General features: G+C 29.9%; 2 protein-coding genes across 8 annotated transcripts; one reads left to right on the top strand and one right to left on the bottom strand.

Moving 5' to 3' along the window:
* Positions 1-8770: 8770 nt before the first annotated feature.
* Positions 8771-14351, top strand: LOC129989199 (uncharacterized). The gene is made up of 2 exons (XM_056097579.1): positions 8771-8805; positions 13670-14351. Exons 1-2 carry the CDS (start codon positions 8771-8773, stop codon positions 14349-14351), a joined length of 717 nt encoding a protein of 238 aa, XP_055953554.1.
* A 30376-nt stretch (positions 14352-44727) lies between these two features.
* On the bottom strand, positions 44728-138422 carry LOC129987428 (protein FAM13B-like). 7 transcript variants are annotated; one of them, XM_056095408.1, is made up of 25 exons: positions 138404-138422; positions 69081-69420; positions 67530-67621; positions 67253-67442; positions 65536-65745; positions 64460-64643; positions 64233-64380; positions 63635-63759; positions 62618-62679; positions 62045-62250; positions 61239-61373; positions 60072-60378; positions 59580-59667; positions 59439-59495; positions 58152-58214; positions 55650-55708; positions 55491-55549; positions 55294-55375; positions 54132-54305; positions 52840-53054; positions 51225-51494; positions 48712-48869; positions 48468-48569; positions 48281-48335; positions 44728-46387 (listed from the first exon to the last, which is right to left on the bottom strand). In XM_056095408.1, exons 3-25 carry the CDS (start codon positions 67578-67580, stop codon positions 46319-46321), a joined length of 3069 nt encoding a protein of 1022 aa, XP_055951383.1. In that variant the 5' UTR covers positions 67581-67621; positions 69081-69420; positions 138404-138422; the 3' UTR covers positions 44728-46318. The 7 variants fall into 7 exon arrangements, with proteins under 7 accessions (XP_055951383.1, XP_055951384.1, XP_055951382.1 ...); XM_056095409.1 differs by lacking the exon at positions 138404-138422 and adding an exon at positions 105601-105617; XM_056095407.1 differs by lacking the exon at positions 138404-138422 and adding an exon at positions 74205-74419.
* Positions 138423-144179: the final 5757 nt, after the last annotated feature.

The following is a 144179-nucleotide window of genomic DNA, read 5'->3' as shown; positions in this document are numbered from 1 at the left end:
AAGAAAGGAAATTTCGCTGATGCATAAGACATTTTAACGCCTCTTTGCCATCAAAAAGTTAATTAGATGTCTATAATGCTTTGCTGTTTCCTTTCCTATTAAATTTAATTAATTTTAATTAATTTTATTCCGAAACAATTACATTATTTTAATGAGCAACTATAATTAATAGTTGCGATTTTAGTAAAAGTCTGTTTATATTGTTTGAAAAAAAATGAAATATATATGTTTTAAATCTAATGTGCGTATGCATACAATCTAATATCCCGATAATGGCTCTTAGTTAATGTTAAGGTGAAAGTATTCATCGTCCGATTTTAATGATGAGTATCTTTTTAAAATCCTTCCAGTTCCAAAATCATTTGGAATGAAAAGCATAAATTCAAGGTCTTCCTTCATTGCCCCAAATCTTGCGGGCAGCAATTGTCATTCTGGATAAAGAAATTGTCAGTAAGCTGTTTTCTCTATTTGCACTTGAATTCGAACGAACATGGGTTGATCGAGAACCCAATGTCACGATCTTTATTGGAGCTTCTTTTGAGGAGTTTATCTTATTATGGATGGTATTGCACTTTTTCCCACCTGCAAATATACAACGATGGTTAGATTTCAATCGGGATTCTTGCGAATTTGGGGATTTATGATAATGTATGTGTTTTTTGGGGGGGTTTTCCACTTAAGAAAATTTTTAAACTTTTTATCTTTATTTTTGATATTTGAAGTCATTTTTTAGGTGCTATTTATATGTTGTAAAATTTAAAGACGTACAGGATTCTGTATTTATTATACTTAAAATTAGTTTATTTTTAAAATATTGAACCTAAAATGAAATTTCTAATTTCTTCATTAAATGCTAGGCGAGGAATGATGATTTTTTCCCACCCTCTTAAAGGACGAAATGAAAGACGTGGAAATGTATCGCAAACCAAATAGTGCTGAAATTCTTGGACAGGCTGTTCAAATGCAAATCGTTATTAGTTTGACTTCTTTTATGTGTTTGATTACTCAACAAAGAGACAAAATATAAGGTAGGAATTTAAAGTTATGAATCTGAAAAATCCTTCTTTTAAATGATACTGTTGTAATGTTTGGTTTAAAGAGAATAAATATGGAATATAAAAGCGATTATTTAGAAGACAAGTAAGCCAAAGAAGAAAATTAATGAAATTGCATCAAATTTCAATACACAAATAACGTAATGACACTCTCGTAAATTCGGGGGCTGAAATTTTATTACTATTACGCCCCGTTTTCAAACAATTCGAGGTTTAATTTGAGAGGATTTCGTAATTTACAAAGAAAAAGTATCTTGTAAGTTTACTATGTATAACTCTTATAATTTAAACTAAATTTAACTCTCCTAGCGTCTAATTATTCTGAATATGGCTTCTCAAAAATTTATCTCTATTCTTCAAATTACTTTAAAAAATATCAGCTTCACACGAGAGAGTGTTCGAAAAAGAAACGAGCATTTTTCACTCACTTTGTTGAAACTTTATTTACACTTCTAGAGGCTCAAGGTTTTCAGCCCGAAGACGCTGTGTACCCCTCTGTGTTTTGTTTGTATTAAGCTGTGGTCCCAAGACCAGAGAAATCTTCAGACCTACCACGCTTTCCCCTTTCGACCCCTCTTGCGGTTTTCTGGGGTGCTTTGATGCCTGTCTAGTTTACCGACAAATTTGAAATTTAACCATATTTTGGGAAACCCAGGAACGAACCATGGACCTTTAGATGCGAAACTAAAACTAGATGCGAATTGGCTAAAATGGATCTGGAATGTTTAAAAAAAGTTAGAACCTTGTCAGAAAAGCGGCAAAAGAATATTTTTAAAAACTAGAGCAGGAAATAAACAAAACGGATGAAAGATCTTTAGATATAATCGAAGAACTGCTAGCGAAATTATTAGACTAAGATGATCAACTAAAGAAACTGGACTCAGAGATTTTAAATCTGTGCAAAGCGCAAGATCTGATTAACGAAGTGGAACGGTAACAAGAATACAGGGATCAAATAATAACTTGGAAAATGCGAGCTGAGAAACTTTTGCGAAAAAATGAAAGCGAAACTATTAATGATAGAAATATTAACAGAAACCCTCAACTATGTTCAGTCAAACTTCCGAGATTACAAATACCTCCATTTGATGGAGACATTCTGAAATTGAATGACTTTTATTCTCAATTTGATATAGCCATACATAAAAATTCAAGTCTTAGCCATGTGGAAAAATTTGATTATTTGAAATCTTATTTAGTGAACGATGCTGAAATGGCTGTTCGTAGTTTAGCTTTAAAAGCAGAAAATTATGATGTTGCGATAAATATTCTAAAAGAAAGATTCGGTAGAACCGAGATGATTATTGATGCTCATATGTTCCAACTACTAAATTTAAATCCTGTACAAAAAGCAAACGATGTTAAATCGTTACGCAGATTATATTCTATATGTGAAACGCACATACGAGGTTTAGAAAATAATGGTGTTAGTCCAAACAGTTATAGTTCTTTACTACACCCCATATTGTTAAAATCTATCCCATGGAATTTTCACGCAAAATCTACTCGAAAAGAAAAAAATACTATTTCGGATTTATTAGAATTCTTAAAAATCGAAATTCAATGTCGCGAGCGAAATGAGCATTTAATCAAAGAATTTGGCACAGATGCACTCCCAGAATCTAGAGTTAGCACTTATGAAAAACCTAGGCATAAATACGGAAAATTCAATAAGAATAAATTTGAGTTGTATAACCGAAATAATCAAACAAGCGCGAATACTCCGCATGCATCTGCCTATGTAATAGATGTGAAAAAATGTTTGTTTTGTGTAAAGCCTAAATCCGGCCACGATTCTACAACTTGCCCTTTGCCGGTTCAGGAAAGAAAGGCACATTTAAGAAACCGGATATGTTTCTTTTGCCTCACGAAAGCCGGACATGTTTACAAAAACTGCACCTGACAACGGACATGTGGTAAATGTCGCCATAGGCATTCTGAGCTAATTTGCGACGCGTCAAACCCCTCTGAACCCGCAGGGGGTGAAAGGTCACAAGTAGAGAGGAAGTCGTAACTAATGTAGCATAAATGTCAATGAGGGGGAGGTTCTTTTAGAGACTTGATGGCTTTATTGAAGATGAGAGAAAAAGGGAAAATGACAAATATTCTGCTAGACAACGCTTTTCAGCGATGCTTTTTGAAAAAGGAAATAGCTGACGCGGTAAAATTGCCTATAATGAGAACAGAAAAACTGTTAGTTTATACATTTGGTTCGAGGGACGCGATAGAAAAAACATATGAAGTTGTAAAGTTCACTGTTTGCACTTCTCGTGACCCTGAAAAAAGTATTGAAATGGAAGCCTTACTTTGCGATGTTATTTCTAGTTCTCCTTTTAAAGTATCGTCACAAAAATTAGAAAAGATGCTTAGAAAGAAAAATGTACAGCTTTCAAATGCTTGCGAGTCTTTCGGAAAAGAATTTTCTCTCTTAATTGGAGCGCAATTTTTTGGGGGAAATTCATACAAGCAAAAGGGAAAATTTAACTAAAACATTATTTGTAATTGATACAATTTTCGGTAAAGTTGTGGAAGGTCGAATCTCACCAATAGATTTAAATTGCGACAAGAATGTTTCTGTTTTAAAAATAGAATGCTGTCTCATTTTTTAATAATTTTTAAATTACGTACCCAGTTTTATAATTATACTAACCGCCTTTGGTGACCAGCCAGTTCGCCAATAATAATAATGCTGGCAAAAATGTTCAATTAATACTTTATGTTATTTGGTCTCATAATAGGTGTTTCAACAAAATATTTTTAAGCTTCAAATTTAATCAGTATTAATTTTTTTATTATTTTATAAGATTAACAATAAAAATCTGACTACTTTTTAGACATTTTTTTTAAATTAACAAATTACCAGTTAATTTGGATGGATGCATCCTTTCTGAATTCACATTGACATTGATAAAAATGAATAGCATGACCAAACATTTAGTTTTTGATTTTTATATATGCTGCAACAAATGAAACTCGGATGTAAATTAAAATTTGCTCCTGCTCTAACTCACCCTATTTAGCAGTTTAGAATATTTTATTTGCTGCTTTTTAAAGCTCAGAACTGAAGTATACCAGGACGGCTATCATCATAAAATGGGCAAAATTGACGATAGAGCAATGCGATGTTCTGAATGAATTTTTCAGATCAAATTTTTTGAATCATTTCTTATTTCTAATCCTTAGTAAAGTTTTTTTTAAATGTTTCTCATTTCGCAAACTTAAGAAAAACCTGCTTTTTAAACTCTATGCAAAAATACTTAAAATTTTATTACTTTAGCTTTAAAAAAGTCAGAAAAATATGATTATATATTTTAGCAAGAAATAAAAATGATTTCACAATTCCTATTTTTCATAAATAATGGAAACAAATTCATGGAGATAAAAAACAGCTCTGCAGTTACAAGTAAAATGACAGTTAATGCATTTTTTTTAAAATAATAATTTTTGAAGTTAGTGTAAGATTAAATGCTGTACTGCCTTAAAATTTCACAACACTTATCAAGTGAAGAACCTTATTCAATGAATTGCTTTAAAGTTATGAATTTTATTTGAAAACTTTGAATTGAATTTAAAAAGCAAAAAAAAAAGAAAGCTTTTTTTAAAAAAATCATAACATTAACACGTTTAACGTGACTCAACAATTCAATGAAGAAATGACATTATTTTGAATTTTATTTAAAAAAATCCTTGTTACAAATAATTGAGTTTAAGATTAATTTTCCAAAAATTATTAAAACTAAAAAAGAAAGAAAGAATGAAGAGTATTCACTCAAACGAAATTAGAATCTAAACAATCTTTTTAAACCTTTAAAACGGTATAAAAATATTTTTTTATTCAATAATATGTTTTGATGATAAGGCGGAAATAAATTCTGTTAAATTTCAAAAAATCTGTTTATTGTGCGTTTTTAATATCCCAGAAGGAACTTCCTACCACATTTCACTTTCCTCACTTCAGTGATTTGTCCATCAGGGCGAACCTCTCATAGGAGAGAGATTTCAGTGGGAAACAATATATATATATATATATATATATATATATATATATATATATATGAGTTGCAAAAAGAGGAAAAGTAAAAATCGTCAAACCGTAAAGAATAAAAGTTTTGAAAATCTTCATTTTTGAAATTTTAAGTACCAGATGTAGTAGATTTCTTTAAACATACAGAAACTAAACTTTGTCGAGATGGGTCCAACAAACAACAATTTTCAAATGGACGAGGACATTTAAAAAAATCATTATGAAAGAAATCATGATCATTGGAAATCTGTGGCTTCAAGTTAAAATCTCATCATATTCGGATTTTACGCAACGACTAACGCAATGAGTAAGAATTCAATATACATTCCTTTAACAAGTAAATCCTTTTAAAAAGTTGTACAAGACATTGCTCCATCATGCTGGACTCATTTCAAAATCGGATATTCATCTAATTAAATGAACTCGGTAAATGGAAATATCTCGGGAACAGGATTTTACGTTTTCTTCATAATCTAACTGCTTTATAATAGCTGCTACTTGTCGCGTTGCTGCCGCAGAAGAAATAATTTGGGAAATATCGTTTGATATAATTTTGTTTAATTAGAAATGATAGAAAGAATGTTATTTATTTTTTCACGATGAATACATTCATGAAATGGAATGATATATAAAACATAAGTATATATATTTATATAACTTTATTAGTCAAGTATACTTTAGGATAGACAGTACCTTTTGTTTTTCCGTCTTCAGCAAAAATGAATAAATTTCGTGGCTGTCCGACTCGTGAACATCTAACGTGCAACCGGCCATACGCAAAACACGGCTTTTCTGGGTTCAAGGCAATAAGTTGGCAGAGTTTTATCGTCATCGAATGAACAGTATGGCAGAGCATAAAATACGGACAAACAAAAATTTATTTTTATATATTAGATTAAAGGAATCCAATGTACTGTTGTGAAACTAAGACTACTTTCTTAAATAAAGCAATATATTTTGGGGGAAAATTGATACATATGAATAGTTTCTATAAGAGAAGTAAAATGTTAAGAAACAAAACCCAATTAAATATACATTTATATTTCAAAGACAAAGAAAAATATAGTTGCGACTAAATTCATATTTATACAAAATTAGTAAGAAAAAAAAAAGAAGGAATGTAGGGGGGGAGGAAAAATGTTGGCGTAAAATTCAGTGTTCTTTTGCTGATTTGTTCATAAGAAGCTGGTTTTCTATTATTTTCCCACCAAATAATGAATATAATTGATTGATTACACCCTTAGAGTATCCTTCGGGAAGGAGAGGCTGAGGAAAATCAAAGCAATTTCTGAGAGCGAGAAAGAAACTATGTGTTTGCAGGGTTAAAATTTAAAGCAAAATTTTTTCTACAGATAAACACTGCTCTTTTCAAAGTAAATTGAAGTTTTTTTGAAACCAAAATAAATTAAAGCTTAAAAGCTTTTTTTCAGAGCCTCAAAATAAAGCAATGGCTCATTTTACTGTCATTTCTTTGATAGTAAAATGGCCCATTGGTTTTCTTCAAAATAAAAAAGAAATGAAGGAAACGAAGACTCTTCTTAGAGAAAAATATTAAAAATAAAATATATTTTGATAGAAAAATAAATTTAGAAAATTAACAAAACTTCTTTTCAGCCCTAAAAATTAAACAAATGATTAACTACAATTATAGCAAAAATTCTTTTTTGGGAAATAAAATAATTCAGTCTTTTAACTGTTAAAATTAAATAAAATATTTGTTTTCAAAACAAGAATTAGTTAGAAAGGCTTCCTTGGTCACTAAACAAACAAACAAAAAAAAAAAAAAAATGCTTACCAACTAAAAAAAATCTTGCAAAAATTATTACAATTTTATATTAATATATGTTTATAGTTGAGCCCATCTAATCGAATGATAAATATTTGAACCAAGAATTACTTGATGTTTTGTATCACGCAGTGGTGTAATGAAGGTAATTGGTGCCCAAGACGAAACGTTACTTCCTACATTTTTTTTTTTTTTTTTTTTTTCAGTTTTAAATTTTTATACTTGAACTCGATGTATTCCTGCTAAAAATACATTTCGGTTTTGATGTTTAAGTAAACTCTCCGTTTCAAATATATTTGTAATTATTTATGAAGACGATTGATTTAATACTTTATAATTAATCATTCAGTAAAAGTTCGAAATGTAATTTTAAAATATTGAAGGAGATTCGTAAAATTTATCAGAATAATAATTAGTTTTTCTGTGCGTTCAAATATCAGAAGAGAAATATTAAAATGCTTATACCTTTACTTCACTCAAATTATTCCGGAAATATTTGTATTGAAATAAAACAAAGCTGCATAAAAAAGTCAGGAATTCTAGATTTACATTTAAGCATTTCTCAAAGATAATCTAAATCATTTTCTAATAAACATACTAGTATTTAATAACGAGTGCTGATAATCGAGAATGTCATACAAAAATAAAGACCTTCAAAAATAAAGTTAACAACTTTTTAGCGTAATATTTTCGGAATCAAATGTTATATATCGAATTCTCAGTAAACCATATCTAGTCTTACTTTGGTTGGTATTTGTCTTAAATCTGCTGATTACTTACTTATCAGTCAATTTTTGTGCAGAAAAAAAAAAAAAATGTTTTATAATTCAGCTATTGAAAGTCTACAAAACTGAGCATATTTTTCAAAAATAATACTCTGCAATGAGAAATTGAAATTCTCAGCAAAAAATAAGTTTTCAATTTAAATGTTAAGCCTCAACAATATAAAAGAAAAAAACGCTGCTAGTAATTTATATTATAAACGGTTCGAACTATGTTAGGAATAAAAATTATTTTCGATTTCTATGGGAGCAATATAACATTTATAGATGTTTTTAATTTACAAAACAGTTGAGAATTGTTATCTGTGTGATGCACGAAGAGATGTGAATACTTTTAAAAAGAAAATATAAACAATTAGGATCTGTAATACATTATATGTAAATCGTTACATTTTATTAAAATTGATGAGCTAAAATTATAAAACTAAAATAAAATTCACAATGCTGTGTTCAAGCGTTGTCAGCCAAATTCGCAGCTTCAGTAATGCTTGAGAAATTGATTTAATTTTAAATATAATTGAAAAATTGTAAAATTTTTGTTTAATGTACTAAACTATTCAGCAGATATCGTATTTGCAATTTATTTAATATCATAATATTTAATGCAATATTTTCTCCTACAGAATTGATAAAATAATTTTCAGGGGAAAAAAAATAAAATTGAGATTAAAAGCCTCCTCTAGTGTTCGGACGAGGCGAAACCGCAAAAAAAAAAAAAAAAAAAAAAAAAGCAACCCGCATACTACGGAGGGGATAGTGGTTGAAATCGAAGAGGTTATTTTCAATTAACGTCTTTAAAAGAAGGGGAAAGCATCTTCTAATTTCTCTCACTGAATGCCCGCATTCAAAGTAGATTTTTTGAGGTCACCACCTTATTTTCTCCCCCCCCCCGCCCCATCGATAGGAGGCGCTTTCATTTCCCCTTTTTTGCTGCTCCGGGCAAATAGAAGGGTGGGCCTGCCCCAGTCCTCCCCTTGTCAGATTGTAAAACATTTCACATCAGCAAGGAAATGGACAGGAATTCAAGTATTCTATTTCTGATTTCTCAATAGATCACGAACCAATCATCAACGAGCAAACGAATTTATGCTAGCGTCTGAATCGCAACGTCTATCCCTATGGGATGGGCGAATCCATCCCAAACCATACTTTCGACAGGTAGGGACGTTTAACCGAGAGGGGCAGCAGGGATAAACGTTGTCTTTTAAATGTTGAGTTGTAGCTCAACGCTTATCACGGTTCAGCTGGCGGCGTTTCCAAGCAAGGTGTCGACATATTAGCTTAAAACATATTTTTCAGTGACCTTTCATCTTATTTAATGGATATTTAATACAAATACCATTTAATCAAATTTATAGCAAAAAAACAAGAAACGTACCAAAACAATATTTCAGACAATTCATTTTCAGGTGGCTTTTACTTGTTTTAATTATTATTATTACTAATTCTGTTTTTATAGGGTTCTGAATTTTCTGATATTAATGAATCTTGAAATCATTTAAAAGTACTTTTGACCCGACGAATGTTTCCATTAATACATCCTCTTCAAAACTGGTAATTTACTATTTTTGAAAAAAAAAAAAATTAATTGCAATATGATAACATTTCTTTACAGAAAAATTTCTGAATAATATGGAAACATATTTTTTATTTACATCTAACATGCACTATTTCTGTAATAAATAAAAAAGATGTGCCTATTAGAACTTTATATGATTGTATGGATATAATATCTTTATAGTCTGAGAAACAAATATTCTGCCAATGGTTATATTTGCCTTTACATTCCCAGAACAGTGTATGTTTATTTTTTTATAATTCCTAAACTTCACATTTCTATTTGTCTTAACATGTTACCATAAACTGAAAAAAAAAAATGTATTCTGCTATTTTTAAATTTAAAATATGACATGAAAACATTTCAATTTTGTAATATAAACTAAAAGTTGGATTTTTAAACCATAGATAGTCACAAAAGGCATTGACAAATTGAAGTACCTGAAATATATATACTTTAAATAGAATAAGCTTCCTGATATAATCTTTCTGTAGAAGTATTTTCTATAATATGATTAGAATGTTGTTAATTCAGAATATAAACTCAAACAGAATAAATTTGGAATGGATTTAGAATGTTTTCTGATATTTTGCATTTTCTGCAGTCCCAATTTAAAGAGATAGCTGGCCAATTTTTTTCTGAAATAAAAATCTCATTCCCAAAACTGTATCATGTTCTCATATCATAAAAACACAATTTAAGACATTATTTGGGAACTTCATGTTTTACATTTATTTTCCATTAGCCAGTTGCAGTTATATAGTTTCTAAAAATAATTATGCTATGATAAATTCTTTAAAAAAAAAAAAATCCAAGTAAAATATTGCACACATAAATTCATAGTGTCTCTTTTAGAATGTACTAAGTATTCAAAAATTGATTATTCAAAATCAATTGCAGTATTGGCAGTTTGAATCTTGGAACATTTTTTAACGATAAAATGTGACACATCACATGATTTGTGAGAAGATATACTAGCGTTTAAAATACTTAGGTAAATTTTTCCTTCTTGTCACTTTCTTTACTTTATTGATCCTGAAATTGTAATTATGGTAGCTATGTTTTTGAGTTGTAATATTTTTTTTTTATATTATGTGTTGTTCTCATTCTTAATAAAGTTTACACATTTTGCTTAGCATTTTATATGTAGTTTGTGTCTATTCATTGCAAAACCCTCTTGATAATGTTAATTCCTTTCATTAAAATTTTACACTGTAAATTAGAGGCAAATATATCAATTCAATAGACAAAAAAAAAAATTTCATATTAGTATTTCAATTTAGTTACATGCTAAATAATTTGCTATTTTTATTATTTGATTTTTGAAAGTTATATTGTAAAATATTCTACATCCAAAGCATCTCCTATTATGCAATATCAATGTTTGTTGGACTCAGTCAAATATTCATGTATAAATGTTTTTCATTGTTAGTCTTATAAATTATGAGAATTACCTATATAATTCAGTAAATAAATAGCAGATTGTAGTTATTTTTTTTATTCACTAACCACTTACCAAAGAAAATTTTAGCAGTCATTCAGCTAAGTGTAGCCTTATGGGTACCAATCTGTAAATATTCTTACTATATTCTTTAACACTGTAACATTTCTATATTTTATGTGAATAAATATTTTTCCTATACCTATAGCACAATTATGAGAATTACATATATAATGCACAATATGCATGCACAATGGTTCCTATGCTAATTGAGAGTATATTATCTATGCTTCTCAGCCATTCATATTTTGGTTTCCTTAATGATTTCGAAGCAAACCTAATGAAAGCAAATATATCATTTTCTTAACCTCATTGTCATTATATCATTATCATTGCTTCACAAAAATGAGTTGTTATGTAAATATTTAAATAAGTTTTAATGAAATTACTTTCATTCTGTTTACTTTGTTTCCTTGACTTTTCAGACTTGTAATAACTTTGTTTCTAGAGTGACCATCCAACTTTATTTTGTGTTTATTATTTTTTTATTGTAAAACAATAAAATAAATAATATAAAATTATAAAAATATAATATTTCTTCTCATAGAAAAGAACATATTTTTATATAAATACTAATAAAAAAAATGGAAATAACTATTTTCATTATATTCTTTTAATTTAATTTAAGTTTTTTTTTTCTGCCTCTTAAAGTCAAATAGCATAATAAGTTTTTCAAATGATGAAATATATTGTATGCTTTTGAAAAATTCTTTATTTCTAATAAAAACTTCAATGCTATATTTTTTAATAATTAGATAGAATATACCAATGGAAAAACTAAATTGCATTTGAAATTTTAAAAAAATCTGCCTTGAAAAATTTAGATTCATTTGTATATTAAGTAAAAAAAAGTATTCCATTTCTTATTCTATATTCAATAAAGATAATTTTAAAAAAAGTTGTTTGCAATAGAAATTTTATAAAATATTATTATTTAGATTTATAAAATTAAAAATTTCTATAAAATATCTATTAACTATCATTGAGCTATCATCAAATTTATTCAATTCTTGAGAGCTGAAGTTCTACAGATTCACTAGTTTATTTAGCATAATTATAATGTATAAACCAAAATACAGTTTGTAACATTTAACCAAATAACAGATAAGTCATCATGCACAGAGTTATTGTCTGTAGTATTTATGTAAATATCTTTGTCTGCATTATCTAATCCATAAAAAAAAAAAAAACCCATCATTTATTGTATTATTTGCATTTTTTTTTTTTTTTTTTTTAAGTATTACTATAAGTTACAATACCTCAAATTTAGAAGATAGATTAAAGGGTTATTTACATTTTCAACAGCGCCATGATGTCAAGTAACGGTCTCCATCAGAAAAGTTTATGATCACAATACACAGAGTAAATAAGAATATTTAAGTAAGTCAGTTAAAATCACAATTTTAATGCTAAACTATTTGATAGACTCATTGATATGAAGTTATATCTAAACAATTTATCTAAAAACAAATACAACCAATATTCCTGGTGAACAAACTGGTCATTTAATGTGACAAATATGTATATTAATACTATGAAATGCATAACAGAATGATGGAACAGACAATAACAAATATGAAAACAATATCATGTTTTAATATTGCATAGTATTCCCTTGTCCTTTATTAATCCATTTTCTGTTTGTTTCATTACATAATGTTTTCGTAATAAATATCTATTGCTTTTTTATTATATTTAATTTTATTACATATTAAATATTTTACCATTTGTGAGCAATGTCAGTTAAATAGACTACATCTCAAAAAGCAGTTTGCTTCTGTAGGCTCTTCTACATTTAGCTTTTAGTTTTCCTTGTTGTGATTCAAGTGAACTTGCTAATCATTATTTAATTCTTTTTATCATGATTTCATATTTGGTAAGGATATCTTTGTATTTTGTTGTTAAAATAGTAGAAACTTTAGTAATGTGTAAACTTGCACTATCATTTTAATAGGATAAGCATTAAGATTTAGATGAGAAAAAATTTGACAAATCAAATAGAACCTTTCTCATGATAAGGATTATATATAACTATTTCTTTTTATGACTCTTATAATGAAACCAACCAAGATTTTTCAAATAAATTAATAAGTATTGCAATTATTCACAAAAGGAAGATAACACGATTACTTCATTCCCAAACACTGTAAATATGATTTTATATCCCCCTCAGGGGCTCACCTTCTTTAGGTGAGTACGGGTGTCCCAATCCCGAGGTACCCAGGGATCTTTACTCCCTTTATGTTTCCACTCCCCTACGCCTTCTGCTTTCTGCTGTGTTTTTCCCTCCCTCGACGGCAAGCGAGGGGGCTCGCCATGAGAAGCTGTCGCCGCTCTGTTTGCTTCTTGCTTCTCATGGACAGCCAAAGTCCCACGTGTTGGCCGTGCGTGGCAACCCATTTGAAAGACGGGTGGTGTACTGTGGTCCCCTGTGCATCAATCGGCTGGTAGCTAGTCACCTGAGTGGCTAGTCTGCTAGGGATCAAGCGAAGGGGTTACTCCTTGGGCTTGGCGTTAAGGGTGGTCACTGTCCCCGGGGGTAACTCCCAGCGTATAGGTTCCGGCTAGCACCAAGGTAAGTGCCGAGGCTGGAAATGGCCAGAGCCGGTGGCTGCCTTCCCTTGTTGGGCTCCGTGGTGGGAGGTGCCGTCGGGCCTGAATTTCTCTAAATATTGCATGGCTCTTCCCAAAAAGGGTCCCTTTAGTGGGCGTCGCATTGTTCCAAATACTTCTAATTTTGAGTACCATTTCGATAGTTTTTTCATAGTCAAACGTTTGTCCGATAAAAACGAAACTTTTGAAACAGTATCGCCATTCTTGGTGCAGAAGGCCATCACTGCAACTGTCGGTGAAGTAACATCAATTAAAAAGATGCGATCTGGTGACTTGTTAGTAGAGGTCAATTCTCGAAAGCAAGCCCAGATCATACAAAAATTGAAAGCTCTTGCAACTATCCCAATCAGTGTCAGCCCCCATGCTTCATTAAATACCTCTAAAGGTGTTATCACTTGTGGAGAAATTCTGAATCTCTCTGTTGACTACATAACAGATGAGTTAAAATCCCAAGGAGTTGTTCATGTCCACCGAATTACCATCAGGCGTGATGGAGAAATCATAGAAACTAAACACCACATCCTAACATTTAAATCTCCAAAACTACCAGAACATATCTATGCAGGCTACATCAAATTACCAGTAAGACCATACATCCCGAACCCTCTTAGATGCTTTAACTGCCAGCGCTTTGGTCATTCAAAGGCAAACTGCCGCGGGACACTCACTTGTGCCCGATGCGCAGAAAAAGGTCACGACAGCCAGCAGTGTGCCGCAACAGAAAAGTGCGTGAACTGCGGTGGCGATCACACGTCCTACTCTCGATCTTGCTCGCGATGGCAGCTTGAAAAACAGATTATAACTCTAAAAATCAAAGAAAATCTATCTTATCCTGAAGCTAGGCGTAGGATTGTAGCTCAAACTCCTACTCCTGGCATAACATATGCTTCTGTTATAAAAAGGTCATTTTGTGCAAACTGCTCTTGCACAAACTGTATTAAAAACGTTACCACATCCAAACAACTGAGAAATGTTTCTTCTTCAGATACAGAAAACTCCGTCAGTGTTACCCCTGAAACTCCTACAGTTTAAAAAAAAAACTCAAAAATCGCTGACATTGAAGCTTGCAAAACGTGGCCTCTCATTACAAGATGTTCCTCAAAAACTGAAAAAATCGACATTAAAAAATTCCGTCGCTTTTGGGCTTGCGACGCAAGGTATTGTCCATAAAGACTTAACGTCTGTATTCGGCATGCCAAATAGCCCTGATATTAAACTACACCCTTCTGATGATGAGGATGACTTACAGATGAGTTGCGAATATGAGACAACTCAATCAAATAATTCTAAAACTTCCTCTTCAAAACCTCTTTCTTAATGGGTACCTTCCTTTCATGGAATTGTCGCGGCATAAGATCCAAACTGTGTGAGATCAAGTCGATTATTAGCAAATTTCATCCAGTCTGTTTCGGTGTTCAAGAAACGTTCTTGACACCCAGCATTCACATAAAATTGCGTGGCTTTAACTGTGTTAGAAAAGATGCAGACACTGGACATCACAGTTCTGGAGGCGTCTGTATCTTTACTTCGAATTTATATCCAAGCACACCACTAACTTTACACACTTCACTACAGGCTGTGGCTGTGCAAGTTCACACTAGAAAATTGGTCACATTCTGCAGTATTTATTTGCCACCTCATGATATCATACGTCAACAAGATCTTGACAGCCTAGTGTTCCAGCTTCCTAAACCATTTATCATAATTGGCGACTTCAATGGACATAGTACTTTGTGGGGTTCGGATAATACAAACTCCCGTGGGAGACAGATCGAGCAATTTATTGCCAATAACTGTCTCTGTTTACTGAACAACGATGAGAAAACCTACTTCCACGAACCCACGCGTAATTTCCATACTCTTGATCTGGCCATATGCTCACCTGAAATCTTGCCATTACTGACATTTGCAGTTAGCAAAGATTTGTATAACAGCGATCACTTTCCTGTTATTGTCTCCCATGCTGATAGCGGCGGTGCGACTAATTGTCCTCCGCTTTTCCTATTCCAGCGGGCAGACTGGAAAGGTTTTTCACAGTTAGCAGATATCACTCGGGATATGGTCAATACATCAAACATCACGGATGCAGTACAAAATATTGTTGATACCATGATGAATGCCGCTAACAACACTATTCCAAAATCATCCCCACGCCTACGAAAATTTCGAAGACCGTGGTGGAACGGAGCCTGTTGTGACAGTTATAAGCTACAGAAAAAACTGTGGAATAAATTTAGAAGGTACCCAACAACAGAAAATCTTGTTGCTTTCAAAAGAGCCAAAGCACTAGCTCGTCGCATTCGGCGTCAAAGTCAGAGGAATTCCTGGATATCATTTGTTTCATCTATAACATCACACATTTCCAGTCGAACCCTATGGAGAAAGGTAAAGGCTGCTAATGGGATCTATAATGAGTCTTCCCTCCCTGTTTTAAAAACGGGAACTGTGATGCATTCCGACCCATTAGACGTAGCCAATACTCTAGGCCAAGCATTTGCACAAGTCTCCGCAATTGATTCCTATAATCCTGATTTCCTGGCAATTAGGAATCGCGCGGAGAGGTTGTATTTGCATTTCAATACTAGAAGAAACTTTACATACAATTGTGAATTCAAGATGTCGGAACTGGAAATGGCTTTGTGTCAAGCCCATGATACCAGCCCAGGGCCAGATGGAATCACCTATAATATGCTTCGCCATTTGAACACCACTTCTCTTTCCAATCTGTTACTTTTATTTAACAGAATTTGGAATGAGCAAAAATATCCTTCACAATGGCAGGAAGCAATTGTGATTCCAATCTTAAAACCCGACAAAGATCCATCGAACCATCTGAGCTATCGACCAATCGCTCTTACGAGCTGCCTGTGCAAAACATTAGAACGTATGGTGAATGCTCATTTAATTTATGAACTGGAGAAACAGGGTTGCATCTCCCCTATGCAAAGCGGTTTCCGCAGAGGCAGATCGACCTTTGATAACCTCATTTTACTTGAAACAGAAATACGCAATGCCTTTGTTAGGAGGAATCACCTGGTCTCCATATTCTTTGACATTGAGAAAGCCTACGACCGTGCTTGGCGCTATAGTATATTATCCACACTTTTTGAATTTGGTTTTAGAGGAAACATGCCCGTATTTATACAAAACTTTTTATCACTTCGTACGTTTCGTGTTCGATTCGGTAATTTTTATTCAAATCATTTTATACAAACTGAGGGTGTCCCTCAGGGTAGTGTCCTTAGTGTAACACTTTTTATAGTTCATCTCAGTAAAGTTTTATCTGTTTTACCGTCATCTGTTCATGGAACACTTTATGTTGATGATTTGCAGATCTCGTGCCAAGGTAGCAACATGAATTTAATTGAGAGACAATTGCAAATTGCAGTTGATAGAGTGGTAAATCGGTGTAATAGCAATGGCTACACTATCTCTCCCGAGAAGAGTCGATGTATTCATTTCTGTAGGAAGAGAAATATCCATTCAGATCCTGTTATCTTAATAAGAAATACGGCACTTCCAGTTGCGGCTGAAATACGCTTTTTGGGTGTAGTTTTCGATCGTAAACTCACTTTCCTTCCTCATATCTTACAACTGAGGAAGAGGTGTGAGAAAAACTTGAATATCTTGAAGGTACTTTCTAAAACATCTTGGGGTGCCGATCGAACCTCCCTTCTCCGTGTCTATCAAGCCATCATTCTTTCGGTTAAAACTTCCCTGAATGACTCGAATTTTTATAATGTTACCGTTAAATCTCTTGATTTGCATTCCTTTCCCCCTTGGGATATTCCCTCTTTTTCTTTCTGAACCCATTCTTGGGATTTGATAAATTTTCGACTAGTCCTGTTATTTTCCAACAGATTTTTCATCAGCACCGCTGTCAGTTTTCTACTTTTATCCCAGTATATACAGATGGCTCAAAATCAAATGAACATGTTGGTTGCGCCATAGTGACTCCATCAGATACACTCAGCTATCGTCTAAACAACTGTTGTTCTGTTTTTACTGCTGAGTTGGTGGCAATTTTTTGCGCTCTACAGGAAATTCCGCCTTCTTCTCAGCGTAATTTTATCATATACACCGACAGTATGAGTGCTTTGGAGGCACTTGCTCATTTTCACAACCAGATGCATCCAGTGGCTATCCAAATTTTATCTAACTGGCAGCTATTAAAAAAAAGGGGCTTTAATATTCTTTTCTGCTGGGTTCCGGGTCATGCGGGTATTTCGGGAAATGAAAGGGCTGATTTTGCATCTAAATCTGCATCAACATTTCTGTCGCAGTCTCTTCCCTATTGTGATGCTAAAAGATCATTTGTATGCCGACTTTTTGCTACTTGGCAAGAATTATGGGATCTGCAGATCCACAACAAATTGCATTCAGTAAAACCCAGGACTGATTTGTGGCCTGTTCACCCTATACGATAGGTGGATGTCAAATTGACACGCCTCCGTATAGGACATACTCGCTATACACACAAACATCTCATTTTTGGCGAGGCGGCACCCAAGTGTCCCACATGTCGTGTGGATTTTACCATCAATCATATTTTAATAGAATGCCCATCCTTTAATTCTTCTCGTTTATACTTTTTTAAGTCATCGTCATTAACTTTACAAGACCTGGTGGGTGAAAAATTCCACCCAAACATCTTTAAATTTTTAAAATACATTGACTTTTACACCTGTATTTAATACTTTTAACTTTTGTTCACGCTTGATTTTACATTGCTTCACTGTAATGCGTTTTCCGCACCGCTGTTTCATTTAAATTTATTAACCTTGTACTTTAATTTTTGGAATTTGTATGTTGATAACCTTCGCTTTTATATTTTATCATGTGTTGTTTTATAGTTTGGTCTATAATTTTTTACCACTTGCATGGCGCAGCATAACCAAGTATGGTTCTTGCGCCAGAAAACCCAAACAAACCAAACCAAACCATGATTTTATGTCACGGAACAACAATCTGAAAGAAATTGCCATGAACACATTTATTTACATTTTATAGCTGTATAAAGCTAACAATCAATATGGTTTATTTTTCATCACTAAAAACTGCCTAGTTATGACATTAACTTATTAAAGTTTAGTCAAAAAATTATGTAATACAGTGCTATATATTATTTGTTTTCTTTAGTTTTTATTTCATATGTTGATTCATTTGTTTATATTATACTGTTAAACCAATAAGAATTTGATATTTAACTATATTTCTATTTTGCCAAGACAACGTTTATCCCTGCTGCCCCTCTCAGTCAAACGTTCCTACCTGTCGAAAGTATAGTTTGGGATGGATTCGCCCATCCCATAGGGATAGACGTTGCGATTGAGACGCTAGTATTCAACTAAATCTGCGGGGTCGTTAAAGCCGTTATTTTATTCTGAACTTTTCATTGTTGTGGACAAGCTGTTTATCGTGAGCGATTTTTTTCCGATTCAACGAGCAAACGAATGTTTATATTCATCTGCGGGTTCGTTGTAGACGTTATTCTATTCTGAACTTTTCACTGTTGTGGACAAGATGTTTAGCGTGAGCGATTTTTTCCGATTTAGAAAGGCGTCTGTCTCTGTGCTAATACTTTTATTAAAGTTGTTAAATTATTTGTGGCTGATAGTAGTGATTTTTTGCGATTTAGAAAAGCGTCTCTGTGCTAATACTTTTATTAAAGTTGTTAAATTATTTGTGGCTGATAGTAGTGATTTTTTGCGATTTAGAAAAGCGTCTCTGTGCTAACACTTTTATTACGGATATTTGTATTATTTGTAGATTCTTTATCCATCCAAGAATTTGAAAGTAAGTAACTTTTAAACGTTGACTATTAACTTTTATTTTAAGTTTTCAGAATCGTTGATTATAATCGCATTTTAAATATTTTATTTTTGGATCAAATTGATAATTTTTTTGTCATGTTTATTACATTAGTTTTCTATATTTATATATAACGTGAGTATATATTTTATACTATTCTATTGACTTGATTAGATAAGTGGATTAAGATTGAATTTGTCGAATTTGGGAGCCTCTAAAAGTACCCCACATATGATTGAATGCATTTTTATGTCAGTTATAATGTCTTAAAAGTATTTAAATTTGCATTTTATTTCACTATTTTTTGCTAAATATAGCTGTATTTCCATTCCCAAATTAATGAATATGCTTTGAAATCAGTTAATGAATATCTGTAATTTAGGTTTGTAATTTAAAAATATATGTATTAACGTTAAATAAATGATCGAAATAATTTAAGATCTATAGTATATGAAAAGGTAATGTGATCAGTTACTGTAAATGGAAGAGTAGATATTACATTTAACGGTTTATGAAGTAAAAACTGAAGGTTAATTAAAATATAACTAAGCAAGAATAATAAAAACAATAAACGTGATATTTAAATATTAATATAATAATGCATCTTTTTTGCGGCTTTTATTTTTCTTGAAGGATCACGGTCTCGCTGTTATAAATTATATCCTGCCCCTCCCCCCCCCCTTTTTTTAAAGCATTTAGAAGTTTGAGGAGTGAAATTATGTACAAACGATTGATGATTTAGAAAAGTATTCTATAAAATGCTTAAAAATAAACAGATCAGCCCAAATTGTTGTTGTTCAGATTACTTCATAATTCAAAATCAAGTGAATTTAATTTACTTCCATCGCAATCATCCCGTCTGATACCTAATATATTGCTTTTTAAAGTCGCTTTCCTAAAACTTTTTTAAAAGAAAAGTTCAGAAAAGAATATTAAAATAATGAATTAAAAAATTTGAAGGAAAAGCAAGAACTTGGAAATTCATTTGTATAAATTTAATACCTATGGTTATTTTCATTTAAATTATAAGTAACATGATACATTAAAATATTTGGCAAAAAGAAATATATAAAAGGAAATGACTTATAAATTGTAATTGATTAATTTGTTCCTTTCAGAAATGGTAATTTTTTAAGTATCTCTTATTTTGATTAAATATCTTGGAAATGATATGTATTTGTAGGGATCTTTTATTGTCGCAGGCAGAGTTCGCTTAACAACGCAAACCTATCTAAGCTATTGTAGATTCTTTGAAATCAATTTGAATTGATTGGGTTCAGCAAAATTTAATTATCGCATTAATTTTCAAATACCCATAAAATATCTCCGTTTACTTTCAATCGTGTTAAGCGAGACCTTGTTCATGTACAAATAAGAAAATGATTTTCTTCAGAAATGATTTTCCAACCAATTATAGAAATTTTTCCCTCGTAAAGTGCATTCAGGAATTCGAGGGGAAAAAAAAAATCTCCCTACTTCTCTAATTTTTCGGCGTTTTTGCAAAACAACTTCAACTGCTGCTTTTACTTGAACCTGACTCCAAGATCCCTTACTAGTACTTACTAAGACTCCTTACTAGGAAAATTTTTCGAAGTATCTGACGAACGACGAACATACAAAAGTGCTAATTTCATAAAGGATTTTTTCTTACGGAATAATACCTTGCATCCGTTGCCATATTGCGCGGAACCCCTCTAAGTATTTATTCATTCTAATGGTATTGTTTCAATTAAAAATTATTAAATTGTCTAAAAAAATGGTTTATTGAAAAACGCTGGGTCTTGGCAGTATTTTTTGATTTCATTCAAAAAGTTCTATCTTAAACTGGCTGGAAATTACAATGGAAATGTTGGTTCTTTTTAATAACTGCAGATGTTTCAATAAAAATTAAAATGCCATGAAGCTTATTTTAACGTCTTTTGTATCATGTAGGTAGGTGGTTCGAAACAACACCCCGCCCTTTTTACTACCGAAAACATCTGTATGCGAAATTGTCGTCTGCCCGGTATTATGTCCTTCGCTATGAGCTAAATTATAAATGAAACGAAGGTCTAAGCAGGTGTTTGCTAAATTCGTTCTTATCAATTCTTCAATTGCTTTCGATGCATAAATGCTAGTATCGAACTTTTACAATAATTTTGACGAATTTTGAAAAAGGGTAATAATCTGTTATTTAATCCATTATGGGCGAATTATAAAAAAATCTCATTCTGATAGCATTGCAGAATTTTTCTTTGGCTTTTCTTTTAAGTACTATCTGCTCTGTCATGATATATAATATCTACATCGCCTTGATATACAGATTATAATTTTTAAGTCTTTTTTTTTTCAATAAATGCATTAAAATAAATAGTTAAATTTCCTAGTTATATTTATTTTGTTTCTCTTTCAGAAAGTTTATAATAATTTAGTTTATGTATATAAAAACTTTATAATAATTTAGAATTCACAGCATTTTCAGAAATATATTTATCAACTCAAATAAAACATAACTACCACCAGTCATATAAAGCATTTTTCAAATTAGAATAATATCTCTAATGTTTAGAAATTAATCTTCGATAACAGCAAACTTAGAAATGTTTAACAGCAGTCACAAAATATATTGAATTAAGGATGATGCATGGCCCTAGTTAAATTAGTTGCTGTTGAACAACTGCTTGAACTGTTTAACAGTTCCAACATGAATTCGAGGACAAATGGATGTTTCCAACGCGAAAGAATTATATTAAGGCTTGCGCAAAGTCAGAATATTCGTAAATGATATTTTAGCTTGAGTTTTAACATTTAGAACAGCAACTTAAATAACTGAATTTTCATTCTTCCTTTTCCTTTCAGATGCCTAAAGCAAAGTCCTCCAAAACCGGACGAAGGACAAAGCCCTCCGTAACCAAACGAACAAGTAAGAATAATTTATATTATTGAATTCATTTGATGTTGCAATCACATTTTAATACTTTGCTTAGTCCTAGACATATAATTGTTGACATGTGAACCCTGTCAGGTTTGAAAGTTTTTAGTTCAATTGGTATTTAAGCTTTATTCAAATGTTTAAATATATTTTTTAATACATTTGAAATAATGAATTTATAACGTTTAAATGAGAAAGGTTTCCATCTCAAATGAATAGATAGATCAATATACCACTTGACATTTTACTGTGCTTGCAATATTTTCCAAAATTTGAAATATATCATTTAATATAGGAATAACTTCATAGTTTTTGGTTAAATTCATAAAATTACGACTGCATTTTTAAAAAAATTCCTTTTTCTCTATAAAATTATTTTAGTTGTATAAATAATGCACACATAAAAATGTTTTAATATATCAAAGCATTTCGGAATTTTGCAGTAATTTTTATCCTTAATTTAAATAATTCCCTTCCTCTATTATAATAAATGAATAAATTCAGTTTTTTATTATTCTAGAAATCTAATTTTTAAATAAACAGTTTTAAAGACATGGGTGAGGCATACTGTGTATATTATTTTAACACCTTTGTGAAGATTGTGACATTTGCACTTTTTGTTATAGTTACTCCAAAAAAATTCTGTGCCAGTTTCAAATTAGGTAATGATCATATTAGTATCCAGATGTATAAGAGACACAGGAGTAACTTGATGTCGAGAAGCAATATTCATTGGAATTAATCAGTGTTAATACTGTTATGTGGATTTGCAAAATCGTGAAATTCTTAATATTTTTGATCTACCATTTTGAAAACATGCAATTCATCATTATCTCCAAAATGCACTCCATTATTTATCTGTATCTTTAACTGCATATTTACGTATGTTGGAAAGGAACTAATTAGCTTCTTGACATCTTCATGTATGAACACAAAGTGAATAACTTGAAAGAATCTGTACTCATATGCTATGAGTGGAAATTGTCAAATTTATAAAGACAACAATGTTAAGTTGCAATTTCAAAGTATATTTAGAGGATTCAAATGGAATATAAAGACAGTAAATTTTGTCTAGGAGAGATTCTCATGATTTTAGGCTATTTAGATTCATTAAAAATCTGAATGCGCTTGAAATCATTGCATTTCTGACCACTCGATAAAACCTCTGTGCTAAAGATTCGGATATTTTTTCTGTCACCTTCAGTCTATTCAGTTGAATTTATCATAAAAGGAATTCAAATTCAAAACTTATTTATTGATATTTTAGTTTCTGCAAAACTGTCTGCTTTAAAGATGCTTGTTAAGGTACTAGTTTCAAAAAAAGCACTTACAATTTTGTTCGCGGCTAAAATTTTGTTAGAGCAAATTAAAAAATAGTTTAAAATACCTATATGAAATGTTCCATTTAATTTTAATTAAAATTAAATAATTATTCATTTGTATTCACATCATGGTTCATGTAAGACGCATCGAATGTTTTGCAACCCAAGTAAAAAGCAGAAATGCTCAAAAATACAAATTAATCTGTTGGAAGTGAAAATGGCATTTACATTCCTTAAGAGTTAAGGCGAAACTTTTAAAATACACTCTATTTTGCATTCCTGAAATTGTTCTAGAATCAAATGTCTAGTCTATTTTGAGTTTATTTTGCTATTACAAGTAAAGTCTATTTTACTATTACAAGCCTAGAAACCAAGTCTTACGAGATCAAATCTAGAGAATGACAATTTATTATAAACAGTTTTGGTCAACGAATGCTTCAGCAACTCATAATTAGCTGCGTCACACATCTGATTGTAGCAGAATTAATCACTAGGTACAAATTTTGCTACATTCAGATGCACTGGCTTTTCGGATCATCTTTGAAGATTTGAAACGTGCGAGTCATTTACAGCAATGACACTATTAATGTTTTCTTTTAAATTTATTGCAATATTCTAAAATATTTTAATCATACATTTTTCCTTTAGATGAAATTTAATAGAAATGCGCTACTTTTATTTTTGAAGTAATCAAATAAACAAAATATAAATACATTTTGCCATTTACAGAAAAAAAAAAAGAATAAAAATGAAATGAAGATTCAAAATTACAGCAAAATTTATTAAACAGGTTGGTAGACGAGTGCATTAACACTGAATGTTAACAGAATTCAAAATTTCAGTTCCATTTTGGACTGACTTCTTTTTAATTATTGAATATTTTTTAAAACAGATGATAATTTCTCTCTCTTTTTTTTTTTTTTTTTTTCCTTTTTGAGACTCTTCTCAACAAAATTCGGAAGAGATACCGGAGTTCACCGAAACACCTCTGTCCAGATGGAGTACAGAAGGGAGGAGGATACGAGTAAGTTTGCTTCGTATGCTCTTCGTTGCCTCACTTTAAAAATGCTTGAATGCAAAAAAAAAAAAAAAAATCTGTTTTTTAAATATATGTCATGTATCCATTTTTAAATCCTATTACTCCTTAATGTAATAAATAGGGATTGCAATATCGGACCAAAAGTTCCATACAGATATTCGGTATTTTTTAGATAATACCGGTAGTAGAAATTTTAGAAAAAGTAAGAAAACAAAGGTGTTTCTTTGTTTTATTTGCTAGTTTTATTAGAGAGTGTAAATATGACAAAAATAATTTGTAACATAAATTATAATAGTATATAAAGAATCATAAAAAAGTAAAGGAACATCTTATTTATTTAAATCACAAAAGGTGTAAATATAACTATGCAGTTTGAGATACTAATACAAATTTTTGAAATGTAATCTTAAAAAAACATAATTCATTAATTGTACTGGTGTTAAACCTGGAACGTAACTTTGTGCACAAATTAAGAGCTGTCGTAAACGCTCTTTCAGTATCTACGCTAGTTGGTGGTACTGTTAGTGATGCGCGATATACCTTTTCCAAGTATTTACCTCTAAATCTCTTCATCTTCAAATAAATCGATTTCTTGCCGGATGGTTTTGGATATAGTGGATTTCTGTTCTGTATTTTGGTTTGTTGAATTTTTTATTTATTTATCGCTAATTCTAATTTTTGTTCAAGAGACAATTCCTTTTCACAATCGACATGAAATTTATTGTTGCATTACCTGTTAATAAACATAATGCCTCAACAGCTAGTTTTATTGGAAGTGGAGCTGATACAGTTCGAAGTTCAGTTGATATTAAGTCAAATAATAAGTCGGAACTGTCAAACAGTATTTATCACTTCTCTTAATTGTACGATGCAGCTTTGTATTCACAATCTAATTTATTTTGCCCGTTAGGGAGACTTAAAAACAAAAACGTATATTATTTTGCTGTGTTAGCGATCCCAGAACATAAAGTGGAGACAATTTAAAAAATTTCTAATACCGGTATTACAAAATTGTACAAATTGCTCAAAATACCGGTGTTCGGTATCCCGGTATTGCAATCCCTAGTAATAAATTATTGAATGTATAAGGATCAATGTTGGTGAAATTAATTAATATTAGATAAGAATGATATCTGTAATGCGCATAAAAAATGATGAATGAGAAAATATTTGTATTAGTAGAAGATTAAATACTTTCGTTTTTCAAGTTCGCATTTTAGTTGAGATTACTGAAAATTAAGAGAGATGCATTGCATAAAACGCAGAATATTGTAAGGTTTTTAGGACAATAGTAAATGTTACATGTCTAATATAATTTGAATATACTCTAGTGAATAAGCGATCAAGAACGAGTCAAGTAAATTTAGCAACCATAAATCTGAATTATAAAAATTAACTAACACTAAGTTGGTAACTCTCATGGCCGGCCATCTGGGATGTGTGGTGGGTGCTATGCACCCGGACCCCGCGACTGAGGGGGACCCCACCGTGATTAAGAATTAAAATAATGTTCTGAACAATAATAACGTTTACATGTATTGAAGGTATATAAGTTGGACTTTATTAGGTAATGGTTGCAGTGATACCTATAAAAGGTGGTGGGGATAGGGAGAAAGTGGATTTATGAATAAAGAAATCGCCTTTAGGCATGTTAAGGCAGGGGCGTGCCTTCTGGGGGCTAGCGGCGGCCAGAAGTTGAGGCTAGGTTCAAATGGACTTGTAAATCCTTGGCTATGCACTTATTTCTGCATCTAATGTGATATTTTTTATGCGTGCATCCATTATGTTTTGAAGGTGAAGTGTTTATAAAATGAAAATGAATGAAAAACAAGTTAAGAGAGAAATTTAGAAGTGTAAAAAAAAAAAAAATTAAAGAAAAAAAAACCATTCCTCAGGAACTTTAAGTGTTTCAATTTTAAAATGGCCATGGGAAAACATGCAAATAAAATTTAATGACTTGAGCAGTTCAATGAATTTAAAAAGGCAAGTCCCATTTAGACAACTTTCCTAAAAATTTTGATGTTATTGCTTAGTGCAGTAAAGAATAGGGAGAAAATATTTCATCAAGATATCTGGGAAATGGAACATAGATACCAAGGTTTGTGTAGTGTCAGTGGTTGCTCATGAATGTCGTACAGAAGTGTACTTGTTGCCCACAAGAAAAGTGCTAAAAGGAGCTCTCGAAGGGGAAGGAAAAGACAGGATATATATCTATAAATATAAAAACAGGATTTATGCCCAGGAATGTATTTACAGTCACTGCTTTTGCTATAATAGTTTAGTAAATTATTTTCAATAATTTGATGAATAATAAGTTTGTAAATAAAACATTGTAAACATGTAAATAAAATATATAAAAATATTTTGCAAAGAACTAGTTATTGTCAGAATATGTGAAATAGATTTTTTTCATCCCTGTAATTAAGCCCATTTTGGGAAAATCCCTTATGTGACTGATAAAAAAAAGTTTTCCATATTTCATATATAAGTCCATAATTCATATCACCGCCTCAATCAGTCATCACATTGCTAACACTTTTGTTACTCAAGTGCTATGATCCCTGTATAAGCCTTGTTTATAACAGCAAAGGCGATGCAGAGCAAAGAACCATTTGCATCCCTAATTTCATAAAAGTAGGAATTAGGCTGAAGGTAAAAATAAATGTAATTATTGAATTTTTCCCAATGATGTTTCACAAGTTTGTTCTTAATTGAGTCAGTAAACAAGACCTTTAACTCCTACGAGATGCCACATTAAAAACATTTTTAGGGAAAAAAAAGTTTTTAGGCTTGATAATATTATAGAGATTATATATATTATAGAGATGTGATTTTGGTAATATTAATAATAATCTTCTGAATTCTTATCTTCAATGAGATCTCACAAGGGAATAAAATTTCCCTCTGCACTATTTCCATTTTTTGTTGGGTAATCCATTTATGAACATGATCGAGATTTTCCTTCTCATCGTAATGTCCTTGATCATTGACTTGAATCTAATGTCTAATGTATAATTATGTATATAAATATATAATATAAAATGTATACTTTTGACTGAAGGATATTTTTGTGCTATAGAAAAATTAACCAAAGAAACTATTGAGAAATCTTTTTCAAGTTTATTTTTGAAAATCAACGTAATGGGTATTCTCATTTCGTTTTACTATTGGTTTCTTCAGTAATCATGCACCAGAAGTAAAATTGAATATTTATGCATTTTTATTTTTCTTGTTGAATTTTAAAATTTACTCATTTTTTTCTTCTTTTTTCTCCTAGGCACCAGGCATCTTGCGTCCATCCACACCGCCTTCAGCAGATAGTGAGTAATCCTTCTATCTTTCTTCCATTTGTAATCAGTTCTTTTCTTCATTAAACAGGCGCTGAATTTTTTTTTTATTTTTTGTGAAAGTTTAGATTTGTTTAGAAATCATAAATTAAAAGGCATTTAGATTCATCTGCTGATTGATTTCTTCCTACAACGGAGTTTCCAGATTTGTGTAATTGAAATGCTACTTATTAGCTACTGCAAGAATAAAATATCCACATCATAAAAATTCAAAAATATGAAAATAAATATGATTGCAATTATTTAAATCTCTGAATACTTAGCTGATCAAGTATTTAAATGCATACTCCCTGAATTTCCGCCATGCTTTTAATTCATCTATACAACCTAAAACACCAGGTTAAATGACTTTAGTCAGTTAAAGATTCACAAGGTATTAAAATCACAGCGATTAGTTTCAAGGATCAGTTGGAACATGTTTATCACATTGAATAGAATATCTTTTAAAAAGTCTTAAGTTTGACAAATTCTTAAATGTAAAAATGTCTTACAAAGCATTTTAATTCAAAATTAATTTAGATATTAATCTTTTTCACCCTTCTCTCCTGTTGCATCCCAGGGCTGAGAAGTGAAGAGGAGCAACAGCACCTCAGGCCTATGCAGGGTCCATTACCTCTCAAGGCTCGCTCCTGCATTACCTCTCAAGCCTTGCGATGAAACATCACAAAGGGAGACGTCTAATCCAGAGCGACTTCAAGACGGGCTTGAGAATGAATTCTGGGAATGACCCATTTTTCTGTAAGTAATAGTTTAAAACGTTCGTTTGTTGATTTCTATGTATATCAATGGCGTTCTTCCAGAAATTTGACTAAACTCTTAAAAAAAAAAACAGCAGAAGGGCTCTCCTTGAGGCTTTCTCACATACTCTCTTATAAAAGTATTATCCCAAAAGACGCTTTGCATAGTATTGCATTCAGTAGTTATAAGATATCAACTTTTGGCATGAATAGCATTTTTATTTAATGCTACTCACTCCAAAGGTTGATCCTTGGTTGACTTCAAGGTTGATCCGTCTCTTCCTTGAGCAATCGGCAGATTCATCCCTGTTATGTGGTTAATAGTATCCGAAAAACGAATTGAAACAATTGAAACAAAAATTTGGCACTAAACTACATTTTTAGTCGAAAATTGATGTACCAAATTTCATATATTTAAGTCAGTGTCTTTGAGATTGCATTTACATGTTTCTGATGGTACAGACTGACAGACAATCAATCCCTTCTTAGGTTTGGTTCGAAATTTGATCGGCATCTTCATTAGAGATATGTACCGAATTTTATTTATCTAACTTCCTTCGTTTTGTAGCTATCGTGTTAACTTATAATCCATTCAGACTTCCTCTGAATGGATTTTGCTCAAAATAGATAGAAATCTACAAATTTAATGCAAAGACCATGCACCAAATTTCATCTATTTAGTAGAAAGCTTTTTTGCGTTATTTTGTCACGGACAGACGAACATATTCTAAAAATGTGCTGGCAAAGTCGGGAAGATCTAAAACATCGAGTTCGAATTTTTTGACATTGCTTCACTTTATCTGCACTCTGAATGTGAGAAAATAAGTTACTTTATACTGAAAATATTGATCAATAAAGGAGTTTTCTCTACACTTTGTTAGGAATGATGTTAATGAGGACGCATAAAAAAAATATGAATTTGTATTTTAAGCATACATTTGCAATTTATATTTCGATAATTTTTTATTCACTATATAAAGTTTAAAAAAATTGTCAACAGATATTCATCTGTGGTAGTGAATTTAAAATAACTTCATTTCAGTCATTAAAAAGTTTCATAGATGATTAATAATCAATACAGCTTTTAAGAAATTTTTTTAAGGAGTATGTTCGATTCTTCTATCCTGATATATATAATGTATGCGTGTGCGTGCTTTTAATTATATAGCAGCGATAAGGTGCACAAGTACAAAAGAAAAGTGTTTTGGAAAAATCTTCGAAATACAAATTATTGTAAATTAAGCAAGTAATAACAAATTAATCAAACTCTTCCTTAAAATCACAAATGACAACCACATGATGCTCTATTAGGATAGAAAACTGAACAGATATTTCAATCAAAGTGCAATTGGTGTCCCCTTTCTGTTATCACTCTGAAGGAAGAGAAGATTCCATTCTGTTTTCGCAGACGAAGAACTCCTCCGAGACTAGAATTAGAATAACTGGAATTTTCACATTAATAGATTAAAAGGTACGAAGAATTCACAAGCAAGTGCAGAATTTTAATGCAAATGTCTGTTTTTTTTTTTTTTTATTTAATACTTCTATGCCTATTTTTAAAAAATTTACACCGTAAAAATATTTCTTGAAAAATTTTGTTAAATTTATTTACATTTTCAAATGAACTTTTAACGTAATTTATCTGATCCGATATTAATTATTAAAAACAACTTATCACTATTAACTGTATTTTTTAAGATTAAACAAGAAATTAAATCATTTACAAAAGTGAACATTTAAATTAAATACCCTAGCTACATAAATTGTAACTTAAACTAGCAATACCTGCACGGCGTTGCCCGTGGCTTAGCATCCAAGAAGAAAACTTAGCTTTAAATTTAAGACTAGCCTCCACCCGATATGACATGGGCATGTTACACAACATCAAACATGAAAATATGTTTAGAAATTATCAAAAATAGCTACAAAACAATTTTTTATGGCACACATTCAGAAATAATTAAACTGTTAAAAAGGTAAAAATATGATATGACTGTAGACAAGACAATCCACTAAAAATATACAATAGAAAAGCTGTTTTAAATGTTGTTTTTTTTTTCACTTCTTCTCATCTGTCTCAAATTTAAATGTCTTTCTCTGTCAAGAGACAGGCGATCATTTCGCTCCTCAGGAGATTCATTCTATCTCCGCAATTCAGTTGCAGTCTGATTTAAAGAAAGCGATTATTTCGCTCATCAAAAGACTCTTCTTCCCTATGGGTGGACATTCTTTCTCTTATATTTGCTAACCGAACGTTTCTTTCCTCTTTATTTTCCTTATCGTGCGACAAACGAAGCTTTGGAATTTAATGTGTTCCGGCCAATGTTAGATTTCCTTTCTTTGGGCATAATGAGATTTGAATAGCTTTTTGAAGTCAGACGTAAACAAAGAAATGTATTGCATATGCATACCACAGCTCTTTCTATTTGCACATGCGCAGTTTGAGGTTTGAATCCAAATATCTCTAATATCCGTTAACTATTTCTCGAGTTTTTGTGGTTCCAACATACACACAATTTCAGGAGACTTCATTTTATACAATGTATAGATATTACTAAATGTCATTACATTCTCGAGAAAGAAACTGGATTCCAATATTATATGAAATCAAATTATATTGCAAATTACAACATTCACTTATTATTAAACATTATTAGTAATAATAATGTATCAAAGTAATTTGTTGAGAGAAGAGACTATTAAAAAAACACGTACCTGTGAGAGAGACAAAACTTGCTGTTGTTTTTAGAAAATTCTAAGTTCTGAGCTTCAGTAATTAAACAATTAAATTCTTCTTGCTCTAGAGCTAATTTAATGTGTTTTGAAGCTCAACGTTCGAAAGTTTCGTAAGAATTTCTCTGACCTGACATTCATGGATGAAAAAATATCAAGAAAATCAATGGGAAAACTGTCGGCAACGAAGCCGCTACGCTGAAATGAATTGTGAAGTAAAATTGTCAGTTTCCCACTCAATGAGAAGTCTTAACGCATGTGCAGAGCTAAAATGACGAGTAGAAATACAGAAAATGACTGAATGATGAATATATGAGATAGAGGGTCTGGCCGGTTTCCCCACATTGAAAATACATCCTACAAAACGATTTAATTGCTTTCTCGGAGTCTGCGGTCTAGTTCCACAATAGAAAGACTTTAATACTTTTTACCTTGGGTTGTATTCGATTTTAAAGATAAAGAAATGATACTCGTGCAAATGTGCCCCTCCCTCCATTCCATCTTCATTATATATGCCAATTCGCAATAAGGCAAATATTGCCACAAAATATTCATGAAAATATTTTCTAGATATAGATTTATTCATAACTCTTTCAACTCTTGATTATCAGATGTAATCATAAGCCCAACTGTATTGGGGATTTGTATGCAATATTAAAACAATCATTTGTTGATTGAAATTATTTTATAAGCTTCTCTCATAAAATTTAATTCAATTACAAATCGAGCAAATTTAAAAGAATAAATAAATGCAAATTATCCACAATTTTGATGCAATTCTTGAAAGTCATAAAATTTTATAATATTATTAAGTAATTTTATTAATTAGATATAATTACAATGAGAACAAATTTAAAAATAAAATTATAATAAAAATATCTGCAAGAAATAAATTCTTTTATCTGTTTTCCCCAAAATAATTGTGTTAGGACGCTGCCTTATCGATAAGTATTTTGACATGAGTATTGCATTAATCTAGACGACACTAGAATTCCGCAATTAGGCAATTCTTTTGTCGTTTCTCCCCGTCTCATTCAATTCTAGAATTGAATGAGTAATTGTCGAATTAATTCTTTATTTTTCTAAGCCATAAATACTGTTCTAAAGTGATATAACAGAAAATTTTGTCGGTCTTAATGTAGGATATTTTTAAAAGGTGTTTCGTTATAGTGTATAAAAGAGCATTAAAAAAAATCATTTCCTGTTTTGCAAAAGAGTATAAAGTTTTCTTCAATGTTCACAAAGCAATGATATAAATATCCTTCTGCCTCAGATATCCTTTTTTTTAATTATAAGTTTCATAATAAACAATTTGCAACTCATAATGAATTTAAAAAAAAATCATTTGGAAAAAGTTTTTATATGTTAATATTTCCTGACAACTTTTGGATAAAAATTTCAATATTCAGAATTAATAAGAAATAATTTAATCAAGAACATAAGACAATGTAAAAAGAATTTTTATCCTATATTACAATGGAGTATTTGCAAAGGAAATAATTATTTCGATTGGCTTTCTTTTCGACCGATTGCGACGCGTCATATATTAGCCATTGTGTTTTTGAGTTATCACACTTCAATGCTCTTGAAAATGCAGACTGACATATGGTCAATTTCTTAATAAATTTGGTTTCAAATTCAATACATATCTACATTTCAGATGTTAATCTGTGCACCACATTTCATCCATCTAGCTCTCTTTGTTTTGTAGTTATCGTGTTAACTTATGTTCAAACAGCAGGACAGACATATTTCCTCTGAATGAATTTTGCGCAACATTTGACCGAAATCTAAAAATTTGGTGTAAAAAATTTCATGCGTCTAGCTCAAAACGTTTTTGAATTGTGAGTTTCACAGGCAGACAGACAAGCATAAAACTACACCTGTTTTTCGGGAAATCTGGGATTTTAAATTCAACAAAATATCTAATTCTAATTTTTTGATTATGGTTATAATTTTTCTTTGCATAGGCGGAAGTAAAAACGAATGAATTTTCACAAAATTCATTTTATTACTATATCTAAATTCGAAAAAGATAGCATCTTTTATACGACATGAAATAAGGAATGCATGACATGCCCTTCATTCATAACTTGTCAAAATAGTTTGGGCAAGTGGTGGAGGCTATAGTTTAAATGTAATTTAAATTTTAACTGAATCATTTTTGTTTTCAAACAAATCAGGTTTTGATGTTACTTTTTAATACTCGTCAACTTTATAGAAAAATCTTTTAAAACAATTAGTAAGTGAATGTGACTTGCATGAATTTTGTAGCATATCCATGGTTCTTCATGTTGCTTCTGTTTTAAAATAATTTACTGTTTCTTTTAGTTTGAGGAATTAAAAAAAATTAGAAATTAATCAGAAAATATTTTTCTAAAATGCTTTTTAATTAAAACAAATTCATTATTAATATTTGAACTTTTACAAAGAAGATGTAACTTTATTTTGAATAAGAATTTATTTACTTTATTAAAATTACTTGCGACACAAGAAATTATTTACTTTATTAATTGTGTTGTTATCCTTTAGTGAATAATCTAAATATGATTTCGAAAATTTTTTAGCAACTGTTTCATTTATAGATGCTTAACACATCTTAAAATATCGTTCAAAAGTCAAACTTGATTATTATAAGTTCATAATTATTTTTACTTATTTTAGCTATTATTTTATTTTATAATATGATTTAAATAATATTGTGAAAATTTGTTTTCAGTATCAATGGGGCACATTTACGAGTGATTTATCAATGAATTGTTCATTTTCTGTCTTTATCTGTCGTTGATCATGCAATACTTATTTCATCGGGATCGTATAATATCATTGCTTGGGATAATTAATTATCCGAAATAATTATTTTTTAATTGAATTAGCTATAAAATACTTAATTTATCTTAATTTAACCCTCTGAGTGCCTAATTTTTCTGAGTATGGCTTCTGTAAAATTTTTCTCTAGCCAACAAAAGATTATTGCAAAAAATATCAGCTTCACGGGAGAGAGTTCGAAAAAGAAACCAGCATTTTTCAATTCCCTTCCTTCCTACCAGGGGGTCCAGTTATCACAGTGGGGAGAATGGATTCTTATCAATCTGGTTATTTTAACTTCAACAATTTTACATTTTGTGTGTGTTTGTGTTGAAAGGCAGAAATTTAACATCTTAGTGATGAAACTTCACAATTTTTGTCTTGACCCTTTTATAGAGAAGAATATACCTCAACCATTCTTTGACGAATTATGAAAATACGCAATTTTAAATTTCTTCTAAAGCAACAAAATTGCTTTTGTGCATTTGTCCAGGTCAAAACAGAATTCGATTAGACTTGTATATTATAACAAGTATTAGCCAGATGAGACAAAAATTTGGCATGTTCAAAATTGAAATACACAATTTTTCAATATTATATAATAAAGTTAGTTCCTTTAAAATTAACATTAATTCATTTTACTTTCAGTATACAAAGGCAATATAAATCCTTACACTAATAAAAAAGGATAATTTTTTAAACCAAATGGTCTGGTCATTTGAAAACATTAAAATAAAAGTAATAAGTTGTATCATAACATTAAATACAAAGTTATAACATACTGTCATCACAACTTTGATCAATGTTGTTTTACGTAGAATTCACAATATGGTTTTCGCATTATTCTTTAACATTACTAAATATTGTGTTTATACAATATTGTGTAAACTATATTATAATCTTATACAATATTCGGTTTCTTAATGAAAAATTGCCCCTGTGAATTTCTTGAAATAAATTTCAAATAAACTCAAACTATAAAGTTTTCATTAAGCAAATACTAATATATTAGGGCTGAAATCTTTAATATTTTTAAAAAATTTGTACCATCCATAATATTATTTGGTATTGTATAATATTGTTGATACGGTATTCGGTATTCCCAATATTGTTTAATAATTCCGAAATATTATACAAAATTGATTTAAAGAATATATTTTCTAATGTGTGGAGAATCATGAGTATTTAGAAGCATTCATTTAACAAATCTTATGCTTTACATCCAACAAATGTGATCTGTTTGGTGAGTTTAGTTTCGATAACTCGGCATCTTAAACACGCATGAAAAGTTATTGTTGTTTTTACTATTACTATTTTTACAAAATTTCCCAATGATTCACTTTGAATCTGCTTCTTCTTGAAATATTTGTTTTCTTTTACAGACTTGCTCCCCCAGTTCGAGAGGTGTTTAACAGCTGAAAGCGAGCCACAGCAAGACTCCTCGGTCCTTACGGCGTTCATCACATCCTGCACAAAATTGTGTTGAAAAGTGTAAAAATTTTTAAGTGAGATTAAAAATATGTGTAAATGAATCTGCAGCTCGAAATTCTGTGGTGTCTTGAGTGACGAATTTGTCTGCTAACTGGATTCTCCTCCACAAAACTGTACAAACAAATGGTAAAAAAGGACATATTGCTGATAAAGAGTTATTAAATACTTTAAATGCAATCGGAAAATTCAACGAGTGGAGTTTATTCCTTAGGTGAGAGGCAAGCTAGAACAATTATTAAAGCTAAAAAACATTTGGAATGGGGGAATCGAAATGTATAGTTTAAAATGTAAATCTCCTACAGAAACAAAAACATTTGAAAGAAACCGTTTCTAAAAATAATAGAATAATGTTGAAAGGAATTTGCCAAAAAGAATACTTTTTTAGGAATAATTTCAAAAGAGAAAAAGACCCAGGTCCTAGAAAAAAAGTATAATAATCCAAAAACTGGTTATTGTGAAATATAGATTTTTTTAAAAATCTAATTTTGTTTTTTTCATGAATTAAGAATTTTTACATTCTCAAGATGTTTATACTAGATATAAACTTATTCGTAAATTTAAGAGAAATATATATGCATCTCGCAAAGATGACCAATGGTAATCTCATTTATTATTTATCAAACCATTTAGTAAATATAACATGGTGTTAATTATTTATTAAGTTATTGATATATTTAGTAAATATACTTGGACTGTACTGATTAAAAGAAACACTGAGGCATTTAAAAAGATTTTTAAAGAATGACTTCCTGAGAAACTTCAAGCAAATAAAGAAACAGAATTTATTAATAAACATTCAAAAAATATTTAAAGAAAATAATATACATTGTTTTACAACTGAAATTGTTGAAATGAACCCTTTGCGGTCGTATGTCTATTCTCAACCACCAAAAACATTTTAACCGCACCGGTCATACATCTGCTCTCAGCCACCACAGCAAAGAAGCATACTTTTTTTTTTAGTACTAGTATCATATTCGCCTCATCTTAATCTCCATTTAGCATATATCAGTTTATACACTTTCTATGAAAGAACAGAAAGGGCTTAAAGAAACTTATTCACGAACCAATACGGTGCTTCGTGATAATGAAACCTAAATTTAATAGAGCCTCCTCCGACTCGCCATGAAAAATCAAAGGTGCAATTATTGACGCCAAACGAATTATTTTTGCGATTCTTGCCATCGAAAATCGGGACTTCATGATTGAGACTGTTTTGAAAGATACACGATGGCGAATTATAAACTATAAATTTTATAATAAAACATTGCATTAAAACGTTATTGTGTTTACAATATCGAAGTTTACAAAAGAACGATAATGAATAAATTGTCTTCACATTCTTGTATACTATGTATTACTGCTCGTTCAATGGAAATTAATTCCGACAAGCACGGCACCCATGTCCAAAATTAATACGACCGCAAAGGGATAAATGTTCTGTAGTTGAGCGATTCTATCGAAGTAATAATACTAAAATTGGAAAATACTTGCCATCTAATAATGCAAAGAGATATCTAGATGTATTAGATAAAGTAATAAAAAAATATAATAATTTATATCATAGATCTGTAAAAATGGCTTCTAAATAAGCAAGTAAATAAGAAATAGAATCTGAAGTTCATAAAAATTTATTCAAAGACAAAATGACAAGAAAACCAAAGTATAAAATAGGTGACAAAAATATTTGAGAAGATATTTAAAATATCTGAAGTACTTAAAACATATCACATTAAAGGTACTTTTTATGAAAAAAAAAAGTTGGTTAGATATAATAAAAAAAGACGATAATTTTATGGTTCAAAAATTGTTAAAAAGAAAGGAACTGAATATTTCGTTAAATGGTTAGGATACCCTGAGGAATTTAACAGTTGGATTCATGAATAAGATATTCAAATAGTATGATTCTCAAAATTTCGATTTAACTATTTCTCTAATATCATTTATAAATTGTCCTGTATAATCATTTAATAATTTTTTAGCTTCATTAAAGTACGCATGCATCCATTATTAAAATTTTCTTTTATTCTATTGAATAAATTTATAGAATTTGGATCATATGTTAATTCTAATAAAATTTCTAGATTTGTCCATTTTCGAAATTTTTCATTTGCCTTTTCTACTTTTTATTTGGGTTCTCATAACATAGAGATGCTGTTTACTTTCTAATTTAATTTTTTAATAATTACAGAAGTATGATGTTTATTTATTTTTTGTACTTTTGGAGATATATCTTCTTTTATTTCATTGTATTTAACATTTTATGCAGCTAATTGATTCATATTTAATTCTAATGATTGAATTAGATTTTTCAAATTTTTAGTATTATTTTTATACTTTTCATCAGATTCTTTGGTATAAGAATCTTTGATAATTCTCTTCACTTTCAAACTAAATTCATAAGATATCGAACAAGCTGTTCTTAAATGATATCTTAATTCACATACACCCCACTAAAATTGTATTTGATTGATTCATTAATATTAAACATTATTTTGTACGTATTCTTAGACCCCGAATCCCTGGGTAGCTTAGACCCAGGCTCTGAGAATTTTTCTCTGAAAAGTTACTATATCCTTTTGATTCCTTATTTTCAAGCCGTTTTTTAAATCTTTTCCCTCCATCTTGAATTATTACCAAACAGTGGATCTGAAGGAAATGGTGAAATGCCTCTTCAGTATTTAAAGGTTCTTAAACAAATGAATAATGAAAAAAAATATGACATGGGTGAGATCGATAAATATATAAAAAAATAGATACATTGCCAGGATTCGCTATTTCAATAAGTTCAAAATAGAACATAACTTGAACTTTTACTAAGACTGCTAAAGAAATATTTATGGATTTTCTAGATTTTGTGTATTTCGAAAAATATTTAAATGACAAGTATTTCGTTAAGAAAATGTGCGATTTACATAATATTCCACACAATTTGTTGAAAGAAAAAGATGAAAATATTTAAAATGCGTTCTTAAAATATTATTCAAATAAATGGAGTTAACAAAGATTTACATTTTGTTTTGTTTCTAAACCTATAAACCCTTTCTATATTTTTCGAGGAAAGAAAGTTGATTACTCTCTCATTTATAATCAAGCGCAGTGTAAAGAGTGTGATTCTAAAAACCAAATATGTAGAACGATTTAAACTTATCCCCATAAGAAGAGACAATTGCTAAAGCAGGTGAATATCAGGTAAGAAAAACAGGTGAATATAAATGTTTTTGAAGATTTATTAAACTTAGATGTAATTGATATTCTGAATAAATTTAAGAACATAATTATTAAGAAACCTGGAAAACGAAATAAAATTAAAAAGATATTTCGTTTTTCGGATTAAGATTTCATAAAAATAGTATCGATTTTAAACCAAAAGAAGGAAAATATATATATATATATATATATATATATATATATATATATATATATATATATATGATTAAAACAGAAGTAAAGTTTAGAGTTATTTAAACCAAATTAAAAAAAAAAACTATTAAGGGTTAAGGAAAGTAAAAACCATCAAAATATAAAATATGTTCTTGAAAAGTTCAAACGAAAGTCAAAACTTAATTTCACAGAGAAACCATCTCTGGGTAAAAATCCGAAGCATGGTAAATTCAAAATAATTCGGTAAAAAAGTAATGTCGCAGCTTTCGAAAAAAAGTCCATCATCTGCACTGCGAATAAAAAGTTTTTCAGAAACGGATTCGTTTAGTTCGCATTAAAAAAAAAGTTGTTAAGCTACGTATTTCACCGATCTCCCACGACTCTACGTTGACACTTTTCCTTTCCACCGGTCATAAAAACTTCCACGAACATCATACAATAACAATTTTCGGAACTGACACATTCTTCTCGTTTCGAAGTCGAGACCAAATGAAAAACAACACGAGAGCGCAGGAGAAAGTACGCGAGCATGCATGATGACGAAATTCTGATTAACATATATCAACAAATGATCAACATTTTTTTTAATCAAATGAATGTTTATCCCTCATTTAAATATGAAACAGATTACAGAGTAAAAAAAACTCGTCAGTTCGAAAAATCTTGGTTTTGAAAGTATTTGCTTTCCTTCTGAATTTCTGCCAGACTGAGTAGATCATATTTTAACAAAATGTCCTGATTTCATCTCCTTGTGTTTATACTTTTTTGGCACTACTGATATGGATTTGAAAGATTTGTTGGGGAAAAGGTCCCATCCACGGTTGTTTGCTCTCCTTAGACATATCGGCTTTTTTTTTTTAAATCAAAATTCTAAAATTTTTCTTCCTATTATAGATGTTAAATGAATTTTAGATGGGGGTCTGAAATTTTAATACCGTGTTATTTTGATACTTTACACTTCGCTGTTAAACATATGCTTCATGTTCTTTTTTTTTTTTTTTTTTTTTTTACCTCATTGTGTGTATATTTAAGAATTTTACATACATGGTTTTACGTTTTTAATCAAATGCGTGGCACAGCTTAGTCAGATATGACTCTTGTGCCAGTAAAATTCAAATTCTGAATTTCTGATCAGAACGTTTTTGCAGTTAAATTGTAACTTATTTTTTAGGCTCATGATGTTTACACTTTCATTATCAAAATCCTCATCAAGACTTAATTCTCGTCAAATTTATATACTAGAAAAAGACAAAACAATTATAATATGAAATTTTTGTATTAATAGATGATTAATGGAATTTGTACAGTACGAAGGTTAAGTTTTCATGTTTTTCATTAAATTTCGACAGCGAAGCATTTCATTTCCTAGATAATTATTTAATGTTACTCATTGGCACAATTTATTAGAATTTTACGTGTGAATAAAATACACCAAAAAGAGTTGACAATTATATAAGAAAACAATGGGAGTAGTTTCCCCGAAACTTTCTCGCGTAACCTCTAATAAAGGTGTTATACCAGAGAAGCTAGATGTGCAACAGTTATGAAATATTAATTTTTCGCATGAATTTAGCATTTTTACTTAATATACATAGCGTGATCCTAGACGAGTGTTTCGGCGATTCATTTCTGGCATGCGGTTATAATGGATCCGAAAATCGAATTTGTGTTTTAAAACGCGTTTTTTCTAACCAATTGAAATAAAAGATCAATTCAACAAATAAAAATCTAATTTCATCTGTCTAGTTCGAAGAGTTTTTGAGTTATTTTTCTCACAGCCAGACAGAGATTTTATTATAAAAATATGTTTTTTAACTCGTGGAAATCTGTCAAATTCGAATTTTTTGACGATTATAATATACGATTATATATATATATAAGTTTCTTCGATTTCAAAAGCAGTTGAGGAAGGCACTCAACTTATTTCATTAGAATAGCAGATAAATCATGCCTCGGATAAACCAAATTTATTATAATCGTCATTACTCGTCGTAGTCGGGGACTGCATGAAAATATGATATAAATTGAGAGATTGACATCTCGTTTTTAAACATACCGAGATATACAAGAGAAGATCATTTTGAGCGGAACTTAATTATCATGGATGATTCGGGGTCAGAATTCTACTCTTCGAAATCATACAAATATTAAAACTCGAGGCAGTAACCTTGTCTCCATTGTCGGAAAAACGTGGGTTCAAGCCTAGATTCTACAACGGATCCGCTTCTATCAATTCATGGGCAGTGGCGTAGCAATCTGCAGATAAGAGGAGATGCAGATGGCTCTGGTTCTAGTCTTACAAAATACCATGGCAATAAAACATTGGCATGTTTACGTCTGTAAAAGTTAATTATTCTAAAAGGGGGGTATGACATTTCCCGAGCATTTTTTACAATTGCTAAGCCAATGAAGATGATGTGTGCGAAGAGATCATATTGTACACCAGGCGTCAGTTACTTTCACTATACCATTAGGTATGGACCGTTTTATATTTCCTATTAGGAGTAAGATGTCCCCAAGTTGAAAAGTTTAAGTACAATACTCACTCACACCTAAATTTGACTTTCTGTTGCGCAGTTAGATTTTTTTTTTTCTTTCTGTACTTAAATTCATCTCTATGCCATAATCTTGATAAAATATTTGTTCTATTTGAATTACTTTGAGATATTTTTCACTTTCACAATTTTCTGTATTTTTAAGACATATGTTCGTTAACACTTTCCTGTGTTCTTCAGTTTGCTTTGTCTGAAATATTTTCAGCAATGGCGATCTGGTGGTAAGACTCGGTGTCAGGGCCGGAGGAGCGAAGGTTCGAGACCTGAATCCACCAAAGAGCTACTATACCAATTATTAATCCCTTACAATACAGCGCGGAAAACTTGTACAGAGGGCTTCAACTCAAATGTCATCAAGGCTAAAAATTACGAAATCTATTTTAAAATAAACCTTCAGTTGCTTTAAAAAGGAACCTAAAAATAACTGGACCAAAGTGAACTTGCATTTATCGTAAAGTGGGGATTTTGGTTTTAAACTAATATAGATTTAGTTTGTAAAGGATATATAACTTTTTTAATTGATTACCTAATCTGTAATACATTGGCAAAAATAAGCATACTCCATCTATTTTCATATTTACTGATCTATCTAGACTTCTCTCCTTATTAGGAGCAACGAAATTGCCAATGTAGTATATATATATTTTTCATCTTGATGTTGAATTCAAAAGAAGTAAATGACGGAGAGTGGGGTTCTTTTGACCATTTACGTCATGTGTTAGTGCCACGAAAATCCTGCACTATTTGTAACATCGGTTGCATACCATCTTTGGAATTGCTGTTTTGGTTACAAAATCTTTCTCTTACCATGAATAATAAGGAAAAAGAGATAATGTTGCATCTTACTAAACTATTTATACAATTATTAAAAGCGACTCAATGAGGACTTATCGAACCTGGATATTCGTGTTCTATCAAATCTTCTACATCATCAGTCTTTGAACATGGATGGCATGGTTATTTGGGGCAGTGGCGACCTAGTGATGATGTTTTAACCTCGAAGCCTAATTCCACTAAAGATTTATCATGCATGTGGGCCTGGTGCACGTTATGTTTGATGCCGTGAACCAAACGTCAACCCGTTAGTGTGATGCAGAACTGTGAAGAGGGTAAACCCGATGAATAGTCGTCCCCATCATCTGAGCGGGGTTCAAGATTGCAGGTTTGTCCAAAAATAACCTTACCGCTGCTTTCAAATGAAACGTTAATGTAATTAAACTCGAGGTTATTTGTGCTCTTTAGTGATTGTTTAACTCTCTAATATCAAATAATTTTAAATCATTATTAAGATACGACGATTGTAAACAAGTCCAAATATTTTTAAAGCGAAAAGAACTTATTATTCTGATACTCTAATAATACTATTTGATGACTGTGTTGAATTGTATAATTCAACGCAATAATAGCAAAAGACACTAGACTGTGAAAATCGCGGTACAGAGAAGAAAATATATTCCTTTCAATCTCACTAAAATCAGGTTTGATCATTCAAACCCACTTTTTAAGATTATTTGTGTCAAAGAATATAGCACGTTTTTTTGTTTTTTTTTCGCTTATATTTTATTTTATTGTTTAAAATGAGTGAAGTAAAAATGAAAATTAGGGATCTTTTCACGAAATGTGAGAAGTTCGACGATAATTACTTTCGTGTTATAAGAGAAAAAATTAAAGAGTTAGATAAATATTTTAAGCAAAATAGGAATAAATAAACCTGGAGCTGACACGTCGTCTGATTTTGAATAATATTTAGAGTAAATTATTTATTTTAAGATGCATAAAAAAATTGATTGTAGGATTTAGGACCTAAAATGATTAATTTTGAAAACAGGATTGTAGCTAAGTATATTATTTCAATAAAAATAAAAATCTTTTTAGAAGGTAATTTAAGGAAATGAAAAAAGTTAGTGGTATAATAGTTGATATTGCTAAAAAAAAAGGTTTGATTGTTTCATGATATTGAAGAAATTTTGGAAGGATATGCTTCTTCTTTTGTTCAAAGAAAGCATGGAACAAGCCGTGCTCGTATCGTTAAACCCAAGAAATCTAACCTGTTAAACAGGTAATTAACTTATATTCAACTCATTTCGCATTGAAATATTTCGTCATACCTAATTAATAGGTTAATCATATAGCCAATATCTGGGAATAGTTAGGAAAATGTGAAAAGAAAATTAGTTGATGAAGTTATTCTTAGTGATTAAAATTTGTAAAAATGGCGCTCAATAGTTACAAAATATTACCTTTGGCGTGAATATTTAACATTTTTACTGAATTTATCGTGTTATCCTTGGCGAGCGTTTTCGCGATTAATTCTTATCATACAGTTGAAGGCATCAGAAAATCTAATTATATTTTAAACACGTTTTCCCCAACCGATTGAAATAAAATTTTGACACAAAACTATACTTATATACACTTCACAAAATGATATATTTTAATTGATATCACAAATTTGATATATTTTAAATTTCTGCATTTGCTATCACGTGGAAGCTTCTTAAAGTACAGATGGTCAAGCCCTTTTGGATTTGGCTTAACATTTGGTAAGCGTTTACAATATAAATGTTATATCTATATACCAAAATTATCCCTCTACCTCTCTCCGTTTTGAAGGTATCGTGTAAACTTGTACTCGAATATCCAAGCAGACTTCCTCAGAACAGATTTTGCTCAAAACAATAGATATCTACAGATTTGGTCTGAAGATCATACACTAAATTTCATCTCTCTAGTTCAAACCATTTTTGAATTACATTATAGATTTCCCTAAAATGTATTTTTCGAACTCGGGGAGGCCATTAAAATCTTTTGATCAAAAAACATATATTTTATACAGGTGAAGGTAAAAATGCAGTAGCTACTCCATTCGTTAAATGAGTTCTTATTGAATTTTATAATAAACTATATTGGCCTGACATTTTTTTATAACTAAAAACACTTGCAAAGCAAGTCTTTACCTTAGAGATTCTAAACTGGATGATACAGTGGGAAGACATAATATGCTGTTTTATAATTAAAGGACTATTATCAGTCTTTCAACAAATAGAATATACATAAGTATATACATTGTAGCATAAATCTTCATTCTAGTTTTGCAAAATAATTCACGTTTCTGAAACTCTTCATATAACATAAGTAAATAAGTCATTTCCATATAAAGTAATTATCCCAAGATGACATTCTAACTTGTGTTGGTAAAAAGCTGTAGAAATAACATCTACTTGCATGTTGTTTGAAAGTATGTAGAAATCAATTAAATCATTCCAGACATTTAGAGGAAAAGATATTTATTACATAGAAACGCTAGATGATTACTACATTATTCATGGCTAAAAATATTACGAAAAAGAAATATAAATGCCACAATATTTATCAAACAATGTAATCTCATCATTTGTAAATATCATTACATATAGAATTCTTTTAAAGCACAAAAATTGCAACACGGTTAAAAAAAATAAAAATAAAGACAAGCTGATGGCTTTAAGAAATAACCTTGGCAGTTCTATTAACAATGTGATGAAAGATGAAATGACTTATAGTCACAGATTTCAAAATTTTAAAGAAGCGCTAAGTAGTTACTATAAAAAAAAACTTTTTTAAAAAAATGTTGCCACACATTAGAAACTAATCACCATATACATAATTGACTTTAATTCTAACATCAAAAATGTAAAAGAAATTCCTAAGAGCCATAAAAAATATAGCAAATATCAAATGAACAAATCTTTGTAATACACATCATTGGTCATACATACACACACACAAATCTTAAGTGTTCTAAATGTGAGTATATTACAAATATGTAATGATGTGAAAGATGGTAACTGGTAATTTGAGAACACAAGCCATCAACTTCTTCTGTAGAAAGGTTCTCAAACACTGATAAAATACAAATGAACCATAATATCAGCTTATGAAAAAATAATCTATACAAAATATACTGGCTATAATAAGAATTACAAAAGAAAGGAATTTCAGATTGTTAGTTGATGTATTTATTATCTTCACTCTAACTTCTATAACGGCATACATTTGGATGCCAAATTTCATCAAACATGAAAGTAGAAAAACATATAACCAAGAAAAAACAAATTCAAAGATTAACCTAAAATTATATTAAGTGTGCTTATTAGTTTCAAATCCTTCAATTAATAAATTTAAATTCAAAATATTAATTAGAAAACACATTATATGAATGATTAAAAAATGAATTTAAAAATTACATGCACTTTCAAATGGTTGTGAAATGTTGGATGCTAACTTTGTTTTTTTCAGATTGTAATACTGTGACTTACATGACTTGTCATTAACAACATTAATCTACTAATATTTGTGGAATAATTAGTTCAGTATGAACCCAACAAGAAACAGTTATGGGCAAATAGCTTTTAATTCTTTTGAAACAAAACTAATTCAACACAGATATTAACAAGGATTTCAGCATGCCCTTATAGAAGGTTATTAAACATCATAACTGGTCCGATACAGTCAGATGATGTTTGTAATATTTTCAGCATGTCCTCAAAGAGCGTGTAATTTAACAAATGATCGAATAGTGGGAGATATTAGCAATATATTCAGCACGTCCCCAAAAACGTGTTGAAATTAGTCAACTTCAACATTAGTAGAGTTGTTTACAGTACTTTCAGTATGTCCTCAGAATGCAAAATTTCCTTAGAGAGAACTTGATCTATCTTAAGAGAAGAATATTTATAGTGTTCTCCATGATGCAATAAACCAAATTTAATTTCTGGAAATTATTGCAATGAAAGGAAATGTCTCTCGGAGATTCATTTCATCGATGCCTTTCAATAACAAAGTAGCAGACTTGATTAGAGACATAGCTGCTTCGATTTCTTCACATGAGTTGATGTTGATCATGTTTTGAGATGAGGGCTTCGAGAAGTTTTAATCTTGCTTTCACATGCTGGAAAAAAGGAAATTTTTTTCATTATTAGAAAATACTAATTCTAAATAAGTTAAAAACAGAAAATAATTATGGCGAAATGCCACAAGCACATTTTTTGTTAAAAAATCGAGAAATGAAGTATGTAATGTATTAACTTTAATCTAAGTATAATCATTATTCTAAGATAGAAAAAATTTATTGAAAGTTTTCAAATTAAAATTGAAAGTGATTTGATCGAAATTTCTATTTATTCTGAAGAGAAAATACTTCTCTAATACAGATGAAGCAGGAATGAAAAGGAAATATGAGAAATCTGAAAAAATGAGGGAAACTCCTCTTTTGCAAAGCGAAAATAAGGAAATTACTAGTGTAGCAATTTTATCGAGGATTGTGACAATTAGAAGTTTACTAGTCTTTTATTTAGTTTTGATATTTTTTTAAAAAAAGAATTGTTATAAACACACATACATACATACACCTGCTAAGGATCATAATATCAAAAATCTGAAATTCATGAACAGAGGAAATAGTGTTTGAATCTAATCATTTTTCCCCATTCAGTATTTGTCACCATTCTAAGTACCAATGTTTTTTGCCCCCTTCGCACAACAAAACGGAAGTAATTTTAAAAAAATTTGGCATTCTTATACAAAAAAAAAAAAAAATGAATCACATTTTTGGAATTTAGATATACTTTTACTAATAATAAACCTTTTTTCATATCTTATAATAATTAAATATAATAACTAAAACTTTCACAACTTTTGTTTGATCTATTGTCTCCATAAAGATTTGCAAGCCTTTTCAAAAAGCTGAATTAATAATTTTTTACCCATTGCATTACAGCATATGTTAGGAAGTTTTTTTAAAAAATTTCATTGCTATTTTGATGCTTTTTAATAATTTGGATTCCTGGGAAATGGTCAATCTCACGTTGAATATTCTAAAATGGTTATTACCCATATCTCTTTTTGTTTCATCCATATCCATTTCATTTTTAAACATAATGCCAAGAGTTAAAAAATATATATAGTAATTTTAGAATAATTGCTTCTTGCTACTCCAGTTACTTTACATATAAATGAAATACAGAAGACAGTCTTTAACCCAACATTTGTTCTAGAACATATTACTGACTGATGAGCCATTTTCTTTTTCTGGTTAAAACTTCAAATGTGCTCCTTTTCTATATACAATTTGTCTGTTAACGTGTTTATACTCAACACTTTAACATATTTCTCACATATTCATCCTTAGCATATTGATAACCCCTTCTCCACAAGTAGATTAATGTATCATTTTATAATTTTACGATATCTATACAATTCTTTATAGTTCAGACTCTCCCATAATCCAACAATTGTCTGATCCCATATGCAACAAATTAGACAGTCTGCTGTATTCCACACATTTTGATTCATTAGGCACTGAATGACAGAAAAAATAGGAATGATTGAATGATGTCATCAGTTTTAAAAATATTCCTTTTATTATTAGAACATATTTTGCATTAATTATATTAATTACTTCCATAACTATAATTCTGAAAAAAAAAACAATTTTGCATATTTTTAAATTTCTATAGCATGCACTGATTACAGGTGAAATAAAAATTATTCCAAGACACAACTAAAGTTCTTAGATACAATTAAAAGAAGAAAAAAAAAGAATTACAAATTTCTAAAACATTTTTTTTTTTAAATCCTGAAAAAGTCATTACCTTAAAATGAACTAAATTTTAAAAATAGTTAAGAAATTAAGGTAGCTATAATTTTTACTTATCAAAAAATTTTTTAAATGCAAATAAGGTTAGAAAAGTATAAAGTAAAAGTATAAATAAATCTATTCATATGAATACAACTTAATGTAATCATTGATAATTAATAACTCTTCAAAAAATTGAATCATCACCTTATATTCATTATAGATGGCATCTACAGGAGCTTTATCTTCTTTTTGAACTTTTCTGAAAAGATATATAAAATGTTTAGATAAAAATTAAACACCATTGCACAACAGATATAATATCAGTAATAGTAATAATTATTGCATAATAGTAATAATAAGATCTAAACAGATAAAATAAAATCTATATTACCTTCCATTTAGCCTCAGAAATTCTGTTTCGAATTCTTTTAATATTTTGCGCAGATGACGCTTTTCCGATTTTACTTTCTGTAGTTGAAAAATCAATTCAGACCTGAAAAAATAATAAATAATGAGGATTTCAGATTTTTTTTAATATTAATCTTTTCAAATAAATACAAATACCATTTTTATTTTTAAAAATATAAAAATAATAACAATGTGAAATTAAGATTTTTTGTAAAGGAAATACTTACAAAGGCAATTCATGAAAGTTAGAATTGTCATATTTCATGGTTAAAATGCCAGAAGTTTGAGCAGATTTTTTCTCATCTGCTTTCATAGGTTCCTCTGTCAATTTTCCCTCTGCAATAATTTCTGCTTTCTCAGGTTCAGCTTCTTCGTCGAGAATATCCTGATAAGAGGAAAAATCCCATTAAATTCTATAAACATCATACTTAAAGTAATTAGTAATTCTAATTAGGATGTTACATATGTACTATGAAAATATCTATTAAACACATTAAAATTTTCTTTACACACTATCAGGTTTCAAAGAATCATAATTATTCATTCAATAAAAAATACTTTTTAAACATTGCTCAGTTTTGATAATAAATTGTTTTTATAATATTTTCAGTTGCGATTCCAAAATTATTATGTCATTTTTTGTGTAAAGAAAAAATGGTTGAAATTAAAATATTTTGATATTTTTATTGTTTTAAATTTACAAAATCAAAAATATGTGCCTTGCATTTATATCCTAGCTCCATGATTTAAATGAAAGCAGATTTGAGAAAATGGTTACAAATCCTTATAAGAGTAACAACAAGTTTTCTTTTTGCGAATTTGACGACAGAAATTTCTAGTCAACACGCACCAGGCTATCAAGCTTTTACTACACTTTTTTAGATATTCATTAACTTAATAGTTTAACGAGATCTTTCACCCTGTTCTTTATCAATTACAAGTAATTTTAAGAGGTATAGTAGAGATGCAAATAGAGATGAAACTTTAACATCTTATTATACCTAAATATCTCAACATTTGCTAATATTGCTTCTACGAAAATTTTGCATTTTAGATTTCTTTGATTTTCAGAATAGTTAATTACTACTAATTTGTAAAATTTCCAGATTTTTCTCTTATTTGCTTCCATTTTCAATTGAAATTTTCATTCAGTTCCCAAATGTCAGATACTACTAATTTGTCCCCTTCAACTTTGCTTCAGATAAACCCAAAAACAATTCTCTAACATATTAAAAATATCCCCCTATTTGGAAATGCAATAAATTGTTTCCAATAACTGTATAAGTATAATCTTATAAGAAGCTGTGAATGCAATACTTTTTTTGCTATTGTTTTTGTTGGGAGGAGGGATTTATCAAATCTTCTTGAATAATTTTTATTTCAAATTTCAATGTCTTCTTACACTGTCATTCTTACTTTAAATAATGTTATTTTCTAACATGGGTCTACCATTCAAAAAGAAAGTATGTAAGCTTCATGTAACAATTTAATGGATACAAAAGATATAACCACCATAGCACAGCGAACTACCTATTTGCATTCTGACAACAAAATTTAATAAAGCATCGATTTAATTCTTTATTAATAATGGAAAAGGGAGGAGAAAACAGACATGTTGCAGCAAGTTCCAATCCAGGTTTGACCTTTTTTTTTTTCCCTGCCTCTGCTTTTCAATTTAGAAGAAAATTCTAAATAATTCATTCTCATTTAGTCAGAATTTATTACGAGCAAATTTTCATTTAAAATTTACAAACATCAGTATGAAATGTATAAATTCCACCATATGTCATTTTAATACACAATTCACTTTGCAAAAAATTCAAAATCTGTAATATTAGACATGTGATTTATAATAAAATTATATACTGTGGCATTTTTAAAGAATATTTTTCTATTAGAATAAAAAAAGTTAAGGCAATTTTTCCATTATGGACTTGTATAATTAATGATATATGTATTACTATCAATGTATCCATTTTTGTTTCTTGCAATAAAATTGCTTTTGGTTCTAACAAGACAATCGTTTTTTTTCAGTTCATAATACACCCATTTTTGCTTAGTTCATATGAAACATTTTCCCCTTAAGTAAAATTTGTTTTGATAAGTAACCTCTATAATTAATGACTATCCACAAAATTAACAAATGTTAAATTTTTAATTTTTTTCCCCCCATACACTCAACAAATTCAATTGCTTAACACTTATTTGCAAGGAGAAATGTGCTGAAAGCTAATAATATCTGTGTCATAAAATTTGTTGTAAAAGAAATGATTATTTTCATCTAATTAATATTTGTTAAATGATATTAGCATTTACTTCAAACGGTTTAAGAAACGCACTGAGCATATTCATAAATTTCTCAAAACTGGCAAATAATTCTCAAAGATGTTTACCATCATTTAACCCTTTTCAATATTCACAATGATTTTGACTCATTTACTTTGTAAAGTAAATATGTATTTTAATGCATGTTCTTTGCATCATTGCATTCCACTAAGAAAAAAGCTTCACATAAGTTTTTGATTATTTAAAATTAAAGTGGAAAAAAAAGTGAGATTTCATAAAATTTAGCAAGAAACAATAACACTTTAAGGTCTAAAATAAACAGCAAAGAAGTATTAAGAGATACTAATAAAATACATAGTGTTTAGAAAAACAAACTTATAATTCATACATATGGGGATGAGGTGGAAGATACTTTAATAACAATCACGATTTTTACTTTCAAAAATGAATTTACCTTTTCAATTCGAACTTCCCGAGAAGGAAATTCCATTGTTTCATGTTCCAAAATGGGCTGCAATTCACCACAGAGATCTTTCTTTTTCAAAATTGATCCTGGAAATGAAGTCGATCGAACCAATTTCTTGACATTACGATAACGATCATACAAAGGCCTCATGCTGTTTCTCTCATCTTTAGTGTAAGGTTTGCCATGAATGCTCTCTAAATGCAACAAAGCTTTCTGAATTGCAACTTTTTCTTCTTTGACTTGCTCATTTGTCATGTCCTGAAAGCACATGAAAAGCATACACATTTCAGTTAATCTTTCAAACAAACAAAACCAAATTTAAAGAACTATTTTTAGTAATTCTTGAATACCATAGTTCTCAATTAATTAAAATGTATTATTTAATCATGATAGAAAACAAGAGCAAAGGAAAGTTGTATTTATGATGTAAAAGGAGAAAAAACTAAGCAAAATATCCAAAAAAATTTGAATTTTTTCTTTCGATATGCGATACATTGATAATTACAATCAATGCTGAATGTTTAATCCAATACTATCAGTATTTTATATCTCCAAATTTAATCAAATTAGTTGAGTGGCTCGGAGGAGTCCAAAGAGATAGGGATCTTACCAGCTAAAAGATATCTATAAATTATAAATAAACATATACAAAGAGATAAGAATAAAGTTACTGATTTAATTTTGCTTTTAAAGAACATGCATTTTTGGTAATTTGGTCACCAGATATATGAATGAATATTTTCGACAAATAAATTTTTATCTGAAATCTTGGACTGCTTTTCCATGTTGCAGCTGAGCAAACTTTTTGTGAATAAAGTGCCCTCCTGTGCAATACAATATTAGGATGCTCGAAGTATAAAAACTTATGCTATAAAAAATATTCTTCTTAAATCTCAAGAACAGGAAATAGATATGGGAAGATACATTTCCATTACATTTAAAAGCGATACAAGAAAAATCATAAAATATGAGTACTATCCAATATAAAAAAAACAGAGTTTCATGTCTGAATGATGCAATATTCAGAATGAATAATATTAATTTTAAGTGCATTACATCCAGATAAATTCAACTAATTACATAGAAAAACAAATCCTGAGAAATTATAAATTCTATAAATATTTTATTGATCAGTATGTTTATAACTCAATCATTCCTCAGCCCACAGAAGAATATACAAAACGAGAAGTCTGGTAATACCAGGCATAAAAGAAAGAAGTTCTTATTTAATTGAATACAAATTGATTTATTTACTAATGCAAAATTTCCCAGGGAAGTTCTTCTGGCATAGACAATCTTTTAAATAAAATAATTCTAAAAAAATCAAAGCTAAATACAATTCAATTTAAAACAGATATTTGATTATTATATCTTTGTACATATTTAATAGCAAATTCTTTTTTAAAAATTTAGTATTTAAATGACTTTAAAACAAACATCTAATTATGTTACAATGCCATTTTTGGTAGTTTTATTACAATTATTCATTTTATAAACAGGAATTATAATTCTGAATTCATTAAAAAACACTAAACAATATACAATAATTTACATATGTTACTTCAAATAAATGAAATATATATAAGTTGTATGAAAAACTCACATCAATCAATTCTGGTCTGTTTAAATTTTTTCTTTCTTCAGCTAAAGTCTTTAAGGTAATTTCAAGAGAAACTTCAATGGAAGGTTTTGTTTTATCTCTACTATCTTCTCTTAAGAAATGATTTGTTGAGTCACCTAACACATGGCTGCGCTGAGATGCATGCCAATCAACAGAGGCAGGGCTAACTTGTTCCAGATGCGCTTCCTCCTTCAATGCTGTCATAGGAGAAATATATATATAAATAAATGAAAAATAATACATAGATTGTATGTTAAAAAACAAAATTACTGAATAGATAATTCATACTTTTCTTCAAGCACTACAAAATGTGAGGAAAAGTTTAATGAAGATAACATAAGTAGATAATTATTTATCAAAAATTGATTTTCCACTCTGTGTTCTCCATACAAGCCATGCATATCAATTCACATGGATTTAAAATAAAATATACTGCTCAGTTAGAGTGCATTTGTAGACGAGTCAATATAGATTCCAATTTGAATCTCCAACTGATTTTTTTTTCCCTGCCTTTTCAAAAACGAGTACTTAAGCAATTCCCACAGTTGGTAAAAGGATTTTGGTACATTACTGTATTTTATAAATATTTATAGGTGTGCACTTTGTGCAAATGTATCACACATACCATACATATTTGCACTTTGAAATTCAACTGAATATTCATACTGAATATATATAATTTCTTATATTTTTTATTCTTATGCTGTAACTGATAAGAGATAATTTAAAATACAAGCTATAGCTTTTGTTGTGCTATAAATATTAGTTGCATTATAATTCAAATTTTGCCCACAAATACTGAAGTAGAAGAAAAGTTTTAAAATCCCCTAATAATTAAATAATTGTTTTTTTTATTAATAAATTAAATGAAAATATTTTAATCTCAAGCAATGGTGAGTATATCAATTATAACAAAAATGAATCTCAAGCAATTAGTTCATTTTTATGTTACAGTGCTTTGATTTTATGTAGGCATGCAACAGCTAGATTTGATTAAACTATATCAATTATATGAAAAAAAAATACATGAACAAGAATAAATCTAAGAGTTACTAATTTAAAAAAATTATTACTAATAAATCATGGTTAAAAATGAAGTTAGAAATATTATTTGAAATACAAGACATTGTTTTGAGTTAACAACTGGCATGTTAAAAAAAAGCACACATCCAACACGACCGTTAATTATTATTGGTGACTAATACGAGAATCGTAGAAGTGCTAATATATCTGTACTTTATTGGGATGATGACATGCCAATAAAGAACTCGTACCAAATGGTATTTTTTCTTGTTTTTGTGCTTTAGAACTGGCAGTAGCTGAAGAACGAACAACTTTACAAAACTCCTCTAATTCTGCATGCATTTCAAGAATGTCATCGTCAGATGATGCACTCGATTCAGTAGCACTTGTTTCAGATTCTGAAGACTGCAAATCAGTGGTGTAGTCTAATGAGAGAACATCTATTGATTTATGAATAGTGCCAAAAGGAAAAGTGCAATAACATCGGTAGTTGCAGTGTTATTTTTCAATTCAGCACAGAAGAAAAAAACTGGAAACCAGAATTGTTGATCCATTCTCATCTTATTTATAAGGCAGTTACATTTCATTCTTATGACTAAATCAAAGGCTTTCTATTGTTTTCTCATATCCTTAAGCAGAAACACATGGAATTGCTTTGAATTGGTAACTTCTTCATCTTGGATATCCTTAACCAGACCAACTAGCAATCCATTAACGAGATTTTGAGATATGCCAGTGAATGATATGATTTCCACCAAAGATTGCAAGCTAATAGGCTCTCTTGTATCTAATGTACATTAATGGCAAGTGATCAATATTGAAAGTAGTGATTTTGAAATTTATAATACTTTCATATCCAATATTTAATTAATAATTTAAAGAATTTTCCAGTTTAAGAATCCAAGTTTATTTACAACCCTGCAAAACTATATGCAAGCCCTAAATATTATTTCACCCTAAACAGCGCCAGTGGAATATTATAACTAAAGAGATTACTTATTTATCCAATTAATTATTATTAATTGAATATATTATAACTTAACTATATTATTAAGTTATTAGATATTTATCCAATATTTAATTTCATATACAGCTTTTATGATCACATTCTCGGTCTATTTGAAATAACATACTTTTCATGAATTGTGTGAAATTTTAACAGCTTTATTTTTTTAAATACATTTATAACTTGAATATAACAGTAACAGAAATATGCAAATTCAAAGCATTTTTTATAGATTTACAATGCAGTGAATGCATACATTGAATGCATTTTAAATGCATGCAATAAACTTAATTAATTTTAAGAAATTCTTATTAGTAGATAATACTTCATAAATTATGGGTGTCAGGCAAGCATTATTTTAAATCGCATTAAAATAACAGACTATATATACATATAAAAATAATTACTTTTCAGTTCTTTCCTTGCTTTGTATAAATCATTCAACAATTTTTTTGCCTCAGCATTGTTAGACTTTTCTGCATGAGAAGGCTAAAAAAAAAAAAAAAAAAAAAAAGATAAATAACTACAAAATTAGATTATTTTTACAATTTTACTGAAAAAAAAACCCAATAAAAAGTATATATTTAAATATATAAAATTATACCTTGTACCCAAATTCTGCTTCAAATTTTTCATCAAATTTTCTTATTCTCTTTTTAATACCTAAATAAATACATATTACAATTAATTATACAATTCTTAATTACTACAATATTTATCAAATGCAATGGTTATAGCATATTGTGTGTGGGAGGGGACTTACTATGAATTTTCTTCGTAAATTGCTTAATAGAATCAGATATGCCACTACTTTCCACTAACCTGAAACAAAGAAAATTTTTAGAAAAGGACAATAAACAGTAAATGTTTCAAACAACATTATTTAGAATTTTCTTTAATTTAGAATCAATAAATAAAATTTATTTTGGATAACATGAAATATCTATTCAATTAAATATGAAATGTGGCTTATTTATTGAATTTAAGGGGAAATTTCAATCCATTAATTTAATTTACATCCAGATACTATATTCCACACATCAAACTGTACAAATTTTAGGTTTTAGAGAAGATAATTGCCAGAAACTCCACTATGGTTAAAGTCTTTACTTACTAAGAGGAAATTGAAAATAATCTGGCAATAATCATAGCCATGCATACATAGTCAAACCTCCCTTAGCAAACATCTCTCATAATATGCAATGTGCATAACAAGAAAAACAAAGTATTAAAAAATGTCCCTTTTAATGAGTTTTGAAAAATAAGTGACTGGAAGAACATCTGAATATCATACACAGAATCCTACTTGTACCCCAATTATCAGTCTGTGTTTAATACTTATTTGTCCGACTTTGTTTTTACAAATTAAAGCAAAACTATAAAATGTATAGTTAATTGAAATATTAAAAAAAAAGGAGATACTTTGATAAATACTTTATTTCACATTATAATACGAGGAAGAAAAGCAATAGCATGCAAGCACAAATACAAGCATTTAATTCTCTGGAACAATGTGTGCGTGTGTGCATTTAGAAGACATGCCCCTATTCCAATGCTTTCATTGTTATGGACTTAAATTTTAAACTGCTGACAACTTATTTGTGATATCAAAAATATTTTTTATGATTTGGAATCAGATATAAACAAAATTTTTAATTGTATAAAATTTGAAATCTGAATTTTTTAATCATAAAGTTGAAATGATTCCATAAAACAAATGTCAACCCATTTTGGTTTCTAAACAAATGTCAACCCATTTTGGTTTCTACCTCCAGGATACACAATTTTATTACATCAAACTGTCTCATTTCTGGCTTAAACAATTTCAAATAGTTCTTTACTTCTTAAAGTAATAAGCTGTTATCTGAGCTAAACATATTTCAATAATGGTTAAATAATTCATTTAAGTTATTTAAATCCATAGCGAAAGCAAATGATCTGATATATAAATGAAATTTCAGAGTACATATATAACGAAATGTTTAAAAAAAACAGGAAATAAGAGAGAAAAGGTTAAAATAAAATTTACAATAAATTTTAAAAATATATGGGATAAAGATTCCCTTTAGAGCTCTATATTTATAAAAAAAAAATACTTTTTAACTATAAAATTTCAATAATTTATTCCATATATCTTTTGTGGCACTTCAAGTGCTGTTCTAATACAGAGAGCAAAACTTGCAGTAAAATATTTAATTTCAGGTGGCTATGCATTAATCTTACTAATAAAATATTTATGGAAATTAAGATATGATCATGGAAGATTCCTGCAATGGAGCATCTATAATTTTAGATAAAGTCTTAAAAAATACCATCACTGACAGTTTTAAAAAACATTATAATTACTCAATTTAACTAAATTATTTTAGCTATATTAATATCCAATTCTGAAACTCGAATAATACATGCTTCAGTTTAGTTATAGGTCTTATTTGAAACATGGTAAAATGATAATAAAAGTAACCGAGCTGGCATTTCTTCCTCTAGAATCTCACTCCATAACAGCAAAAGGATATTTGACCAATGGCAGATTTAATATATAAGCACAGCAGCTCTTCTGAAGAAGAAGTCTTATACATGTTTCTCTATCACTAAACAAACTCTGCCAAATGCCCCATCAACTTTACTAAATAACTAAACATCTATTGGTATCATTACTAATAATTTACCAATGAATTATGGATAAATAATTATTAAACTTTTACATAACAATTATAATATTCTTACAGTAGGTAATTTATTGCTCTAGTTAGTTATATATAGGTACTAAGTAGGTAGATAGATATATATAGGTATAATAGATGCTACCACTCAACAACATGAATACAATTTAGAATATCATGAAAATTTCTTACAATCAATTTGAAAGTAAAGCTACTACAATCTCATTGTCATGGCTAATGAAACTAAATGATGCTTTTTAAGAAACAAAACTTCTGTCCTGTGCCTACTTGAGAAGTAGAAGGTATTTCGAAACCAATTACTTCAACTCAGCAATGTGGAATTTGTAATGAAAAAAATGTAATAAAGGCATCTCCAGTAGGCACCTGAAAGGATTTTTAACTCAACAGAATATGAATAGTAGTTCAAGAAGTTGCAAATTATTTTAACACATAGATTAAACATTCATTTCTATTCACTCTGACTTCTGGAAATGAAGACAAGTAAAGCTAACAAGAGGTAGAAGCTATGTAATAAGTTTAAAGAGAACTAAAACGTCATAGTATCTAATAAAGAGCAAATATCAAGTATATCATTAACATACTTCTTAGCAAAATCCTCTTGCTCAACAGGTGGAGATGGTGGAACACTAGGATCCAAGTGAGGACTGAAATATTACATTACATTAAAATAGTGAAAGAGTAGTCCACAATGGTAATTTTAATAATACAGAGAAAGCTTTAAAAAGCACATGAATATAAAAAGCATGTATAATAATTTGCAATAAAAAACGTAAAAGAATGACATTTATATGCTGGGCAATGTTTATGTAAAAAACTTCAAATATGACCCTATTGAGTAAGATTTGAAAAATTTAGAAAAAAAAAATTGTGTAAAATTGCCACATTTAGGATGAATTAAATGTATGCTCAAAATATATTTTTGTACAGTAAAATGTCAAATGAAGATATACTTTTACCTAATAACAGCTTAATAATGTAATAATTATAAATCAAATTTTACCTGGAAACTGACTTCCCAGTCTCAGAAGGACCTATTTAGAAGACTTTTAAACCCGCTATGTTGAGGAAACAAGAGAGGAGAGAAATTAAGGAACTAGTTAATTATTTCTTTCTTAGAATTTCATGTGGATGACGCTCTCAACAAAAGGCCAATGCATCATTCAATAACTTTGCTTTTTATTCATATTTTCTGGTGAAGATTTACTTGCATAAACTTTGCATATTGAAAAATTACATCTTATCTAGCAAAGTATGAAAATTAATTACTCAACTTCAGAAAATCTAAAATATGTAAATTTTCTTCCTTAAAATATGTTTAACAAATCATTTAGAATATTAATTTTCCCCTCATAAGTTCTGAAATCTTCGAATATACAAAGTTTTAACAGAGCAAATTTCCACAAGAAAATATAAATAGATAACAAAGATGTTGAGAAATGCTTAAGACCTCTTATGAGAAAATCACCCCATATATATTTTTGATTTAAATTCCATATATAGATTTTTTATTTTAGGTTCCATATATAGATTTTTGATTTTAAGTTCCAAAAGATATGACTTAATAGATGACTTCTTTCAAATTTATTAGTTTTCCTTGAGAAATATTTTGAATATAATTAAGTTATTTGGCACGATTTTAAGTTGAATAATAACTTAGCTTAACTAACAGTCTGTAAAAAAAGGAAGACAAAAGAAACCTTTCTTTTAAAAAATATGGAACACTGCCCATTTTTTACATTTCCAAAGAATCCAGTTTAATTAAAAGATAAATTAAGCATAAAAGATACATTCACAACTATTAAAATGTTGATAAAAAAATCGTATCATTTGAAACATAGTTTTATTTAATAAAAAATAAATAAGCTTACCCTCGATGTGACAAGTAGCTTCTGTAAGCACTGGGTGAAAGAGGCGCTTCATAATAACTGAAAATATATATGAATTAAATACAATCCTTAGAAACAAAGATTAGAATTTTAATACTTATCAATGCATTTAAAAGAACCTACTTTGTACTTCGAAGTTCATGGACAGAAGGTGAAAGCAATGCTTCATCTTGATTATTATTAGACCAGAGTAATGAAGACCGAATTGGTTCTATAAAATAATCATACATTATGAATTATATTATAGCCATATTAGGAAAAAAAAATATTGCATTGTTGCAAATACATGGATTAAAACTACAAAATGAATTAAAATTTCCAGATATTCTAAATTAACTATTAAGGAAGTAATCGTCCCATATTTTTAACAGGTAACCGCTTACTATAACATGAAAAGAAATGAATGAATGATCACAAAGCCTGGAATGTACTATTATAAAGAGTTTATGCTATGTTACATGCATTTTGCAGAAAATTATGCAAATTACTTTAATTGTATATTAAATCTTATGTAAATACTCTGCATTTTTAAAAATGCATAATTTTTAAATTCCAGATCAATTACTCTACAAATATAATCCACTAAAATTAATTCAATATATTCCTGATAATTACCAGAATCTTCAAATAGCATACTCCAACTGAGAGACAAAGAGCTGGACTCAGACTCAGAATTTTCTCTATCATTTTCAGTTTTGGGCACAGGACAACTAGCAGGTCTAGTAATTCCAGATTTACTTTCCATAAATTCTTCTTCAGCATTCATGGTTCCGTGGTCTTCTGAAGCATCACATTCCATAGTGTTTTTATCCAAGAATTCAGCAGTGGGATGTTGCTGTGAATCTCGACAGAGAGGCATATCAGAGCTAGCTAATTTTTCAGAACATTTGGAAGGCTGGTACTTCCAATTATCAACAGATTCCTGCAAACGAAAGCAAGTCTATTTAAAATACAAATATTTGTGACATTTAAGGAATCACAAACTTGGTATTATTCTGTTCGTTGGACCCCCAGACAAAAATCGTGGTGATTAATGTCAAAACAAAGTGACATTAACACTCAAGCTTAATAACGACTGGGGCTCCACTAACGATTAAGTTTCTCACAGTACAGTAGAACTTTATTATAACAAACACAAAAATAAGGAAAGTTCAGAAATTTATTTTACTCAAATGTCATTAAAAATCAAATATTAATTTTTAAAAAATCAATTGAATAATTGTCAGTTTAATCTTTTATTTCCAAAATGATTAAATATTAGCTAATTTTTAAAACATTTTTTTAAGAAAGTTCCTTATGTCTATAGAATTATCAATTTTAAAAGAAATTTTTGAATATTCTATTTTGAAACTATTTACACTTAGTATGGGTACAGTATTTTATTACAAGACCTTATAATTTGTTTAGATAAAGATTTTTAAAAAACATTACTTCAGGATTCATCATAATAAAGTCCTCCGTATTTTCTTATGTTCATTTTTTCATTATACAAACAATATTGTAGTACTTAATGATAGTAATAATTTGTAGTAAATTACATATTTCACATTAAAACATGCAAGCATACAAGTATTCTCCCACAAGAATTCACCACGAATGCAATAAATTCCCCATAAAAAGACAAAGATGCTCAGTAATTCAAATGCATAAATCTTTTTCATCAGTCACACAAATGTTAGTGAAGCAAGAATGCATGAAGATTAATTCCTACCTAGAATTAAGAATCTTGCTTCAGCATTCAGAAGCTTGTATTAGTATGTCTTCCTACATGTTGAAACTTACCCTAATAGAATCTGATGTCTCAACTTCACGCCGTTTAGCATTTGGGGGATGTGGGCTATGATTCTTTTCATTTACAACAAGCTCCATAGTATCAGATAAATATGAATCTACTTGATGTGAAGCATCCCCTTTATCCTAAAGTACAATTAGAAAGATGCTTAATACAATCTTTTCACATTGCAAGTGTAGTTCTGTCTATGTATATATAATAAAAAGTTTTCAAGAGTACAGAAGAAAACTCTCAGTATTCCTGTTAAGGAATTGATATGCAATTATACAGAAGAACAACAAAATAAGTAAATCAATTTCAAGATACAACTGCAAAAATATATCTTCTGTATAATTGCTGAAGAATTTCACACTTCAAGTAAAATTTCCTGCCCATCTGAATGTGCATATAAACTTGGGTACAATGCAAAGAGTATACATAAAAGAAAACAATTCCTTTATGCAACATTTGTAAACCAATTCAGTGATTTGAAGAAACAAAAACCAATAACAAAAGCTTTTATTTCAATTAGACCGAATATTAAATACAGGATAATATAAATACAGTCATTAAAAATAAATCAGCCATGTATCACATACAAACACTATACACTAACACACCATAAAATGAGTTTCATACTCGCTAGAAAAATGATATTATAATCATGAAATAACTTCATTGTTTGATGTCATAAGCAAACTAAATCAATTACTGGAATAACTTAAGTTAGTATTTTATGGTCAGAGAGGAAAGAGAATGCCATATAGTAAAGCATTTGTTAAAGCAAACATACACAGAAAGGGAAGTTAGAACTCACCCTAATATGTTTAGATGAAGTACTCATTTTTCCATTAATTTTAATGTCTTCCATGACTTCTTCATGGCTATTACAACGCCGCATTAGCTCTATATTCTCTAAAGACAGTAAGCCATTAGTATTTGGCCTTTCTTCAGAACTAGAACGTGGCTGAGAATCTTCACCAGAAAAGCGCCTTTCTTTTCTCTTCCTTGTTATAGTAACACCTAATTAAAATAGTTAAATTAAAATCAGATCACACTAAGACAATGCTGAGATAAAAAAATTAATAAAAGCCCTATACATAATTTTTATATTAAATTTTATGAGAAACTACTATATCAAAATTGTTGAATTTCCAGACCTCACAGATTAAGAAAAAACAACCCAATACTCTGAAGAATAAAACTTTGAAATAAAAATGTTAAATATATAGTTTATCAATTTAAAAATTAAAATTTTAGATTACTACACATATCATTCACAATGAGGGATTAAAAAAAAATGCTTTATTTCATCTTAATGCAAATAACTGATAATGAAAAACAATTTTCTTTTAATAATTAGTAAGTTATTAAATATCCAAAAGCACACCTTTATTTTCTGTATTAGGAAGATTTACATCCATTTTATTCCCTTCTGTTGGTTCAATTGGCCTGAAAGAGTAAAGAAAATCTAGCACATATTTCATATATAATTTTGCTAAATAAAAGCTTGTTAAAAATTGAAAGAATTAAAACTATATTTTACAAATAAAATCAATAGTAGCAAAATTTTAATTTCCTTATTATTCCATGCAACTTCCTATTCTACACAAGCAATTAAAACTAAACATTTGTATTAGTAATTTGATGCCATATATTATTCAGATTTTTATTAATACTTGTAAAAATGCACCCAATCACAGTAACAACACTTTTGAAGTTATAATTTAAATCTGAAATGTAAGCTTGAGCTATGTTTTTTTATAGCATTACAATAGGTTAGTGAAGAGGAGGTACAGGTATAAGTGAATGCAAATAATTTTCTTCTTCTCAAATACTTCTAATGGCAAAAAATAATTAAAAAAAAAACCAGCATATATTAAGGAAAGAAAAAAGATCAAAAAGATTAAGACACATAAATGAAGAATATCATATCAAAGAAAGTATATTAAAAAATGTGATTACTCATAAAATTTACCAAGCAATGTGCATATGATAGCACAAAACTTCACAACAGGGAGTTTTGAAAAATTTAAAGAAAATTTCATAAGTAAGCAGACATTCAAAGCCAAGTATCACCATACTAACAATTGTGAAATTTTCATGTGATAACATGCATGGTAATTTTAAAATAATGTTTAATTTTGTTTTTCTGAAATACAGAATTGCATGTATATGTTTTAAATAACCTATATTTGATTTTTGAGGAAGAACAGAGAGAAAAATACAACTTTCCGAGTAGCAATTTCTACAGTTGGCATTAGTAAACATTAAAAAATAAATTCTAGATAATATACTTAATTATTAATAAAAATCACTTCACAAGATCCTGTGATAGTCAGTAATAGCAAATATCTAAACATTCATTTAAAGACAAATCTAAAAGTGATGCAAATGTTCAACAAACCCTTCAATCAAAAGAGCAGGTACACTTTCCATAACATTTCTGTCAGTACTTGTGTCCATTGATGGTATTACAACACTTAAAGGAGATAATGGCACAACAGGCATGACAGCAGATGGGCATGGGAGCTATTAAAAAAGTATTTCAAACATTAATTTATCTATTATAGAGTAATATGATAAACTACAAAAAAAAAAAAAAAAATTACAAATATTTTTTTAATGCATAATTGAAAAAAAAATCATTCCTCAAAATTATTTAAATCAAATGACTTGCTATGATTTCACTTTTTTCAAAGTATTTTATTAAAATGTATTACTATAAGAATTACTAAATACATTTGTACTCATTAAAAGATTTTTAAAAAATTCTGTTCAAAACTAGAACAAAATATGTATCGTTTCATATATAGTTTTGTTTTTAATTTTATTGTTTGCATAAATTTAAAAAAACTTTCAACAATGTGAAAAAAAATGTCCCAGCAAATTAGATGGTGAATACTAATAATCTGACATACTGATATTCTAATTTATTACACACACACACACACACACAAAAAACTATTGAAAAAAATAGCACTCAGCAAATTAAGCATTATTACCTGTCTACAAACTTTAGTTGAATATTTTGATAAATCTTCATAAATTGAGGATTTTGCATCATCTTCGAAGATGTCATGATAATCCTGCACAAATCGTTTAACAATATTCTTCAATTGAGTAAGAAGGGATGGATCTTTTGAAGAAGGTCTGAAATAATTTCAATTTTTTTAGAAAAGGTTCAAAAAACAACACAAATTTATAATTTGCAAAAAATGCTTTAACTTACCTGAATAGTATTGGGCCAAATATAATAGCTAAGCTTTCACAATTCATTCCATTGTATTCTTCATGGCAAGCAACTCGCAGTAAAAATCGTGATAAATATTTCAGCACTTGATAAGCTGAGTCTGGAAGTTTTTCAACAATATGTTTCAAGTGCGAGATGCAGTTATTAGAATTCAATGACAATTCTAGGAAAGAAAAACATCTCAAATGAATTAAATGTGAAAATTTCATTCTAAACAGATTTTAAAATTATGATAATTCTTAAAAATATGTCGAAATTCACTTTTCACTACTGTAATTCATTTTAAAAAGCAAGCATAGGCATTCAGAAAATTAATTTTTTAAAATAATTATAATAATTTTTTTGATAAGAAATTTAATATTTAATCTCTATTTCTTAGTTGAAATTAATGTAAACTGTTACTTTTAGGGAAAAAAATTTCAAACAAAAAAGAAATTGTAATCATTTAATTTTCATAAAAAAATACAGATAATGTATCCAAATTGATTCTATCACTCATTAAATGATCATTAAAATTTCCAATAAAAGGCAAAATTGACAAATATCAATAACCAATCAGAGAAGTTGAAGTTTTATTACACAAAAGGTCTATTAAAACTTGTAGTAAAATATTTTAATATTTAAAAGGAGGAGAAAAAATTAAAAAGAACTCATGGATTTTTTTAATGCTTTTTTCTGGCAATACCAATTTTGATACAAATCCTGACAGGCTTTTTGTTAAGATAATTAATTTCATCCTCATATGATTTGAGAGTATCGAGTTTAAAAATCAAACATTTTATTTTCCTTCTGTCATTCAATCAAGTTTCTAAGCCATTGCATTAAACATACTTCACATTCTGGAAGTAACTTTTTATATACCAACAGACAAAACATGTTTTTCATAAATATATGATTCATTAAGAAAAAGTCTTTAGCTTCTTACCTATGATACTCAACGTTAATTTATTTTAAATGAGCTTTTAAAAAATTAAAATTCCAATCAGAAACAAAACTTAAACATATAAAATAACTAGAAGGTTCTAAATTGATATGAAACTATTACTGATACTTACTTTCCATATCTGTTATAAAGTCTGACTGGGCAGATCTTGGAATTAAAGGTTCAGGCAATTCCTCAAAAAACATCAATAACAATCTGGCAACTGAAGCAATGTCATGAACAGCTTCTAGGGAAGCATCACCACATTCAGAAAATTCACCTTTTAAATTCTCAACAACACTTTTCACATCACCTTCCAAAAACAAATTCTTGTAGCACAACCCTGAAAAGCAGACAACCTATGTAATGCACTCATCTAACAAAAATTACAATTACTATCAAAAAAGAGAAAGATTAAATTCTAAAAGATCTTTTAAATCAATTTATTAATCAATCAATTAAAATAGTTTATATATATATATATATATATATATATATATATATATATATATATATATATATATATATATAATGATCAAGCATAAGAAAAGCCTTTAAAGTTTAAAGCTGTTATTTATTTATTTTTAATTTTGTATCATAAATAAGAATCATAATTATAAATGTCTTTTATAATAGCGTAATGTGATTAAAATAGGCAAAAATAAATAGATCCAATTTTAAAGTATAATCAGAGAATAAAATAATTTAAATTTATGAATAATATAAAAGAATATACTATATATTGTAGTAAATAGCAACTAATAATTTCATAAAAGCAAAATCGAGATTTATTCCAGAATGCTATATTTGTTGTTGCTCAGCATAAAAATATTAGACATGGAAGTATTTTAAATATAAAAATCACTTGCTAAAAATGCTATAATTCATAAAATCCTTTTATTGTTTAAATAATTTTTTTTTAATTAAAAAGAGTATCTAGCTTTAAAAAGAGTTATGATCTTGCTCTTGATGGTAAAATTCTACAACTAATTTCAGCAATACTTGTCCCCAAAACAATTTAAGCCCTTTTATCAGTGCACAAAAAAGTATATTTTTTTATACCATTTTCTACTTACCAGTTCTTAATTTCTAATTTATTAATTTATCATTTATTTATAATCCAAGTATTGTAAAACCTGGTTATAATTTTTTTTTTCCGAATTCATTACTTGATGGCACCACATATAAGAAACAAGCAGTCAATTAAAATTATATAACTAATAATTAAGCTCTACAAATATTAAAATAGCATATAATCATTTGGAATCCAAAACTGCAAAAAATGTGAAAACTTTTATTTTCGATGCAAGTGAAAAATAATACTAATTCTATCTTTATCAATATGAAATTATTCTAGGGAACTAAAAATCTAAAAAATAATTGGATGGAAATACTATTAATGAAATAGAAATTTAATAACATACAAAATATCTGAGTAGTACATATGAAACTTTAGTACATTACTTTCCTAACTTCTCCACTTAATAAACAAAATTAAGTATACCATTTTTTCAATTTCCAATATAAATATTGGATTTCCCTATTAGTAAACTAAAATTAGTGAAAAATTGTTAGAATAATATGGATAAAGATAATTTTAATTAAGTCAAGATGGCATAATATTCAGTCAAGTTTCATACACAATCAATAACTAGAACATGTCCACATCCCTTTTAACATTAAAATGATTAAAAACTCAAAAATGCCATTTTGAAAATAATATATTAGTTTGTATATTATACTTTTAATATTGAGTTAGTTCAGAGGAATTATATATATTTATATGCATGATTAATTTATAAAATATAACCAATCAGTATATTCAAAGATGTAAATGGATAATTCCTTACCATGTGTTTCAATATATCGGCACAAGCGAGATAGTATAAATGGTATCTGTGGTGTCACTTGGGCTGTGGTTCCCATTAGATCATCAAGACAAATTCCAAAAACAGCTGTTTTATTTGTGTGACTTCGAGCTAATGACCTCTCAATTGAATGTATCTCTCTCTCATCTTCATTTTCATGACAAATTATGCCCTTTTAAAAATACATACAAGTTAAGCATTACTGTAAAATATTTCAAAGTAAATAATAGCAGAATTTATTACATCAATTAGCAAATACCTTTTCTTCTGGGCTTAGATCTGGAGAGTCATTACAAAATGGTGCTCTCATGCTACCAATTTGTTCTGTTAAAGCAATTCAAAAAAGACAACCTGAAACAAATTTCAAATTATGCATATTCACTATAAACAAACTTAAAACATTTTTAAAAAATAAATAGATTTAATCCTTTGTACTTTGATAACTCTTCTCATAAAGCATTCTAGCTATTTCTTCAATTTTATTCATTTTGATTTTGACAGTTAAAAATAAAAATGAATTAAGTGAATATTCCTACAGCTCTGTGGAATAAAAATGAGTAATTCCAAAGACCTGTAGGAAATCAGATTAATTTTTCAGAGAAAAAGAATCAACCTATAAAATTACATCTTCTGAACTTTAAAACAATAAATTAATCTTTTAAATCCAGTGAATAATTATACATATAATTACTTTAATGAAAGAAACAGAATATCAAAATTATTTTTTAATAACTAACTCGGAATAATATCAAACATATGCCAAACTAAAAGACCTTAAAATTTAATTTAAACTAATATAAAATTTGATATAGACTTTTTCAATATATAAACTGGGGGGACAAAAATATCTTTTATTCCCTTGATTAAACTGTTCTTAGAGAGATTTTATAATAGTAAATCATATGATTTATATCTAAATACTAAACTCTATAGAATTATAAGTTTAATAGGAGAAATGATTTTTAAGCCGATATTCATTATAAAATAAGAATATATGACAGCTGTGAAAACAAAATTGATAAACTTCCTTTTAAAAAAAATGTAGTCATAAACTGAAAATTACTCTGAAGTAACCACGCTCTCTAATAAAAATTCAGTTCATCATATTTTTAAAAATACTACGTTTGCTAATTTTTTTTACATAATTTTAATATATGAAAAATTTTACAAATGAAATATTTTTAAATGCTTTTGATAAATTCATATTTTTGTTTATGTCCTAGTTTGAAAATATTAAATTAATATTTTACAAGGTAAAAAGCAACCTTAATTCTTAGTGATGTTAATCTTTAATTATATACAACTTTTATCAATAGATGGCACTACATGCAATTTATAAATACTATTAAAAAATTTCAACTCTCTACATAATACAATTTTATATAATTAACTTCTAAAAGGTTAACTATTTAATATTCATATTGAAATAATCATCATTATGCATTTAAGAAGGAAAAAAAAAAAACTATTTGTTATATTTTCTCTAATAAAAAAGCATTTTCATAAAATGTTTTTTTAAAAATTTTTTTGATATTTTCTAAAATTTAACTTTCATTATAAAGTAACATATCCAATTCACATTATAAAGCAATTTCAAATAACTGATTTTTAATTTTCTCTAATTGCATGTACACATTATATAATATTATGTTTCTTAATACATATCCATTTTCGAAGTGTCTCTGTTATATGATTTAATCAGAATCTCAGTTGTAAAGTGCAAGATGTCAATAAAAAAGATATCAAGACTGAAAAATAATAATGAACTATAAAATCTAATACACATTTAAATTTATGAAATATCACATACCCTAGGTAGAAAGCTACTAAAGCAATGAGCACAATAAAGATACTACTATAAACTCAGTAACAAATAAATGTTGAGGATTGCTTTTCTTGGCACTATTCAAACCTATGACAAAAATAGATCTGTGACCAAAAGTCGGATCTTAGTCTGAAGATATGATGGAGTGATCATGATCAACAAACATGATTAGACAGTTCTATGGCTGCTTCAAGAATCTGCAAGACACCAACCGCATGGATAGCATTAAATACTGTAGAACAATCCTCACTCTCACAACTCGAAAGGCAACTTTATGTAAAGCTGCCTTCTACACCTCCCCCTGCCACTTATAATACAAATGCACCTGAAAAGAAAGAAAAAAAATCACATGTAGAAATTAAAATTCTATATTTATTTTTACACATCAAACTGTCTCTAGAAATAAGATAGGAATTTTTAAGTGCAATAAATAAACATTTAAACAGTTTTTAAATCTGGTTTATCTTTTCAAAATTAATTTTTTTGTTCAAAATTTAATTTTTTTGACAATTGAATGTAGTTTTTTAATAGCTTTTGAAAATTGAAAATAACCATTATTGACCAATATTTATTTTATATCTATTCAATAATCATTTAGTGCAATTGTTACAAAGAATTTTCTGTTACTACTGATGATAATCAATCAAGTAATAAAATTATAAAAATAATGAAAATTTTTTAATCAATTGCAATGATTGCAATTACTCTTACTCTACAGATGTATTGAGTAAGAGTTGTTAAATATTGGAAATGAATCTAAATTAAATATTGGTAAAAATCTAAAGAACTGTTCTGTGAATACCAAACTATTTAAAATATTTACAAGATTCACAATGTAAACTATAAAAATATTATATTCAACATATTTCAAAGATGCAGAAATAAAATTCAGAAAATTCATATTACACAAACTATAAAATCCTGATCAAAATGTAACTATGGAAAAGAATATCAAGAACTAACTAAATTTATTTATTGCAATTAAAAACACTTATTTGTTAATTTCTTTCTTCATCAAAATAAATAGCAATAATTTCATTCTGTAGTAACTACAAATTAAAATTTAAAAATACCATCTGTTCTCAGCATAGAAGCTTTGGAAAACCCATGTAATAATTTTCTTACAGCTTGTAATAGTTTAGAAGATAGCCAAGTTGAATATTAAAATATTTTTAAATAAAAGAAACTAATAATGTATCAAATTTGCAATTTAGGTAATATTATCTAAGAGAAACCATAATTAATTCTAATAAAACAAATCTTATCTAACATATTAGGAATTAGTATTAACTAACAAGATTTCTTAACTATCTAATAAATGTCGACATGAATGTTTAAAATATGTACAATTTCAAATATTACTTTTATGAAAAAAATAAAAATAAATAAAAATTATTCATTTTTGTCCCATTTAAAAAAAATCAATAAATGAAAAATAAATCGGGAAAAAATGTGACATTTAAATGCGCAGTTTAAAAGTAACATGAAACGAAACAAAATATTAATGAAGATTGATTATAGTATCAAGCTTATAAATAAAATGATTACGTTTAATACAATTCTATTGCGACTTAATTAGAAATGCAGATTGAGGCCCCCTGGTTCTGGAATGTTCCGAATACCGAGAATTATTTCAATGGAAAGGGGGGGGGGATAAAATCTTGAAAGCAATTCAGTAATTAATGTTGATCCAGCGATTACAAATGTAAATACAAGGGAATACAAAAAGCTCTGATGGATCGAAACGTCCAATATTTACAAATAAGGAAAAACAACACAACTCCGCAGAGCAGCCGATAATGTAGCAGACCTACCCGTAAACCGAAACAATTTGATAGGGGAAAAAATCAACCGATCATCGCACTATTGACTTACTCCCAAAATATTATAAATGAACAGATATATCAGTATGTATACGATAATATCAACTTACAGTATGCTTGCGGTCAACTCGTTTGGTATATCAATCACAGTTCAAGAATAGCGCAATGTTAATCAGTACAAACCGTCCTTGCTCAGCAGGAAAAATGGCCGAACGAACAGAGCAGAGAGCCTAAACATTCGCCGACTATCGGAAGATACCAGAATTAGGGGTTGCCAGAAGAAAACAAGTAGACGAAATGATGGCGGTGTTTCGCCAAAGAGGATTAGTTTTAACATTGAAACAAGATTGCAAAATTATACTCTGCTGCTTACATAAATGTAAAAACATAACATAAAATGAATTAAGTTATGTATGAGTCATTCGTACGGAAGTAAAAAAAATGCATAATTACGGGTTTTCACCATATGTTCCTGAAGGAAAGCGAACTTTTAAAGTCAGATTGTTAATTTGGCTGATATTTCCCTAGTATCTTTTAAAACATAAGTAGTAATTGTTTTCTTTAACAGAAATTTAGTATACTTAAATTTTGGGAAAATTTAATTTAAAAAATTGCTTAATATGTCAATAAAAAATAGTAAATGCGAACTGAATACAGCATTTATGATTCTTTTTAGATAATCATTAGTACATTAAAAAAAAACTTTCAACTTCTATGAGAAATTGTTTATTTTCTAAATTTAATATAAAATGTACAGCTAATTCTTTCTATTAAAAATTAAACTACAACACAGGGAGCATATATTATAAAAATTAGCAAAGAAAAGCAGTTATTCTTTTTCTACAGCATGTTTTTATGATCTTGCAAGTATCATGAATTAAGTTTAAACATATTGGTGCAATCAGTTTGCAACGAGTTTTATAATATTGTTAATTCTACCTCTAGGTCAATATCAATTATATTTACATAATATTTTTGATACCGCATCAAGAAAATTTTGTTCATTGTAGAAATAACATTTGATCTATTTCAATTTCTGAATTAAAATCTGTTGAAATGTTTTTATTTAATAGTACAATAAAAAAAACTACACTTTTTCATATTCTATTACCATCATGCATCAACCAGTTATCTGTTCATTTGATAGATATCTTTTTCAACTTATTTTTACATGAAAATTATAATAGATTAAAATTATAATTATTTTTACATGAATATTTCATAAATTAGATTATATCATTTCATGAATGACTTAAAATAAATATCGCACGCTTGTTAGATTTTATAACGAAAAATAATTCCTTTCCTTCCAACCTCCATTTAGTAACAAATAAATTTCAAAAAAATCAAAGTTTATCTTTTATGCTTACATGAGTAATGCAAACCTGTGAACAAAATAAATTGAAGAAAATTGAAGTTTTGACGGAACTTCAAAAACTGAATAAACCTGCAGTTAAAATTGAATATGGGGGAAAAAAGCAATAAAGAAGTACAAAACAAAATTAATCGATTCACGGCAAGCTGAATATCCAAGTCAAGGTTTCACTTTAACTGCTGCAAGGAAAAAAAAGGAGAAAAAAAATATTTCTGAAGCCGGTTTCTTCGGCCATGACTGATAGGGATCAAAGAGAAACCGTTTCAGATCATTATTTAGTTTCTAAATAATGCTCACGATTATTTATTGGATTTCGAAATAACTAAATAATTCGCGAATCTTCCAGATCATCACAGGAAATTAATAAAGCTCTCTCATTTTTCGACCATCCATCATACTTAGTTAGTAATTTAATTCTTAGATCATTATTTTAAGAATTAAACGTATTTTGCATGTCCCTGCCTTAATAAAAAAATCATCAACAAATGTTAATTATCATTATATTTTCCTTGTCTCACAATTTTAACTTTAGGTACCAAAAATTCTAATTAAAAATAATCAAATGCAAGAAACGTGAGATAGATAACGAGTTGCTCTCCTACCATTTATCAGTACCTTTAAATATTCCTCAATTCAAAGACAGAGTGATTAATGATAAAATGCTTACTATTCTTCGCTTTTTGTCGCCAAATAGCTGACATCTAAATCAAAATATGGAATCCTCCCTGCAAAATTGTAGACGGAGTAACACGGGAGATTTAAAATAAAAGAAAATTATCCCCAACCCAAGGATAAACTAAGTAGTGAATTACAATCTCATAATCGACATGGAAAATAGTGTTGATATTTAAATAATATATTGTTAATTTATAATATTTTATATAATGCATATAAGAATAAAAACGATTCGAGAATATTAATTTATAATCTTTATACAATAGTTTACATTGAAAATTATTTTACACAAAAAAAATCCTATTGAGTTTATTAATTCAATAATCCAATTTGTTATTCATATTCGTAAAATCTTCCGAATCTATTAAAATTAAATAGGCTTTCAATTATACTGCTTGGTTAAAAACTAATTCTACGAAATAAATTGAAGAATGTTTGACATTATTAATTCATAATGTTCAGTTTTTTCAGTAATTCAAGTTTTATAAAATATCTTTAAGTGGGTAAACATATATTTACTCCTAGAGTGTTTTCTGCTAGAAATTTTGAAACTTATACAACATTATGAATTCAATTTAAAGCACAATCTAAAATTAATAAAACGAAAATATTGAAAAATTACGAATTTTGAAGAACACTGATTTATGTGCATAAAATATTTCGAATTTTTTTAATATATATTTTGATAAAATTAGTATGAAAGGGATTAATAGGAATAATGAATAGGATTTGTTAAGTCAAATTTCTTTGAATGAATGAATTCGCTAGTTTAGGTTTAAATACTTGAAAACTAATAATTTTATTTTTTTAGTTTCAACTTAAAAAATAAAATTGTATTTCATAACAGCAAACATTTATGAAGTAATGACCCGTATTAAGAAGTTAGAAAAGAATATGTTGGCATTAAGAAAATGGCATTTTTAATGGTATAGGTGGAACTGAAAGCGTGCGTTTAAATAACGGAATATCCGCCTTTTCTACTGTCCGTTAATCCGTATTAGATCAGAGATTTGGCTTATCTATATAGTAAAATTATGCTAATATGCTTAATAATATGTTATCGAAGGAAAACAAGAATTTTATAACATGTTCGAACATAGAAGCCCTCGGAATTTCAGCCATCTTGAAAAACGGACGATCTATAATGTCCGGTGAGGTAACCAAATGTATCTTATACCGGACGCATATTTTAACTAAACTAAAAAACATATTTGAAACTTAGTAACGACCCCTTACCTCTGAACAACAAACAGCGTCTTCAATTTTAATGGCAACCCCCCGTCCTCCCCACACCTTGCGCTCAGAGATTCAGAAGAGTTGAGAAGGCACGCCAGACAGAGAAACGTGTCCAAGTTTTCGAACCCGATCGATCCGGAGGAGAGGAAAAAGGGTTCTGCGAGGAATTTCGAGCGGTATCTCTGTAGGTCATTGTACAGGAATAAAGCATCCACGTGTCTGACCTAGAAACTGCCAAGCAGACGGTTCCCGATCACTCAACCGCGTTTGCGATCCCGCCTTTTCGGAGCGCAATTAAAGCACCTTCCCCTTTTGGGAAGTGTGCATACCCAAATTTAAACACGCTCAGGTATGACGTAGAGGAGAAATAAAAGGAATTCGGGAATGGTGCCACCGTGAAAAGCAGGTAACAAAGGATGACGTAATGAAGTGGCGGGAAAAGTACTTGTTCTATCGATGGAATGACATGCAAAAGCTACAATAAAAAGAGATTTGATTTCTTAATGGTAATTGAAAAGCGATTTTATTTAATGTTTATATACCGTTTAATTCAAGCCTTTGTTTAAGTGCTAACGATCATTCAAGAGTTGCACTTTATTTATTTTTTCACGGCATCGAATCATGTTCCTCAGTGGTATTGATACAATATTAATTATCTAATATTTTTCATTTGATATTTTAGTCTTTAAAATAGAACTCATCTGCATTTTATTGGTCATTCTTTAAATTTATTTTAAAAGAAAAGCATAAAATGAACCAATTATGTTCATTAATTACCAAAAAAATTAAAATGTATATTCTATTAAGTCTTAAAAGGCATTTCATATTATTTATATTGATTTTATTGTATATACATAATTTATATTCATTTAATATTATATGACATTAATATTGCACAAAATGTTCATACAATAACCAATGCAATTCAATAGCATAAAAACAATTTAAATAACTATTTTTAAGAAATTTCAATTCAAGTTCAGTGGAGGAAAGCTGGGAAATTCTACGCATAGCTGTTTTAAAGAGTGCGGGAGACGGTTTTGGTTAACCTTCCCAGTATCTCGTCATTCTTGCATCATTCTTGAACAAAGATAGTTCCTTTGCATTTAGGGCTGCCGGTTTTTAAGACAAGGCCACTGTTTGAAAGCAAAGATAAAATTTCCTATCAGCAAACTATTGTCAGATTCAGTGTTTTATCATTAGAATAAATCATTTTGAGACTATTTATTTTCAAACGAAACCAGACCTTTTGAATGAATAAATTTAGTGTGAAGTAATTCCGTGTAATGCAATAACTATAGTATACACTGAAAGGAAATATTTTACCTAAAGCATACATTATTCATTTTTTTACATTTTATAAATTCCTTTAAATACTCGCGACGTACAAATAAGGAATTCTGGAACAAGGTGCATAAATTGGTTTCACATGAGGCCGAAAACTCAGAAAAATAAGTAGATCTTTTGGAATACCTGAATCCACCTGACGAAACAAAATTGCACAATCTTATCTTTTGGAAAATCGCTAAGGACAGAAGACGGTTTTCTCAGTTTCTCCGAAAAACATTTCGATGAATGCACTCTGAAGCTAGTTAGGCTATTTTATGAATTGAGCCAATTTGATTTTGTTGAAACCAATGAAATGGAAATTAATTTGCATAAATCTACAAAAATCGTTGATTTAGTTAAGTTATATTAACGTCACGTTTTAAAGTAACACTAGGGCTATTTTAAGATAAACCTCGTATTTTGAACCGCGGTCAAATGACGAGGACGACACCCCAGCTGGCATCAGTTTTCCAAATTTCCCCATCCGTTTGACCCCAACGGATTTAATGTGCACCATACCCGTTTACACGACGGTTCTTTGGTGGAATCGGGTCTCCAGTCTGAACCCCTCCGGTTCCGAAGTCGAGACCTTACCACTAGATCACCGCGTCCTGCAAAAATTGTTGGAAAGCAGTGGTTAGCGTTATTTTCCAATGCAATCAATAAATCATTAAAAAAATCCAAACCGTCATGCAGAAATCATGTGCCTTCATCATGTGTTAAATCACTTTTAACAAGGAAGTTGAAAATTATTTTAAAAATTTACAAGTGGTTTTTGAAAATAAAAAATTCAACGAAACCCGAATCTTTAATGCAGAGGAAATCGACATAATTACTGTGCAAAGAACTTCCAAAGTACTGGAATAAAGAAACGATTCCTTTTTGTGTTAGAATTATAGAAAAAAAAATGAAAAAATAATATTAACTTTTTTTAAGTCATAATGTTTTTGAAACTTATTTTCAACAGTAGTTTCAATATAATAGGGATCTAAGCTTTGAGGATTACAAAATTGATAATGAGCCTAGGTCTCAATGTATTCTAATAAGACTGGAAGCCTTTTGCGGGTGTGAGAGCTATAGGAATTTCGAATTGCTTATCCTGAATTTATTTAATAATGTTCATTGGCTTAATAAAATATGCAAATTTAACATCAAAGTATCAATATTTACGTGTTTTTTCTTCTTTTTTTGAGATTTTAAGCAATAAAGAGTATTTTCACCTGATTTATAAAATTTCAACCGAAATTACTCGTCATAAAGCGGCAATATCGCACAAATGAACTTTTTAAAAATTTAATTATTTTTAAAAAAGAGTAAGTTAGTTAAACAAAACAAAACAAAAAAAAAAACTACTCATCTCACATTTAATGGTTGCAATAAACGAATATTGGAAGTTTACCAGAGTAAAATTATTATTTCTACAATTCCAACTCTGCCAAAATTATTGTCACGACTTTTTACAAACCAGTTTCACCCTTTCATAGCCATGAATTCCGGAAATTATTTGAAACAGCCATGTATTAAAAAAATTAAAATTTATGAAAACACGTACTATTCAATATAATTACAATTTAATTTTACGATTAAAAATAAATGTAAAGATTATACTTTAAGTTACAGTTATTTAAAATCTGCATATTTAATAATAAAAATTCATAACAATTACAGCATTTTGAAAAATCTCAAATGCATGTTTTTGATATTTCCAAAATTTTTGAATTTTTTTAAATGAGAATCTAATGCATAATATTTCATATAAATATTGTTAATAGCTGTAAGTATTAAATGAAAACTGAATAAAAATTAAATCATTTCATAAAAAATATATCTATCCAAATTATTTAATATGCATTTCTGTTCATTTTATTTCAATTTCGAAATCGAAAATACGAAAGAAATTAATCCATTTAAACAAAAAGAAAAAAAAACAGCCCACGTAAATGTTTTTCCCTGTACCCAATATGTTACTGCTATGTAAACACCTTTACAGAGATATTTAAAAGAGTCTCTACTTGAATTCTAAATGAAATGAAAATAATGCCATTGATAAGAATAGTAACTGTTAAATTACATTTAAATAGCATTCTACACATTACATTACATTTTCCAAACTAAAAAGGAATTAAAATCCGAATATCAGAAAAGTAACATTATCAACAATGACAGCAACTGCAATGTTGAACGAGATTTTCTATACAGCAATAAAAATTTGTTAGAATGTTCGATAACATTATCCGAAAACGGAAAAAAAAAAAAAAAAAAAAAAAAAAAATGTTTAGAAATCTGCTGTTAATATTATTGGTGTAATTCAATTTAAAGTTCAGATCATTTTACCACTAAATGTTTTACACTTCTTAATATCGTTAAGACCGAGTAACTGATTCTGCGGTTCATCGTTTATATATACAGTGGCTCAAAAAATTGAGAGTACACCTTACGTTTACTTGATAAATGCGACTTTCAATATAAATAACACATTAACGGGAAGTGCAAACTTGTTTTTATTTTTACACATAACAAATGGTTTCATTAAGAGTAAAAATAAAGAAAAACCAACGAAAAATTTCTAAATTGAAAAGTTTCAGAAGCATTTTAAATAAGCATACGCAGATTTTTGCCTCAAAAAATTGAGAATACACCAATGAAATTTTTGCAATATCACGCATAGAAGCAAAGTGTCACTATTAAATTGCATGTCTTTTGGCTCTTATAATGGTCTCTAAACGTCATGGTACCGATTCGACCCACTTTTGGTGGTATCTGAAGATATTTTACCCTATTCTTCTTGCACCATTTGTTTTAAATGGGTTTTGTTTCTAATTTTGTATTTTTGAACCCCTTTTTCGAGTATCCTCCACGAATATTCAATGGAATTGATGGCAGGGTGCTGTGGTGGTGTGTGTAACTATTATTTACAATGAAAAGGGCATATTTTGACGTTACATGCATTCTGTTTGGGGTCGTTGTCCTGCTGGAAAATGGAATTTCCATCTAAACCCAAATTTTTAACACTTTCCTTTAGATTGCTGCTACCATATGGTTCATCCAACTTATTGCAGAAACTTTTCAAATCATAGGCAGAAGTGTAAGTGCTGAAACTGTGCTAAATGCCATTAAACAAGCTGGATATAAAAGTAGCATTGTTAGAGAGAAACCGTTCACCAGCTTGCAAATTCAGAAAAAGCATTTGAAGTTAGCAAAAACTCATCAATTGAAGACCAATTACCTTTGGAAGAAATCTATATTTAGTAATGAAAGGGACCTCAACATTTTTGGCAGTGACAACCATCTTACTGTATGGAGAAAGCCTAATACTGCTTTGTATCCAAAAAATTTACGTCCTACAGTTAAACATGATGGTGACTTCGTGATGATTTGAGGTTACATGGCTTCATCCGGGGTCGGAAATTTAATTTTTATAGATGGCATTATAAATGATACGGTTTACTTGGATATACTTCGCAGCAATCTAAAGGAAAGTGCTAAAAATTTGGGTTTAGATGGAAATCTCAATTTCCAGTAAGACAACGACCCCAAACAGAATACACGTAACTTCAAAATATGTGTCTTTTTCATTGTAAATAGCAGTTACACATACCACCACAGTACCCGACATCAATGCCATTGAATATTCGAGGGCCATACCCGAAAAAGGGGTTCAAAAACACAAAAAGAAACAAAACCCATTTAAAACAAGTGGTGCAAGAAGAATGGGGTAAAATATCTTCAAATACCACCAAAAATGGGTCAAATCGGGTACCATGACGTTTATAGGCCATTATAAGAGCCAAAAGACATGCAATTTAATAGTGACACTTTGCTTCTATGCGTGATATTGCAAAAATTTCATTGGTGTATTCTCAATTTTTTGAGGCAAAATTCTGCGTATGTTTATTTAAAATGCTTCTGAAGCTTTTCAATTTAGAAATTTTTCGTTGATTTCTCTTTATTTTTACTCTTAATGAAACCATTTGTTATGTCTAAAAATAAAATCATGTTTGCACTTCCCGGTAATGTGTTATTTATATTGAAAGTCGGATTTATGAAGTAAAAGTAAGGTGTACTCTCAATTTTTTGAGCCACTGTATATATATATATATATATAGTTTCTGTTGAAATACAAATAAAATTCTTTTATTAATTTTCTAAAAATAAATAACATACATTAAAATCCTGAAAACAAATTCTTCATTTCTTTTAATATTAACGTGAAGAAAATAGAATTCCATAAACAATTTACCATTTTCAAAGAAAGGTGTAAATATATATGTGTAAAATAAAATTACACCCATTTACTTCTTTTTTAAATGATGACAATGACGGCATTTAAATCTTAACAATGAAAGCAAAAAAAAAAAAATGTTACAATTATTAAACAATTAAAGTGTCTATGGCGATACAGTGATATTTTAATTCCAATAATTCAATTCTGAAGTTCTCGGAATTTATAAAAATAAGATTAATAACTGAAAATAAAAGTGAAACCCAAAAATAGTTTGTATTTACAGAAATCTCAACTACTTGATATTTTTCTTTACATTTTACTAGCAAATATGTTGAAACATTCCTTAAGTTTTAGGGAAAGTTTCGTCACAATTGATTCCATAATTAATTTTTTATAAATTAAAAATTATGTTTTCATATATCGAGAATATTTCATTTCAAGTATCACCACTCCTATTAAAATAACTAAAGTTCTGATTTATAGCATTTTATTTTGCTTCCACTCTTAATGTCAAATTTTTTAATGTTCTTTAAAAATTCATGAAAACAAATCGATCGTTTGTGATTTTAAAAAATCTTTTGGTGCGAAAGATATTTAAATTAAAAATAAAAGAACAAACAATAAGTGAATTATTTTATTTTAATTTATGGTAGCTGATAATCCAGCGTTGCTGGAAATCGAATTATTTTCGTGCTTTTTACTTATGAAAAATGAAATATTTAAATAAATATAATAAAAACTGCTCTAAAACATTTTTTATACTTAATACTTCTGAGCAAAGTTCGCTTTGATCTATCCAGTAGTTTAGATTTCGAGCGGAACATAAAAATTAGTGTACCATTTTTATTTATATTAATAAGAGTACTTTTTGCAAACAAAAATATTTTCATTCCAAGCAACGTTGAGTTTATTAGTTAGTAATAAATAAATAAAGTGATTATAAAAATACTTACAAATAGAATTTTTCTCTAAAAAGAATTTCAGCCGGTTCAATAAATTCTCTCGTTCATATTTAGTACTTGACAGAAGAAAATAAATTAATATTTATCACGAGAAAGAAGATAGCGAGAACAGTTACTTCTTTCATAATTATCTAATGCCTCATTTGTCACGTACAAGTTATCATAACTTTGCAGGTGATTATTTGTCTAGACTGCTGACATCTTCGTTTTTATACTTTCATATAAGGCGCCAAAAAGCACTTTAATAAGAAATAAAACCCCAAAATATCTAACGTAATAGAGTTAGATCAATAATCAATATGATTTCAAGCACATTTTCGAAATTGAATCAAAATAAAAGTTCTAGACAATTCTAAGAAACTAAAAACACATTACAAAAGTAATAAATTTTTTTTCCCTGTTTCTTTTTTTCTTTATAAAAGCAAGATTATTTTCTGTGAAATAGATACATTTTGACATTTTATGTTTTGTAACCGTAGTTATATATTATACCATAAAGAGATTGTAAATATAGAAATTTTTTGGATCACAAGAAGGCTCATTTTGAAAAAAAAAAAGGATAAAAAATATTATTAAAATATTGATTTAATTTACATATTAACCAACAAAAAATTAAAATTAAATTAAATTAAATAAAAAACGAACTGAAAATTATTAAATATTGAATAAATTGATACATATTAACCAATAAAATGCTAAACTAAAACATAAAAAAAGCAAAACTAAAATATAAAAAACAAAAAATAAACTAAAATAATAAAAGAACTTTTATAGCATTAATTTAATAAATAAATGTTATAAAGTTTTATGCAGGTTCGAGTATCATATTAGAAAATTAGAATAATATGATTCATATAGTTATTGACAAATTGATTATAATTATTGAAGACCATTCAGAATGCAAAAAAAAAACAACAAAAAAAAACATACAATTATCAATAGAACTAAAGCAAAAAAAAAAAAGCTATAATTATAGCATAAACTGATGTAAAATTAACATAATGGATACGACGATGCGCAGGTAGTTAAATGAAGTAAGCGAATTCAAAAATTCTTAACCTCGAAATATTACTTTCGCTATAAAGTAAGGGCATTTTAATTTATAACTTTATATTTTAGATTGAAATATTAAACTTCTGTTCGCGATAGGTATGATTTAAAGAGTAAAGTAATCAAAACATTGAAAATGGAAAAATAAATAAATAAACCAAACCTATTTCTGTATTTCTGGTTCACCGATTTTGGATGATTTTTTTTATTTGTGTTTCCTTTAAAGTTAATAATATTTGTGGTTGTCATCATCAATATATTTTTTAAATAAATTAATTGAAATGATAATATTTTTCTAACGAGATTTTCACAATGCAGCTATGCTTGATATAGAAATTAATAAAACGCTTTAAAAAGAAACCATCTTATGTTTAGTTTAGTTATATTAAAGAGTCTTTTTGATTGAACGCGATGGTTATAGGATGGATTTTGTATCACGTGATCATCATGCTAGGTCAATGAGAAAGGCTTTTAACTGTCGACGCCTGATTTAATACGCAATAGGATATACAATGTAAAAGGTACAAATGAAAACTGAGAAAATCAAACAAGCAACTAATATTTTGTTTTTTTATTTTATATTCAAAGCGTAAATTCATCTTTACAAATGATGACTTAATACAATAAACATTCTTCTTAACTATTCGCAATTCAAATTTTTAAATATGTCATTTTCAAATAAAGACTTTTCTCTTGTTCAAAGTATTTAACCTACTTTATTTAATTAAAAATGATACAAATAATTTTATATCTTTGTTATAAATACTGATCAACATCATTAAATCGATCATAAAGAATATTGTGAAATATTATAGATTCGGTCAATTTATCGATGAAATATTTTGTTTGGAAAAGACCGAATAAATGTCTGGTTGTATTGAACTTTTCTAAAATCGAACAAAAATGATTCAGCAAATCTAATACAAATATTTGAAATAACTCAAAATAAAGTTACTTTGGCATAAATTACGTCATGAGTAATATATTAAAAACCAGTCAACCACCGGTTGATTCTGACTTACGAATGAAGTATTTTCACTTAAAAGTTATTGAATCATTTGCTTGAACTTCATGTCAATGTTCATTTCACTTTAATGTCCTCAGTGAAATTCTTTTATTACAGAAAATGATGGCATAACAAAAATGAAAATTGTTTTGTCAGGAAACCAGAAAACATGAAATTACGCTTTTAATGACAACGAAAAAGAAATAAGTTATCGTCAAATGAAGAGAAGGGAAAAAAAATTATTGCGAAATTTCAAAACATTGTGTTTACTTATGCATTTGATGGTACTTAAAATTCCAAGCCATGAAACTTGAAACTTCTTCGAGATATTTTTAGTGAGCAGTTTACTCACAGGGGTGTATGATAAGCAAATATAAAAAGAATAAAATCTAGTAAAGTTTGAGTTTGTTTGTGTTTTATAGCACAAAAACCATCTTTGGCTCAATTGCACTACACTCATGAAATTAAAATATTTTTATCAATTTATAATAAAATCTAAACATGAAATGTCTACGAATTCCAAATGTCTAAAAGTGTAAACATGTGAGTAATGAAAAAGAAATTTAGTAAAGATTTTTACAACAGTTCGTTTTAAATTTGTCGATCAGCTAAGGCAGAATTATGTTCATAACATAACACACGATGTGTCAAAAAAATAAGAGAAGTACTGTATTTCTGTCAATAATAGTAGATTCACTGTTAGTGCGCATTTGTGATAAATCTTGACCATTTATTGAGGTATTATCAACAATTCAGCATATCTGTTAAACTATCTCCATAGGCACGGCCGTTAAAGAAGTAGAATTTTTTTCATGTTGAATTATTAGGAGGGAACGAAGATTTTGAGTTAAATACAAAGGAAAACTCGGTAAAAGTGCCTTTGCAGACTACCTATTAATGAAACAAGTTTTGATATGAGTTTTATTAAAGATAATGTTTGCCTGTGACATAAATGGTTTTGGGAAGAAAGATCAGCTAAAAGATGATAAGCACAGCGGATACCTCAAATGATTTTAAAAAGTGCATGATTTCGTAGCAAAAATAAATCACTGTGCATCATTGAGAATGTTAAAAGTATCTTTAAATAATGATTAAAAAAGAATTCGAACCATCTTACAATAAGATTTAGGTTAAACAAAAGTCTTGCTAAATTTACACCATACATTTTAATCAAAGAACAAAAATCTCAAAGAAGTACATTTTTGCTGAAATAAAAGATTGGGAATCCATGACATGACTTCGAGAAAATTTGAAATAAAAATTTAGAAATTATACCGTGTGAGAGAGAGACGAATTTATGTATATATTAATCACCTGATACATAAATATAATTACACTTATTTGTTCCATTAAATGATTTTTATACTTCTTTATTTAACAATGCTTGTTTTATATAAAGACTTTTTTTCTCACATTTTATTATATACAAGAATTTTGAAAACTTCTGCATTCATGCGTTCTCGATGATGATAAACAATTTTAATAATGCCAAAATGTATTTAACAGTGAATCAATTTATTTTTAAAAACTTATAAGACGTGACACTTCCTGACCACGAATTTGAGAAAAGAAAATCGACTCCAAAGGTTTCATAATATGATAATGAACTAAAAAATAAACCCTAAAAAGGTAGCACATAAGTTAAAATAAAAAATTGTACTTTTTAGCCAACTAATAATAAAAGAGCGTTTTAAACGCTATATCATTACACGAAATTTTTTTTTACTGTATATACTATCCATTGCAGAAATCAGATATGATAAGAGCAGCTTCCCAAAAATAGAATAAGCGGAACTTTTCATTAAGAGATTTAAAAAAAAAAATCGCACGAAATCAATCCCAAATGTACTCTTCCCTCATTAATTTAGGCATACAAGTATGTAATAGATGTCTAAGCGATATAAATATGCTAACAATTCGCTCCTAATGACTCTGTTTTCGCGATCAAGGCAGAAAAACAACGTATCGTTTATCATCCACTTTTAAACGGAATGAAATTGGCAGAGAAGAGCGCCAACCGAGAGAGAGGGGAGCGCCCGGCAGTAAACAAACGGAGAATGACATCACTCCCCGCATAAATAGAAACAAGCCGAACACACCTCTCGCTCTCTCTCTCTCTCTCTCTGCATCCGGGATCTGCTGGCCTTGATTCGGAAGCTCCTGCGCACGTGGGGTGTGCAGATGCGTAAGAGTAGAATCCGAGCAGATTTTCATGTGTGATTCGGTTTTGATAAACATGGCTCACTGAAAATTGAACCATATGGCCGGTATTCTACCCAGATGGCAGAAATGGAATCTGGCTAAAAAAATAATAAGCACATGATGCTGGTTGAAAGGAATTGGAATTATAAAATAAAAAAAGAGTTTTTAAAAACATGCTATTATCCATATGCGTGTCTGCATAAAGGTAGAAAATTATTTATAAGAAATATGGTCATCAAAACTGAAGTATGATATGCTAATAAACATATTCCATTTAAACAAAAAATTTATTCACATTCATATTATATTTTAATAAAAAATGTTAAAAAAATTTCTGTTGTGATTCTCATATTTTAACTTCACTTCTTTTTATTTTTAAACTCTCAAAATTTTACAATTTGGTTTTGAGTCCATCGATAGTAAAAATATTCTACTTTTAAGTATACTGATGGAATTGGGTTTCAAAAAACATTTTTTTATTATTTTCTTCTTTTTAGTCTTTGACAAATTCCATTATTTATTATTATAATATAATGAAATCTTGTACATTTTTTTCTCAAATTCATTGCCAAATAGCATTACTCACAAAGAAATAAAATTTAATTAAAATTAATCAACTGACTAATTGTTAAGTTATAAAATATTAATTGTTAAGTTATAAAAGTTATAAAATATTAATTGTTAAGTTATAAAAGTTATAAAATATTATGTTATCATCAGGAAAAAAACAAGTGAACAAATTTTAGAACTCTAGCATATCAGATAAAAAATAGATTATAAAACAAATCATAATAAATAAATTATTATACAATCCATTAATCTAACAAATATTTGTAATTATATTCGAATACGTTCATATATAAAATATAAATCAAACGCTACTTGCCATATTTTATTTTCTAGAGATCACTGACCTTAGTAATTTATTTTTCTTTCAAAGAATAAACAAATCAGTAACAAATATGCATATACAAGATGCTATGTGTGATGCTATGTACGATGTGTGGCTTCATACATACAATTTTATATAACGAAGATAAAAAAAAATAATTACAGGCTATTTCTATGTCCAAAATAGACATTCAACTTCAATTTGAATATTCTCAAGAAAGTATTACTGTGTTCACAAAAATGTGTTGAATTTTTGTCAAGGAAGGAAACGCTGTTTTATCTTCTTAAACTCATTTTGTAGAAGAAATATTTTATAAAGCGCAATCAGAGATTCTGTACAACAAAGACCAAATAAATATATTTTTCCCTTCATTTCCGGACCGTTATAAAATATGCGTTCCATTTTTCCCACTCTCTTCAGCAAATAAGCGGTTTGTTTATTTATCAGTTTATGCGTGCACTTGAGTTTGAGCCGAGTGTGTGTTTTGTATCGAAATTAACCGACAAGCGGCACGATACATTCTGAATTATTTCCCTTAGTAAGATGCCACGCATAGCTACGGTTGAAGAGGAATGACCTAGAGATAAATATTTAAAACACGGTGCTTATAAATGACATTCAATAGCAGGTGCTTTATAGACATCAGATTGATAACGTGTTAATATTTAAAGGACTTAAAATGATAATATTTAAAGGACTGGTACTATTAATGAATCGAGTGATACGCCTTACATGAAGCAAAAATCATTCAAAACATTTTACCAGCTAAGCCACTACACATTAAACTCTCCTATTCGATAAATAATAAATTCTTAAATAGCATGTGCTTATAAAAAACTAGTCGCCTGTGGCGACCAGATGTTTCGCTGGAAAAGTGGTTAAATTTAATTTCAGCTAATTCGTTCAAATATAACATCATGCCCATGATTTCGCCACACTTTCAAGCTTTAAAACTGTGTTATTTTAATTGATTTATATTCTATTTATTGCTTACAGGAACCTTTCTAATGGAGACCAGTCTCATGACATCACATCTTTATTACAAATGCAAATGTTCATCTACCTACTAAATTTCGCGGTACTGTAACCTTATCTTATTATTTGTCCTGTAAACTACATAGATTTAAACAGAATCCTTCTCCTTTAGCTTTAAAAAAAATGGAAGACATTTAAGCGATAAAATGTTTGTTGAAACAACGAAACTGCTTTGAATTTCAGGGAAACCATGTAAACTAAACTAAAAATTAAGAAAAAAATATTTTATAAAATTGTTAAAATTCAGAAAATCTTTGTACGATAGTTTGTTGATAGTACGTTTCAAATATATTTAACAATAATACTTAACACAGTTTTCGTTACTGGATTTATAATCAAGCGAGTTCGACAATTGTAAATATATATTTTGTTATCGCTTCTATATACATAAGAATAAATTGGATAATCACTATGACTTGCCAATGAAAATTGTCTTACAAAAATGGTAATTATATTATCTTAAGATTCAGAAATTACCTTTTTTATGATAACAATCCATTTGTGCACAAGTTTTTCACCTAATTTTAATATTTTTTTATTTCAATTATTTGCACAATCAGTAACAATGCTTTTAAAAGTTATGGTGGAATTCAAATTCATCCATCTAAACATTTAATCGTTTACTTTTAACACCAAAGTAAGATTTTCACTTTCTTTTATTTTGCAATGCATACACTTTTTAATTTGCAATAAATCGATTCAACTGAATTCATATTTTTCAATCGAATCAAATAACAATTTGAATTTTTTTAAATTCATTTTATATTAATCATTTAACAGCTTAAAAAGCCAATAATCTGGGCAAACATGCGGGTCGTCAAATGTAGATAGTTTTTTAAAAATAATATTATCAACAAAGAAAGAAATATCTTGAAAATCAAATAGGACTTGCTGAATAAAGGGATTTTTTGAAGATTTTAACTAGATAAAATGTGCTTTTATTAGCATGATAATATTTTTTTGCAGGCATTCTTTTTGAAAGTTGCATGGTGCAATATCGTTACGCGCAAATGCAACGGTTGATACAATCAAACCAGAAGGAAATGAGACAGATAAATCATTATCATAACATCATAAAAAATTATCATGCTATAATATTTCAGATCAGAGGTTCGAATCTCTTTTAAATCCCCTTTCAGGATGTCAGTCACCGCTGATAAAAAATATTTCTTCTTAAAATATTTAAATAATGAAAATTTTGTAAATAACACAAATCTGAATCCTTAGAACATTCATAGGAATAAAAAAAAATTATCTAAATATTTTACATACAGAAAATGTTCTTTCAAGGTTCGTATACATATTAGAATTTATTATATTCAATTTTGCAACAACAAAAAATTCACTCACAGAAGAAATTCTGCTAAAAGCATAAATGAAATTTGCTGAAATTAAATAAAAGAATCACATTTGCAACATACTGAGAGTTTCATTAGTTTTTACGGGTTTCCCACCAAATCACGGAAGTTAGGGTAAAACCCAAGGTTGCTACAAGTGAATGACTGCTCATATGGATGAATAAAAATGAATCATCATCTGATTCATTCTGATAAGAAAAATATTCTTTTTTACTAAAATCAACATTTGGTTAAAAAATATTTAATTATTGAACGAAAACATACTATCGTGAAACAAGTATTTCGGCAGACATGCGATAAGACTATTCCGTGACAAAGAAATGAGAAAAACTTAAAAAAAAATCACTTTCAAATGTTAATAATTACATGTTAGCATGTTGTTATGATCATGCTGTTCATGGTATGTCATATCAAAAGAAACAATGTTTAATAATATAATAATGATGCCCTGGTTTTTGTCCAATAACAGAACTCCTGAAAGCAGGACAACTTGTTGAACATTTGTAAGCTATTATGCCGACCAAATTCCTATCCTGCATCCTCCAACGATTGTAAATCAATAAAATGATATGTAATGTAAGCAATGCTATCAATAAATTTTGATTTGATAACAAAAATATCTAAACTCATTTTCATCTTTCTTATCCTAAACCATTCTCACAAAAACAGCATACCGAATACTCGGGAAAAAGTCGCCTTCTATGTAAACAAGTTCTCGCTTCCTTATGGGTGTAGCAATGGTCATGTAGTTGTGTTAGCCGTCTTCTAAATGAAGGAAATATCCCATGGGAAAAGATGGAACATTGACGGTGATGGCCATATTGCAGCTGATCACAGTCCCTTTGGTATTATACGCGGTGACCCAATAATTCAGTGGCCCAAACTCCACAGCAGAATCAGGTAGTTTATTAATTAAATTGATTCCCCAGGAAAGTACCACAACTACATGGATGAGCAGTGACTTGACTCAGGATGCTTCTCCTATTAGTACAAAAATGTTGGCGTAGCTTTGCACAGTCATATATATCATCATCGAAAAAAAGGGCCAACGGAGTTACACCATTTAAATGCCAAAAAAGCTATTAATCAGTGATCCTAATGCAAAGGTGGAATCAATGAGATTATTTGTTAGATTGGTTATCTAGAGTAGTACCACAACTTCGTGTATGAGAAGTGGATTGATTTAGGATACTGGAGCTCGATTTCTCTGTTAGTATAACAATGTTGATGTAGCTTTGCACAGAAAAGTAAGTCTCATCATCGAAGAAGATGCCAACAAGGCCAACAAAGCTGTTGGTACAACATTGTACCAACAGAAGAATCATTCAGTCACCTAAATGCCATAACGGAGTCAACGAGATTATTTGTTAGATTGATTCCCCAGGGTAGTACCACAACTACATGTATGAGAAGTGGCCTGACTCAGGATGCTGGAACTCGCTTCCCCTGTTAGTACAACAATGTTGGAGTAGCTTTGCTCAGTGAGGTATATCTCATCATCGAAGAAGAGGCCAACAAAACTAAATCAACATAATTGTACCAACAGGGGAATCATTCAGTGACTATAATGCCAACGCGGAATCAAGGAGATTTATTACATTGATTCTCCAAGGTAGTACCACAACTACGTGGATGAGAAGTGACCTGACTCAAGATGCCAGAACTCACTTCTGCTGTTGATGGAATAATGTTGGTATGGCTGTGTTGTTCTCTACTTCGATGATGAGATGTACTTCACTGTGCATGAGCTGGTGATGACAATTATGTAACAGATTAAAGTTCCCGTATTCCTTTCTGGGGTTTTCCGTCATTTAATGTATCCTGAAAAGCTGAGATTTCTTTTAATAATTATTGTGAAAATACCATCGTTCGATCTTACTTCTGCTGTTGGTCTCAAATTATCGAATTTTAAAGATGCTGCTGACTTCCGCACCATCCAGCATATTTTCAACATAATTTTACAGTACGTGGTAAACATTCGGAATACAACCAACTAACAACACAGAGCAAACCAGTATATTTTGAACATTAGCTTTTAGTAGGTATTCCTAAAACAATCCGATTTCACGCAGCCTAATGTGACACCCGGGAGACGAGAAACAATGTTATGTAACTCGAACAATGGAACATAAAATCAATTGGTCGTGACAACTGCCACAACGTCCATGTCTGGAAAATCAACCCCTAGCTTCCAAATGAGGGTTGAATCAGACTCCGTTTAACCATATTACGTCAATGGATCACGAATTCTACATGGTAATTCACAACATTCGAGGAATTTTTGCACAGTTTTTTCTGCTATGATACGGGATAAAATATCTTGCGTTGTTTTGATTTTTTTTCAAAGAAGAATTTGTATTTCTTCCACAATATTTATGAGTTATTCCCCCCCCCCATCAAAATCGCACGAGTTATTTGAATTTCTTCATGCGCTTCATTGTAAAAAAAATAATAAATTCTTCAGACTTTAAATCAGAAAACATGGAAGAAAACCGGTGGTATTTTATTGACAATATCAAAATAACCGTAGATTTTAAATCATAAAATTAAATTCGGAATGAGAGTCTTCGCTCTGAGTATTAAAAACATGTTCAAAGAAACATATTTCTAGGGTACATAGTTTTTAAGGAAAGTTCAAGAAAAAGTATGGCGTTGCATCCAGTGGACGAAAAAATAACCTTTAATGTAAACAGAAACAGTATTTTGATCAAAGTACGGCATGATATTTACGTAATTAGCTGCTCAAAGTGACCATCTTTCATTTCAAGTTATACGTGTGGTCGTCCTGCAGTGGTTAACTGTCTACAGGATGACAGCATGTAGAAGAAGATGAGGAGGAATGTCAGAGATTGACCACTTTATGGCTGGGGGCCAATTGCCGCGATAAAGAAAGCGATTCTGTAGAGAGGTGATAACTATGGACACGGGACTCTTTTGAATATACCGCATTCCAAAGTCAGGAGAGAGATTAAGTGTCTCTTAAGAGGATGTCAGTTCTGTTTAGTTATATTAACATCCCGTTTTAAAACAATACACGGATTATTTTGGAACGGATCTCGTAATCTTGAACCGCAGTCAGATGACGCGGACGACACTTGAACTGGCACCCCCTCTCCAAATTTCCACATCACACCAGCGGGAGGACATTTGGCCCCCATGGATTTAACGTGCACTAGACCCGCTTACATGACGGTTCTTCGTTGGAATCGGGCCTCGAAACTGAAACCCTGAGGTTCTGAAGCGGAGACCTTATCACCAGGCCCTCGCGACCAACTGTTTACAGGATGGCAAGTGTAGGAGAAGATAAGGAGAAAGATTGAGGTTGACCACCTTGTGGCTGGGGGGGCCAATCGCCGCGAAAAAGAAAACAGTTCTGGAGAGAGGTGAAGTCTATGGGCACGGGATTCTTTTGAACATACGGTTCCTAAAGTTGGGAGAGGAGCTGAGTGTTCCTTTAGAAAATGCCAGTTTGGAGAATTGGACAGTCATATAGTTGGATGGTGATAAAGACAACAGTCGACCACAACAAATCCTATTGAAACTGCTTCGCTCAGTGGTGGTGGGATGGTCAGCAATACAAAAGAGGAAGCACGATCAAGTCACTATCTGAATTAAGGGGTATTCTATATATCAAATTTTTATGGTAGCATATGAAAAAATGTGCAACATTCATGCGCTAGTTATGTATGGTTATTTTAATACGTTGCTGAATTTTATTCTTTAACTATAAGGTCAAATGTACGAGGACTTTTTAAAAATATAACTTACACGGGCTTTGATATTATTTATTTATTTATGATATTATTTATTAATAATTTGAATAACGAATTTTACAAACTGCAGTTTCTATCAATGACATCACAAATCACGAATAGGTAAATTCTCTGAACATGCATTCAATTATCTGTGAAAATATGAAAGAAACCTACCTTTAATGAAGATTTTCAATTTTCACTTCAGAAGATTTTGTTTCAAAATTCTATAGGTCCGAAACATATAAGTACATCAAAGGCTAAATATCTCTATACCGCTGACAATTTTTTGACTCGGAATCGACATTTATAGTGGAAAGTAGGAGAAGAAAAACAAGCAAAGTGAATGATTTTTATAGGTCTTAAAAGAAGTTTAATCACTCTCGCGGCTTCCAAAAATTTTTAGATTACGTCAATCAAGACAAACTGTCTGCTCAAATATGACGAAGTTAAGAGTTATTTTTCAAAATTAAGTTTGAAACAAAATCTGTTAAACTGAATGATAACATCCAAATTTTCTGAGCTGTAAAATTTTCCTTGAATTCAATTTATTAAAAGCTATTTCGCATGCCATTTTATAGACGAAGAATAGTAATTTTCTTTTCAATATATTAAGTGAAACCACATAGCGCTTAGTGTTTTTAATAACTGGCTGTTTCGCTTAGATTAATGCATGCTAATATTTTCAATTAAATATTTTATGCAACTAGATCTCTTAATAGCTTCTTCAGAAAAATATTTTTAGACTCCAAATTTTGATAGTCATATACTCTCTCATTAAAAAAACCCGAAGTTGTTCTGTTCATGGTAATACACATATCTCTAGTTTTATGTTAGCTGTCTTAAAATTTGAATTTTAAATTAAAATGGAAGTGATTAAACTTCAATTAATACAAAAACATTCTTTTTGCTGAATTTAAGCATGTTCTTTTAAAAATTATATGAGTAAAGAAAATAAAAACATTCAACATTGACGTCTTATATGCACTGCAGAACAATTTTCATAACTTATGTAATATCTGAAAGAATTTTTCAATAAAAATATCTTCGGCTCATCATAAAATTTAATTTTTAATTTTATTCTCAAAAAGATTTGAATAATATAAATATAATTTAAAAATTAGGAATTCTATATTTTATACATTCTTTTGGTCCTAAAGTATTATATTCCATGAAATATTCTTGATATTCCAACTTTTAAATGAAAAAAATAATAATAAACTTTTTTATTTTCTTCGATCAAATCTGACCAAATTATGAAGGTTATTTTTACATTGTGGATTTGATCAGAGAAAAGGAAGATACTAGAAATCCATATTCAATTTTTATCATTATACTTAAGACACATAAAGAACGTCATATTGAGAAAGTCGAGAGGAGAATAAACTCATTCCTCTTGAAACTGTATTAAACTGTCATCAAAAATTCTATTAAACCCTTTGCACTCGAATGGCGACTCTCTGGCACCATACAAGACGGTGCATCCTTTTGACGCTTTATTTTTCAGTTTTGATTGTTAAAATTACTTACAGAATGGTAAAAATACGTAGATTATTTTTCGGGGAAATACAACTTAAAACAATTATATATTTGGAGCAATAAGCAAACCCTTGTATTAAGTGAATAATTATGCCTTGCATTATTTTTCCAAGTACAAAGGGTTAGACTATGCAGGGCGCTTCTGCCTATTTAATAACATACTTTTCGCCCGGCTTTCTTGTTATGATAAAGAATATTTTTCAAAGATTTTCAAATGTCTTAATACCATAAAAAACGTATTAATAAGAAAAAAATTACGATAGTTTTCCCGTTCAGTTGGAAGAATTCGAAATCAGATAGTTAATCCACATTAGATGACATTAAAAGCTACTATTTTAATCACGGTAAACACGTAATTTCAATGCTAAATCTTATGGACATAGAAAGTCAAAAAAGCAAAACTCGACTATAAAATCACAGAGCGGCGATGCGTGCAATTTTCTGTAAATTTCTTTTTCTGTCTCCTTCCAGAAGGTTTAATCATGCACATAATTTAAAGAAGTTAACCAACAGTATGAGTAGTTGAGGTCAGTTCCTGTAAGAGTCTATAGTTAAGCCAATCTTGCATAAGGAAATCACTTCCTTCAACAAAAGATATCCATTCTTTCAGCCGAATCTAATAATTTGAAATTAGATGCATTTACCTATCTTTTACTTCTACAAATAAAAGTCAAAGATGAAAAAATTCTACATAAGTAAAAAGTAGGTCATAAAGTCTGTGCCCTAAGAACTATCAATTGATTTCCTGCCTTTTTTTAACTATTTGAAAATCATTCATCAGACTGCCAATTAAAAGCAAGTTCTTGATTATTACTAGTAGTAATAGCTTAAATAAATATATAATAAAAATAAATACAAGATGTAAAGTAAACCAAGCAATAAAATTCGAAAATCACCCAAGCACGACTCGTGTTACCTTTCCATCTAATATTGCAGATCAAAAATTTAAAAAAAAAAAAGCAATTTTGCAAAAATAAATCAATTTACTACGCATGAATGACTGTTATTAATAAATTTAAATCTATTTTTAACCCTTTATTACTATTAGTCATTAGATGTCTATCAAATTGTGAACTACAGTCACAATCTGGTTACTATTTAGAGACATATAATTAATTAAGAAAAGATAGATGCACAAGATGAAAAGAAGAAAAAAAATACCAGTGAGTTTTGAAAGACTTTTTTTTTTCCACAAATGAGATTTTCTACAGATAATTTAATTTTAAATATTTTAAACGTATTTATAACGTTGAGTCTAATGATTAACTAAATGTAACTTTATAATAGATGTTCAATGGCTAATTCACTTAAACCTCTAATAAGACTCCCTATTTCCTTTTTTGCATATTTATTGTTATTTCCATCCATTACAAAGGACTCTCGAGATATTTAACGACTAGCAGTGAAAAGACGTGCCGCTGCACGCTTTTATCACAGAACCGCCAAAGACGTGCTACACACCTTCAGCAGGCAATTGTCACAGAAGTAAAAATAACGACCGACGACTAAGACTGTTTGCCGAAACACAGTTTACAGAAGCAGTCTTAGATCAAAAATTAATTCATTCGTAAGATATACATAAATCCTTTTCCGATTTCTATAAGGTATCGGGTATTTTGTGGGGCCTGGCTGCGAGTGACATGGACTGTTTTTGCAGCGCAACTGTGAACTTCTTGTCATCGCAATTGGTTAAACGCATTTCATTAATAAACTTTTAGATTGCAATTTAAATTTAATTAGGGATTCAAAAATTCTACAAATCGATGCACAAGTCGTCTCAGTAAAAATAGAAAGGGAGAAAGTGGATAGAATGGACACTGGTCAGCAGCTCACCCCAGGGTTAAATCGCTAAAACACTCGCAAAGAATCACACAACAGATTCAGTAAAAATGCTAAATTAACGCCAAAGATTAATATTTCGTAACTATTGTATGCATGAAGGCATTCTCTGCCTTACACAAGGTCGACAATTTTTTGCAGAGAGTGGGAGATATTAGAGAGATGCGAGAGAGTTTTTGGGGCAGCTCTCCCGCTGGTTCTATTTAGATTTTCATTTCGCTTTCTTTAACCTACTCTAATTGTCATAACGGTTACCTTTTCAGGGTTGATCGAGAAATACGAGTTTCACTAATATGGAGTAGCTTGAGACATACGATTAAAATCTAAATTTCAATTGTAAAGGAACAATACTAAAGTACAAGCATAATTGTAAGGGCGAAGTCATGGGACACCATGAAACTTACAACCGCAAATGATTTTAGGAAATAAAATATCCAAAAATACTGCTTCTGGTAGTTATCTTTTATCTAGAAATAAACTGCAATGAATGGAAGAGATTTTCAATAGATTTGATATATGTGAAATCTCGAGTTAGATATTTCAAGACAACTTTCGGAAATAGATATGAAGCAAAGTTATTAAAACATTTGGATTCAGGATTAATACCTCTATCTAAAACAATTTCCGAAGTTTGTTCACGACTTTGCAGAACAATTAAATTTGTTACATAATCTTACGATGCAAACACGAATGGCCGGTAAAGATCTTCATGGCTGGTTTTATAAAAACGAATCCAGAATCAAGTTACAGGGAAGGAATATCAACCTATCAACCTCAATTTGATGTGCTGTGTAGGATTTCATGAGCTGAAGTTGAAAGGTTATTTTTTTTTAATGATGTAGTATTTTACTATTGTAATTATTGTAAATTAAATAACTAACAAGGTGATCAATGTAAATGCAAGAAAATTTATTTATAATTACTTATATTATTATTACAGAACGAAAATATACCCAATAGTGCTCAAAAATTATTTATTTATATTATAAACCTTATGCTTTTGAGTGTTAGTAATTAGCCTATAATATCCGCCATTTTTCAATTTTTTTAAAAATATCGACATAAAATTAATTGCAATATGTAAAATTTATACGTAAAAAAACGTTTTGATCAGTATAGTTAACTTCAACAAAAAATAAAAATTTTATATAAAATTTTCCTAAAGTGGTCCAAATTGCATGCCATTCCTTCTAAAAACATTATAACAGCTTTTTTAAAACGGATGCAATGAAAATCGAATAGTATCCCGTTTGATTTTAACGTCATTAAGATAATAACGAATACGAAGTTAGTGTTTTCATATTCCTAAAATAGCAAGAGTTCAGGATTCGATCAACAAATCAACATTACGTTTTTTTTTAATTAACATTTATACTTCATACCATAGCGTAGTCAAAACCAATACCATTTCCTGTAATAATTAAGACTCAGTTATTCCAGCTGGTAAACAAAAACAAGCCAGATGGTAGGTGCTTTAAAAAAAATCAATAATTCTTCTAACACAAAAATATTACTTGACTATTTCAAAACCAGGAACCATAACCACTTTTACTATTACCATAGAGAGCAGGACTAAAATTAGACTATTTTAAATCAAAACCCTAAATAGGTCAACATGTCTGAGCCTCGATCCCTGTCAATGCACACAACTCAGTAGCATTTTTCATCTGTGACACATCCAAAGGTGCAAATAGGAGACCTAACCTCAGCACGAGAAGGAAGCATCGAAGAAAACAAAAGCGGGGAGGAGGAGGAGGCGCAGCTTCGGCACGTGTTCGCGATCGATCGTTTTATTTCTGGATTGCCTGACTCCGGCCGTGCCACGTGGAAGCCTGACAGTCGTTAAATCCGGCTTGCTGCTGCGATGGTGATCTTGGAGGCACAAACAAGAAATGAAAGCTTCCGTTCACGAAATAAAGAGTGGTGCGGACATTTAAAAGGGGAAATGTCTGATAATGATGTGACAGGAGCCCGAGCTCACTGATTGGGTGCTTGGGCGGATGCACTTCGTAATACTCGTTCGAAGCTAAGATGATAAAAATAATGGGTTAACAACTATAATGCGAAGTTCTTTCGTAAATTCATAAGCTATGTTCTTCGAGAGAAACATCAGATGATGATAAAAGTTGGGAAATATCCCTCCTGCCTTAGAATCTCCTTGGAGAGTATTGCATTCAATTCGTAACTATTTGATCCGAATTATTCATAATTTTAAGCTATCTCGTCATTTTCAAATCTATTACTTACTTTTCTACTTCTTTTTATGAGCCTAAATTATAATTATTTTACTCAGCTTACCGTTCTACATGCAAAATTTAGTAATCTCTTGTAGATTTGGGCCAATGTCATAGTGACAGGATTCAAGGAATAGTAAGACATATCCTAGGGGCTATGGAAATACATTATTGTGCTCTTTATGCCAAATATGGTGAGGGGGTGAACAAATAACATAACGGCACAGGAACTGTTTACACTTTCTAAAACACTGATAATGATTTGGGGCGTGCTACGAATAAAACTTTTTGGGGTAAATGTCATTATTTGTAATCCGGATGAGATGACGACAGCGACACCCAAGTTAAGAACTTCTTGTCTATTCTCAAACTTCCACACCAATATTAAAGGCCACAGTGGTCTGGTGATAAGGTCTCGGCTTTGGAACCGGGTTTCAAGTCCAACACCCGATTTCACCGAAGAACCGCCGTATAAGTGGTCTTGTTCATGTTACTTTAAAACGGGACGCTAATATAACTACACCAAACCAAACCAATCCACATTAATACTGGTCTTTGATGTCAGATTGAAACCTGTAGCAAGCAGTTATACACTTGAATAAAAAATTGCTACATAAACTAACATATACTTTTTCGGGAATTGGAGGCCTGGTGTTAAATCCTTTACTGCACGAAAAAGAAATAAATATCGATAAAAAGATAATGTAAATTAAATGAAGGGTTAAACACTTAATATTTTATTATGATTATCATAAACTGAACAAAAATTGCGGAAAAATGAAGGTCAAGTTATGCCATCTATATAGTAAGACAAGAACTGGAGATCTTAATTTTCCATATCCAAATTCTTAACTCCAAAATGTTTGTATAATAAACGTCCAAAGTCAAGGATTTCTATTCAAAGGACATCAAATATTTAATAAATGTTCTTTAGTCTGATTCACTCTTTCCATAATTTGAGGGTGATAGCAATGTGCCAGATTAATAATAACAGCGCCACCTTATGACGCGAACTGTAAACTAGACAATCATGCAAATAAGTGATATGTCTACGATTATTAATAAAAGAGTTTAGTTTAGTTTAGTTATATTAATTAAGTTAAGTTATATATTTAGTTAGTTATATTAATTAACGTCCCGCTGTAAAGCAACACTAGTGCTATTTTGGGACGGACCTCGTCATTTTGAACCTCGGTCAGATGACGAGGACGACACCTGAGCTGGCACCACTCTCTCCACACCACACCGGTGGGAGGACGTTTGGCATGACGGATTTAACGTGAACAGACCCCCTTACACGACGGTTCTTCAGTGGAATCGGGTCACGAACCTGAAACCCTAAGGCTCACAAGCCGAGACCTTACCACCAGGCACCGCGGCCCTTATTAATAAAGGAATCGTTATTGATAGTTAAATATAAACACATAGAATTATATGTATATCTTGGTATTTACGAATGTAATAAATTTAAAATCGCGAATCTAGTGTCGTAGAAATTTCTTACTTTTTCTTATACGAAGTATAAAGAAAATATTGTAATCGTCAAAAAATTCAAACACCAGATTTAGACAAATTTCCACATTTTAGATCATCATGTGTTTTTGGTATTATGTTTCCTTATCTGTCTGAGACAAGGATAAATCAAAAACGCTTTGAGTTAGGTTGATGAAATTTGGTATGTTGTCTTTATACCAAATTTGTAGATTTCTCTCTGAGCAAAATCTTGACTATCTGACGGTTCGAATATAAATTAATGCGACAGCACCAAAACGAAGAGGGTTGGTTCGATAAAATTTGGTACATATATTTAATAGCTACATTATGGGCCCCTATCAAATTTTGAACCAAATCCAAGAAGAGGTTGAATATAAATCGGTGTGTACTTTGAGAAGCATATAAAAGCTATAATTCAAAACGCAATGATAAATATATGAAATTTATTATGGGATATCATGACTGCAATTGTAATTCTGCGTCAAATTTTGGTTTTAATTGTTGGAAAGAAACGTGTTTAAAACATAAATTCATCTTTATTCGAGAGAATGTAAGAAACCTTTGGGGAAACTACTCTTGCTGGTTTAATCCTATATGCAGAAATGTTTGTTACTAATCCAGTGTGTAAATCAAAACTATAATCAAGATGAGAAGATGTGTTACGCATCGAAAACTATCTTTCGTCTTCATTTCTTAAAAATCTAGGTATTCATTCACATAAGGGAGAAAACGCGATTCTACACTTTGAATCTGGTAATATAATATTTTATTTCAAGTGCAACCGACTACGTCAAGCCGGTATAGAACAGGAAATTCTTCTGTATTTTTTAAATATATTACAACATTCTAAACCATATAGACTTCCACATTTATATAGTTCTCATTATAAGTACATAATCAACTTGAATGTTTTCATGAAAAATATACTAAATTCGACAAAATTAGCTTTCATAAAAAATACTACTTTGATACTACTCGTCTCCCGCTCCCTTTTAATTTTAGAAAATTCACTGAATTTCAAATTCTTCCTCAAAAATTAAACTAAATTTGTACAGAAATTTATTTGAGAATTCCATGAGAGTGACAGTTTCGTAATGTCACACTTTATAGATTAAAATTGATATTCTAATTTTTTAAGATTCTTAGAAACTTTGAAAACCCGGCTCCCTACTTTCATATTCTAAATGCTATTTTAATATTTTTATACATTCCACCAAAAAGCAAATATTTAATATGTAGTTTGAACCGACTATTAATTTACAAAATATTCAATCACGAATTTTCTTTTCAATAAAAAAACATGTTCTTAAAACCGTTCACTGTCAGTTAGAGTAAAATATCAATTTCGACCTGGAAGTCCGCAAGCCCCTCCCCTAAATTGATCTAGAGTGGAAAAAAGGCAGTTAAAATGTATATGGAAACAGAGCAATTTCTCAAGGTTGGCGAAAAATTTGCAGAACATTTCGAGGAAGTAAATTTAAAGACCGAAATAGCTGTGAAACAAAACAAAACATCACCCAATTAGCTCGGTGTATCCGATTCAGATATAGACATCCGGTTCCTTCTTAATTTGGTGTTGCGTAAAATGGACAAACCTATCTCTATTTTTGTTTACCGTAATTAATATTAATATGTTTTCCTGAATAATTAAATAGTTAAGTAATTGATATGGAAGCATTCAGAACATTTTCGAAAAGAAAAAGGAGACTCGGCCTAGTTTAAATAGTTTGAATGCGATCGCCCGAAGAGAGGAACAAAGCATCAATAAAATGGAATATACGAATTCCGGAAGACTGCTGCATAGTTTGCTGAGAAGAAATGCGAAATGACTTCAGACAAAAGAGGAATAATTCCTTTCCGCTCTGCAAATAGAGTTTTGGCATTCTAAAGCAGGAGGATCATTCAATGTGATTAAATATTGCACGCACGAGAGAAATGGGAAATCATTTTAATAAAACTATCAAACAACGGATACAAAAAATTATTCTAGAGATGAACCACTTAAGTGCGTTCGATGCATTATACTTTAAATCTTCCATATCTTCATTAGGCGCGGTCTATGTGTAAATTTTTATTTAATAATTATATAATTATTATTATTCTTTTCATCACGATTTTTTGTGAAATTTATTATGCAACTATTTGAATTGCGTTCCAGGTGCACATGCATCATCGCTTAAAAAAATTATTTCCGCAGTTAACAAGTTAAACAATAGTCCAGCAAAACCGGTAAAAATATCGTTTGCTGTGTGAGAGATTGAGTCATTTCAATTTCTTTTATGTTTTTAATGTTGGGCCGGTAATCTAAAATACAAGTTTTCGCTATTGGTTCACAAAGGGAGGAAAGGTAGATAGATATACGTCCTGAACGAATCCTGTATCCGAATTGAGCCTGGCACACTTTCCCTCCTCTTGTGGTTTTCCGGGGTTCTTTGATGTCTGTTTATTTTACCGACAATTTGCGAGAAGCTCCCGATCGCCGTCCATAGGTGGGGGTGGTCCAACAATCAGTCAGTTGGCAGATTTATGACCAAATCCGTAAGGCCACAGGTCATCGGAAATGGGCGTTAAGGGAAGAGACGCCATAGGAACAAAACATTAATGTACCTATATCTTTTTTTAATAGAAACGTAATGAGAAAATTAAGAAATAATACCATGGCGGAAGGGGAAATCGAAATTTTCAGCCGTTGAAACGATACTCAAATGATCTCCGGGCAACGGATTTTAGAGGGAAAAAAATTTAATTATAAGTTGAAATGGGATAAATTTGTTACAGTTTAAGTCAAAATCCAGCTCGAAACTTAAAAAGTACCTGAAATATGTCATAAATATCACAAAGTTACAAAAATTATTATTTTTCCACCGTCTTTGTGGAGTATCGCCGAAATTAAGATGCTAAAAAAAAAAAAAAAAACTTCATACGAAATAAATTTGCTGTAAATAAATCGGTCTGGAATTTGGCCAGACATGATCACTGGACAAACCTTTATGAAGACGATGTAAAATATCGGCGAATCGAATCGAATTTCATGACATCACAAAAAAAGTTTCACTCTTTCTTCACAATATTTGTTGAAAATTTTTTTGTTACATTACATCAGTGATTACACAGTGATCAATGTGGATATACGCATTTCCGACGCTGTTCTAGATAATGAAGATGTCGGAAAGCTTTTGTATTTTTTTTAACATCACATCATTTCATTACCAATAAATTAAGCAAATAGTACAAACAGCGGGTATAAATCACCACCTGCTTCAAGAATTAATTTCCGAAGGACTCTACAGAATTGTGGTAGTAACTTCGGAACAATAATTCCAAAAATAAAAGAAGGTATTGTATTTGCTTCTATTAACAACAATGATAAAATTGGGAGAAGAGAAAGAAATTTCTATGGACCCAGCGATCCTCTACAGAATTTTTGTAGCTAAACAGTCGGATGAATCCTAATGCTTTTCAAATGTTATTTTTCTTTTTATCATTGCTTAGTGAAAATAAAATATAAGTGAGCAACAAATCATTTTTTTTCAGTATTTACTTCAAGCTGAGTTGACACCGTCCAAAGAAAAAATAACCTTGTTGTGGTGCAGAACACTTAAGTCATCATGTTGGTGGACAGAGAAATCTGAATTTCAAGAGCACTGTAATGAGTCACTTTACACACAATCACGTTATGGGCTCACATAGTTAAGGATGGATATTCTTTTCAAAGGCAGTATTAAATAAAATTGTGCATAAAAATGACAATTATGTATAAAAGTAATTTAGACCATTTTTTTTTTTTTTTTTCCATTTCTAATAACAAAAATCAGAAAAATAAATTTCATAAAAGAAATAAAGAATCAAATTTGCGATAACACTAAGATGTATACAACACTTAGCTTTGACATAATTCAGTTTATTCAGGTATTTCTTAACAACAAATTATTTAAATACGATAACTGTCTAGCAATATAGGAAACTCAGTCAATAAATACTCAACAAAAACTGCTATTCAATAATTGACAAAAACTATATTAATAAATTTATTTAATGAAGAATTTAGGATAATGATTATTAATAATTCATTACACTTATTAATTTTTTTAATCATTACAGCAGTAATTTTTATTAATTCATAAAGGGAAGATTTTTTTTTTGTTATTAAGAAGATTTATATATTGTAATATCATATGTTTTTTTTTTTTTCATACCATTACAATTGCAACAATTAAATTTTTGTAAAGAATTTTTCTTAAATTTACATCGTAAATGTGGATATTGTTAATTTGCATTGTGAATGAGGATATTCTCCTCATTTCTTTTTCCTCATGGTAAATGAGGAGAATATCATTGTTTTTAATTATAATATTTTGCTTAATTCGAAAATGAAACGCAAATTTCTATTGTAGTGAAATTAAAATTCGTAAACAGTTTGTAAATCCCAGAAATCCAAAATATTTAACAAATTTTTTAAAAATATATCGCAGAAATATTAATTTTAGTAACGCTTTTGTGACAATTAATTAAGTAGTTAATTTTTTATTCCCTATAAACTATTTTTTCACTCATAGAAGGCAAAATTTCATTGTTAATGATGCCATTCCAACAAATGAAATTATTATACAATTTCAATTCATCTTATTTGCTTCCCAAGTTGCCATTCGTAATATTTAACTAAATTTTTGTATCATTCTTTAAAAAATTTTCATAATACAAGAAAAAAAATTAGTTTTCAGCAATTTAAAAATCGTTTGGTGCAATCTGTAAGTTTTCAAAATGATTTTTAAAACGTTTTGGCACCAATGATAATATTCTCTAATGAAAAATAAAGATGCAGCCAATAATTAAATTTAATACAACGTTTAAAAAACATTCTAAGATGATCAAAATTAATTCCGAACAATGCCGGATACGTTAGCGAGTTTTAAATAAATTACGATCCTGTTCAGTCATGAATCATAAAATTGTTTTGTCTCTTTCAAAGAAAACAACCTTCATTCATTCGTGCGGTTTTCCTCGTAACAAGGCAATGGGGAAAAAATTTACCTTCTGTAAATCTTTTGAGATTCAAAAACGTGTCAAGAATTCTTTTTTCCCCCCGCCAAATAACAAAAATAATCAAATGCCTTGTACGTTCTCGATGTTGTCTTTTAGGTCTCGGTGCTGATTTGAAACATACACATTCCGCTATTTAACCAAAACGCAAGAAGAAAACTATTTAAAGAAAATCCTTCGATTTGAACAGACATCATGAGGAAGTCTACTGTTGAATATGCAGTAAACTAACTCAAACTACGAAGTCAACGAACTCTTCAGTATGACAAGGACAAGCGAAGAGTAGTAAAGAAAGAGGAAACGATGTTAAACTATAACAATAGACAGCTGCATTATCCTCGTGCAATGCTTTTGTAGAAAAATTCAAAAGTTCTTTTTTTTTTTTCTGTGGAGAGTTTTTTATCGACTAGGAGAGATGAAATTTATTCAGACATTATTTGTTTATATAGTAGACCAGTTCAAATATCGTTTTACAGAGACCCCTAAATTTGTCTTAAGGATGACAGATATATATTTAGATTAGTTCTATTAAATATTTTATAAAATTAAATTATTTATTTATTATATGATTAAATTTATTCCTTGCTAATCATTTTAAATTATTTTATATGACAAATAAAGTTTATTAAAGTCCTATTAACCAGTGAACTGTTTCGACCTCTTTGGAAAATGGGTATCTAAAGCACTTATTACTCCAGACGAATAAACTCGTCATAAACAGGTAGCTGGTTAAATGAATATAATCGAAAAGTTGGAATCTTTAAAAACTGAAATAGTTTTCTTTTCATTTTTTTAAAATTACGTTGGGGAAAAAAGATACAAAAGTTCAAGAAAATTCAAAATTAACAACTGCTTGAAAATAAATTTGAAAATTAAGAAAATGTCGGGCAAAAGAAAAAGAATTGTAATTTTTATCGGTTGTATTAATAAAAAAATTATTATGACTATAATTTTATTTTGTTCATTTTTCAACATAATAAAATGGCGCTGGCACTCTTTAGGTCATGGACAATATATAGAATCCAAGTCAGAAGCAATCAAGCTAGGATGAATCAAACCAAAAAATTATTCGCTGCTGTGTTTTGAGATTCAATTTCAGCTATCGCAGCCATACATTTCACACAAAATTGTGAATTAAATTTCTTTCATTTTATTATTTTTTTAAAAAAATACCATAGTTTTTATTCAACTGTGAGTGAAAATGATTTCCGAATATACTGCTTTAAAATACAGTAAATATTTAGAACTGGACCATACCAAATTTTTCAAATCACGACAAACAAAAAGATTGTAAATCTTGAACTTAAAGACAATATAATATATTTAAAGTTATGATGGCAAAGTAGCAGATTCGTGTGTCATTTAATAAAATTCTCTAAGAAACAATATTGATAATATACGCTGCTTTTTGATACTAAAATTAAATAAACTTAAAATACCTTCATTCGGGTATCCATAGTTCGTCCAACATGGTTGAGCTTGGACTATCTATCAACAAACAAACCGCGATGCTTTAATTCAAGCAACAACCACGCAATCCAACAAGCTGAATTCCTCCCAATTTCCTTGTTCAGATAAGATGGCATTAGCGGAAATATTTACAAGTGGAATCTTCTTATCTCGCAACCGACGTCAATGTGTTTTAAGTTCTCTTCAGATAGAATAATGAGACATATTGACAGAATTATGATTATTTATGATTATGCACGTGTAATTTATGAGGCGCTGTGAAGAAAATCAGAAGTAAATAGAAGATCGGCACCAACATTTGTTGTCAAAACACATTTGTTAAGAGACTTAAAATTGCGTAATGCAATCAAAAATAAAAACTCCTATCATTCTTTCATAGTTTTTTTTCTAGAAGTTTACTCGAACATTAATTATATAATAAATTATATAAAAAAGAGCCTTATAACTTGGAGAATCTCCACCATACTAATACTTAAGGCTTTAAACTTCCATGATTTCAAAGACAAAAAAAAAAAAAAAAAAAAAATACTCTTTTCTCATATAAATGAGTCCCTTCTCTATTTGCGAATCAAAAACCTTAAAAAAGATCAATGAAATTTGGTATTAAGTAGAAACTGTAGAATGCTATCAAACTACGGGTGAATTCAATCTATCGACGTGTTATTTGTCTGCCTGTCCGAGCGCATGCTTCTTAACACGATAGTTTAAAAAGGCAACAAACTCAATCTCGACACCGAAGTTGTATCGGTATAAAGTTCAAAAAAAAAAAAAAAAGTCGGCCAAACGGGAGAATTACAAAATTTATTATCGAATTTTACTTCCTCCTATACGAAATATAGAGAACGTATTGTAATCGTCAAAGAATTAGAACTTGAGATTTTGACGAGTCTCCACGTTTTAGACCTCCCTGCGTTCGAAAAGCACAATTTTAGCATTATGTATCCTGTTTGTATGTGACAAAAATAACTCAAAAACTCTTTAAGCTGGATGGATGAAATTTGATCTTTACATCAAATTTGTACATTTCTATCGAATTTTGAGCAACAGTCATTCAGAGAAAGTCTGTTTGTCCGGCTGTTCGCATATACATTCATCCGAAACTTACGAAATGAAAAGAGCTAAATAGAAAAAAATTCGGTTCACAGATTTAACAATTATGGCATAAACATCTTCCCTGTTTTGAACCAAATCGAATAAAGGTTCAATAGTCTGAACTTTCAGAATCATATAAAGGCGATAACCGAAAAACCCATTGATTTAAATATATCAAATTTGGTGTATGAGTTTATGACTACAAGTGTAGTTTGTGTCAAGTTTTGGATTCAATGTGTTGGAAAACACGCGTCTAAAATACAGATTCGATGTCCGGGTACTATTAATCACACGCCAGAAATGAATTGTCAAAAGAATCGCGAAGGATCACACGACATATTGAATAAAAATGGTACATTCACTCTAAAAGTTAATATTTTTTTAACGATCATTCGTCATTGCCAAAGTATTCGAAGCTTTATCCTAGGATCAAAATTTTATGTGAGTTGAGGGAGGTAATTAATACCTTTATTAGAGAATATGCAAGAAAGTGTTTGGGAGATGACTCCCGCTGGTTTTTCAGAATGTAAAAATATTTAATGTGAAATGCGCTATGATGAATAAGTATATGAAAAGTTTAAAGAACACCCCTAGTGTTTTAATTCAAAACAATAAAGTTTTGAAATATGGGTTTGCTCATATTATTGATTGTTTCATCTAAAGTTGAGTCCAATATAAAAAATATATATATATAATATAAATGCCACAAAAACCGCCAACGCACTCAGTAACTAATGAACCTTGGGAAGTGATGGTTAAGCAAGGTCTAATAGCGTAAGATAGTTTTATCTCGGACTGAATTTTGAAACGCGTTGAAGTCTATTTACTTAAGCGGAAACAGCAGAAACAGAAAATTGTAACAAACTCATTAAGCGGCACTTAAGAATAACGAAGTCGAGAACAAACTGGCATTATCAGAAAAGAGGAGAAACGCCTGAGAAAGTAGTTCAACGAGTTGCATGATGCAACCGGCGAGGAAATTAACACATTGTAGTTTAAAATGGGCATCGGATCTTGGATGAATCATTAAAATAATACTTGCGGTTCTCCGCCCATCAAGAAAAGTAACAATTAAATTTCTTCATTCGATTAGAAATATATCGTGCTTTGTAATGACATATGCCATGAAAAATTAAAACTATCAACATTTCTTTGCATTATTTGGTGTGGGATATTTTTATTGAGTCTGCAATTTCGCGTATTACTTAGCGGTGATTTTACCTAACTGGAAGCACTGCTGTCTTCCTTATTATCTGTTGGTGGCATTCCATATTGCGCAGTTTCACCCTCCAGTAAGTTCCCAATTAGTAAAGAGTATAGTAAGTGAAGCCACTAACGCCACCTGAGAGTTTTCTCGGAATAATATCGAATGCGCAAACAAATCTGCCATTACTTAACCCTTATCGGATGCTAGCTATTTATAGGTGATTCTCATTAGTTTCTAAGTGATTTTGGTGTTCAGTTTCGCACAAAAAAATAATAATAATATTTTTGTTTGAAATTATTTATTTTTTGTAGGTTTAGTCACATTAACATCCACTAAATCAAAACTACGGATATTTTGGGACGGACCTCGCAATTTTGAACCGCGGTCAGATGACGAGGACGACACCTGAGCTGGCACCCCGTTCCCCTCAAAGCTTCCACACCACACCAGCGGGAGGACGTTTGGCTCCGACGGATTTAACGTGCCCCAGACCCGCTTCCACGGCAGTTCTTCAGTAGAATCGGGTCTCGAACCTGAAGCTTTCCGGTTCCGAAGCTGAGACCTGACCACCAGGCCACTGAGGCCCTATTTTTTTGTAGGAGTAACACAAATGAATGAGTTTCAAATAATTATGTGTTTTAAATGCATGATATTTTTTGAAACAATTCCCGATATGAAGAAGTGGTTTTCTGATGCACGCTTTACAGAAGTATACAGTTGTTTTTCTTCCTCCAGGCACCTTACTATGAGAACATACTAAGCAGTCATCATATTTAGATATAGCATCAAGTTGTAAGATGTGCAGCTTCCCGTCTAATCTCTCTTCATTGTACATTGTTAATGGCGTCCCATATCGCATAGTTTCACCTTCACGCACATTCCCAATGAGTGCTATAACTATTTTCCGAATAAAATTTATATAAACTTTTATACTACTGTTATTCTCATCATTAGCATCAAAATCACTTTGAGAACTGTTTTCTAAACATTTACTGCTCCTTTCACAATCAAAATTTATAAAATTTCCTTTATTCCCTTTTGTGCTCAATATAATAAAAATTGAGTTCAAAAAGTAGTGTGACATATCACTGGAGATGCCAAATGCGCCGTTTCTGATGCTACATTGACGAGGCAATCGTGCAAGGATTTCTTCCCAGAGTAGGAAGCTTCGTCAGGTCTCGTCTTGTCACCTCCCAAGTGACGTACGACCGCAGCGACCATTTTCACCTGAGAGGTGACTTACGACCATTAAGGGTTAAAAAGAAAACAGAGAAACACCGCAATGAATAAATAACATGATGTAACTGGCGATGAAATTAACACTTTGTGCTCTTAATGAGCAGGTTCCTGAATCGTCTCCTTGATAAATAACTAAAACAACGCTTGCAGTTGCCGCCCATCAGACAAACCCCCAATGATCCTATTAATCTCCTCATTAGAGCAGTAAGAGAAGGATCGTGCTTCGCAATATCCTTGAAAGGAAGTCCATGACCGCGTGTTTCCATTCAGAGGCAGACAACATTGTGACGCAAGTCGTCCCAACCCACAGTCAGTGTTACGACACTTGGGCTGACAGTTGTTATTTGGAAAAGGTTCAGGAAAGCCTATGACATCACCTTCGAAAATCGCGAATAATGCATAACGTGTGGGAGCTGATCTGTCTCAGCGCGTGGGAACAGACTTCGCATGACAATACTGGAAGATCGTTGGTGGCTTGTAGCAACAGGGTCTTTTCCCAAGGCAGGGTGTCGAAGCTATAGGTTTATATATCGGCGCCAGAAAAAACATTATTACGAGTCATTGGAGGACGGAGAACGTAAAAACAAATAACTACTGTGTACACATGAGGAGATATTCTGGCACAATAGGTGTCACTGAACCAGGACTTATTTGGGGTTTCACATGTCAATACAAAGTGAAATGTTCCGGAATGTGACACTTACGCAAAGGCGCAACTATACACAGTGACAAGATTGGCAAAATGCCAAGGCATTTGCCGGCAACTTATGCCGATTCGTAAATAATTACAATAGCATACAGACACATACTACCGGGCTATCTCTCAAGGACGAGAAATTAATCGGAGTTTCAATAAAACCAAACAAATCTCGAAAACGTTGTAAGATAATTGTATAATACAATTAGTTAATAATAAATTAGATAGTTGCATCAAATAGAAATGTAAATGAACACATGCTTATTTCCCTGTGCTTTCTAAGTTTTAAGATCTTTTAAAATTTACTAATAGCATAATAAAGAATAAGTGTGAGAAGGTGAAGGGGAGGCCGCTTCCGTTGGTGTTATCTGTCGTGGTATATAAAAAATCCTTGGCGAAGTAAACAAAATTCCGTTTTACGGAACTCATTTCGCATTTTTCCCCAATAGAAGGGAATTTGTATTTTAGACATCGGTGTTTTTTCCCCCCCAATCGATTGTAACGAAAATTTGACACAAAGCCATAACTGCAGTCACAAAATCACAAACCAAATTTGATATATTTAAGTCACTGCCTTTTTGAGTTATCGCGTTTACATGCTTCTGAAAATACTAAGCGACAAATTGTCAACCCCTATTGGATTTGGATAAAGATCTGATAGATGTCGACGCTATGGATGCTAAATGTCTGTACCGAATTTAATCAATCCAGCTCTTTTCGTTTCGTAATTATCATGTTACAAATATTCGAACAAACAGATTTCCCCTGAAAGATTGGTTTGAAATTGGATGGAAATCTATAAATTTGGTGAAAAGACTAGATACCAAATTCCATTCATCTAGCTCAAAGCGTTTTCGAATCATCTTTGCAATAGATTATTTTCCTTTTTAAGAAAACGTATTTTTTGAACTTAGGGAGGGCTACAACTTGAAGATTCGTCAAAATCTCGAGTTCGAATTTTTTGACTATTACAATATTTTCTTTATACTTCGTAAAGGAGAATGTAAAAAACAAGATGTCTGTATAATTGTAATATAAAAAATACAGTTCCAGCAAAGTTTCGCTCTACCCGACTAAAGCTCGATTCTAGCTTGTATAGAAACGAAACCATTTTATTTATTTTAAATTGGCGATATTTTCCATCTGCAGGTGTCATTCCTGAAGTCAGCCTTGAGTAGGAATAATATAACAGCTGAAATTGAACAGTGTGCTATTTTGAGAAAAAGATTAAAGATAAATCTTTATGTATGTGTGTGCGCTTGGATTCATGGAAATAGTGTCAGTTGTCAATATTTTACGAAGATTTTGACATTATTTTCAAAATCTAACAGCATCAAAAGTATTTTTTAGACACGGAATATACTTTGTTTGTATTATAATATCGGAGATTTCTGCGAAAACCCTTTAATAAAATACTAGCCGCATTTGACGACCAGTTGGTTTGCAGGAAATGATGGTTGCTAAAATTTTCAATTAAACATATTATGCAGCTTCCTCTTAATAGCTTCCTCGGTAAAATATTTTTTAATTTCAAATTTTGACGGCATGTAATACGTACTAATTTATAATTTCTTTCCATAACAAAATTTCCAAAATTTTATTAAAAGCCCACTTTAAGCAGAAACCTACGCATCATGGAAAAATAAATCATGCCCCTTCCGTGCCTTCATCATCAACAATGAAAGGAAAATCGAAGATGAAATATTTTAGTTAAAGCGTGGGTGATTCGAGTTTCTTCACAACAGTGAGATAATTTATTGTAAAATAAGCTTGCAATATTTTTAAAAACTCATTGAACGTAGGCATGAAATTGTATAGCGATTAAATTGGTATCACTGAAAAGATGAGTTTTTGAATTTAGATAGATTTTTATTCTATGATATTTTCTAAAATTATGAGGGGGGAATCGTTGAAATTTCGTTTAACTTATTATTAATTTAAACTGTAATTAAAATTTCAAAAAAATGCTCAACGGTGCAGATTTTCACCCTTCAAAGTGCATTCAAGACATATTTGGTAGCTTTAAACTTAACGGTATAGTAAATTATCCTATTGAGAGCCAACACACACGTATACATTCTTTTAATATTAATAGTGATGTTTCATAGGAAAGCGAAATTCAAGTAAGTCACGAGAAATCGTCTCTATAGGATTGAGTGATACTCTATCAACCTAATATAAAATATCAGGTAGACACAGTATCACCTAAAACTATCAAGCACATAAAAACTATCAAGTGTACAAAACATACAAGCTAAGAGTATCAAAGCATCAGTCTTTGAATTCGATTCATATCAACTGGTCCTGCCTTGGAGACGCTATGTATATCCTTGATGGGTTTTTCCAACTATATGTATGTTATCCCCAGCCATTACCTCACTGAACTCCCCCCCCCCCTCTTCTATTTCACTAATTGTATCAACAAAGCCTTTCCTTTCCTCTTCGCGACCACTCATCAAACACCGTCAGCAAATCGTTATCAATACCTATTCCGAAAAAGCGAAATCCCGATTTGAGATCATATTCCTATCAATATCAGTTATCAGTCTCGACACACGAGCGAACACCGATACTTACCGAGTGCCCGGTTTCATTCTGACAAGAATAGAAAAGATTACCGGCAGTATCAAATTTTTATATATATATACAACAAAAAAAAACATGATTTTCGTTATGTGAGAAGAAAAATTTAATATAGTATATACGTAATGATATTTTTAAATTTTAATTAATTTCCAAATTTTTATCTTAATTTATCTCATATTAACTTCTTTCTAAAATGTTCTTTTATTTCCTCATCCAATTCCCTCTTTTTTATTTAATTAATTTTCCACGCGCTCTATAAAACTGCTGGTCTCGGCATTTTAGCATTTTCTCATGCATCGAGTGAAGGGATAAAAATCCTGAATGCTTGCAACATTATTTTAAAGATACTTAAATTTCCCTTTCGTAAGTCTACACGTGGCAAAAAAATCCCTATCAAAATCTCATAGTAAAATCCCTGAAGAGAGAAAGTCTGGTCTCTTCTGCTCTTGTGTCGCGATGTGAACAGACGTCAGTTTGCTATCGCTTCTTGTACATAAAATATCTCCCGTAGTGAAATAAATCAACGTTTTAAAATTTCAAAATTTTGTTCCATTTGGCCACGCAACTGCTAAAATATGTTTACACATATATGTATATATAAAGTAATATAATACTTTTGATAATGTATTGCATTTTAGCATCAGAAATAGAGCGTAAAAGGTAGAACAACGAAAATCTTTTATCTAAACTTTGTAGCTGATAAAATACGATAATTTTTTTAATATTTTTTACCATTAAAACATCACACATAATTAATAACAGCTTTCATACGATCATATAACTAACAGCTTTCACCAATCTTTTTCCTCTGAAGCGCCATCCATTTGACCTGGATACATATCTACGAAATAACTTTTTTTTTTTAAATGAAGGTTAAATGAGTACACGTGCGGTGGTTTACTTTTTTAATCAGCTTTTAAAGAGCTTTTTTTTCCCCCAATGTCATACTAATGTATTCAGTGAACTCAGAAGCAACCACAGCCTTTCCCCTACCGAAACAAATGAGTTTTTAACTTCAATTCATAATTCTGCGTTTGAAAGTCTTCGACGTACAAAAATTCATTTAAAAAAGCTAGTTTCTTTTCCTGTAGATTCTTATTTAACGTGGCTTTTCTTATGTTTGTAAAGATGTAATCCCCCCCTTTTTTTTTTCACTACTTGATGTGGTAGAATCTTAAAATTTCATTCGTTTGCGTATTCCTGTATTTCTTACGTACATTATTTAATGTATTCTTAATATTTTTGAAATTTAATTGTTATTTAATTGATTCATTTAATTCTATACGTATAACGTTACCGGTTATCAATTTCAAAAAAAAAATCATGATTACATGTTTATAAAAGCAAATTATATATTTAAGACTAAAATGTAAAAAATAATTAACATTTTTAAAATGATGCTTTTAAATAAATTAATATAAATGTTCACTTCATTTTTATTCAATTTATTTAATTTCTAATATAATGTCAACGCTATATTTAAAACACAAAAATTAAAAAAAAATCTTTAAATGCTAGCGACAAAGGAAAAAATTCATTTACAAATTTAATTATTCCTAAAAATAATTAATGATTATTAATTCCTATTTTAACTATTCCATAAAAAAACGGCTCTAAAAATATACAGAATATTTAAAAATGCATAGATATAATTTCAAGCATATATACATCATAGAGTTAAGTTACTGCTGAGTAATTAATAGATATTTCACAACCCTATTGTGTTTTTGAAACATGCTTTATTACACGTATACAATTTATTTAGCTTAAGTTATATTTATAATAGAATATGTATATCTTATAAAGAACATTTTAATATCGCGTTGTATTAAATTATAGATGCAATTCAACTTTTTTGTATCATAATTATAATTACATTGCATTTAAAATGCAATATTCACAATTTCTAAATGATAAATTGATATTCAAAACATTTTTAAAAAATGCAGAAATTCAGAAGTCGTTTGTATTAATGTAACCTCTTTCAAATACGTTCCATAATGATGCAATACATTAACATAAGTGACCTCTAACCGAAAATGGTTGAATGACGTAACCAGATGAAACCAGCGGTGGGTGGGGTGGGGATGAACGTGTTTCAACGTGAAATGTCATGCCGGTTCACATGTTACCCTCGTAAGTAGTAACCTTTAATATATTAAGTATCTTCTTAATTCTAGATGAATAATAAAGAAAAGGACGATTAAAACTTGTCACATTTATTTATTTACTTATTTATTATTGTTATTATTGTTGTTGTTTTCACTAAAGTCATTTTAATAATAATTTGTCCTTTAATATATACATATAACGAACGATACAATAATAATAATAATCCTATTAATATGTTAAATTTTAGAAATTGTAACATACTGACAAAAAAAAACGACTTTTTAATAATAACAGTAATTTCATTTACTAACCTTTATTACAGACAATAAAAATATAATGCACCTGTTTTTATTTTTACATCGATCACTCTCGGAACTCGGATAGAAAAATTATTTTAGAATGCTGTCAAGTTACATTTACTAAAATCAAAATTATTAATCAGTTAAACAGCAGTACTTAAAAAATATTTCTCCTTACATCGAAAATTTAATGAACATTTTTTTTCTATGAAAAGAACGATGTATATGCTTTAGAATAGAACCGTTTTAAAAATTAAATATTAGATATACATACTTAGAATATTATCTTGGAAAAAATTTTCAAGGTCAAGAAATGAATATTTTTTCTGCAATTTTCGTAGCAATTTATAATATTATTCTATAGCAATATATTAAATTTACAAATAATTTCCATGCATTTTTTATTTGTGCAAGAAAGTTTATATTAAATCAATAAAATATAATTTTAAGTCCTTTCAGTTAACAACTAGTAACTTCATTTACTGACTTCTAAAACATTTATTGATATTTATCGACTTACTGAAATTTAAAAAAATTAATGTAATCTAAACCAGTAATTCGTTAATTATAAATTCTAGAACAAACTGGAAACCCATTAATTCATTAAAAATTTTTTTTGGAAAATCTTAGCAATATGTGTGCAAGAAAAAAAAGTGCAGATAAAAAAATAAGGTCCCAAATAATAAAAAACATTTAAAATTAAATTTGTCATATTCATTTTAACATTTTAAGATGCAATAAAAACACAGCAAAAAATAAGCAAAAAAGATTCCTCATCATAAAACAGAATAACATGAATATGGAAAAGAATACTCACCCTCACCCCGCTCCCCTGATGCAACCGCCGCGATATCCGTGAAGGTCCGTCGCAAAAATTTATCAGCTGTCGAATGGTTGTGACAAAAATTTAAATACCGAAGAAATGAAGCTAATAAAAGAAGTACCAGCGGATTAATTTTGCATCAAAATCTTCCATTCACTTACCTAGATATTGAAAAAAAAAAAAAAAAAGCGCGACGAATGTGTCCTTGTCCGAACAGGAAAAACAAACCAAGTGATTGAAAAATTACGCACATATGATTCAAGCTGTAGAAATTAACTGAAGTGAAGCCGGTTTCCTCCGCTGGCAAGGGGTTGCTGCTTTTTCCCGAACACGTGTTGGTGTGTACGAGTCGGGGTCCGCCGGTAGATGGAGTCTATCGCCAACAAGGTAGGTATTGGCGGGAAGAAAGGGAGATTTTCGGAAGTGGAATAAAAAAGGAGAGAAAACAGATTAGCGACCGGCACCTGTTACGTATGATCGAAGATAGCTATTGCTTGAGCTCTGTGTGTTACAATTTGATACTAAAATTAGGAAAAAGTCAAATATATTTTTTACTTTTTTTTTATTTACAAACAGATTAACAATATTCATTTGAAAAAAAAAAAAAAAAAGATATTAGATATTTCAGACACGATTAGATAAAATTATTACATAATCATGATATTTTAATTTAATTTCTTTTATTAGAAAGTAAATTTCCAGCTACTTTCCGGAAAAAAAATGATTAGCCCCTTCAGGAAAGATACGCGCAAAAGGAAATGTACACACAGAATGGCAGAGTCGGCCTTCTCTATAAAGGGGCTGGGTGCAAGAAACCATTTGGGGTCCTAAATTTTTTGTAAAGAGAAAAAAATAGTAACAGCGCGCGTTTGCCATCACTTGTTTATTTATTAAGAGATTTTGTTTTTGTTATTAATTACTTCAGAAAAATTACATTTTTTTTTTCAATTTCTTTTTGATGCTTAGTATAGCAAATGCATTTAAGCGTGTTTTCCTTGCAAGATTGTGCAGTTTGTGTGGAACTTTCTTAGAACTTGAATTGCAACTTCTGAAGTCGAAGCAATATCATTGGTTCTTTTTCCTTTTCTGCTAATTTTCTTTTTTGACAGCCAGAGGAATATTTCCTTGGCATGGAGATGATTAAATATAGCAACATGAAGCATTTTATGGTATCAATTATCAAAATTCTATATGCAATCTAACCTAAAAGATGTGGTAAATGACCGTAAATCTACTTATTTTATGTTTATATTTTGCACACTTGCATCAACCTGTAGTATATCTGTAAACTTCGAATATTTCCAAACCCATCGATTATTCCAGTTAAATTCTTTCCTCTCCATATCGCTATTATTATTCAAAATAGTATTTTAGTTCTTAATCATGCTGGGGGGACCCCTTCCTCGCGGGGCCCCAGTGAACTGCATTCGCACACCTTCCTTGGTAGCCGGCCCTGCAGGGACAGCATCAAGCAAACACCAATTATCCATACAGACCGGAGCATTTTCTGTTGATAAGTCTAAAAAGCATTAAATTTTGTAAAAATGTACATAATAATTCGTAAAGCGTACTCTTTGCATAGAAATGAAAACAATTTTGGAATAAATGGCAGTAAATATCACATTTTTAAGCATGATTTAAAAAAATTAATTAAAAATACTTGATATTTAATGCCAAAAAACAAAAAATAGCATATTTTATTACGTTCGATAGTAAAGTAATACGAGACTATTGATGCAAAATATTAAAACGAAAGAGAAAATAAATATTTGTAATTAATATTTTTAAACATTAATAAAAAATTGTAATAATTAGCTATTTTTATTCGTTTGCTCAATATATGCTCTTTTTGTTCCTATGGATTGGTAATTAGATATATAAGTATACTTTATTTTGTAAAAATTTCATTTTGACATTATCCACATTTTAAAGAAGAAAAAAAATACTCCCTTGTGCATGACATTTTTGAATAAATCTCTAAATCTGTTCTGTTACATTGTGTAAACATATTTCGATATCATTCGCCATAAATACATTTAGTATGAATGTTACTTTTTTTGTTAAGAATCTCGTGCATCATTATTTTTCTTATTTAAAGAGGAATCGAAATTTGAAGCATAAAGTGATTTCAGCGATATTAAACGTGCAAAACTTTGTGAATAATTGTATACATTTTTAAAGCAGCAGAGACAACTTTATACTCTGTTTTAACTCTCACAGAATAATTTGTTGCTCTACAATACCTTGATATACTTTATTTGATTCGTTTCTTTTCAAAAAACGTTATTCGTGAACTTTTCTAAAATATCATTTACAGCGTAAGAGTATTAAAATAAAACTGTAATAAAAATGGCAAAAATTTTAAAAAAGATTTAAAAGAAAATGGTTGAAAATGACAATTTTTGCTTTGAAAATCTGTTTGTCATAAACTTTGCGATTTTCGGTAAATATCTACTTTTTTATCTCCTCTAAAAACTAAAAAATATAAAGATTTGAATTTTTAAGCATCAGGTGCAAATATGGAAAGACTGATCAAGTAAATAAAAAAGTAAACAAAAAAAGAAGCCCTTTAATTTGTATTACAAAGAGCATATACAATATTCATCCTCCTTTAAAGCTCATCTAGAAATTTTTAATATTAAGATACTGGTATTCATCAATTTATCTTTATTTAAAAAATATATATTTTTCAACCCTCTAATTAGAACAGGATCTTGCCAGTAAACAGTTATTACCGTATTACACTTGGTACAAGATTTGAATGAATTATATTTTTAAAATATGTAATTCAGGTAAAAGAAAAAGCATTATTGTCCATTTGAACTGTGCTAGTGAAATGTTCGCTTCAATTATTTAAAACTAATCGCCTTTGGCGACCAGCTGTTTCGCCGGGGATATTGGTTATATTGAATTTTAATTACATCATTTAGGTAAAACTTCATGATTTTATAAAACTGCCATATTTAAGATGTGTTATTTTAATAGACTTGCATTTATTCTGATCATTATACTTTTCTAAGAGAGGCCAGTTCCACGAAATCATAGTGCTATTATGTGCGGTTAGTCTTTAAATCTACGTACGTATGTGCGTGCGCGTGCATGCATGCGTGGGCGTGTGTGTGTGTGTTGGTGCTCTACAGTCCAGACCGGTTGACTTACAGCTACCACATTTGGCACATATATACTTTGAATCGCACCTTAGGATTGTGCACCTAAGAGCAACATTTTAGAAATTTTAATTAATTAAAAATGAATTTTATTTTTGTTGTTTTGCCTTCGGCAATTTCCAAAAATATAATCGCACGAAAATAAATTTAAACCCATTTCAAAAATTTTAAAATTGTCCATTTAATGATATCAATTAAATAATCATAAAAAGTGCTGCTGTTTTTGTTGTAAAAGTGTTGTGCTTTCCAATACGAAATAGATTGTTGAATGGAAATTCCAGTCTTTTTCATTATTTCATCAACTATTTTACTGCATGATTTTTCTTCTACTATTGAAAGGTAAAAAAGAAGGATTTTGTTTAATTTCCTTGTAATTACGAGATGTATAAAAAAATAAAGTTACAATATTGCGAAATTTAGAAGATATATTTAGAACTGGCAATTTATGTTTTTAATAGTCTACGATGTTAGGTACCTTGTGTTCCAATGAAAAAATTTATGCTCACAATGAATTGATATAACCCAATTAAAAAAGCAGGGTAATTGATTGATGCACAGTGAACACTAACAATCTGACAATTAACTATCCCCGGTGAATCAAATGATAGCCAAAACCGGCTAGTATAAAATAAAAGAAGAACAATCGTATCCACTCACAAGAATTTAAACTTCTTAATTATTTTAAAATTGCTTTTTACTTCAAAATATTTTCAAGTAAATTTTTCTTTTATCATTTTTTAAAATCATTTTTGTGCTTCTAACCAAGATAAAAACCTGTTTTGCCGCCAATAAACTGTTTAATTTTAGAAAAATATCATATGCAAAAATCTGTTTTACTTATTTCAGTTAATTTTATTATAAAACGGAAACTAGAGATATTAGAAAATTCTAACTTTCTGATTATATTCGTTGCAGTTGTTGAGCCGCAATGGCCTGGCGGTAAAACCTCGGTGACGGAGCCGGAGGTTTTCAGGTTCGAGAGTATTGCAGTATTGTGTTGAATTGATAGTATTCCCTTGGGGCAGGAAATCAATCAGAGTGATCCATTACAATCGAAGAATCAGAAACCGCGCGTTGTTGCGATCCTTTGCATCCATCTATATCACGATCTAACCTTCCTCTAATACGAATAACTTTCACTATAGCCGTATGCAGTGCACGCCTATTACCACTCTTTATATCCCTTTTCGGTAGCACTACTATAGTAGCAGTCATTCCGACACAATCGCAAGTGTCCACTTTTCATTTGGCAATCCGAATATAATTATGATATCATTCATAAATATCACTTGCTTAAATTAATGTTGCTTAGATTAATTTCACTTTCAAAAAACAATTAAAATCTGCTCTAAAAATATGAGCTTAGTAAATAAGTGGGCGAAGACAATTTAATTGCAACATACGTTTTTATAACAAACTTTTACACAATCTCTCTTAACCAAAAGAAGCCTTTCGCTGGTATGGCACGGAGGTTTAGAAAGTAGGCTACTGCCTCTGGCATGACCTTTTCAAATTACAAGATTTTACCAAAAATAGCTCTGTTTTTATATTATGAAATAAAATTACAGTTAAATCTGGCTGCTTTGAAGCTGATGGAACTACAATAAGAAGTAGTTTTAGATAAAATTCGAAAAAGATTTGAAAATATTAAAAAATACAGTTTAAAACTGTGTACAACAAGAAAAACCGACAGTTTTAAAGCTAAAAATAGCAGAAATAATTTATTAATGTTTAATAAATAATATATAATAACCAAAAAAACGGTAATTTGAATAAATGAGGTGACAGTGACGATAATATTAATAAAATAAATGAAAGTAATAAATAAGTAAATAAACACAATAAAAAATAACGTACAGGACTTTAAAGGTAAAAATTATGTAATAAAACTCCAAAATAATATAATTTATGTCTAAAATTTTAGTTTTTAAAAAAAACTAAAAACTTTTTATTACTTTATTTTCAGGAAAATGAAACCGGTGATAAAATACAAGGAAGGAATTTATTTAATTATTCTTAAAAATTAAAAACACTGTCCTTTTAATTTAATAAATTTTTTCGATTTTAGCTTCCTATTAATTTTGTAATTATAGATGAATTTTTTAACAATATATTAATTGAAAAAGGGACCAGAAATAAACAATCAAATTACAATCGAATTCTAAATTTTCTTACTAACCACATTTTTTTACGTAAAGGAAAAATAGCTAAAATAATACGCGAAAATTAATTAATTTCAACTGTTGCCAGCATTATGAAGTGATTTGTCCTTTAAGTCCTGACAAATAACCAATTGAAATTGCTCATACAAATAATTCGATGCTGCTTCTAAAATGAGATACAGATTGGTATTTTCTCAAAACACTGACGCACTGTGTTCGCTTCCCGGTAACTATTCAAATCATTTTTTAGCAATGATGCATTCTTCCTGCATTTTCTAAAATTATTTACATAGGAATGCGGTTTCTTTTCGACGTTCTTCGTCAAATTTCTGAGAAACGACTTCATTGTCTCGTACTTTTGACTGATTCGGAAAGCAATACTTATAGTTAAACTGGATTTGCTGAGATATTATTTATGGCTGTAAGCGCTTTTGCAACAAATTCGTGAATCATATCGTGGCGGATCCTGAAGTTACCAGAAATGACCGAATTCGGTTTTTCCGCGAAAAAATGACAGGATGAAAGTCGATTCGCAAAGCAACATTTTGAACTGCATTTTTTTGAAGTGTTATACCAATATATATATATATACAGCAATAAAAATTACTCGAAATCAAAAGAAATAGGAAAAATCACAAATAATTTCAATTAAACAATTTCTTGTAATAAAATAATAGTAATTTCTCCCTCCTTTCTCTTCGAAGCATATTAAAAAAAAAAAAAAAAAAAAAAAAAAAAAAAACGTTAGTTTGATCCTCTACTCGTAAAAGATAATACTTAGAATCGTTTAGTTTGATCTCTTATTCTTAAACGATAATGGTTAGAACCGTCTAATTTAATCAATAAATTACGAAATGTTCACTGACAGGAATAAAAGAACAAGGAGATATTTTGCACATCATATTTTTAACCGTGGGGTTCTTGAACTAGAAGATTTTCAACACTAGAACATTATTATTCTCGGAGATAATACAATACAATAACTTAATTAATATAGAGGTGTCTTTTTGAACTTAGTAGTTATATAATATTTATTACTATTATACAAAAAATGATTTTTTTTTTTTTGCCATTACAGATTCTGATAAATTTAGTCTGCCTCGTATGATTTTTCCCATCAACAACAAGCAAAATTATTTTTTTTTCTTTCCTTTTTCCATATTATTAATTTTCTATTCGGCTGATTAATTCTCCCCCCCCCACGCCCCTGCTCTTGCGCAAGATTTATCTTTTCTCTGTTCATTTGTTAATTTTATAATGCTTTAAAGTAGTAAACTATCCGTAAAATACATGGTGCAAAAACGCTTTATACGACAGAAAGCTATTAGACCTGAAGCTACTAGATTTGACACGTAGATAATTAATCGACTAACTAAAAAAACTAATCGAAATATGTAATGTTTTTATTCAAATATTTCGGGGAAAAAATGTCGTACAAAAGTCATTTTCGCACTACTTTAAAATTCGAAAATAATAATAATAACTCTCTGGTGGCATCAGCTTTATTTCCGTGTAATCTTTACTTTGGTTAAAATGAACTTTTTTACACTAATTTTAAGTGCAGTTTTGTAATATTGTTTTTCCTTGTTGCAGTAACGTGCAGCAAAATAGAAAGATTGTGAAAAATAAATGTAAATATTTCAATATGCTTACTTCTCATATATATTATATGATTATTCCGTGCTGCGCGACTGAGTAAAAATAAATGTTAGAATTTTCAGTCTGATATTAATACAATCTGATACAATCAACATGCCTACTGATTCAATCAATCTAAACAATAAAAAGCCTAAAATATTATCAAGCAAGGATGTTTTGGATTAGAGATTCGAATATCCTTTTTTTAGCGGGATTAACCACTCGAACGACATACATAATATTGCAAATAATATCTTTTTTTTTTCATTTAATTATTTCTAACACGCTCTCTAAATAATTGCGGAATCTGTAATTCTTATTCTGCAATAAGAGGGATAAAAATCTCTAAAGCCCAGGACATTACCACCAAAGATACCTAAGATTCCCTCTCTCTCTCTTTCTCTATGTGTGTAAACATAATTTCGTAGGTGCATTCCCGGAAAAAAGAAGAATTTATTTTACACAGAATTTTGAACTTAATATGGGTTAAATTAAGATAAAAATTAGGAAAATAATCAAGACTTAAATTAGATTAAGAGATATCATTACATCTTATCTCTAATATACGGAGAGATATATAGATATTGATATAAATAGAAAAATGACAGAATATGATTACGCATAATAATTAACCACAATATTCAAAATGAAAAATAGACAAATATCAAACATCTCGAATTCAAGCATACTGAAATAATGAATATTATAATGTGCACAATGAATAAAAATGTAAAGAATCGCCTCATGCGTTGCATAATCTTCATAGTAAAAATAAGAAATGTTGCGTTATGTGTTCAGTTTAAAGGTTAGGGAGAAAACAATGAAATAAAAATGAGATATTAATGAAAGTTTAAAGATGCATCATGAGATAAATGCACATACAAGAGTTCTTCTTTTGTGCAATATTCTCTATTATACTCTTCTTTGGTGCAATATTAAAAGAAGGCTGGCATTATTATTCTAGTATTTCGGAGTAATTTTTCATTATCCAAAATGAACTTAATCATGTTTATGATTCTTTTTCAAGATGATGGATTTCTAAAAAACGCTTTTGTTTATTATTCCTTTTCTAGATGGTGGAGGATCTTTTTCATATAAAAGACTCTTTATTAGGGATGAAGATTTTCTTAAATAATTATAAAGAGTAAAAGGACAAAATACCGAATAGTGGATAGGATCGTCGACTTCTCCGGCAAGCGTAAAAGTCACAATCTGATACTAAAAACGGTGCAGTAAAGAAAGAAACGGATTATGTGCTGTGACAAATAAGATACCTTAGCTAGTTCAGAAGATTGGTTGTAGTTTGACTGATTTGAGGACTTTATGCACAGATTGATTAGTGTTTCGAACGTGTCGTTGGGCCGCGGTGGCCTGGTAGTAAGATCACGGCTTCGGACCTGGAGTGTTTCCGGTTCCACCAAAGAACCGTCGTGTAAGCCGGTCTGATGCATGTTAAATTCGTCGCTGGCAAACACCTTCCCGCTGAGGTGGTGTTTAAAGCTTAGAGACAGAAGTGTCAGATGTGGTGTCGTTCTCGTCATCTGACAAAGGTTCAAAATTATGAGGTTTGACCCAAAATAACCTTAGTGGTGCTTTAAAGCGGGACATTAATATGTGAGCTAAAAAAATGACTCCAATGTGTCAAAGATCTCTCCACTTTTTTAAGAATATTTTTTGTAGACGCTATTTGAATTCCTATCGAAGCCTTATTTTTTATTATAATATATATATATATATATATATATATATATATAGGGCAATTAAATTGTTACCGTTAAAAAAATACTTGACCGTAAAGGTAATATGCAAACCATTTTCATACGAAATTGTTATAAACAACGAAGTTGGTTTTTCTTTATATAATTAAATATCTTAAGAAATGTTTAGTTTTGAAAACTAAAAACAGTAAGCCCTTGACTGAAAAACAGATTCCAAGCTATGTTTATATCGCTACTATGAGATAGTTATATGTGTTTTTTATTTCTAAAATCTTTAAATATTAAACCGATTAGTGAAATTGTGATGACATTTTTAATCGTTTATTCTACTATAAATATACATTTCTAATTAAAATTTTTGTTCTGTTATTTTAAAATAAGCATCGAGCTGGATTGAATATCAATGCAGTCCGTACATGTCCATTAATATGATAGTTTAACTTCAATAAGGGTCATAAAAAAGGAAAAAAATATCTTTTAGAATATAATGAAATCAAAAAAAAAAAAAATATGAGAAACCGACGTATTTACCGAGTGATTAAAAATTGATATTTTAATTATACATTCAAGAAATTCTTCTCACTTCTTAACCTCACTTCCCTGCGGTCATCACGGAGACGAGTAAGATAAATAAATCTCAACCTTGGCAACAACAAAGCACCGCTGGAGGCGAGATCGCGTTGACGTCATTGCAAGTATGACGACACCGGGTCTGGTATTGGTTTTCGAGGCAAATTTGTTTTTGTTTTCCTTAGACTCGAAGGGGATGAACCGATTGGTTTCTTTACCTGCAGATAATTGCGGGTTACATGGAAACATTTGCTGGAGGAAATCAGCTGCGAGACAGACACATCCGCTATTGCACAACGTGTTCGAATAGAAAGGAATTTTGGAGCAGCAAGTTTGCCGGTTTCAATTAAGTCTCAAAAATTAAGTGTACGCTTGTCTTACTGTTTTTTAAGCAATAATAAAATAAAAGGGAGAAGACGGGACTTGCAGGTTACCAGTTAGTTATTAAAAACTAGTTCATATATACAGCGCCGATGTTGTTAGGGATAAAAGTATATTCGTTCTTTTATTATTAAAAAATAGCCATTTATATGGCCAGGAAACCTTTAACAAAATATCCTTTATTATTTCAGATTTGTAAGCAAAATTTAAAGTACTAATATTAAAAATTTCAGTTTGAATATCAAATTTGCATTCAAATATCTTGAAGTTTATGAATATATTTTAGCTTTCACTAAACTGCGATTTAAACAACAAATTATTTCTACTATTTAATAGTGGTGAATATAAGCGTCGTAACACACAATTGTGCACTTTTTTCCACGACGAATATTTTCTTCATAACACACTTAATTGCTGCGACTTAGTGCAGCAGTTCTATGTTAAAACAATTAATCATCTGAATACAATTTAATTAATTAATTGTCTATATAAGAACAATTAATTAATTGTTTATATAATTAATTGTCTATATAAAGACAATTAATTAATTGTTTATATAATTCATTGTCTATATTAAATTATTTGATTGTCTGTATAAGACATTGTTTACATTACATTAATTGTCTTTATAAGGCAATGTCTATATTAAATTGATTAACTGTCTATATTGTTCTATATTAAATTAATTAATTGTCGATATAAGACATTGTCTATATTAAATTACTTAATTGTTGATAAAAGACAATTCATCATCTTACAGATTAATCATCTAAATTAAAACTAATCCTAAATCCGCAGATTTTTTTAAAGTATTTTTACAAAATATGCAAATTTAATAAATCTGTAAATTGTATGTTTAAAAAAAATTAGTAACATATAATTTTTGAGACATTCAGGATCGAGTAAACATCAATGCTATTTCTTTTTCTTTAAATTTTATTTTTTTATTTTCATGCACTTTATTTAGAGAAACTAATTTGCAAACTAAGTTGCATTTCTATTTTCAGATTGTAAGTTGTTAAAAACCATTCTGATATCTTATTCATTAACTTTTACAAAATAAATGTTTGAAATATCATATGTAGCATTGATAATGCACATGATCATGTAAAACAACTGATTATTTTTCTTAAAATCTTTAAAAACCAACATATCAAGAAAAAAAAATTGTTGTTCATTTTTTCCCCTTGTTTATTTCTGATTTCTTCTTTTCAGATATGAATAATTTGAACTTTAAATTTTCGTTTAATTTTTTTTATTATTATTTTCTGGCATTTAATTGTTGCTTAATGCATAAATCTCTTTTGGCATAATTTTGTGGAAATTATTTAATTTTTGGTAGAAGACATTCTCTTTGGATTTTTGACAGGTAAATATCAAAGCACATTTCTTCCTATTGAAAAATCACGTACACGAAAGAAAAATGCATAGCCATTTGAAAAAAGCAAAAAATAATTTTTCAACAAAGAAAACAGCTTCTTAAATTTTCCTTCAAAAAATGGTTCTTTGAAGGTTACATAAAGCAAGGAATGTAGCTTTTTTTATTTTTTGTCTAATATTCCGTTCTTTAAGACCTTGTGGTTATCATTTTAGTTCCGATTTCCTCCCCCAAGGCCTACTCATGTCGTTATCCAGACCACATAAAATATTAACACGTGTCGACCAAAATTCCTCCCCCCATAATGTTGTTGTTGGCTGAATTTAGCCGAGTGAACACATTGCTACCAGCATGTAGTAGCTTCCAAGGTCGCCAGTGCGGGAGGCTTGCTTAAAAATCTGCCAACCTTCTTTCCTCTTTTGTCATTCACCGGTTACAGAGAATGCCACAAACGTTGTTACACTAACACGCATTCGCTCAAACAAGTGTTCATGTCCTCCTTTTATGTACAAGTGTCCGCATTGTTTACAAAATGGAAATCTTCTTTTGTTGACGATTGTTATCAGAATTGGTCTTCAATCATAAGAGGATGAAAGCATTTTTTTTTTTTTTTCCAATCTCGAGTTTAAATTATATGAAACACAATCATACACAAATACTGAAAAATTATCTGGAAATTATATTTGTTGAAATATATCCTATACTATTTTGAATTAATTTTACGATTAGCTTTTGTAAATTCAGATAAATGGTTTAATAGAAACAAAACAATCTAAAAAAAATCATTAAATAATAATTTTGAAATTTTTTTTTTTTTTTCATATTATCAAAATATTATTTCTTTTTGATTGGAAATACGAAAGCGAGAAACGTAAAAAGAAATTTCGATTGAATTTAACTCTGGATGACTGACTAATATTGAAATGTTATTCCATTTTTTTAAAAAATAAATTTAAATGTTACAAAAATGAAAGTTTTAAAAATCTAGCCAATAAAAACTCGTCCTATGGAATATTCATTTCCAAATATAATAAAAATAATCAAATCTGAAAGAAAAGAAAAAGGAGTACTTTTGTAAATTTTGATAGCATTTAAGTTTAACATTCTGTGCTTCTTAGTTGCAAAATTATGAGAATATTTCAAAGTTAATACAATGCGAGTATTCTCTCAACGAATTAAAAGGAACTATATTCGAATTCAGCAAAAAAAATTTCTTTAATCTTTTTGTCTGTAGAAAAAACAGGAAGAAAAAAATTATAAAAGGAATCTCTAAAAAAATATATGATAGTCAAAAAAGCGATGAATTAACAGTCACTTTTTTTTTTTTTTTTTTTTGTCCTATACCGTTCTGAGAAATGTTAATTTGCAAAACAGGACATTCCTCAGTTTCACATGAATAAAAATAACAAATGAATAAATAAAATAATGATCAATAATGATATGGACTAATAATGACAGTAAACATTTTCATTACAAACAATGAAGTATAATAATATTATATTAAATAAAAGACAAGTCATTTTTTAAAGTTAATGAAAAATGACTATAAAAGTATTAATGTACAAGATTTTGGGCATGAGAAAAAAAGTAACCACATCAAAAAAGTTTTTTTTTTTTTTAAATTTATTAAGCATAAAACAGCGGAATAAATATTTCACTTCACTTGAATTGGTAAAAAAATGAGGAAATCGAAAAGAAAGTTTGTTTGTGAAAATATTCTTAACCTACAAATGCATATAATGTACACTTTGAATTTTAGTTTGATATTAAAACAAAACATTATCTAAAGATAATGATCTGTTTCACTATTTAATATATAAATACAAATATCTTTTTGCATATAGATATTATTCTCCAAAATTATTGTATTTGCTTATAAAAAAACTTAAATATCTCTTTCAACTACTGCATAGTTTTGGAGAAAATTTAATTTAATCTTATTCTCATTCTTTATAGTGATATCAAAAAGTAACTCATTTCATTTATAATTAGATAGGATTCTTGTTCAAAGGAACTCTTTATGGAACAGTTCTTGAGGCATTTGAAAAGTGGAACACCCTTCCATTATAACTTCATGCTTAGTCACATATCTTTGATAAAATGCCCTTTAGAAGAAGGTCAATATCTTTAATAACTTTCGTATTACAACAAAGCGTTGATAATGTAAGTAAATTAAATTAGCAAGTTAACCGAATACTCCAGTCTTACTATTTTTTAACGTTTCTGAATATCTAAAAACTGTATTCGTACAATGTAAATGAGTATTATTAAAGTGAGATTTATTACATTCTTGCGTGCCGGCGTCCTGGCATAGGGGTAGCGCGTCTTCCCTGAGATCTGGGTGTCCCGGGTTCGAGTCCCGGTTTGGGTATGGTTATTCTTACGTTGTTCTGTCTGTGAGATATGTTAATGTGCCCTCCTGTAAAAAGGGGTTGTGCAAGCGAATGAGTGATGCGTCAGTAGCTAAGTCGTATTCTCGGCCCTAATTGGCGCTACTATAAAAACAAGAGACTCTCCCCCACAGGCTTGAATCGGCTGCCTTCGAACGTTCAACAACAACGTTATGATATACGTAGTATAGAGAAAATATAGGAATTGTCAAAAAATTTGAATTCGAGTTGTTGACGAATCTCCACGTGTTAGACCTCCCTAAGTTCGAAAAAAAAAAAATTAATTTTGGAAAATGCCCGTCTATCTGTCTATGACAAAGATAAGTCAAAAACCCTTTGAGCTAGAAGGTTGAAATTTGGTATGCAATCTCTACACCAAATTTGTAGATTTCTATCAAATTTTTAGTAAAGTCTGTTCCGAGAAAGTTCATCGATTTGACTGTTCGAATATAAGTTAACATGATAATTAAAAAAACGAAGAAAGCTAAATATATTAAATTCGTCCATATATATAACATCTATAGTGTAGATATCTGCCAAATTTTGAACCAAATCCAACAATGGGTAGACTGTCTATGGGACTTTCAGAAATATGTAAACGCGATAATTCAAGAAACGCAAAAGCTTAAATATATCAAATTTGGTATGGGATTTTGTAACTACAAGTGCAATTTGGTTTCAAATTTTTGTTACTATCTTTTAAGAGAAACGTGTTCAAAAAACAAATTCTGTTTTTGAATGCTACTAACTGCATACCAGGGATTCATCGTCAAATAACTCGAAAGAGATGATAAGATAAACACATTAAAAATATCAAATTCACGCCAAAAATTCATATTTCGTAACTATTGTACGCCACTGCCATGTAAGGCGTTCTCTGACATGACAAGTTTATTAGAGAATATGCGAGAAGGTTTTAGGAAGACCATTCCGTCAGATTTTTTTTTTCTAATGTGGAAAATTTATTTTGTTTCATTTTGCAAATAAATGAGTTATTACTCATTTTAAATCGGCGACTGTGGAAAAACACCGAAATACGAATGTCCCTCATTCTTATCTTGCAATAAGCCAAGGGAATAAAAACAGCTTATTTCCCCTTTTTAATACGCCAAATGTGCCGACGAGAACAAAAAAAAGAGTATTCTATTTGGAAACAATTTATTTCCCTCTTTAATGCCAAATATGATGAAAAGGTGTAAAGAAAAGTGCAATAGCCTGGAAATCATTTATTTATCTTTTCATGGAAAATGTAATGAAAGATGAAGAAAAGAATCTATTACCTGGAAATCTTTTTTTGTGTGCTTTTTTAATGACAAATATGATCAATGGGATAAAAAAGAAATGGGCATTATACCCTGAGAACCATTGATTGTTGCCATGCCATTGCCCTCGGTTTGCTTAAATTTTTTTATCGTAAATCTTTAAACAACCTCTTTTTTTCAATTTAATATCATTTTGGGGAATATAATGCTTAAATTTATAGTCGTAATATTGAGTATGAGTCGATGTACATCTGTTTTAGCTCCATTGATTAATAATTAATTGGTTTGTCAGTTGCATGAAATGAAACATAATTTCCGATATAAAGAAATGACTTCTTTTTAATCTATCTTCAAAATAAGGAATGTGACTATGTTCGTGATAAATTTTTTGAGAAACGCTCTAGAGTACTCATATTTTTTTGAATTTTTGGATAAAAATGATTAAAAAACATCTATGAAACCAAAACACGCCATTTAAATTATATATTTTTTAAAAAATCGAAAGAGCTTTTATTTTTAGCTAAAAAGAGGTATAAACCAAAAGAAAAATTTAATTTAGAGGTGTATGAGTTGATTTGTTTAAAATTTTGCTGATAGCTTGAAATATATATTATTTAGTTCCTGAATTAAAAAATAAGCTTTATTTCTATTTATTCTTTAAATATTGAGATTCGAATAACATGAAGTTTCCAATTTTTTTTTTCGCACAATGAAGTATTAAAATAGTTATCGAATATTTCTAAAAAAAATCAATTACTTACTCACTACTTTAGGAAGTGAAGGACATACTGAAAAACTGTCATATCAAGTTTGAACACAAAAAAATCCATTAGGTTTTAATTTACGTGTTTTTTTTTTTTTTCGTATGAAAATTCTACTAAAATGTTAGAATTTCAGAAAACAGCATATATAAATATGTAAATGGGCATTATTAAGGCAATTATAACAAATAAATGGACTTGGAAACAAACTTCAAACGATTTTATAAAGAAAATTGTTCAAACATTAAGAATTTTAAATAAAAAAGAAATTTCATATTTCCACAAAAAAAATCGACTTTTCAATGTAATCTACCTTAACTGGTTTCATATTTAAAACTTTTTTTTTTTAATATTCTATCATGACGACATAAAGTTTCCACTCTATATCCGCAGCGAATTAAGTTCAATTCTGTCTGCTATTCCACCCTTACGATTGCTAATTTAACTGCAATTCTTTTAAGGCCATTGAACTTCCACCCAGCAAGACTACAACGGGGATGAAAAACCACCTTTTTGAATCCTTCCCCCGCTGGTCATTTCAGGAAGGGTATGCGAAAATAGTTGTTGCATCTTTGAAAGCAATTCTTACAGTGAAAAGAATTCGTCGAAATTAATAACGTGTGAAAATATTTAAATTCCTAACAGAGAACGAAGGTGAAATTTAATTATTATACATGTTTATTTAACTTTATTTATTTCAAGCTTGTAGAGGTGAATTTTACAATGGAATTTTCATTCACTTCCTGTTATCAAAGCTTTTTGAAATTGCACTTGCCTGTTTATTCTCAATGCTAATACACTGTTTTATTACTTCAAGGATTCAATTACCAGCCAATCGATTAATTTAATTTAATTTTTATTTCATATGAATGGCACCATCTGATCATGAATTTCGAAAGCGATTTCAAGATGCCATAGCATGTCTTTTTAACATACATTAATAATGAATGATTATAAATTAAAGACTTAAAAGTGTGAATTATTTAAAATAAATTAATAGCTTTTTAATGCTTAAATCAAGGTGTATTTTTATAAAAAATATTTTTTTTTAAAGCAAGAACATTTATCTATAATGCCAATGTGTTATTGCTAAATATATTCCAATGCTCTTAGACTATGAGATTATTAAAAGAAGCTGTTCAAGAAATTACTTATTTTTATGATTATATTGCACTTCGTTAATTTGTTAAAAAAGACTCATAAAATGGTTGGATATGCTTGTATAATTAAAGCTGCTACAGTGAGATTTTCTAACTTTTAATCCGAGACGCTTTAAAAAGTGGAAGAGTTAAGAGTCAAGAAGATTCACGTAATGACAAGGGGGAATGCAAAAAATAAATTCAATATGGCAGCACAAGAATAACTTTGCTGTACCACTAGGAAGCAAAATTAAAGAATCAAAAGTCTTGGCTGATTTAGGATAGCAATCTGCATCTTCTCTCAATTACTCTATAGTTGATTTCTAAAAATGTTTTTTTTTTATTTATTTATTTTCTTCTTACCTAAGGTATAATAATTTTTTTATTTAAAGTAATGATTTCTAATAAAAATAAAATCTGAAATATTTCATTCATATTGAGACATGTTAATGATATGCTTAGGAAAACACAGCCAATCTTATTTGATAAAAATTGTTCAGTTGAAAAAATATATATATATATTTTTATTAAAAGAGTTGCATATTAAGAATCCAGTGTAGCTTAAATTTCGTTTCAGGGGTCCGCAGCAATTACTTTTGTACAATTCAACCTCTGAGACAGGTGATACGCAGTTAGTTAGATTAATCCATTTCGTCATTTTGAACATCACAATTTCATTTTAACACGATTCATATGTTTTCAGTGAACGTATGCTCGTATGACTAGTTCAGTTTTGCATTCTCTTCGCCATCTAATTTCAATAATAATTGTCTTTAACTGAGATACTAAATAAAATGTAAACATCTCACTTCTATTTTTGTGAAATCAGCGCCTCATGCCGCATGCTCAAAGGCGCGGAGGGTTTCAATATCTGAGAATGGACACAATCAAAATAGCTTTAATTTCATCTTATCATAATTATTTAAAAACTAATCGTACATATGGAAAATAGTCTGATTAGAACTTAAAAAGATAATCTTAAAAATTATTTCTAAGTCACAAAATAAAAATAAATTATCTAGAGAGTTATTCATTAAAATAATTATTTATATGATCAAATCAATTATGAAAATTTTGGAACAAGAATAAAAAATTTCATAGTAATTAGCAGTCAAATCAACAGGGATTGGCAATAATTTTTTATTTCAATTGCCCTTTTGTAGGCTATTTTGCTGCCAGTACTTCTAGCTAAAAACAGAAATATTTACTCATCCCTCTAATCTAAACAGATTGCTTTATATATTTGTTTATTTTGACATTCTGTTTCCTTTATTGCTCTTTATTTTTTGCTCTATTTCATTCTTCACTGGGTTCTCAATTTAGAAAACTGCAGAATGAAGTAAAAATTTGAAAAGTAGATTCTATTTTCTTTCTTTTTTGTTTTTTTTTCAGGTATTCACTGAAGCGATGAATACCAATTTGCTGAATAAAATAAAGAAAACTCAAATCATAAATAAAAATAAAAGTAACCGAAAGCGGAAAAAGAAAGGAAACAAAAATTTCCCTCCAGAAAATCTTCACCTATATTTATTCCTTGACGACCTTGAGATGTCCTTGAGCAAGATTGAGTCAAATTATGTTCATATGCATGTATACACTGATATACATGAACTGTTATATGAAAAACTAGTATGTATTTTTTGTAGCGCGACGAAGCACTCAAGCGTATATTCAAAAAGAAAGGAAAATAACCGCGCAGAGGAATTTTTGTATTATTACTTTCATATTACCTTAACTGATTTGTTCTGCCCGAAAAATTTGCCTGAGAATTTATTCAGCTGTGTACCTTTAGGGCAGTGAAATCCAGAAGAAATGACAGCCCTGAACTGAAGCTAAGAAGTTTTGAATATTGTAATTATTTTAACAAGTAATAGATTGCATTTTTAGCTCTGGGATAGTTGTTAAAACATCATCATTTTTCTGCTGAAATAATCCAGTTGAATAATATTAAAAGGTAACCTATTGTTATTTTCTTTCCAAGACGAATATGAAAACATTGTTACGAATATTTAACATTGCTTCCTTGCGTGTTAAGACTCCCGGTAAAAAAGAGTGTTTTACAGATATTGTAATGATGTATAGATGTCGAGTTTATGATTCTCGATGACAAACTCGGCAATGAATTTGGCGACAAAAAATCCAGGTTTCAGAAAAGTTCAGAACCTTGGTAATATCTCCATTAGAATTAGAATTCCATCTTGTTAGAACATTCGATGTCCTATCAGGAAGCTATAAAAGCAGAGACGCACAGTCGAGTGAATTCTCTCTTTAGAGTGTTCAGCTGCTGCGAGTTCTCTCGGTTTTGTGCTGTTGCGATTGTTTAATAACGATTTGATGCTGTGGGGTTGATTTCTGAAAGTGTTGTTTTGTGTATGCTTTGTCAGTGCTTTGTAGTCTGTATTTAGTATTTTAAAGCAGAATAAAGTGATGTTATCCGGTACTGAACCTGTTGAACTTTTCGCAGAATGATTTTTCTGCAATAATATAAAGGTGAAACAAGATGACACTCTTAAAGAAATGAATTCCACTTATTCCAATATACATAGCCAAGTTTGTAAATCAAGAATTCATGATGAATGGAAATGGTAGTATTTTCCACTGCCCACAATGATTCCAATGCTCAAACCTTTAGGAATTACATAATGTGGAAATCTGACTTACAGTCCCTTCAAGACCAACGTGCAGAGAACGAAGAGGCATCATGGGATCGAAAGCTCTGAAATGGCACGTTGCCACAGGCCTACGTATTTTTGACGGTTAAGCCTAATGTTACAAAAAAAACTCATAAAATTTATATCCTAACTAGCCGCCTTTGGCGACCAGCCGGTTCGCCAAAGGCGGTTAGTAATGTTCGTTAAAATTTTAATAATTAAATATTTTATACAATTTCAACTTTAATAGCTTCTTCATCAAAATATTTTAAAACTTCAAATTTTGATTGTCATATAATTCATTCATAATATTATAAAGGCCTTCAGTCATAACGTAATATGTATATCTCATTTTCTGTTAGCACCCGTAGAATTTATGCTTTAAATTAAAGTGGAAAGAATTAATCTTCAATTAATATAATAATATTTTTTACTGAAACAAAGCATTTTTTTTATAATCTGATTACTGAAAATAGAGTCACTCAGCGTTTAAACTTTATGGGCACTAAAGATTATCTTTTTTAATTTATGTAATATCTCAAGAGTTTGTCAACAAAATTTTCTTAGATTCATTATGAGCAGATCGATTCATTAACAATGTTTAAATTTAAATGCATCAAACACTAAGAAAATAAAACGAATCGTTTAAAATAAACGGTTGAAAACAGGTTTTAAAAAACTACTTAAAAAACGATGTACTTACAACTATAAGCATATACAAAAAATATATAACTAACATAAATACAATTTACTTACAAAAGCATGCGACTAACTGAAAAATAATTTAAATCATCCATTGATAACGGTTGTCATGGCAACAATCAGAACAGAATGCGCATGCGTGAATTTTTTCCCCCAGTTACGTAACGCAAATACGTGATTTTTTTCTACGCCAGTTGGGGTAACGCTATGCGGATTAGAAATTTTTAATTTCCTTTATTCTGTTTTATTTTAATTTAAAAGTACTTCAGAATGAATCTGAAAGATCTATTCATTAACAATGTTTAATTTTAAATGCATCAAACATTAAGAAAATAAACAGAATCGATTGAAATAATCCGCCGAAAATTTTTAACCCTAGCCTCATTACTGTTGGGAGAAAAAAAAAATTGAAGCCTTTCTCATTTGGCGGTGGGGAAAATGGAAGATTTTTTTGGCGGGAAAGTTAGTTTTTAATTAATAATTAAAATTCTAATTAAAAATTCGAAAAAAGGAACCCCAGGTGCACATTCCCAACCTCCAAGGTATACATGTACCAAATTTGGTAGCTGTAGGTCAAACGGTCTGGCCTGTAGAGCGCCAACACACACACACACACATTGAGCTTTATTATAAGTATAGATATAACGACTTCAATCTTACAAGTAATATGTATAATATGTTACTGCTTAATTACAGCTTAATGCATTAATATAGAGACTGCAGCATTAATAAAAATGAATGAAATAAGAAAAATACTCAAATTTTAATTATGTCTGCGAAAACAAATACTATCCATACAAAACTTTTAGAAAGGAAATTAAGCAATAATGATCAGTAGATAATGAAATTCTTTATTGAAAATTCCCAATCTCACTAGTCAATCAACTCAATTCTCATCTTCGGTTGGAATTTATTTTAGAAGGCCCATGAGCTGCAGGCTCAGAGAGACTATTAGATGGCATATAATAATATTATTCTGCGTCTGAGGTAAATGAAACTTATGACTTGCTGTTATAACTAAAATTCTTATTATTTCACTTATCTCAGTAGGTAACAGGATCTTTTATCCATGATTAACAAAATGAAGCTCAACATAATCTCAACATATGTACCATGATTCTATATAATGTGCCTAGAAATATTTCGCCTTCATCCTCAACAGTCTGCTGAACGCAGCTTCCCATATTCTTCTAATGAAAAGATCAAAGCAATCAACAAGAGCACCGGAGTCTCTTTTAATCACATCTGGTGAGCTTATGCCAATAAATCTTCAAATCCAGAAGTATAGAACAGAAACTAATGCCCGTGCATGAAAGTCAAATGCCATATGATCCGAATGTTGAAAATATCGTTGCAGCTTGTCATTCGGTAGCATTTAAAGACTCAAATAAATCGTTCCAAAATTCACGTCGCGAATACGCGACGACGGACCTGTACAGTTAACAAGATCGCTTCGCATAGACGTGACACTGGGCCGATAAATACAGAAAAATCGCGTCGCGTATAAGATGTTAGTCCCGAAGTGGTTAACTTCAATACACAGGAGGTTTGAAATTCGTTTACTTATTTTGGAACACAACTAGAGAAGCACAAATCACCACACAATGTATGATTGAAACTCGACTGGGAAGCAGAAGATGGAGAAAGAATAGGAATCGTCAAAAAATTCCAACTCGAGATTCTGATGAATCTCCACGTTTTAGACCTCACTGAGTTCGAAAAACATATCTTTAGAAAATGTCCGACCGTCTGTCTGTGGCAAAGATACCGCAAAAATGCTTGGAGCTAGCAAGATGGTTGAAAATTTGTATACGATCATTATACCAAATTTGCCGATTTCTGTCAAATTTTGAGCAAAATCTGTTTAGAGGAAGTCTGTTTGACCGACTGTTCGAGTATAAGTGAACACGATAATTGCAAAACAAAGAGAGCTAAATTGATAAAATTCGGTACACAAATTTATCATCTACAGTGCAGACATCTGCCAAAGTTTGAGCCAATTCCAACAATGGATTGACCGTCTGTCAGTCTGTTTTTTCAGAAAAACGTAAACGAGATAATTTAAAAAGGCTATGACTTAAATATATCAAATTTGGTATGAGATTTTGTGACTACAAGTGTAGTTTTGTGTCAAATTTTTGTATCCATCGGTTGATAAAAACGCGCCTAACACACAAATTTGATTTTTGGATACTATTAATGCATGCCAGAGATTAATCGCTGAATAACTCGCCAAGGATGATTACGATAGATTCAGTAAAAATGTTAAATTCACGCCAAAGGTTAATATTTCTATGCAAGAAAGTTTTGAGAGACCACTCTCGCTAGAATTAGTATAAATGACCAGTTTCTCATGTAGAGCTGTTCGTCCAAAATTCGATGGATGTCTACAGAACTGATCAGAAAATAACGTTATAATTTTTTTCCAACTGTTAGAGTTATCGATCGGTCATGTTCACAAACAAATAAACTTAATCCCCCCCCCAAAAAAAATTGCTTTCTTAAACCCAGGGATTACTTATTACAAATGTAAACACTGGATTTTTTTATAAATATAATATTCTCTCTTAGATCTTGAGGATGTAAAAACGAAAATGATATCCCTACTTCTGGTGAGCTTCAGCTGCATTTGTCTTTCCTTCTCTGAAAAGGTATTACTGAAAGGACATCTCTGATCTCACCATTTGTTCTGTTCTTAACCCACGTCACCCTCCGACACTGACAAAAGCGATGTGGCAAGAAGAAATCCATAAAGAAACCGATTCGAACTTTTTTTTCCAATGAAACACGTCACTTACCATCCACACGGGAGGTTCATTGTGGCGGTGACAGGTCTCCTCTATGAAGCTGCATCAGGCATCGGCGAGCTGAGAATATTGGGCTATCAGCTCTGTGTCCAATCATTCAATTATTTGATATATGTAAAGGTTTGACGAAATGCTGAGCTTCTGTGCACTGCCTTTCAAGAATTCTGAGAACAGCGAGCCCTTTCTTCCTTTTTTTTATTTAATTCATTTTCCTGTCTTTTATTCGTTGCTCAATGCTTGTTTGACGTCATCTGTTGTGTAACATGCGAAGAAAAGAACTATTTTGATGAAGTGACAAGAAAATTTATTGGGGAATAATTGGAATTAGCTATTGACGTGGAAGTAGTATGATTGGTCAAGACCAACACATTAGTTTCCAAAAAGAAAAAGAAAAATTGAAAAAGAAATGCGATTACACCAACGAAAATATGCATTTTTCATTTAAATGACGCGATAAATATAATTTACAATAATTTGTACATTAGCGAAGCTGTTGACATATAACGTCAATGGGCACGTGTACCGCTACAAGCTTTAAAAGCTCCTATTCTTCTTCTATTCCAAAGTAGAAACTGCGTAATGAAATTTCGTGATAGTAATTTTTAAATGTGAATATTTTAAACATAATTTATCCGAATAATCTCGATAACATACCAATAGACGGAAAGAAGCAGGTCAGAATCAGTCCTAAATAAACAAGGCTGTAGGCAGGCTGCAGTTGTAGTTTTTTTGCTGCAGTTGCAGTTTTGTGGCTGCAGATGTAGTTTTTTTCAATCAAATTTTGGTTTGAATCAGATAGGGGGTAATGCATCTAAAACAGTCACTATTATTAGAGAATATGCGAGAACGTTAGGGGGGAGGAGAGAGAGACTACTCTCGCGTGTGTTAAAATATTAGTTTCGAAAAATATTGATGATGTTAGAGTTCTGCTAACACTTTGCATATCACGCATAAACTTTTTAAAGTTTTCATAAAGTTACATTTCCCACATTGCATCAAAATCTTTAATTAAAATGTTTTACAAAAATACAATGATTTGCAATAAAAGCAGGATTCAAACGTTTTTCTTTCGTTGTCATAAGATCCAAAGAGTCCAAGGTGAATCTGCCAGATGACGTTCAGATCATATAAATCTAATGAATTTGATAGGACACTACTTGAAAAAAAAAGGTTCAATACTCTTTTATTTTATAAAGGAGAGCGAGTATCATATCAAAATGGAACAAGTTCATTAACGTGGCAGAGATGTTCGAGAACACTGGTGGCCATTTTCGCGTGGGTGTCGAAAAATGCGGTCACTGGATCTCTCTGAAGCATGACGTCTTGCAGGCAGGCATTCACTGGAAGAGGACGGCGAGTGTCCTTCAAAATAGGAAAAAAAAAAAAAAAAAAAAGTCGACGAATTTATTTTGCAGGCTCAATTTGTAAAGTTCGATGCTTTATTTCACTTCTTTAAGACAGATAAGATCTCAAAGTCAGAGTAATTCGTCGCGCGAAAAATTGTTTCTCCTCCTAACTGTATGTGCATCAATTCATAAGCAAAAAATTCTAAATGGGAGAAATTTTTGAAATAAAAATGGTCCCATGCGTGTCGGTCACCTGTCGAAATAAAATGAACTCCTCACGTATTTTTCAATAATACACATTAATCATCTAGATATCTAAGGGACATTTTTTTTCTTTTTTTTTGGGGGGGGGGATTGTGTCTCAGAGGGCTTTAATAGTCATATCACTGACTCTCCGACCCGCCCGAAGGCACACGGATAGTAAATACTGAATGACCGGACCGCCGCAATAGCAACACTGGCGGGAACTGTGTTTGAGTTCTAAGGGCTATCACCGGCCCTGTACAACCTTTCCCTAAGGAAGTACGTCCGTCATTGATGGGATTAGCCAAACCCCAACCTTTTTGTGTACCCTCCAGGGTGGCGAGATCCAACCACCATGACGGAAGCATCTCATCTTCATTTCGAGTTGCCCTTCCGGGAGGGGGATAGTGGGTTTTAATAAACAGCTCCTAATTAAAATAAAATGTAAGCTTCCTTTTTATATAGAAATTAATTGCATAGTTTGTTACATTATCTTTCCTTACAAATAATGTATTCCAAAACAACAATGACCCAACACATCTAATGTACATCAATTGACAACATTGATGGATGAAAAAACTTTATTTCTTTTAATTTATTGATTTCTGAACTAGCATTTACTTGTTCGTTTGCTTGGCAAACTAATTTTTCTTCATAATTATACTTTGAATACAAGCATAAAATTGAAGAAAATCAGCGGAACTGGTCTCCCCGAAGTTTCATCGCATTTCCCTTGTTAAAAAGTGTTAATTCAATCCCTATAACTGTGGACTGCGGATAAGGGCATAAATACCAGAAGTGCTCAAATTTTTATTTCCAAAGTCTTCCGCATCGTAGTTTAATGAAGAAAATATAGAATACGACTGAAACGAAAAATAAACTACTGAAACGAAAATACGCCAAAACGACTGAAAAATACGACTGAAACGAAATTGAAGTGGTAACGATATCAGATATTTTCTGGTATTACCAGTTTTATTTCAAGCATTTCTATAAACATAGTAATAAATAATTCCAAAGCAATAACATCAAAGCATATTAAAAATTTATTTATGTGCAATTCGCTAAATATTCATGCATACTCTACGCTATTTTTCACATGTGATAGCCATCAACTCATTTATTAGACATTCCTTTAACTATTTCACATCTATTTTCTTTTTGTTCATAAATGTATTTATAAGGTAAATATTTTAATTAAAAATCAGGTTTTCGGCGCTTTTATCAAAGAAAATCTATTATATCTAAATACAATTTTTAAACATGTTTTTTTATTTTAATTTTTTTAAACACAATAAGGTTTACTAAGTGATCTGTAATTATTTCTTTTTTACTTTCTCGAATGTGAAGTATGGAGAAAGAATTGTAATTTTCAAAAAATTCGAACTCGAGATTTTGACAAATCAGCACTTTTTAGACTTTCCTGAGCTCGAAAAAACATTTTTGGAAAATCCCCATCTGTCGGTCAATTATAAAGATAACTTAAAATCGCTTTGAGCTAGACAGATGAAGTTTAATATATGGTCTTTACAAAAACATTTGTAGAATTTTATTAGATTTTGTGCAAAATCCATGCAGAAGAAGTCTGTCTGTCCGCTATTTGAATACAATTTAATATAATAACTACAAAATAAAGAGAGTTAGATAAATAAAATTCGTTACATATATTTCACATCAATAGTCTAGACTCCTATCAAATTTTGAGCCAAAACCAAGGGGTTGACCGTCTGTCAGTCTGCACTTTCAGAAGCATGCAAATGTGATGGCTCGTAAATACAATGACTTAAATATATCAAATTTGGTTTGTGATTTTGTAAATGCAATTCTGTGTGAAATTTTGATTTCGATGGTTGGGGAGGGGGGAACACATCTAATTTATTAGAGTGTTTGCAAAAAAATTTTGCGAGTTTAATCCACCTGTTTTTTTTTAAATTTTTTTTATTGAGAATGAGCAAATTTTTAAAAAGTAAATTCGCATTTTGTGATTAGCGTTACTTAATGTTAGAGAGGGTGCATGAACTTGAGTAATTTACTCCATCTTCATGAAAAAATATTTGAAAAGAAGATCTCGAAATTTCTGAAAAGTTCTTAAGGAAGGTAATACATATAGCGATGTTTGGTAATAATAAATTTAATATCTGGTTTTGAAATTTAAAAATTTGGACTGCTGATGGATTAGGTAGGATTTTTTAAAATTACAAATTTCTGGTGGATATTTTGTTAATATCTGACAAGATACTATTGTTTTAATCAGTATAAATGTAGAATTCCTAAAAGAAGTGATATAGGTAAATTAAATTTCTTACTTATATGCTCGAATCTTTAAGTGAATAATTTCAAATGAAAAGTCATGTATTATTAATACTAAGATTGTCATTATCATTTTTTTTTTACCTTAGTCAGCTAAAGCAGGTGGACTGAATTGGATTACATGCTTAAATGTGTAAAAATGAGATCCCCTTAAGCAAGAAAGTTTCCATTTATTATTCGTCGTTTCATTCATTTCGTGAGAATTCAAATTTATTTGAAAAACATGGACAGAAGATTTAAATCTGGTAACCGTACATATCTGGGGGGAAATTCGTTGGTATTGATATTACCCTTGATGGAGAAAGGCTATTTCCGGATTCTTTCATTTTACTTCCGATTTTCAAAACATCTTTGCATACAAAATCGCGACAAAGGCAATACATGCCCATTCTTCGGGGGTAACAAAAAAGCCGTAAACTCGGTGAAAACATCTGCCCCTTCTCTCTCCCCCCGGAAGAGAAAGGGGTAAGAAATCGCTTAGCATAGCACATAAAGAGACCGGAAAAACTCACATGACATCAAGGTTAATAAAATCAGTATTAAAAAAAAAACGACTCATGTTAGACAAAAAATACAGGGTGGCCATAAAATAACTTTCCCTGTTTGGGGCATCTGCAACAAAACGAATGAACGAAATGAAACCACATTTCATATACAGACTATAGAAAGCATGGAAAAATGAATTCCGCAGAAAAAAAGTTAGTACTAAAAGTTACCGATAGGGAAAATACTTGCGCTGTAGGAGTATAGTTATGAATGAATTTATGAAACTCACAGAAAATAACTTTATATTCATCAATATTAGGGTCCCATGGACGCCGTGCAACATTTTCAATAATCTGATCTTCCTTGTGTACAACATGTTGCATTGATTGTATTTCGTTCAAAATTTAACTAAACAAATTAGGCTCAGATTCTATAAACCAAATTCCAACCATCTAGTTGAAAGCGTTTTTGAACTATCGTGTTGAGAGACAGACATAATGCCAAAAATATGTTTTTCAAACACAGAGGGGACTGAAACGAGGATTGACTGGAGTTCGAATTATTTTGATAATCATAGAATCTCCTCTATACTTTGTATAAGAGAAAATAAAAATTAACAAAATTTCATTTTAGCAGACATGAAACAAGTTAAACAAAACTGTCTAAAGTATGCACCAACGAGAAATGGAAAAAAAGAAAAGAAAGAAGACGAAGAAATCAGTCATGTGTGAATAAAATATTCATACTGACGTAAAAGATGTTCGTTTTTATTTACTTTTATATGATTCCTTATCTCGTTATTGTTTTTTTTTCCCAACCTTCTTTCTTTCTTCTTCTTGAACCACGAGCCCGACCTCAAAACGTCACACTTACAGGTTGTTGACTCCCAAGCTGATTTTCTAGTGCCACCTTTTTTCTTGCTCTTCGTAATCCAATAGAACACAGTCTTTGACACTCCATCAGTCGAACTGCATAACGAAAAAGATGAGAGAGCGGAACTGAAGTGAAGAGGAGTGAGGCTGAGAGGACTTTCGTTGCCGAGAGAGAGAGAGAGCGAGCGGCGAAAGTGAGAAGTAGTGGGAAGTCAGTCAACTCTTGTGTTTCTTATTGTGTTCAGTGTGTGAAGGTCTAGGCTTGGTTGAAAGGGAGTTGGTGACACGGTGACTGGTTGCTGGAATTTCGAATCCCGTTCTGAGCCGGCTTTTTCAGGCCGGTTCGTTTGTGTTGGCACGGATCGTTTGACACCAAAGGAGCACGCATTGTTTTCTAAAAGGATGGCAGCATTGTTTCGCAAATGAAAGATAACATGAGGGCCACAAGGCGAGATGTGGTTTAAGCATGTGACAACATGTTTTTTTTTTTTTTTTCTTATTCCATTTGTT

The sequence above is a fragment of the Argiope bruennichi genome, chromosome 10 (assembly GCF_947563725.1).
Source record: "Argiope bruennichi chromosome 10, qqArgBrue1.1, whole genome shotgun sequence".
NCBI classification, from domain to species: Eukaryota; Metazoa; Arthropoda; class Arachnida; order Araneae; family Araneidae; genus Argiope; species Argiope bruennichi.
Note: the sequence above shows the minus strand (reverse complement) of the source record. Positions and strands in the feature narration are given on the sequence as shown.

Bases quoted from the DNA above. Each gene is read 5' to 3' on its own strand.
- LOC129989199 (XM_056097579.1), top strand. From the start codon at position 8,771: ATGGGCGAATCCATCCCAAACCATACTTTCGACAG. The intron at 8,806-13,669 runs GTAGGGACGTTT...TATCCCAATCAG, and splicing joins CCAAACCATACTTTCGACAG to TGTCAGCCCCCATGCTTCAT.
- LOC129987428 (XM_056095408.1), bottom strand. From the start codon at position 67,580: ATGAGAGCACCATTTTGTAATGACTCTCCAGATCTAAGCCCAGAAGAA. The intron at 62,680-63,634 runs GTTTGTTGAACA...TTACTCTTTCAG, and splicing joins CCTGCTCTTTTGATTGAAGG to GCCAATTGAACCAACAGAAG. The intron at 55,376-55,490 runs GTATAATTTTAT...TTTTTTTTTTAG, and splicing joins AAGCAGAATTTGGGTACAAG to CCTTCTCATGCAGAAAAGTC.